The 144,179-nt window shown below is 42.8% G+C and overlaps 1 pseudogene; it reads right to left on the bottom strand.

Annotated features, from left to right (window-relative positions):
* Positions 1-127,342: 127,342 nt before the first annotated feature.
* On the bottom strand, positions 127,343-127,460 carry LOC124727531 (annotated as a pseudogene).
* Between the last annotated feature and the right edge of the window lie 16,719 nt (positions 127,461-144,179).

Raw genomic sequence — 144,179 nt, 5'->3', positions numbered from 1 at the left:
CACCCCACGCCGAACCCAGGGTTATTGTGTGGTTCGGCCCCCAGTGGGCTGCCCCACTCCACTGAACGTCTCATACCGGACGAGTGTAGCCCTGAATGTTTGCTTGGTAGAGGGAAGACCGCCTTAAAAACCATCCACAGGCTGGCCGGCACACCGGACCGTGACACTAATCCGTCGGGCGGATTCGTACCGGGGACCGGCACTCATTCCCGCTTTGGAAGCAGCGCGTTAGACCGCGCGGCTAGCTGGGCGGACTTTCACATTTTTAGTTGACTTGTAAAAGCTGGAAACGCAATTTGTTTCATATTTATGGTGTCCAGTGCGGTAACCAGGTCATGTGACTGACCACTGCGGCGAGGCAATGTTTTTATCAGCGTGTTTCAGGCCTAAGACCATGCACACAGCTCAGTACCACAGATAAATTTAATATCCTTTCTAGAGTCGTATAACGGATACGTGACACACACATGAAGGCGCATAAAACATATATGGTAGGCTGCAGGAATTAAGTTACACATAATTGTGGCAGGTCAAACAATATTTGTTGAGAGTCATACAACACGTCAAAGTATCATAGCTACATTAAGTTTCCTTTTAAAGATAGTCACCAAATCTCTGTGTATAACGGTCGAAACATTCTTCTGATCGTTTATTTCGATTACTCCTTGGTCACACAGCTATTCAAGAGCAGCTGCGTGAACGTGCGTTGTAAAACCTCTTCCACCTCCTGGCCCCCCACCTCCTCTCATCTACAGATGTCCTTCAGCCCGCCGAAAAGATAAAAATCGCGTTGTGCAAGATACGGACTGTATGGCGGATCACCTCTCCAACGTCTGTACAGACTTGATGAAATTGTTAACACAAGTTCCCTACGGCTCGGCGAAACATTGCACTGTGTCCATATACCACCAGATTTCTACCGCGAATCTGCGAGGAATTTAGATGTTTTTCCCACAAGACTCGCACTGACCCGCGAACTTCAACTCTGGGGTACTTTTGCGGCTACAGTGCCACTTCACTTGCACGTTCTGATATTGTTATCCGTACAGCAGAACTTTGCCCGCGGAACACTATGGACACGCAGTCTCTTCTGACAGTGCATCCTTTTTGTTGTGTAAAGGTGTTTAGGTAGCACGATAGGTGTCACGTACTTCCTCAAGCCGCCACTTATATTACGTATATGTACACCGATAATCCAAAACCTTATGACGTTCGATGCTGCCTGGTGCCGTTGCGGGCACGTGACGCTGTTACAAAAGTATGAAAGTGGAGCAGACACGGGCGGGGCATAACCCTAGCGAAGATATGGGCTGCAAATGGGGAAATCCAGTGACATAAGCGACTTTGTCAAAAGACAAATTACACAGAGATTACACACAGCCTGTGGACGAGTATCCCGAAAATAGTGAAGCTCGTCGGGTGTTCAGGTGCTGCTGTCGTGAGTATCTACGGAAAGAGGTAGAAGGACAGTGAAGCTACCACTAGGCGCTAGATGATTGAACGTCCACGACTCTTCAAAGAACGTGGGGTTCGGGGGCTTGTCTGCTCTGTAAAGTACGACAAATGGTGACCTGTGGCATCTTTGCCCGAACAGCACAACGCTGATGCAAGCACAATTGTTTCGGAGCACACCGTTCATCGTACATTGTTGAACACGGAGCTCCGCAGCATGTTATCCCTACTTGTTCACGTGTTGACCGAACACCATCGTCAGTTACAATTGAGTGGACACTGGACCATGGGGATTCGACTCTCAACCAATGGAAACGTGTCGGCTCTTCGGGTAAAAGACATTTTTGCCACACTAGGTCGATGGTTGTCTCCACAAACGCGGTCATCGAGGTGAACGGTGCCTCGAAACTTGCAGCGCGCCGTGGAAGCAGGTTGGTGGGAGCAGTATTTTGTTACTGTAAAAACTCTCCTGCGCTTGCACGGAACCATCGGTAGTAATAGAAGACACGCTGACAGCTGCGAACCACGTGCATCCCTCATGCCCTCCATGCTTGATATCTTTCCCGACTGCTAAGTCATCTCTCAGCAGTACAATTGTCCATGTCTCGGTACCAGAACTGTGCTACAGTGGTTTGAGGAGCATTATACTGAAATCACGCTGATGTTTCACGACCAATTCACGTGACACAAATTCTATAAAACTCATCTGGGCTGCTATCGGGTGCTGCAACAGTGTACTGATATAAGTGGCCCGCTATTTCCACAAATTACATGGCCTATGCATAGCCATGTAATGCCACATACCTAGAAAAACCTACCAACAAACCGTTGGACCCCTGACAAGCAGAATGAGTTACGTATTTCTTTCCACAGCTATTAAGCAGTTGGTCATAATGTTTTGGCTCATCAGTGTATAAGCAAATCCTGTTCAAGTAGCTATTTGAGGTTGGCCTTAGAACGCAATACAACATCGATTCTAAATGCAGCAAGTAGGTTTGCGGAGGTATACAACACGAGATGTCAAGGCGCACTGCATTTGGTTCCCATAAGATGACGTCCTATAGCGTCCCAGACCTGTTTTCTTAGGGTCAGATACGGCGAATTTAGTAGCCAAGATAAGACATTGAAATGAGTTCACTGTCTTGGTCCTCAAATCACTGTAGCGCAATTATGGCATTACGACAATGACAATTATCCTGCTGAAAGATGCCATCGCTGCTGGGGAAAACATCCAGCATAAAAGGATGCAGATGAATACAATAAAGTTTAAATAGTCAACAGCTGTCATCGTGCCTTGTATTTTTTATTCATAATTAAAATTCAGCTCTAACAAAAATTATCTGAACAAGCTATTTAGGGAGATAAAGATTCTCGTTTACCTTATTATCATTTGACTAAAATTAACAAATCATAGTGGAAAATACTAAATTTTAGTGAAACCGAGGCCACGCTCTAAAAATGTTGATAGTTTTAATATCATCAATTTCTCTTTCTAATATTTTGTACTCATTACTAATTTCGCCTTTTCAGAATATGGCCAAAAGCATTGTGAATTTATTTGTCATTGTCATGCCTTTGGAAAAGTTGAAATGCAAACTTTTATGCACATGACTTTCCCTCTCTAAAAAATGCCTTTCAGAAAGAAAGGTTTGTGAGTTTCACTTTCACTATTTCATTTTAATGAGCTTCTGTAATTAATACATTTCGCTCCAAATTATAGGTAATGCAGGTAGTATAACAGAGATACAACAAAGGCCATGGTTCAAAAAAACTGACTGAAGCAAAATTTATTTGTTTTTCAAGTGACATACTATCACCAACTCCACAAGGAGTTTCCTCCTACTGACAGTTCACTTTGCTTGACAACATCGATGGCTCTTGTTTTCGTCACTATATGAGTCTATTGTGGGCAGACTGACGCACGTAAGTTTTGTTTAAACAACAGGTCCTTACACAAATTATCGCATCAAATATATCAAAATAACTAGGATACGAATGAAAACAATATTTATATCGTATTTGCACCAAATACTCTTTAATGATAGGCATTATTTTTCAGATACACACAGAACAATACATCAGAGATCACAGGGAGGATATTATCGAAGACTTTGGCGTAAAGAAAAACAAAATTATGTCTATTACTACTGATAGCAGTGAAAAATTAGTGGCAGCCACACGATTGTTTTTTAGGAAACAAGGAGACGACTTCTTGTATGATGCACCAACTACATCTAGTAGTCGATGGCGCACTAAGGGAGAACAATAGGTTTTCAGTGCTTAGAGATCAGATCAAAACCATTGTGACATATTTTAAGAACTCAGTCAAAATTGCTGTGGACTTGCTAAGAGCTGAGCAAGAAGCATCGGGAAAAAAAAATTAAATTTTATCACTTACTCTGGTAATTTGTTTGTTACAATTGAATTTTAATACAAGCTGTCAGCATAAGACGGAACACCTGCTTTCACGCGCTAGAGTGTTTTATATTATCAGCGATTTTAACTAAAATCTTGGCTAAAAATAGCCAGTCAAAGAAGAAAACACCTGATATGGTTGCAACATAGAAGCTTAATGTGATAAGTGATCTTGTTGACCTTCTTGTCCTCTTCAAACTAGCCACTGTAAAAGTTAGTGGCGCTAACTACATGACTGCAAGCTTAAGCATTCCTATAACAAACGTACTTCGACCACAAATGGAGACAACATCTCCATCAACTTATTTAGGAATGTCTGTAGAAAATTCTCTATTCATAGGTGTGTTAGATAGACTACTTACTTTGTAAAGAAATACCTTTCTTGCCATACCTACAGTTTTGGATAAGTGCCAGCTGCTACAGTGGAAAAAACTAAGAAAAATCGTTCTGAGCATAGGCAGATGGGTCAGTTGTCACCTGAACAAAGAGTTTCAACAGAAGACTCTAACATGCGTTGAATTTTGTCATGGCATGGGACAGTCTGAAGGCTCAGTTACATCAGAAATTCCAAGCTCTGTTTCGCTGCCAAACGAGCTAAAATCATACCTCGGTCAACCATATTTAGGATGAAACTGTGATCCTTTAAAGTTCTGTATTTATAGCCGTCATTTCACACCTGTCTTGTCAGAAATTGTTCAGAAATACTTAATATGACCAGTCTCTTTTGTTTCGTCTCTAAGAGTGGCTTCCGTAGTAAACATAGTTGTTCCAGATATGAGAAGCAGACTGACAGGGGAACATACTAAACAAAGAGTTCTGTTTATGTCTGTCAATTGGTTACATACTCGCAAGTCACCGAAGTGGCGTCAAATCGAAAGACTTACACCCGGCGAACAGTCTACTCGACGTGAGGCCCTAGTCACACGACCTTCTTTTATTGGTTACATTAATTAGTGTGGTATCGATAGTTCTGATGCCACAGCGTAGGTGCACGCTCGTAAGTTGGCACAGCGAGAGCGGACGAACTGCGCCGACCACAGAGCCCTCTAGCCGACGCTGTGGAGCTCAACGAGCGTCGCTCTGCTTTCTGCCCAGCTGAGCAACGAGGCGACGAGGATGGGATTTACTAATATCCTCTATTAAATGTGCTTTTACTTTACATTCAGTACCGAAGTGTTTTACCTCTCCTGCTCCTACTCGCTTCCTTCATTGGGCCTGTTTTGCAGATCACAGGAGTAGACCCACGCGCCGCCTTCCAGGCGGGATACAAAAATTATTTTTTTGGAAACAAGTGATTATGTAGTACATTTTATCTTTTGTTGGTTAATACCGAATATAATAAAGTATTTGTCAATTTTTTAATTTCTGTTTTCACTTTTGTGACTTCGATCAGTTTTTTTAAAAATTCCTGGAAATATTGAAAATATTAACTGGTATATCGAAATGACCGTTTTCGTATCGACATTATCAATTATCTTGTAACTGCCCATCATTGCTCATAACAGTTGTACGTGAACAACCTGCTAGCTCTGTAGTCTCCGAGAGTATTTATACCATCCCCCCTCTCCCCTTCCCTTCGCCAATAGCGCATGAGAAGAACGATTGTCAGTATACATCCATATTTGCCCTCAGTTTTTTAATTTTCTCGTTATGATCAATTACCGCTGTGTTTTTTTAGAAGACTCTTTCTTGTACGTAATCTCTCGTAATTTCATTACTACCTCCCAGTGTTTCCTAAAGCCTGTGTTGTACAGTCAGCCACTGGGGACTGTCGATCACCTCCACAGCGCTCTCGCGCCGACTACACGACCATGTCACGGGGTGCGCCGATCTTCCTTGGATCTTCTCCATCTTTACTATCAGCTGAACCTGGTAAGGGTCCAAGGTTGTGAGCAGTATTAACTAACCCGTCTAAAAAGTGTTTTGTAAGCCACTTTTTCATGCTTGACTTAAATTCCCTTAACATTAATGCAGTGAGTCTCTGTCTGGTACATGCTTTTTCTACAGTTTTTTGTATATTTGCATTCCACTTTTAGTCATTCCGGTTGCAGTAGTTAGTATTTACAGCTATTTTTCGTCAATAGCGTAACCGAAAAGTATTCAATTTTTTCGGCTATTTACGTTGAGTACTTTACATATGCACTAACGGAAAAAATTCCAAAATAAAGAAATAATTAATGTACAGTAATGAAATTTCGAGGAATACATCTATCTTGATAGCATTTTAAGTTATTAAAGTTGCAAGATCACAGGATATAGTAGGTGAGAGAGAAGTGTGTAATGCTGGCACACCGATATCCGGCGTAACCGCCAGAGTGTTCAATTCAAATATGCAAACATTCATGGATTACGTCGTACAGGTGCCAGATGTCAGTTTGTTGCATGGAGTTCCATGTCTGTTGCACTTTTTTGGACCGTACAGCGGTGATTAATCCTGGTTATGGATTATGCTGGAGTTGTCATCCGATAATGTCGCATACGAGACATATCTGGTGATCGAGCAGGCGAAGACATCACGTCGACTCTCTGTAGAGCATGTTGGGTTACAACAGGGATAGCGTTTTATTGCTAGAAAGCACCCCCTGAATTGCTGTTCATGAATGTACAGCACAGTAGGTTGACTCACCAGACTGAAGTACAGTTTCGCAATCAGGGTGTGTGGGATAACCACGAGTGTGCTCCTGTTCCCATACGAAATCGTACTGCAGACCACAGCTCCACGTGTAGGCCCAGTGTCGCCCAGGGCACAGACTGATTGGTTGCAGGGGATCACGTGACCTCCTTCTAAGCAAAACACGGCCATCATTGGGGCCGAGGCAGAATCGGCTTCCATCGGAAAACACAACATACCTCCACCCTGCCCTCCAATGAGTTCTCGCTTGACACTATTGAAGTCGCAAACGGCGGTGGTTTGGGGTCAGTGGAATGCATGCCACAGATCGTCTGCCTCGCAGCTGTTCTTGAAGAAAACGATTTGTAACAATTCATTGTGTCACTATGGTGACAACTGTTGTTCGAATTGCTGCTGCTGACGTAGTAAGATGGGCCACAGCCATATGCCAAACACGATGGTCTTCCCTCTCGGTATTGCCACATTGCCTTCCCGAACCCGGTCTTTTTGCGACCGTACCTTTATGCAACCACTGTGTCAGCAATAATGTACAGTGGCTACATTCCTGCCACGTCTTTCTAATACTGCGTGCCGAACATCCAGCTTCTCCACGAGCTGTATTACACGTCCTCGTTCAAACCAGATAGGACTGACGCAGTACATCGAAAAAGTTCAAAGAAGGGTAGCACGTTTTGTACTGTCGCGAACTGTGGGAGAGAGTGTCACAGAAATAATACAGGATTTGGGCTGGACATCATTAAAAAAAAGGCGTTTTTCGATGCGACGGAATCTTCTCACGAAATTCCAATCACCAACTTTCTCCTCCGAATGCGAAAATAATTTGTTGACACCTACCAACATAGGGAGAAACGATCACCACAATTAAATAAGGGAAATTAGAGCTCGTACGGAAAGAAATAGGTGTTCCTTCTTTCCGTGCGTTATAGAGATTGGAACAATAGAGAATTGTGCAGGTGGTTCGATGAACCATCTGCCAGGCACTTAAATGTGATTTGCAGAGTATCCCTGAAGATGTAGATGTAGAAACTCAGTGACATGTTGACAATAGCATTTTCGGGTCTTAAAGGCATTTAACATCAGGTCATTAGGTCTAATCTCAAAGGTAACTAACACTCACGACCGTTACAGCCCGTCCTTAATGTAAACCTGACTTGCACCCTAACAGCCGGCCGAAGTGGCCGTGCGGTTAAAGGCGCTGCAGTCTGGAACCGCAAGACCGCTACGGTCGCAGGTTCGAATCCTGCCTAGGGCATGGATGTTTGTGATGTCCTTAGGTTAGTTAGGTTTAACTAGTTCTAAGTTCTAGGGGACTAATGACCTCAGCAGTTGAGTCCCTTAGTGCTCAGAGCCATTTGAGCCATTTTTGCACCCTCACAGTGATTCTACTAGAGCCACTCTTACACGACTAGTAAGGAATTTGAATAGACGTCATCTTACACGTGTGGAAACTCTCCTTACAACTTTTGCTTATGTCGCACAACTCCTTCTCAGTGTTGCAATTTTTTTCCGTCAGTGTATTCATGTGCGGGGTCATTGCAAGTCAATGCACCACTTGTCGATTGTCTGCACGTTTTCCTGCGCTTAGCTACCGTCTTCTGCATTTTCTGCCTTCTTATAGATTAGCAAATGATCAGCGAACGGACTCATAGTTTCCGACATTATCCACTAGGCCAATTGAGCTGTAACACGTCCTTGATGTACTCCTCAAATTACCTTTACATCCCTAATTTTGCTGCATTGAGACGACGTGTTGAGTTCTATATGAAAGGAAGTCCTGTGTTGAGTCACAGATATGATCTTGGTAAGATCGTATTTTCTTTTTTTTTTTTTTTTTTCAGCAAGCTACATTACAAACAGTATCAAACGCAATGTTGAGGCGAAGGATCACATCAACTCAACAATGAACGGAGCGAACTGAGTTTAATAAGACGTCTGTTTGCACAACCCATATTAATCTGTGTAGAAGAAATTTTTGTTCTTCAAAAACGTCATAATACATAAGCATAAAACATTTTTCGCTTCTGTAGAATCTTATAGGCACCTCATATGGCCCAGATCGCTTTCCAGTATTGTCCATCGATTTTCTGTTCTGCGATAACTTATCTCAATATCTGGCATTTCGGGGACAGGAGGAACCGTATTACGATTTCCCGAGGCGAAACAATTTCGAAATCGGTATTACGGCTTTCTCGCTTTCATCTCCTGTCACGCCGGAGGGGTGGTCGAAGAGCGACTGAATAGATGATTTCGATCTCCTTACTAACTTTACGTAAGACTAAACTTCTTAGGATTTTTAATCAGATCGGCTGGCAAAGTTTTACTTTCAGTTTCACTGAACGCTTCTCGCATTGCTCTCCTCGTTTTGTCGTCTTTTAGCTTTTGTTTGTCAATTACGCTTTTTTCCTCCGCATAAATCTATGGTGGAGCTCTATTTTATGTCTTATCAACTTTATAATATGGTTTTCGAAATATGGTGGGTCTTTCTCATTTCACAACCTTGCTCGGGGCGTAAGAGTGTAGAACTTACTGAACGGTGCTTTGGAACTGTGTTCACCTGGTCTCCGCATGGTTGTAATCTTCGAACCCATGCTACACAAAATAGCTGTCGTATCACGTTTCAATGGTAGATCAAAACACTGTCTGATTGATCTGAGTTTGCGAGAAGGAGACAGTATGGGGTACGTTTGAAGACGGGAAATAATTAAATTTTCATCTAAATAATGTTTCAATCATTCTCTGATGAACGTTTGTGATTTAATTAATCTTTTAGTAAAGATATATTAATAAAATCAATATTAATGAAAATTTGATGGTAAAGTCGATACTGAGGAATCATAAAGTGTTGCACATACATGTCTGCCCCGACAGTCATTTGTAGGTAAGAGTGTTCAAGACCGACAAAAAAAATCCAGGTTGCAGGATTTTAATGTACATAAGAGGTGAACTTATCCGAAATGGAGATAGAAGGCTAATATTAGGTGTTTCAATAGTATAATTGATGAAATTGAAGCTCATCAGGTAATATGGTTAAGTCTTGTTGAAATAATAAGGTAAGGCTCTCATCAGTTCAAAAGTTGATTGGAACTCCTCAGTGATCTTCTAGGCATGGTCCTCTTGGAAGCGGTATTCCACTTATCTCTTCCAGTCTTGGAACTGACTTACGAGAAGGGAACTGTCGCAAAGTAAGTTTACAGAGAAGAAGGAAGGACTAATTCTGAGACCCTTAAGACGGAGCACCCTAAACAAAAAATCCTTGACCATGTGATAAGTCATTAAAATACAGCATTCCTTTTTGAACTCCATTGTTTGTACCAAGGCGACTCGACAACGGGAACCGTCTGCAGCAGCGCGATCATTCAGTCAGTTTAACATTGTATGCTGCCGATTTCATTCAGTAAGATTTCATTTTCTAGCCTAAATCTGAAAAAGAATTTCACTCCACTGTTGCAATGGAAATTGTAAGAGAAAACGTGGAAACTGTGGGCTATCCTCTGTTCTCCCTCCAACTGTCTCCCTCTCTCTCTCTCTCTCTCTCTCTATTTATCGCTCTCGCTCTCTCTCAGTTATTACGCGAAAGAGAGGAATGGGAAAATACAGATAAGATAGGAGAAACTTTAGATAAGGACAAGCTGTGACAAAAATGTGGATAAATGAAGGTGACAGATGATAAAAGGCAGACAGTAAAAACTCACAGCCGCATGCTCTTTCAGACACCACACATTCTTTTGTAATTAGCACTGAATTGTTTTCAGTGTAATTATGTATTCGAAACCCATTAGCGGGCTGCTTCACATCAGTTGAGAGCTTCCTAATAATTCATGGTGTATTGAAAAATTCGTCGTAGCGTTTACCTGCTCACACTGCTTACAGCGTTTTGAATGTTACTGACAACGAAAGAATACCAAGTAGTTGCCAAGCGCAGACCAAAGAGACAGTGCAACAGACAAGTCTTTAAGTTCTTCACAATATCGCTATTCTGAATTTTCGTTAGAGCGTTCCAGGGAGAAAAATGCCAGAAAGAGGCATTTTCATTTGCATTCTACTTCTATACGGGACCACGAACAAAGCCTCCTTTTCTGCTGTTAAAGAGATGTTAAACTACGGCCAAACAAAGAGATCTCGCCACAGCTTTTACTGACGTAAAATTAGAATTTTAAAGGCGTCTTTTGTCCATTCCACCACGTACATGAGTATGAGCAGCAACGTGGAGGAGAAGCAATTGTACCTCCTTAGCCTCCCATAAATTTGTATAATGTGCGGCGCTCTTTCATAAGGTAAGTCATTGTATGCTAACTTAAGCCGACATCTCTTTTTTTCACTCCTTTCGTTAACAAGGTATTTTGTTTTTCTTTAGTAAGACTTGCAGCGTAGCCATCAACGTGCTCCTTGACTAATGGAGTTGAGCTGCATTAACATTTTTAAGGAGTAAACTCTACTACCACGCTGCAGTATAGTTCAGTGTGTTCGTTTAGACCGTTATACAATTTCAACATTGCCAGATGCTTATTTCCAGAACGGTGGAAAGAGTAAGTACCACCGCTATTGCTCTTACAACCATGCACCTTAAAAATTTTTCTTGTAGTTTCCATAGGTGCTGAAATTTCTTTGACTTCGATCTCACGCCCTTTGCATGGAACTCGCCCATTAGTTCTAGCGTGGTTTCTCAGAATTAATTAAAATCTGAAATATAATCTCCTTCCTGCATTCGGTCGACTCTACCTAGATGACAAGAACTAGCAGCCGAAATATTCGTAATCCTCATTTATGTACGAGTTGTCTAAATAACATAATTTTCCATGGTGGAAGGAGGTCCATTGTTTAGAATTACTCTAAAGTTCATGTCGAGCATGTTTATAGAAAACTAACCAATCAGAGATACTCATGAAACCTAAGTATCTTCTTTGGATCAACGTATCGGCGAGCTTTAAGAAGCAGTATCAGCTGAAATGTTTGCAATTTTGCGACTATACTTTTTCAGAAGATTTTACCATTCACATCATATGTGTAAAGCACGAAAAATACGATAATGTCCAAAAGTTAAGCATGATCATGAAAACACGAAAACGAAAAGAGAAAAGGTGAGCAATCACCAAACATCACCGTACATATTTACCTACGAACAGCATTTGTTCGCCGTATATAGGAAAGAAACCTAGTCGGTGCTGCGAATAGCACTAATGTCTGTCTTGTTCGTCCGTTCATAATGAGCAAAGTGTAGTCTCTAGGTGAAGTTGACAACGTAATGCCACAAAGACGCCATTAGGACAATGTTGTGCAGGACACTATACTCGGTCTCCTGGAAGTAAGGCGGGCACAGACCGAAGTCTCATTATTATTGGATGTGCCACAAAGGGTCATTTCGAGGCTTCTGTGACGATTTCGAGACACAGGAGATGTTCGTCGTACGCCCTCATCTAGAGGAGGCACAATTCATCTTTTGTAGAATGAGTACCTATATTTAGATCGATTCCGTATTTCTGGATCTCCAGAAGGCTTTTGACACTGTACCACACAAGGAGCTAGTAGTGAAATCGCATGCTTATGGAATAACGTCTCAGTTATGTGACTGGATTTGTGATTTCCTGTCAGAGAGGTCACAATTCGTAGTAATTGACGGAAAGCCAACGAGTAAAACAGAAGTGATTTCTGCCGTTCCCCAAGGTAGTGTTATAGGCCCTTTGCTATCCTTACCTATACAAACAATTTTGAAGACAATCTGAGCAGCCGTCTTCCGTTGTTTGCAGATGACGCTGTCGTTTATCGACTAATAAAGTCATCAGAAGATCAAAGCAAACTGAAAAACGATTTAAAAATGACTCTGAGCGCTATGGGGCTTAACTTCTGAGGTCATCAGTCCCCTAAAGCTTAGAACTACTTAAACTAACTAACCTAAGGACTTCACACACATCCATGCCGGAGGCAGGATTCGAACCTGCGACGGTAGCGGTCACGCGGTTCCAGACTGTAGCGCCTAGAACCGCTCGGCCACCTAGGCCGGTAAAACGATTTAGAAAAGATATCGGAATTGTGCGAAAAGTGGCAGTTGACTCTAAATAACGAAAAGTGTGAGGTCATCCACATGAGGGCTAAAAGGAATTCGTTAAACTTCGGTTACACGATAAATCAGTCCAATCTAAAAGCCGTAAATTCAACTAAATGCCTAGGTATTACAATTACGAACAACTTAAATTAGAAGGAACACACAGAAAATGTTGAGGGGAAGGCTAACCAAAGATGCGTTTTATTGGCAGGACACTTAGAAAATGTAACAGACCTACTAAGGAGACTGCCTACACTACGCCTTTCCGTCCTCTTTTAGAATGCCGCTGCGCGGTTTGGAATCCTTACCAGATAGGAGTGGCGGAGTACATCTAAAAAGTTCAAATAAAGGCAGTACGTTTTGTATTATCGCGAAATGTGGAAGAGTGTGTCACAGAAATGATACAGGATTTGGGCTAACCATCATTAAAAGAAAGGCATTTTTCGTTGCGACGGAATCTTCTCATTAAATTCCAATTACTAACTTTCTCATTTGGTAGAGCACTTGCCCGCGAAAGGCAAAGGTCTCGAGTTCGAGTCTCGGTCCGGCACACAGTTTTAATCTGCCAGGAAGTTTCATATCAGCGCACACCCCGCTGCAGTGTGAAAATCTCATTCTGGAAACATACCCCAGGCTGTGGCTAAGCCATGTCTCTGCAGTATCCGTTCTTTCAGGAGTGCTAGTTCTGCGACGTTCGCAGGAGAGTTTCTGTAAAGTTTGGAAGGTAGGAGACGAGGCACTGGCAGAAGTAAAGCTGTGAGGACTGGGAGCGAGTCGTGCTTGGGTAGCTCAGTTGGCAGAGCACTTGCCCGCGAAAGGCAAATGTCCCGAGTTCGAGTCTCGGTCTGGCACACAGTTTTAATCTGCCAGGAAGTTTCACCAAATTTCTTCTCCGAATGCGAAAATATTTTGTTGACACCGACCTACATAGGGAGGAACGATCGCCATGATAAAATAAGGGAAATCAAAGCTCGTACGGGAAGAAAGGTGTTCGTTCTTTCCGCGCGCTATACGAGATTGGAATAATAGAGAATTGTGAAGGTGGTTCGATGAACCCTCTGCCAGGTACTGAAATGTGATTTGCATAGTATCCGTAGTAATTTTGTAAATAACTTGTAAAGTTCCAACTGTCCGTAGATTGGTAATAGGTACCGTTCTTCTCAGAATAGGTCAGGCGCTCTACACTTACTCTGGAAAAGCGCAAACTTCGAGCAAGTATATTGCTTTGTATCAAGAACTATTTGTTAGAGAGGGCTTGGAGGCAGCATGTGTATCGATAAAAGGGGAATATCGAACAGACATTTTAGTAATGACCGTGTTTTCATAATAAATTTTCACTCTGCAGCAGGCTGCGTCCTGGTTTGAAAGTTACTCTCAGATTAAAACTGCGTTCCAGACACGGGGACGAATCTGGGACGTTCACTTTTTGCGAGCAACTGCTCTACCGACTGAGTTACGCACGCACGACTCACAACCCGCCCTTGCCGCTTTACTACCGCCGCTACCTAATCTCCTACATTTCAAAGGCAAGAGTCTTCGGATCGTGTCCCACTGTGGCACACAGTTTTAATTTTTGAGGAAATTTCACGAACTTATTTTATTTCAAACCCTCAATCAGACATGATAAGATGAATCTTATGTGGAGTAGAAAACAGAATGTTTTATGCACGTTTCTGACACGTGTCACTCGGCTTCTGTCTTAAACTGTTGTTCAGGGTTGAACCACGTTGTACAGTATCTCCTTTCATGAGAGGCAGTGGCTCGAAGAAGCTAACAAAAGGAAGCGAGTATATTTCCAATCGAAAGAGCAAGCCTGCACCCTTGTACGTTGTGCATCGTGTGACAGGAAGCAAAGATATTCCGAATTTGGAATTGTTGTAGTTCAGAACCGTAATAGGAAGAAAATGATTGTTAGGAGATATATTTAATGACTGAGTCAAGAAATGAGAAGAAAAAAAGAATCCTCCGGGCAAAATATTGTCACGCAGCAATCAGGAGCAAGTCCAAATCCTGAAGCAGGGTTTTCAACACCTAACACTGTTGGTACGCTTATTACGAACACCAATGTGCAATGTAACACACCTGAAGTCCTGGATGGGAAGTGTTGCTACTTGTAGAAACATCGAATATTCTCGAAATCACAAACCGTTCATACAAGAAACTTCATGAACTTTCTAGACATGTTAAATACTAAATACAAACAACCGCTGGTGGTCGAATGCGAGCTAACAGCCTGCAACACACTACTATCCCATACCAAGGTTGTCATTGCGGAATAACTGTGCAGTAAGCAATCAGTCTTCATCTGATTGGGAATAAATTACGTATGGTGTTCATCAAGGTTCAATTTTGAGTCCACTGCTTTTTCTCGTGTACATTAATGACATCTGGTCTGTTACATTGCCAGATACTAAGTTTGTTTTCTTTGTGGAAGATTCAAATATTGCAATAAATAGCAACTCAACTACTGATTTAGAAAGGGCTGTTAACCAAATTTCCACAAACATTAATAAATTGGTTTAAAGCTAATTCACTGTAATTAAACTTTGAAAAGACCCACTATATTCATTCAGAATCTGTAAGGGATTTCCTTTCGGCATGTGTATAACATATGAAGACATGCAGATCGAAGAGATTGACAGTGTTAAATTTCTGGGATTACAAAACGATAATAAATTCAGTTGGGAAGGGCATACCACAGAACTGCTGAAGAGCCAAAAAAAAGTGTGTATTTGCAGTGAGAATGATGTCAGATGTAGGAGACATAGTTATAAAAAACCTTGCACATTTTGCCTATTTTCATTCTGTTATGTCATATGGCATCACGTTCGTGGGTAACTGGTCCAACCAACCAAAAGCTTTTTGTGTGCAAAAGCGTGTAATGAGACTCATATGTGGTATAAATTCAAAAACATCGTATAGAAACATGCTCAAGGAACTATCACTGCTTATCAGTATATTTACCCCTTAATGAAGTTTGTTGTAAGTAATATGTCTCTATTTCCAACGAATGATCTGTTCACTACATAGTACCAGTAATATAAATAAGAACAATCTACATAAAGACCTAAAATCACTTACGTTGGTCCAAAAAGGCGTCCAGTATTCAGGAAAACACATTTTTAATAAATTGCCAGGAACCATTAAAAACTTGATTTTCGATAAAGCATAGTTTAAACAGAGTTTGAAAGACTTATTTATAGGCAATTTCTTCTACTCTATAGATGATCATCTTAACAGAAACTGTTAGACCAGCTTAAGTAAAAATGTCTGTTAGATTTCAGTTCTGGCACCACTTAGTCACAACAATTAAGATCAGGTATTTTGTGTATGATGCAGTTATTAAAAGTGCGTCACTACGTTTTACTCTGACAGTGTATTAATTCTGCAAATATTAGTAGTTCCAATTTACTTTGAAGAATTGTGTGCCCCCGGTAGCTGAGTGGTCAGCGCAACAGAATGTCAATCCTAAGGGCCCGGGTTCGATTCCCGGCTGGGTCGAAGGTTTTCTCCGCTCACGGATTGGATGTTGCGTTGTGTTGTCCTAATAATCATCATTTCATCCCCATCGACGCGCAAGTCTCCGAAGTGGCGTCAAATCGAAAGACTTACACCCGGCGGACGGTCTAGCCGACGGGAGGCTCTAGTCACACGACATTTACTTATGAGGTATTGATATATTTTGACAACCTCCTGACAAATGATAAGGTTAGTGAGTGTTACATTCAAATGTTCTAGGTTTTTTATGTTATACTTTCTGACTTGTTCCACACCCAAGAAAATCATCTCATTTTTGAGTCTATGGAACGAAAACTGAATCTAATCTAATAGTGCATGTCGCGCAACTAGCGCAATTGCTCCCTCTTCTACAGAGACAGCGATTTGCTGTGTCAGTTTATCTCACTCAAGCCGACTATTGCACCATGGATCAAGATCTTGTCAGTGGTTCTCTGTGTGGCAGTGCTGGTGGATCCTCGCTTTCTGATCGTGTTGTCACACCCCGATCATTTTAATGCGGATCGAAGGTAACCCCTCCCATCGAATCTTCACGAACGTTGAACAGGTCTTCAGTTTCCTTGTACTAGAAGTCCCCATCGTCGACATATGTCTCAGGACTGTAGTAAGCCATCATACAGGCTACAATACGACCCAAAGTAACGCTTTAGTAACTTTTACGACAGTCTGTTCCAAGCCTCTCGATCTGTATCTCACTGGCCAATCCTTGGTGTTATGGTGTTCCCGGTCCTTCTTCTGGGCATGCACGAGCCAACTCTCTTGCATCTCCTGTCCCAGTGGTGAGATATTTCACTCAGTCATCCTCAGTATCGTCCTGTTGAAATGCAAGCAGTGTAATTATTGTCTTTTCGACCTGACGACAGTGGAGCAGAAAGAAAAGTGCGAATCTTGTAGTGTCTTGTTTAGTTGTCATATATGCGAATGTCACGACAGAGTCCATTGCACCCCAATCTCTTTTTTGGAAATCTGCGCACATCGAGGGCATATCTGGTAAGTGTTATTAAAGCGCTCTGTAAGGCCATTCGTCTGTTGGTGATAGGCACTGCCATCCTGTGATGCTGCAGTGTGGAATTAGCTGTCGTGCTAGTCTCGACTAGATACGCCCTTTGAAGTGCTACCTTGTACAAGTAACCTTGCAATTTCCGCCACTTTGGAACTTGGACACTGCTTTAGTGCCACAGTAGTCGGTTAAGTAGTCAGTGCAGACTATTATCTATGGATTTCCATTTGTTGACTTTGAGAACCTCCCCAAGAGGTCGATTCTGATTCGTTGGACTGGTGCTGCTGCAATCACAATTTTTTAGATGCCCCACTAGTAACTGAGCCACGTGTTTCCATCGCTGACATTCCTTAAAGTAGCTCAAATAGTGCTTAACGGATCTGTAAAGATCTCGGCTGTGGTACCTCAGTTTGATTCTTTCTAGAATCTTAACAAATCGCAGATGAACACATGTTGGAGTTTCATGGAAACATTTCAGGGTAGCTGGCCTTAGATGAACTAGGATGACTAGCAACCATGTCGTTCCCATCGGATCATAGTTCTCACGTGTAATTGGAATTGTCTGTAGTTGATACCCCTCTGCAGGACTTTTATGGTTCGCAGCAGTGCTGGGTCTTTCCTCTGTTCAGCAACAATGTCATTCAAGGTGGTGACAACTCGAATTTCGTCGAAGCTCCAGTTTTCCAGCCAAAGGCTTTCTTCAAAGGCAGTCGACATTGTTGTGTTTGCGTCCGTTATTGTATACCACCGAGACGTCCTAGTCCCGAAGCCTCAGTGGCTACCTCACCAGTTGATCAGACGAATCCTTCAAGTTAGCCAGCATAGAGAATAGCGATTCATCACAACGGTGACTGCTTTGCAAGAAAAAAAAAAAAAAAAAAAAAAAACGGCTGTTACCTTTTCTATGTTATAGAGCACTCGGATTTGAAGAGAACAGCTTCCACTGACTCTACATACATACCTCACGAGACACCGTAGGGTGCATGGCGGAGGGTACCTTGCGGCATTATTGGTCATTTCCTTTCCTGTTCCACGAAAAAATGGAGCGAGGAAAAAGCGACGATATGCTTCCGCATAAGACCTGATTTGTCTTATCTTCGTGGTCCTTACAAAAAATTTACATTGGTGGTAGCAGATCGTTCTGCAGTCAGCTTCCAGTGCCGTTTCTCTAAATTTTCTCAGTATGTTTTCGCAAAACGAACGTTGTCTTCCTCCAAGGCATTTCCGTTTCAGTATACGATGTACGTCAGTGTAATTAACAACGAAGACAACATTAAGTGTGAACTTTCACACAAAGCAGTATGGTACCTCTTACTATGCAGATATATATACTGGCAGAAACAAATTTCGCGGACTGCCCATCAGTGATACACTCAACTGGAAGCTACATGCGGAGGTACAATTAAAAATTTCGTTAAAATATACATCATCAATAAGAGATATTATCAACATTCTGAAGCTTCTCTACCATGTACTGTGTACATGACAATACAAGCACACTGCAACTATAATTTATTGAAAATAACAAATAACTATAAGCTAATTGTGTTAAGTCTATGGGAATCGAAATACACAACAAGCTCCCAGTAAACATTAGCCCATCAAAATATCCAAGATATATAAAATACAAATTCAAACAACGGCTACTGTCTCACAGTCTCCATTCTATTGAAGAATGTCTGGAAACAAAACTGACATTTTTTAAATTCTGTCTTTTTTTTCAAACCACACAGCTGTGACCTTCATACATACGATATGTTTCATAATAAAGTTACTATGTTGTAATTAAAATTTTCATTTATAGGTGCGTTTATCATTTTAATCAGCACATTCATTTGTTGTATTTTACTGTCACGTGTTCATTGTATTTATGTATTCCATGTTAACTGTAGAAGTGATTTTACTGGTTTCGTGCAGGAGAAAAATAAAAATGGGATGACATGAAATATATAATAATTGTCCAGAATCAATAAAATGAATAAAATGACGTGTAAGCCTTCCTACTGTAACATCGTCTTTGTTTTCCTAAAGAATGTCTGGAAGTCACATTATAATTATTACGACTGATTAACTTTTTACTTTTTTCAAGTATTTCTGGAATGGTTAAATGAAAGTTCTGTCATTTGACTGTATAGATTTTTTATTATGTTGCACAATCATATTTTCAGCCTTTGTTCATTTCCAAGTAGCACATTCAGTTTCTGGAGTATCCTTCCGTAGTGCGTGACTTCCTTTCCCACATATTTTAATTGGTAGGGATTAGACACGGACATGGAATGTTTAATAGAGAGAACACGGTTCAGTAGTAAATGACTTTGACCGTTTAACGCATTATAAAACTTTCTCTTTATATTATGAATGGTATAATTCTTCAAATTCAGATGATAAATATTGCTTTCGAAGGATAACAGTAAATACTATTCTATTTTGTTTATTGACTGTTTGCAAACAGCATATTTCTTAACAATGCTCATATTAGAAATTAAATTTATTTCATTTTCATGCGGATGTTTGCCATTGCTGGTTGTTTTTCCGAAATCAGTGTAAGCTGTTGGGAAATACGAGTAATATACAATATCTATAAGGACCAAGAAGAAGAAATAAGAATAGAAGGCCAAAAACGAAGTTCTTAAGTTAAAAAGAGTGTAAGAGAGGGATGCAGTCTTTCTCCCTCATTGATAAATCTCTGCATCAAAGTTTCAATTACGGGTGTAAAAGAAAGTTGGGGGAGTTGAATTAAAATTGAGTGTGAAAGAATTCTATGACGACGTTGCTATCTTCAGTGAAACTGAAGAATAATTACAGGACATAACGAATGGAACGCGCAATCTACTGAGAACTGTAGTCCGAAGTGAGACGAATGTGATGCGGATTAGATCAAATAAGATTAGCGATAAAGTTAACATACAAAATTGGGGACCATGAAGTACATGAACTGAAAAAAATTGGTTGCAAAATGACACGTAACAGTCGAAGCAAGAAAGGCCCAAGGAAAGAAGGCATTCCTATCACAATCAGTCTTAATGTAAGCGATAAATTCTTGAGAATGCACGTTTGGAGCAAAGCATTGTCTGAAAGTGAATCATGGACTGGGGAAAAATCTGCGAATAAGTGGGGGCTGAAGAGGATAAAAACTATAGGGAAAGACAGAGACTGGAATACATCCAACAAACAACTAAACACAATGCGTGTACGTGCAGCTCTAAAATTGAAAGGTTAGTTCAGGATATGAAGCCATGGTGGGGTGCCTCAGACCAGACGGAAGACTGGTGATAATAAGAAAGCAAAACAGGGAATGAAATGTTACGAGTAGAACTTGTAGGTAGGCGTATGGAAGATAGATGAACCACAGATGTTCCATGCTGGATGCCAAGGAGTAAGTACACACGGAGATGAATACGTAGTAGAAGAGGGTAGACGTCATCACAAATTATGATGGAGTTACCACATGGACACGTTACGTTTTAGACTAGAGTGATCTGCAAAGTCGGAAGGTGGCATTTTATCAGTGACAGGTATAAAATGGCATTCCGTTGGCATGGGGACCCTATGTAACACTCTTTGTGGACCACTATGTTATTAGATAAATAGTCGTTGAGTCATCTATAAGAACAGGAATATAAGGTTTGTGTAAATTCATTCGAGCAACTTTTCTGTGAATATTTCACAACAGGAAGAAATTAAGAAAAAAAATCGTAATAGTACGTTTGACTAGGAGCTCCGCATTGGTAGTTAGCCTGCATGGGAGTTTTATCTTGAATCAATCGACATTGTCCTTCGAGAGCCAAGTTCGTGCGTTCCATGCAACCCTTACAGTGTAATCGAATGATTTGCTACGGTAATTCAGACCGTTTCGCATTCGTCTATTGAAAACACCGATGACGCGACAACAAAGTCCTGGAAAAAAGTTATATGAAACACATCACGATGTTTTGTGCTTCACTGCAGAATATTGAATCGAATCTGAATTTCATGATTTTATTCATAGGTGACAGTTGCCGCAGATTGTGACGACTATAGTTACAGACAAAGGAAGCTGTGTCAAGAGTATGACACAAAGGAGACTAAGAATATCACATTGGGTAGCAACGAATAGCATCATAATGTATACACTGGGATTTTTAGTATTGTATTAAATGTTGCTCATTTAAATATTTGGGTGTAACTATACGAGCGGGTGAAATGAGCGTAAAAGATACTAAAAGTATGACTGTTAGAGGGAAACGGGCTATTTGTCACCCAAACTTAATCCTTTTGAGTAATAAACTCACACATAAAGTGAAAAGATTGTGCGCAAAACAATACTAGAATGCGTATGTATATGTGGGTCTGAAGTTTGGGAAATATGGGAGTGTGCTTTCCTTGGAAGTGAATTAGTAATGACGAAGTACTGGAGTCTCAAGATTAGGCCACACCAGAAATGAGGAAATAAGAAAAAATTGAGGAATTGGAAGGAAGCGTCGTGGAAGCTTTCGAACGGAATAGACCACTTATGCTGTAGTCACTTATAACGAATGAATGATAACAGATAACGAAAGAATATTTGGAGGAAGATCTAAAGGGATAAAAACGAAACGAGGTCGACTGCTTAGAAAATGGGTGACAGATGTCAAGAAAGCTATGGGCTCCTGGAATCTCCAAGACGAGGACTTGAGTTTCATGAGAGAGAAATCGCATTAGTTGAAAACTAAAAATCCTGTAGATTCGTTTACGTTTACTTCGTCAAGCACTAAATTTTCTTGATGTTAGTCACTGAAAATGGAGAGGAACTTGTGAATAACGTATAGCATCCAGCGAACGGACGTTAACAAGATATTAATTAGTTATAATATCAGGAATTTATACAAAAAATATGGCATAAAAACAGCACTTCAAATAGTGTAGAATCGCAGTTTAAAAGTAACTGTGCCGCACAACAACGCAGAAAGTGTTCAACAGCACTGTCATAGCCGACTCTTAATCCTGATCCAGCAAACACCTAGTATAGACTTTTCGAGTTAGTACTCAGTACGTTACCACAGTAGTTTTACATCAATTATGTTCGCTTATCCGGTTGCATGAAGAATACTTAGGCGTGATTCGATGCACAAGGTCAAGCTAGTTTTTATTTTTATCAACAACTTCATCAGTGATTCTTATAACATATCTTTGTCATAATGGATCACATACTGTTTATGAGATTCCGCAATTGTTATTACAATCTCAGTTGCACATATTCGCCCTTGAGTAATAGTTTCGATCCAGAGATATGATCGTCTTCAGATGTGATTAATCACAAGTAGCAGCAGACGATAATTTCCTATGATCGAATGTAGTGATCAAGTGTGAACATGTGCAGTTGAGACTGCAGTAATAAATATTTTTTGTAGAAACATAATTGTCAATTCTGTTGTACATACAAAAGTAAAATGGGTGTTTGTAAACAATCATTTTTATACACAACTAGCCATTGCCACCCACCCGTGGTTGTGGTGCCAGAGGCGTTGATCTCCCATCGATGATATGGAAATTTATATTCTGACTGACACCATGATCGTTGAAAAACAAGTGAGTTTTTCAATTCGTTTAAGTGCGCAAGGAATGTCGTTGCAATACCTAAAGCTCAACATTTGTTCGGCAGTAATAAATAAAGAAATAAAAATTGAAAATTTAAAAATATCTGCAGAATAAAATCGTCGATGCCAGTATAATGACCGGCAAAAGAAAAAGGGAATATTGTAGCAGTGAAACCGTCCTGCTGCATGACCATCAACAAAGCGCAAAGCCAACCATTTCGGTATTGTGGCGCAAAGTGGAAGCAACCGTCATTTTCACATAGCCAATCAGTCATCCATTTACAGCCCAAACAACAAGAGCGCATAAATAAACAAGCGTTGTGAAGAAAGTACAAAAAGTGACTGTAACAAAATAAAAATAAATATGTAGAAAATAATCCTTCAGTTACTAATAACGAAGAACACTTTTATTCAATGGTAGGCATGCAGACCGTCCAGGCCAAACTGGTACTAAAGAAGACCAGTAATTAGACAAAAATTGTAAGACTCTCTGAGGTATCGATGTATGAGCTTTTCGATAAAACCGATGGTGGTGATGCAATGCATGTAAAAATCTATACCGTCTATAAATTGTATCTCATGTATTTCAGAAAGAGCGTCTCTTATTGGCAACACAAAAGTTGTAAGGTTCCAAAGAGAAAACTGTTAGTATTTAAATACATTACGTGATCGCTATTTTGCGCTCACGTTTTATGAAGAAATTTGTATCAAGTTCGTAGGAAAAAGGTGTTATGATAGTTATTCATTGGTCTAAACTTAAGTAAATGCTATAGAGTTGTTTAATTACTCTAAAAGTTTCATTCATACAAATACCAGAGGGGAAACAGTTGTCAGAAGCTGACTAAAGGCTGATGAGATACATCCTCAGACATGAAGGAATAGCTTATATGGCGATGTATGTAAATTTGGGGTAAACTTTGTAGAAAGACGTGAACAGGGAACCAGGTGTAGATGCTGTAAGATGTAGTAGCCATGCAGAGATGAAGAAGCCTGCACAGCGTAGAGTAGTGTGTAGAGCTGCGTCAAACCAGTTTTAAGACTAAAGACCTAAAGCGAGGACAGCATTTGACAGGATGTCTTGGAAACTGTGATTACTTACATCCAACACGTGGTAAAAGCGTTATTGACCAGGGGACACTCTCTGGGGTTGATCTGCCGCATCGTACGAGTATTTCTCTTTAATATGACTTAGGCGACTTGGGCGTCCATGAAGACGCAATGGAAGGGTTAGCAAAGAAAACCTTCGACCCTGTCAGAAGTCGAAACTGGGGCCGTACTGTCTACGGACAGCGACGTTAAGCGCTAGATGACGAGCTGCAGACTGAAAGAGTATTTTTGTAGATATATTATCGATATACATACTGCGATATTATACTATCGATAAACCAGTCTCGATTCATTTCCTCAATGTATTGTATTTCCATAACGCCAGTTTCTCATATACATAGAAAGTAGGCTTATGAATGCACGATAGAGCGAGGAAATTCATCGAGACTAGTAAAATGTAAATGTGTGACTAGGGCCTCCCGTCGGGTAGACCGTTCGCCGGGTGCAGGTCTTTCGAGCTGATGAGTAGGACAACATATCAACCAGCCCCTAAGCGGAGAGAAATCTCCGACCTAGCCGGGAATCGAACCCAGGCCCTTCGGACTGAGATCCTGTCAAGCTGACCACTCAGCAACCGGGAGAGGACATCGAGACCGGTTTATCGACAGTTTAAGACTGATATACACATGCTTAGTCACGCCAGTGTGCACCCACATATGAGACGTTAAGTCTTTACAGATTGCGTAGCGATCGAGCCATGTGCGCAACCGCGCACGAACTGCCTCTGCGTGAGCATAACGCAGCAGCAATCAGTGAGACATGTATGATTCAAGCGGATATTTACCTAAATATCGGAAAATGTAAGGATGTGAATGAGTGTAAGAAACGGACGCTCGTGTCTGGCAGTGCCCGTGGCCATACTGTGTGTGAAAATGCTGGATTTGTAGGCGTATCGTGGCGGAGTGTTCAACGTATGTACAGACAGTGGTGCAACATACGTGGCCACGGTACATGACCTTATAACTACAGTCGGGAAGACATACTGTCTGAGAGGGATCGAATACGCGAGACTTGTTTCAAAGTGTGCGACATAAAATCGCTTCCAAACCCAACAGGAATACCTGCAGGCAGTGAGTGAAGATTTAGCCCAACCTGTTAACCAAAGAATATTGCGACTGTAACTGAAAAAACGGAGCAGGTCACCTCACAAGGAGCGATTGATTTCCCTGTTTTCCACTGTGACAATACCAAAGTTCACCGGACTCAAAGAATATGTGACTGACTTTCTGAACACTCTCCCACGCTATTACATCTCGAATGATCTGTAAAATCATCCGACTTGAACCCCATAGAAAATCTCTGGAGTATGTAACAGCGAGTGAAACGCCAACAGCAGCATCCCCGGTGGAACCGCACTTTTAAATCCTCAGCGAGTGGCTTAACTTAGGATGCGACGTACTTGCACAATCTTGTGTACTCACTTCCTAATCGAATGCAAGCAGTTATCAAGTCCAGCGGCGGAATTACCTTGTATTCTATATCTACATCTACATCGATAGTCCGCAATCCGCCTTATGGGGAGTGGGGAAGCGTACCCAGTACCATCACTTGTCATTTCCTTTCCTGTTCCACTCGCAAACAGAACGAGGGAAAACGAGTGTCTACATGCATCCGTATGATCCCTAATTTCTCGTATCTTATCTTCGTAGTCCTTAAGCGCATTGCATGTTCCAGGCAACAGAATCGTTCTGCAGTCAGTTTGAAATGCCGGTTCTATAAATTTACTCACCAGATTTCCTCGAAAAGACTGTCGCATTCGCTTCTGGGATTCCCATTTTAGTTCTCGAAGCATCTCCGTAACACTTGCGTTTTGTTCGAACCTACCAGTAAAAAATCTAGGAGCCCATCTCTGAATTGCTTGATGTGTTCCTTTTATCTGACCTGGCACGGATACCAAACACTTTAGCGGTAGTCAAGTTCAGGTCGCACTATGCGGTCTCCTTTACAGACGAATCACACCTTCCTAGAACTCTCCCAAAAAACCGAAGTTGACCATTAGCCTTTCCTACCACAATCCTTACATGCTCGTTAGATTTGATATCGCGTTTCAACCTCACGCAGAGATATTTAAACGACGTGATAGCGTCAAGCAGGACGCTACTAATTCTCTATCCGAACATTACGGGTTTGTTTTTCCTACTCATCTACATTAACTTACATTTTTCTACATTTGGAGCTAGTCGCTGTTCATCACACCAACTACAAATTTTGTCTAAATCGTCTTGTATCCTCGTACAGTCACCCAACTTCGATGCTTTACCGTACATCACAGCATCATCAGCAAACAACACAGATTGTTGCCCACTCTGTCCGCAAAATCATTCATGCATGTAGAGGCGAACTGTGGTCCTACCACTTCTGACGATAGCCTTGTCCCCGATGAACATTTGCTGTTGAGGACAACGTATTGGATTCTATAACTTATGAAGTCTTCGACCTACCCACGTATCTGTGGATCTGTTCCACGTGCTCGTTCCTTCTTAAACAGCCTGTTGTGGGGCAGTGTGTCAAACGCTTTCCGGAAATCTAGAAATGTGGAATCTACCTGTTGTCCTTGACCCACAGTTCGCAGTATGTCATGTGAGAGGAGAGCAAGTTCACTTTCTCACGAGCTATGCTTTCTAAAACCATGATGATTCGTGGGCATAAGCTTCTCGGTCTCAAGAAAATTATTCGAACTGAGAATAAGTTCAAGGATTCTGCAGCAAATTGATTATAGGAATTTGTAATTTTCTGGTCTGTTCTTTTCCCCTGCGCTTCTCTACAGTCGCTTGGGACATTGCCCTGGGCGAGAGATTAGCGATAAATACAAGCTAAGTAGCGGCCAGTGCCATAGAGCAAACTCTGAAAAACCGAATCGGCATTCCACCCGGATCTGGTGACCTTTAAAAGGTTCTCCTAAACATGACACTAGGGGTGACTTGTTTTCTTGTGCAGTGCTCGTATATCGATATTTCCACAAAATATCTGTGTTTTCCGTCAAGTAATTAAAGAAAAATGTCCTGTTGAGAAAAGATATAAAACATAAACACAGTCAGTCGGACAGAGACGCTAAGTGTAGCTAGAAAATACCACTGGAACGCTTCAGTAGGAGAACACAGTGGCGGTGAAGACCCATGTCGGAAACGTCTTTCCTTGAGGTGAGAGTTTTTGGTTTTTGTGTGTGTGTGTGTGTGTGTGTGTGTGTGTGTGTAACGTGCTAGTGTGCAATTTTTGTACTCTCCGCGTGTCTGGTAGGTCGTAAAATGCGCCGCCAGCGAGAGATGCACAGATAACTAGACGGATATTCCGTTCTCACGTGAATACATTTAGAATTAATGTAGCAGGGCGGCAGTGGTTTTACGAGCTACAAGTACCTTCAATTACCGCTCCGCCGTAATGACCGTCATATTTCGCGGTCGTACCTTGTCGCTGCGGCACTAGACCGGCGGAAGAGAGATACGAGAGGGCCCTGCCTGCGAAACACGCCGGCAGTTGTGGACAACTCCGGTTGGCAGTGTATTTAAATCACACCGTTTTGTGTCCAGTCTACCATCAACTGCGAAACAGTCCGGGAAATAATGTGCAACGACACCATCCTTAACCTAGTCCTACAGGCGTCGCAAGTACCTGTTGCCACACATCTACATCCACTGCAAAGTGCATGGCGGAGGGTACTTTGGGCCAATGTTAACGATTTCTGTCCTCTTCAACTTTTGTTGTCCTGTCTTCCTCAGTTGCGTGTAATATTACGGTATATTGGTAATTTTTAGTTACGGACCGTCTGACAGCAACTGAATAAAACACAATTTTAGTGCCATACGCGTTTCGCCTTTATTTTCTGCAGGGCATCATCAATGGCCTGGAATATGTACATATGTTCGCTATTTAATTTACATTTTTGTCACTGTACCTATAGGTTATAAACAGTTCTGGTGGTTCGTATTTCCTATTAAGTAGTAGTGTTTGAACTGTACTTACAAGTTCGTGCACAATTTCTTACATATTACGCTCCTGTTGCATTTTTGGTGTTGTTCTTCTTCTTATGAATGCCAATTTGCGGTTTTTTCCCCACATTCCACAGCATTATGAACTGAACGCTTGTTTCAATGCAATGTTTTGGTTTCTGTTGCCGACTGTCAAATTTTTTTGCCAAAGATCGAATGTTATTGCCAAGTAATTCGAGTGTAATTATTGAAGTATCTGTGATCTGTTCGTGTATGCATTTCTGTACAGATCGACGGCAGGCTTTCATGTGTAGCAGAAGTGCTTGGAGGAACCTCACAGGGAATACTTTACACAAGTTACACGACGGTGGCAGGAAAACAGATGGCACTGGCTTCTTCGAATAGCCCACAAATTTTCAGAATTAATCTGACAGTCTTTAGAGTGGAAAATCGTCGCATTTCTTACTAATATTCCCTATGACGTTCCTCCTAGCACTTCTGCTACACATGAAAGTCAGCCGTCGACCTGTGAAATGTTACTAAATGTTAAACTGAAATTCTGAACCCAGTTTTACCCTGATTTTTAGCCAATTTTCGGGCACGGTTCCCTGCTAATAGAACCTAACTGGTAATTTCTACCTACAACGGTTGTAATAGGTTAGTACACTTGTTTGTAGCGTTTTTACACAAATGTGACAAACGCAAGAGTACACTAACACAGATTTTAGTCGCGAATAATACATTCTCCTTCACTCTTTACAACAGTCTTGAGTAAACTTTTCGATTCAGCGACTGCAGAAATCACGTGGTTTTGAGGTGAAGAACTCGTCAAACCGCGTTCAGAACACATTTTCATCCGAAAAGGAAGTTCTTTGAAGGTTATTCGATAGCGAACGAAAAAGGTGGAAATTTCAAGGCGCAAGATAAGGTGAATAAGGTGGATGTGGAATGACTATCCAACCCACCTTCTGCACAGCGTTTTTTGTCAGTTTAGGAGAATGCATAGAGAAGCATCATTTCACGCAGCTTTCCTGATCGTTGTTCTTGGACTGTGTCTGCAAAACGTTTCAGTTGTTGACAACAAATGTCAGCAGTGTTGCTTAGACATCGGGCAACAAGCAATTCGTAGTAGGCCACTCCGTCGCCGTTTCACCAAATACATAACATTATCTATTTTGGATGCACGCAGGACTCAGGTCTTTGCACAGGAAGTTGCAGCTTTGTCTGGACTCAACCCTTCCTTTCTTTTCCTTATGCTAACATGAAGATACCATTTCTCGTCACCAGTAACGATACAGGGCAGGTGCAGTCGGTGTTGTTCACGAGCCAATTGATGACGAGCAAGAAGAAATGCACATACGACCACTCGCTGATTTTTGTGATAATGGGTTAGAGCATACGGTATCCATAAACCTGCTCCGCTACCAACTGCATGCAAATGTCGCTCTATAATGGAATGGCCACAGTTCACCAAATTTGCCATTTCTCGACTACGCTGACGTGGATCACTGCTTATCAATGCGATTAATCTGTCTTCAACAAACCCCGAATGTCTTCCTCAAGATGGACAGTCACAACGTCAAAACGCTCCTCCTCAAAACGAAAAAACAATTCTTTGTAGTGCTCTGTCCAATGGCATTATCCCCATACGGGTGTAACTTCCCCGCAGAAATGTTAAATGGAAATGGAGCCAAGTGTAACTACCCACAAAATATTGTTAAATGGAAATGTGCCAAGCGTAGCCTCGCCACAAAATAATAATAATTAAATGAATTTTTCTTAATATTGTGACCTCTGAACAAAACTAGCTCCCATTTATTGTCTGTGTGCAGAAATGCATTCACACTTAATATTCCCACAAAATTCTTTCCTCATTTAATGTCAAGTTCGAAACAGAAAAATTCCTAAACACCAAAATAATAAAAAAGTTTTGTAACCTAATGAATTTTATAAGGACAGCAGCGCTGACCTTCGGCCCTGTATTCTGAATTTAAAAAAAGCAAAAATTCTTACCACAATAAAACCGCAATTATATCTGCTTTTAATTAGTCATTTTTCGATACAGCTTCGTGCAATGCTGGCGTATTTTTTATTTTTTTTATTTTTGGATGCAATGGTAATGCTTTGGAAATTCTTTAAATTGAAATGAATACTTTTCTTTAAAAGAGTTGCTTTATATTATAAAAATTACTGTTGGGGCATTTCTTTGAACAAATTAAGTTACAATTAACATGCATAATTAAATATGCGCAAGGCTGCTTCTTTACCTTCTACAACAATACTCATCCTCCAGAGTCCTGACCAGAGTCGCGAGCAGAGCACACAGCCGACGCATGCCGACTCCCGCCGACTCACGCAGACTACACCAGACTACTACCGACTCGCTACTAAAGCCGACCGACTACTACTGTCGACTCGCGCAGTCAAGCGCAGACTAGCGACAAGCAACACTAACTATAAACTACTCTCTGGTCAGAGATTCTGTCATGCCTCGCCCATCGCCGGCAGAGCATACGTCTTACATTACCCTCCACTGGGGGGGCAAAAATTTGGCAGCGATGGTGAGTCAATTGGACTTGCCATGAGCAAAAAATTTTTCTTAATTAACTAAGTTTACAATCACAGAATATATACATATATATAGGTGCAGAACATGAAATAAAATATAGTGCACAAGCACTGAGTACAGAAAATATCAGGCAATGACAAAATGTATACACAATGAGTACAAATCAAACGACATAAAGTGCACACGCAATGTAGTACTCTCTAGCATTTTTACAACAAATAAATATAATGAGTACATATCATATTGACAAATGACAAAAGTGCCCACGCACCATAGTTCAGAACATATCAGCGAATGACAAAAATGTATATGCAATGAATACAAATCACGTTAACAAAATGACAAAAGTGCACACACACTGTAGTTCAGAACATATCAGCAAATCATAAAAATGTATATGCAATGAATACAGATCATGTTAACAAAATGACGAAAGTGCACACGCACTGCAGTACAGAACATATCTGGGAATCACAAAATGTATACGTAATGAGTACAAATCATATTAACAAATGGCATAAAGTGCACACGCACTGTAAAATTCTCTAGCATTTTTAGGACAACTAATCTTGTTAACAAATGAAATGAAGTGCAGACGCTCTGTATATGTCTTTATCATTTTACAAGAATTAGGAAAGGAATGGGAAGGATTGCGTCATGGTTGTAGCACTTGCACGCAGTTGCACTGAAAGTCCATATCTTTCTATAGAAGCACAACACCAATTGAGACAATCTGTAGGTCTTTTCCTTGAAGTATTAATCAGTGTAGCCAAAACACTGAAATGTAGTAGTAATATTCCATGTTATCATTTTGATAGTGCATTAGGTACACCAAACAGTGGGACCATAATAACATCTCCATCGCTCAAGGTGGTGGACAGCATGTCGTGTCAACACCACATTCTTGTAAAGTACACCAACGTAGAATTAGTGCAAAAAACCAAATATAGTGATCCATGATCATGAGGATAGACGGGACAAACGGATATTGCAGTAATTTCTGGTAATTAGGTCAGAAGGTGAAGGACATTAAGTCACATAGTAGTCTTCATTGAGAATTACACTAGTCTAACAACTGATATGAGTAATTGGTGGCACTCATCACCCAGTTACTGAACATTTCTGTACCATGTATGTAGTATTACAGAATAATGTTCATAAATCATTTGTTTACAGACAACATTGGCACTCATTGCCCAGTTACAAACCATCAGAAGTCATCATTCAAAACAGGAGCTAATCAATGGCATAGTATTAACATAATTCACTTAATTATAGTAATCATTGGCATCATAGGTCATCTTATTACAGTAATCAGTGGCATTCATTGGCCAGTTACAAAGCATTTTTTTTTTTTATGCATTATTCAGAAGTGATCATTCAAAATGAGTTAATTATTGGCATAGCATATGTACATAATTAATCTAATTATAGTAATCATTGGCATCATAGGTCATCTTATTACAGTAATCAGTGGCATTCATTGGCCAGTTACAAAGCATTTTTTTTCTTTTTTTTATGCATTCTTCAGAAGTGATCATTCAAAATGAGTTAATTATTGGCATAGCATTTGTACACAATTAACCAAATTGTAGTAATCATTGGCATCATAGGTCATCTTATTACAGTAATCAGTGGCAGTCATTGGCCAGTTACTAAACATGTAGCAAGTATTGAATATTACAAAACACTTTTCATAACTCATCTGCTTTCGGTAATTATTGGCACTCATTGGCCACTTACAAAGTATTCATATTGTTTTACAAAACATTATTCAGTATTATTCAGAAGTTATCATTCAAAATGAGTTAATTATTGGCATAGCATTTATACACAATTAATCTAATTATAGTAATCATTGGCATTATAGGTCATCTTATTACAATAATCAGTGGCATTCATTGGCCAGCTACAAAGCATTTTTTTATCCATTATACAGAAGTCATCATTCAAAAAGAGTTAATTATTGGTATAGCATTTATACATAATTAATCAAATCATAGTAATCATTGGCATCATAGGTCATCTTACTACAGTAATCAGTGGCATTCATTGGCCAGCTACAAAGCATTCTTTTTATGCATTATTCAGAAGTGATCATTCAAAATGAGTTAATTATTGGTATAGCATTTGTACATAATTAATCTAATTATAGTAATCATTGGCATCATAGGTCATCTTATTACAGTAATCAGTGGCATTCATTGGCCAATTACAAAGCTTTTTTTTTTCTTTTTTTATGCATTATTCAGAAGTGATCATTCAAAATGAGTTAATTATTGTCATAGCATTTGTACATAATTAACCTAATTATAGTAATCATTGGCATCATAGGTCATCTTATTACAGTAATCAGTGGCATTCATTGGCCAGTTTCTAAACATGTAGCAAGTATTGAATATTACAAAACACTTTCATAACTCATCTGCTTTCGGTAATTATTGGCACTCATTGGCCACTTACAAAGCATTCATATAGTTTTACAAAACATTGTTCAGTATTAAACAGAAGTTATCATTCAAAATGAGTTAATTATTGGCATAGCATTTATACACAATTAATCTAATTATAGTAATCATTGGCATTATAGGTCATCTTATTACAATAATCAGTGGCATTCATTGGCCAGTTACAAAGCATTTTTTTTTTGTGCTAGCAATGCATTGTGTTTGGATCGATGATTAATTACTGGGGCATAACAATATTTGCTTTTGAGTTATTGCTGCAAATGAAGATGTGTAACGTCATTCGTCATGAGTCAGCTGTAGCAAGATTATAAAACAAGTAGAGTATATGTGATCACATGCATAAATGACATAGGTTTAATGAACAACTGCTTATAGCACATTAATTTTATGAATAATTTCTCCTGCAAAAATACAAAATGGATTATTAAACTGAAAGAAGAAACGCATATTATGCAGAAAAGAAGTGAACTTCGAATTAACAGGTAGTGAAATGTGTATAAAAATATATATGTTCTGTAGCTGTCCTTTCCAAAGCCTTTAGTCATCATACCATGCGATATAAGACATACTGTCAAAACGAACTGCAACAAATACTTAAATAACTACATAGCATCTCTTAACTAACAGTAAATATATAAACTTCATCATTATTTTCATCTGCAAAGAAAAAACTTCATAATTCATATTATCATAACTCCATCATTATCATCACCTGTAAAGAAAAACTTCATTATCCATATTATCATAGCTCCATTATTATCATCACCTGTAAAGAAAAACTTCATTATCCATAGTAGCATTATTCATCTGCAAAGAAAAAACTTCATTATTCGTATCATAACTTCATTACTATCATCACCTGTAAAGAAAAACTTCATTATCCATATTATCATAACTCCATTATTATCATCACCTGTAAAGAAAAACTTCATTATCCATAGTAGCATATATTTCACCATTATTCATCATCATTCATTATCATCTGCAAAAAAGTCACTTCATTGTTCATTATACAACTATTCCTTATTTCTAGCATATTTCATCACTAAAACTAATATGTGTAGTTCTGTCTGACAGCCTGCATCAATCGCCTCGTATTCTGAAAGAAAAAATTAGTTAAGACCGCTCTCATACAATGTGTTTAGTATATTATTGTTAATGCTTGTTAATTCTGATCCATTTACTCTTCGTCACGAGGTATTGCTTCTTCTTTCGTTCATTCCGAAGGTGAAATTCCCATTTCTGTTTAATTTATTTCGTTTACACGTTATTTCTTTCTGAAAATGATGAACAAAGATTAATGTCTTGCATTTAATTCGTATACCCATTAAATAAAAACTGGTTTATAGTAACATAATTGAGAATACAGCATAGCATGACAGAAAACGTAATATGTCAAAAACATCGACAGTGTTCAGAAGCAAAAATGTACACAGTGTATCACAATGTAGCAGCAAAAAAAAAAAAAAATGTAAAATAGTCACGATGTTGAGATATCATATGGCAAAAATGTTAAAGTCAACTGGTGCTTGTTATATCTTAACTATTTCATAGTGCATACAAATAAAACAGGAAAACAATCATATATAAATAAAAAAATGGAAAATATGCACGGTCTGATGTGTAACGACAAGAAAAGCGACCTGCTAACCTTACCTTTCCAGGCACTAGCCAAAAAAAAGTGCGATAATCATCAGTAAGTGTTCATGTGGATATAATTGCATAGGTGGTCATAAAAAATTTGGAAATGGCATTACAGTGTGATAAATCATAAAGTATGTTCATTCAATAAAAGGTTTGATGTTCGACATGTGGTGGTTCCCTTTGGTTTTTCTGGTTCTCAAAGTTTCGACGTGTACTACATTGAGGTGAGGAATGCTGCGAATCCGATATGGACCGGCGTATAGAAGTTCAAATTTACTACACCTACCTTTTCCTCTGTTGGATAAATAGTGTGTATGTACTAATATCTTCTGTCTAATGTAAAAGTCACGGTGTGTACAAACCTGTTTTTGCTGTCTTCTCCGGCGCTCTGCGGCACGTTTGATGTTGTTCGGCGCAATGTCAATTATTTCATGGTGTCTCAGTCGACGAGATGTAGGAAAGGTTACTAATTCTTTAATTTTGTTAGGTCGTTCAACATTTTTCAATATAACAGACGGAGATAGCATAGCAGATTCATTTGGCATGGAATTAATTACATCTTGGAATGAGAGTATGTGTGTGTTTTCGCTTCGTGTCTCTTTTCTGTTTGCTTTGTTTTTGTTTTATTATTATTACTTGCGTAACAACGCATATACGAAAAGAGCCGTGAAATACCTTTTATTAATGCTGTGCCGTGAATTTCTTCATAATCATTAATTTTCAACAAAACAGAATGTATCGTATTGTTATTGTTCCGTATCTGGCTTTCTATTAAAGGAACATTTTTCGTTTACTGTAACTCACTATAAAATTCAACATATCTTCCCTACTTATAGTTATTGAAAATGAAAATTACTTTGTTATGAATACTGATGTTACAGTTCGCAATGATTGTTCAACATCATAATTTTGCAGTGGATTTTTGTTAAGAGTAAAACACCGATAATTACCACGACTAGCACAAGAACATGAGACTACTATCGGAGAAAAATACGTTTTTGCTATAAGGTTTGCCAGACCAGAACTAAGCACAGCAAGATTCCTATTATGTTACGAAGGTAAACTATCTTTTTGTACTGTTAGGGATATATTCTCAGCAGCCCGCGTCAACCTGCAAAACACATCATAAAATCTGCTGTTCTGCTCTGCAAGTCCAGAAGCTGAAAGAAATTATTTTATTTCACTATTGCCTTCCCGCTTCTTTGCGGTATGATAGATTGCATTTATCGCAGTTTGAATGCGCCGCGGCAGCGGCTCGTTGGTTCGTAGCGCAGCTCTGCACCACGGATAATATTTAAATAACTGAAAATGTCTTAAAAGGGATGGGATAATATGCCAAGCAAGCTATTACAAATAATAATGCAAGGTTTCATTAAATAACTCTATTCAAAACATTTAAATATGTTAATTATTACACACCTTTAAAATGAGTACGTAATGGCGTACATCTCTCAGTCTCGACAAAAGAAGGTTACGCTAGCGTACAATACAACGTCACAGGCTATCCTACTCGCATAACTCCAAGAAAAAGACAGAGAAATTAATGTTCGTGCTGTATTATTTATACTAATCACACATTCTCATCTTTGTTTGATATTTATCGTCTGTGGCGGTTTCAGTACTCGCCGACACAGATATTATCTAAAATAAATAATAAAAAAAGTACATAATTCCATACAATAACAAAACATGATACACAATGTTTTCTCTTTACTACATAATATGCCTTTTGCTAATGGACGTTACAGTGTCCCAATCAATATGTTTTTTATGGCAGTATATTCTACACAGTTTACCAATTTCTTTCATTAATCGTTCACAAGGGTTCGAAGAAGCATGGTACCTGGATATACAGATCGGAGAAATGTTTCTAGCTCGTAACATACGTGTCCATATAGCAGATCGAAACTGTGGTCCATTGTCGGAAATTTACTTTCAACACATGCCCTACATGAAATAAAAAATGTTTTACAAATGCTTTCGAAATAGTTCTAGCAGTAGCTTTGCGTAACGGAGTGAAGGTAACAAATTTTGAAGTGAGTTCAACAGCGACAAAGATGTAGCAAAAACTTCTATTAGTTCTGGGAATCGGACCAAAAATGTCTACAGCGGCCATATGTCTCAATTTAACAGGTACAATGGGATGTAATGGATGAATATGTGAAGTCGTGCTGATTTAGCTTTCTGGCAGATTTTACATGACGCTAAAACTCGTCGAATACGTTTCTCCATGTTGGTAAAATAACAGTTCTGTCTCAGTATAAGAAAACATTTTCTGGCTCCGTAGTGTGCGTAACTTAAATGAGTATACCAGATTAATTTGTTAACAAGTTCGTCAGGAATGCATAATAACCAACTGTTGCTGTCAGGATGAGAGCGGCGAAACAGAATGTCATTGCGTACAGTGTAATGGTTTCTAATGGTAACATTATTCCTATCTTGCCAAAGGTGTTTAATTTCTTTCCACACGTTATCTTTACTCTGCTCTTGTGCTATGTCTTGTAATGACGACGAAATGAAATTTTCAAATGCAACTTGTTGAATGTACATGACGCTGAAATTTGCTTTGCAGAAGTTGGTTGCGATGTCTTGCTGATTGTTGCTAAGAGAACGGGATAGTGCGTCTGCTACAATATTTTGTGTACCGGGAATGTGAACAATTCTAAAATTAAATTCCTGTAAATAAAGTTTCCATCTACTTAATCTGTCGTGTGTAAATTTAGCCGAAAGTAAAAATTGTATCGCTCTATGATCTGTGTTAACGGTAGTGTGTCTTCCATAAAGAAAATGCCTAAATCTGGTAAAAGCCCATACAACGCATAATGTTTCAAGTTCTGTAACGGAATAATTTCGTTCAGCAGGTGACAGAATGCGACTTGCAAAAGCAATGTTTTTAATTACTGTACTACCATCTTCTTCAATTTCCTGAAAAATATGTACGCCTAAATCGGTGTTAGAACTGTCGGTGGCAATGGAAAAATTTCTGGTAGGATCTGGGTGCGATAAAAGTGGTGCATTCAACAAGGCTTCTTTCAGGTTCACAAATTCAGAATGTGCTTGCCTATCCCAGGAGCAAATAGTGTTTTTACCTGTCAATTGACATAATCTAGGGGTGTCTAAAGCAGAGTAATGAATAAATTTACGAAAAAAGTTAATTAAACCCAAAAAACTGCGTAGTTGTTTCTTTGTCGTAGGAACAGTAATGTCACGTAAAGCTTGAAGTTTTTCCGGGTCAGGCGTAATGCCCTCTGCTGAAATTACATGTCCAAGGAATTTTATAGAAGTTTTACCAAAGTGCGATTTACTGAGATTGACTGTGAGTCCTTGTGCACGAAAAGTTTGCAACAGTCGTTCAAGAATCAGATTGTGTTCAGATCAGTTAGCTTCTGCAATAAGAATGTCGTCTACGTACGTTGTGATTCTGTCTTTAAGTTCTGTCGGAAGTATTGTATTCAAACCGCGAATAAAAGCTGCTGAAGAAAGAGTTAAACCGAACGGTAATTCACAAAATTGATAACAGTCACCAAAACAGAGAAATGCTGTGTACTTCCTGCAGTTCGGATGGAACTGAATTCGCCAAAAACCCGATTTCAAATCTAATGTGGAATAAATAGCAGTACCATGAAATTTCTGTAGAAGTTCTTCTAGTGTCTGTGGTCGATCTGTTTCATTAATAATAATGTCGTTGATGTGACGCGAATCAAGTACGAGGCGAAGTGAACCATCCTTTTTCTTAACAATACGTAGCGGGTTTATGTAAGGACTAACTGCCGGTTCAAAAATTCCTTGGTCAAGCATAGCTTGCAATTCTTTCTTAACTTGTTCTCTGTGAATATACGGAATGGGATAATGTTTGGCTTTAAATGTGTCGTGCTGTTTAACTTGAAATTCATACATAAAACCGGACATAGTACCAGGAACGTTGTCAAAAACTGGAGCTTGCTGTAAAAGAATTTTGTGTAGTTGCGTGCCTTCGTCGTCTGTATTTGCACAGCTCTGTTTAACTTTATCAGAAATCATCTGTATAACGTCATACTCTGCTTCGTCTGGAGTATTATAGTTGTGTACGTACGTATCTGTGAACAATGTGGAATTACAGTCTATGTTACGTAATACGGAAATGACCTCTGTACGATTAATTGTTTGTTCTTCTGCCGATAAAGAGTGCTGAAATTCTAAAGCCAGTTGTACATTTTCATTCTTCAACATCAAATAGGAATTTTGAAAATCAATAATGGCATCGTGTTGTAGCAGAAAATTCGTACCTAAAATAATGTCTGTCGTCAATAAGGGAACAATCCAAAAATTTGAGTGAAATGTATGACCTGCAATACAAAATGATAAATGTGTCTGTAATTTTACGTCTACTCCTTTACTAGATACTGCTCCTTTTACTTTCGTTTTGCCTAATGGTAACTCGTTGAAAGTTTCTTCATATATAACTGACATAGGTGATCCAGAATCGATTACTGCTGAAAATTTTGATGATCCAATTTTAACTTCGATGACAGGGTGTGAAATGGTTTTTTGAACAACTGGTCTTTCCTGCAAGAGAGTGTCTCGGATGTCGTCAAAACTAATAACATTTTCGTGAACAAGATTCTGCGTGTCAAAAGTAGTGCTTGCGTTGCTGGAAGATGCGACCTGTATAGTATCTAGTCAAATTCTATCTGACGGGTTATTATTTTCAGGAGGATGCTGTGGCATTTCGACTATTTTAACTGTTCTGTTATTTCTTCCAGACGTATTACGTTCTGGATGATACCCACTGTCTGGTTCATTCATGATAATATGTTGTTGCAGATGTTCTTGCTGCTGATAAGATCGACTGTTATTAAATGTACGCTGAAAATTGTGCTCATTATTTTTACGTCTGTCATGCTAGTCATTTCTATACGGTGCATTGCGATAGGAATTGAAATAGTGTGTTTTCTGTATGTACTTATTTCCTTGTTGCTGTGCGTTACTATTTGTTGGGGCCGACGCTATACGCGTATGCGGCGAAACATCAAAGCTTGGTTGACATTGTACATTACATTGTTGGTTAGGTATGCTAACCGGCTGGCTTTCATGCTGTTGCGGTGAAAAACATCTATTGTTACCAAAATGTGTTTCCTGTTGCTGACAATTTTGTCGATACTGATAATTAAAATTTTGTCTGTTATTAAAGTTCTGGTGGTTATCGTTCCTGAAGCGTCTATTAGCTTTGCTATTGAAATTACGTGGCTGATCGTAATTGCTCTATGTTTCTTGACCTTGGTTATTAAATGAAAAATTTTTGTTTATAAAGGAATAATCCGATAGCTGCACTTCCAAAAGCTGTAACAGATCTCTGAATGCCGAAATATTTTCTTTCTGCTGACCTGTAAAAAGTGACACTCTTAATGATCGTGGTAATTTAGAAATACGTAATTGAATAAGTGCAGATTCACTATATAGTTCACTTAAGTACTGGTTTTGTTGGACCATGTGTTCAAAAAATTGCGTGACAGTGGAAAAATTTGATTTCTCATAATTTGGCAAACTAATTAATTGATCCTTGATTCCGCGCTGTGTCGTCTTTGACCAATACGCTGACAGAAAAGCATTCTGAAATTCTTCTACCGAATAGCATTGCCTCGCGATCGGTCTCATACGAGTCGCCGGTTCGCCTTCCAAAAAACTGCAAATAAATTCAAGTTTGTGCGTTACAGGCCAAGTTGGTGGAAAAGCAAAGCTAAATTGTTGTATCCAATCCAAGGGGTGAATCTGTGTTCTGTCATTTTTAAATACTTTAAATTTTCTCACTGATAGAAAATGTTTATAATCAAAATATCGTCTCAGTACGTCTGAACAGGTTCACGATTGTATGAGAATCTATTTGTCTGTGACTGTTCGAAATCTAGATCACGTACTCTCTGTAAATTACCTAAATTATACTGGCTGTGTGAGTCTGACAAATGTTCGCAAAGTGGCGTCTACTGTGATGTATTAAACGCTTAAACAATTTTCATCTCTGTTACCTCTTGCTGTAAAGTTGACAATTTTCTACGTAATGTATTATGAGACGAATCTATCTCACTGATTGTCTGCTGTAGATTTTGGAATTCAGGTGTTTGATTAAACGAAATCGGTGAAGTATCGTCTGATTTGCTGTCATTATTACTTTCAATAACGTCAATACGACTGGCCAATTCATCATATTTTTCAGTCAGTATTTTTACCTGACCATCGTTTTTAGTGTCAGAAGCATTAATTTGTTTTTGCATTTTACGTGTGGTTTCGTTCAATTTTTTAAAGTCAGCTTTGATGACATCGGAATCCTGTGTTAGTTCTAATTGTTCGAGTTTGTCGGTCACTGTCTGAAAGTCTACTGTGTGTGTATCTGTTTTTGTTTTAAGATCAGAAATTTCATCACGCAATTCTGTGTTCAACTGTTTGATAGTATTAATTTCGTCTGATACTGCAGCAATATTGTTGTCTACGTATGTTTTTGCTTTCGTAAACAATTTACGTTTATCTTCCTGTCTTTGTGCAGTAATTGTTTCCATAACTTGTCGCTTTACTTTATTCTGTTCCTGTATAAATTTACGGAAACGCGTTTCACTGTTTTGTAGGCGATGGTTAAAACGTTCGTCAATTTGACTGTTTTGTTGGTCGAATTTCGCGTCTACTTTTGCATCTAGTGAGCGCGAAAGTTCTGCTGTCATTAATTTAAACTCGTCGCGTAACTGTGTTGCTTTTTCAGAGCATTGTTTACCGACTGCACTAATTTCGTGTCCAAGCGATTCTGTTGTAGCTGTTTAATTCTTGAGCAACAGATCTAATTTCTTCACTACTTTTCCTAGCACAAGCCTCAATTTCCTCACGTAATTGTTCCTTAGTATCATGACACTGCGCGGCAACAGCTGTAATCTGTTCACTAAGCTGTCTGGAGTTGTTGTCTAATTTTTCATTCAACTGTTTGGAATTGTTGTCTAATTTTTCATTCAACTGTTTGGAATTGTTGTCTAATTTTTCATTAAGTTGTTTGTGATTGTCCTCTTGTCTTTCATACTGTTGTTTGGAATTTTCATTAAGTTGTTTAAAATTTTCACTAAGTTGTTTGAGATTTTCATTATTTTGTAGTAATAATGCCATAACTTGATCCCAGCCAAAATTAGCGGCTCTATTCTCTGTACTGTATGATGGTGTATCTGTACTTGTCACGTTTTCTGTAACCATTTGGTTATTCTGTGAACCACAAAAAGATTTGCCAATCGAATGTGCACTGTTGGTCACTAAATCGGAATTAAATAAATCTGACGTACTTTGAGTACACAGTTCATTTTCATTAGAAAAATTTGTCTGTTCATTACGTAAATTTAGCAAACCGGGTGTGTTAAACTGGGCAGCGTTCATAGTAACAGAACGTGCCGCGTCATCCATTATCGTTAAATTAACAGACGACACAATTGAGTTTGTTTGCTCATCATTAGCATTAAAATCATTACTAGTGGTCGGTACGCACTGATTGTCTATAAATGGAGGATTGTCATCATTACACTGCGTGTCGCAAGTACTATCGGTCAAATTATTCAAATCGGCTATTTCACTCATTGTACATCGCGATGTACTGTTAACAGTTTTTCGCGGCATTTTTCACTAATCAAAATTATTCACAAATGAAATAAAGACAATGCAAAATGCAACAAACACAAATACAACAAAGAGCAACAAATTGCTGATGATCTGTGAAAGAAAGAGTGACAAATTAGTAAATGCGTTGCGCCAGATGCAAACTACGTTTAAGTAAATAACAGCAGATATATGACTACTTCTCAGAAGATTCACAAAGAAATACGATCCTGGCCGGATGTCGCCAAGTGTAACTTCCCCGCAGAAAAAATTGTTAAATATTAATGAATATGGAGCCAAGTGTAACTACCCACAAAATATTGTTAAATGGAAATGTGCCAAGCGTAGCCTCGCCACAAAACAATGATAATTAAATGAATTTTTCTTAATATTGTGACCTCTGAACAAAACTAGCTCCCATTTATTGTCTGTGTGCAGAAATGCATTCACACTTAATATTCCCACAAAATTCTTTCCTCATTTAATGTCAAGTTCGAAACAGAAAAATTCCTAAACACCAAAATAATAAAAACAGTTTTGTAACCTGATGAATTTTATAAGGACAGCAGCGCTGACCTTCGGCCCTGTATTCTGAATAAAAAAAGCAAAAATTCTTACCTCAATAAAACCGCAATTATATCTGCTTTTAATTAGTCATTTTTCGATACAGCTTCGTGCAATGCTGGCGTATATTTTTTTTTTTTAATTCTTGGATGCAGTGATAATGCATTGGAAATTCTTTAAATTAAAATGAATACTTTTCTTTAAAAGAGTTGCTTTATATTATAAAAATTATTATTGGGGCATTTCTTTGAACAAATTAAATTACAATTAACATACATTATTAAATATGCGCAAGGCTGCTTCTTTACCTCCTACAACAATACTCATCCTCCAGATCCGCGAGCAGAGCACACAGCCGACGCATGCCGACTCCCGCCGACTCACGCAGACTACACCAGACTACTACCGACTCGCTACTAAAGCCGACCGACTACTACTGTCGACTCGCGCAGTCAAGCGCAGACTAGCGACAAGCAACACTAACTATAAACTACTCTCTGGTCAGAGATTCTGTCATGCCTCGCCCATCGCCTGCAAAGCATACGTCTTACACGGGACGCAAATGTTTCTGGTTGCGTTGGCAGCTGTCACCCCTATGCTGAACATAAACAGAAGAACATGGTGGAAATGCCCCGATTTCTCCACTTGGCACTCAATTTTCTAGCGTCCATTTCTCCAGTCACTATCTCCAAATGAGAAAATGGCAATGCGTAAACTCAAACAGGAACAGTGAACTACAAATAAAAAATGATAATCGATAAATAAACCCACAGCAACCGGAATACCTGCATGCAAAATAAAAAGGCTACTAACTTTTGCACCAACCTAATACTTCCATTAGGGCAATGGGGAGTTACATTTTAGAGTCTCTGAAATAATCATGTTCATAGGTTTTGACGAGGAATCCTGTTGCATTAGCGCATAACTGCGTAATGGGTTTCATCTTGTAGACAAAACCAGTGAAAGACAATATATTTGCCAAGTGCGTCTTACTACTAAATTAAGTATTCGGATTAAGAGCTTTAATTGCTGACAAACAATGGTGATATTTATATTGAAGAGACTGAGTTCACTAGGAAATCAGAAATATATATTAATACCTTCATCTGGTAACGGGCGTTGACATATATCAAAGGGAACAGGTGAAAATGCGTGCCCCGACCAGGACTCGAACGTGGGATCTTCTGTTTACACAGCAAACGCTCTATTCAGCTGAGCCACCGAGGGCACAGAGGTTAGTGTGACTGCAGGGGTAATCTCACTGACGCCTCCTGCGAGACCCACATTCTTACCTTATATGTCCATACACTACTTTTGTAGTGTCCCTACCCAACACACCAATTACTCTCGTAAGACATTCTTACCAACTCCCGTAAGAGTTCGGGTAATATGTTTACATCCGCACAGAAGAAGAAGGTCATGGCCGGTATTGCCATAACTATATACTTATATGCATATGGTGTCTGTTCTTTCGGACATGTCGGAAAGAACAGACACCATATCCATATAAGTATATGAGTTCACAACGTCGTTACACCGAACTGAATGCATCAGCAAATTGCATTTCAGCGAATTTCTTGATAGCTGTAAATGTTACGAAGGACAGAGGATAATTCGAGGCGAAGTAAGCCAAGTTCACTTCTCAGTGTGACGTAACAGTAAAAGGTGGACCAGGCAACACGAAAAAACGCAAGCTTACAAAGCCACATGGTTGCATATTCGGATTAAGGAAAATTTCTTTTATCGTAAAAAGCCGAAAATAAATTGTGCTAGAAAGATACTCTAATGTTCAAAAATGCTGTAAAAGATAGATAACTCCATTTGGCTTGTTATAAATGGTTTTAAATGCCATACGACATTTGTCACTAATTTCTGCGCCCTCTTAACGCCTCAGATTACAATAATTCACAGGAAGTTTTTCTTTTCATGCTTTCCACCAAACTAATACACAAACATGACATAAAATCAAAAGAAATAATTTTTGATGGTTCACTAAGGTAAAAATGGAAGTACACGTGTGTGGACCTTAAGTCTCACGTCTCACTAAGCGTGAAAAAGTAATAGCCTTTCCTTTGTATTTTCTATCCTGTTCTTCAATGAGACCATTATTTACAGTAAATCACTTATTTCGTTTGAAACAGGCAACGGTATATGCTACTGGAGAGATAAAATGGATCTTTTAATGTTAATATTTTTGAAAAACGTGATTTCCAACACACCTTTTTATTGATGTTATGAAATAGCTTCACAAATTCAACGAAATTAGAGCCCGGTGGCAAGTAATAATTAATTTGCTATTGCCAGTAAAATAATCTTCAGTGTTTAGTATAACCCGCATAACAATTTCTTTCTTTAACACATTAATAATTTCTCATTTGATGCTTAGGAAACTTGTCCGCAGCTCGTGGTTGTGCGGTAGCGTTCTCGCTTCCCACGCCCGGGTTCCAGGGTTCGATTCCCGGCGGGGTCAGGGATTTTCTCTGCCTCGTGATGACTGGGTGTTGTGTGATGTCCTTAGGGTAGTTAGGTTTAAGTAGTTATAAGTTCTAGGGGACTGATGACCGTAGATATTAAGTCCCATAGTGCTCAGAGCTTAGGAAACTTCCACACCATCCACATGTTAACTTCCAGAGAAATTCACTGTACAAGTGTGTCTCCTTGTTCTAGCAACTGGAATGAGAAATTTGAAATTAATTATAAGTTTTAAACATGTATTTTGTAGTCAGTTGTGACAATGTGTCTTGTTTAGCTACTTAACTGATTGAACGCCTCATATCTTGCATCACACAATAACTGGCCATTACATGGTTCATTAAAATCATTAAAAATTCTCAGTGCGAATTTTCTGATGCTATTGTAATAGTATCAAAAACTTTCACATAGCTCTAAACCTACCATGTTTTGATTACAGCAGTTCACTATCTGTGGATGTGGAATGTTTAACTTCTTTTTCTCTTTCTGCATCTGCATTATGACCTGATGTCTATAGGGGGTTAATAATCTGTCTAACCGCCAGACTGTTGAGTGCAAGCATGCATTGTGTTGTACAGGTATTCTACGCCAGTTTTTGGGATGGAGTTTCATGCCTGTTACAGCTGGTCAGTCAATACAGGGGCGGTTCATGCTGGTTGCGCATGACGCTAGAGCTGTCGTCCGATAGTGTCCCACATGTGTTCGAATGGAGACAGAACTGGTGATCGAGCAGCCCAAGCCAACATTTCGACACTGCGTAGAGCGTGTTTGGTTACAGCAAAGGTGCGTGGACGAGCGTTATCCTGTTGGAAAAAACGCCCAGGAATGCTGTTCAATAATGGCATCACAACCGCTGAAATCATCAGACTGTCATACAAATTTCTAACCAGAGTGCGTGGGATTAGGGAGTGCTTCTGCTGTTACACGAAATCGCAACCGAGACCGTAACCCCAGGTGCAGGTCTAGCGTGTCCAGCACACAGACAGGTTGGTTGCAGTCTCTCAGCTGGCCTCTTCCTAATCAACACACGGCCATCACTGCCACCGAGGCAGAACCAGCTCTCATACTTCACCTCCCACCACCCTGCTCCCACTTTGTTCCACTAAAGTCGCTAATAGCAGTGGTTTAGAGTCGGTGGAATGCACGCTACAAGGCGTCTGTCTCGGAGCTGTCCGCGAAGCGATCGATTTGTAACAGGTTGTTGCGTCACTGTGGTGCCAGTTGCTCCTCAAATTGCTGCTGCAGATGATGCGCCAGATCCATAGGCTGAACACGATGATCTCCGCCAGGCCGTAACCTCCCTTCCGTAACCAATCAAGGAGTCTCTGCACAGAGCACCCACCAAGACAGGTCAGACTGACAGGCACCACAGTGTTGACAACAAGCAGTCCACCCCATGGGCAATATCACGGGAGATGTAAACACGATCGAGTAGGCTGTGATAGTGGCTAGTGAAATGCGTAAAACCCAGACGATCGCCATGAACATGGTCCCAAGAATCCACTAGTCTGAGGTGGTGAAAAATTGTCTGTCGCTAGCGCCGCGCACTGAGAGTGAAATGGTAGTTGGTCTTTGGATAAACGTAAATGTGTGGCTAGGGCCTCTCGTCGGGTAGACCGTTCGCCGGGTGCAAGTCTTTCGAGTTGATGCCACTTCGGTGACTTGGGCGTCGTTGGGGATGAAATGATGATGATTAGGACAACACATCGCCCAGTCCCTGAGCGGAGGAAATCTCCTACCCAGCCGGGAATCGAACCCGGGCCCTTAGTATTGACGTTATGTCGCGCTGACCACTCAGCTACCGGGGACTGACTGGTCTATGGGTGCTCGAGTACAATTGAAATCGCCTCCCATGATCAGTGGTTCAAATGGCTCTGAGCACTATGGGACTCAACTGCTGTGGTCATAAGTCCCCTAGAACTTAGAACTACTTAAACCTAACTAACCTAAGGACATCACACACATCCATGCCCGAGGCAGGATTCGAACCTGCGACCGTAGCGGTCGTGCGGTTCCAGACTGTAGCGCCTTTAACCGCTCGGCCACTCCGGCCGGCATGATCAATGCATCCTGCCAACCCAGGAAGAGATGCATGACTGTCTCTGAGAAGAACATTCACGGCGGCGACCCGAACCAGATGGCGCATGGATATTGACAATTCTGACGCCACTAAACGTGAGAGCCATACCTCTGTCATCAGGAAGTTAGGCAATTGCATGAGCGAGGATACCGTCACGTAATATGATCGCCACCCCACTACCTACAATGGAAGATAGAGAGACAGGTTCTGTAAAGCCCTGGGGAGCACAGAAAGTTTCAACGTGCAGCTCCTGCAGGAGAGCAATGTCAACGTCCGTGGTATGGCATACAGCATGTGATGGAGTAAAGAAAGTTTGTGGCGTATGCGAATGTCGATAAGTCTGGAAAGCTGCCATTGCCAAGGGGATGGGCGATTCAAACACGGGGAAACCACAGGAAACTTTTTATTAGCCCCTCGTTGAAGGGCACATCACTGGAACAGGGAGGGAGCCGATCTCACAAAGGGGTGGTTCATCGCTCCAGAATGTCCATTCTGAGAATCGACGTTGTCCGCCCAAGAGACAGAGGTGTCACTGGATGGGTGCAGTGAAACATTATCAGAGGTGAGCCCACAGGTGGCGTCAGACATAGAAAGGGAGAAAGGGAGGCAAGCGTATCAGACGCATGCGGAGGGGATGTCGGTGTCCGGACGTGAACGCTGAGTGGAGATGGAGGCGGGAAATGACGTCGCATCGTCAGGGCGTCAGTGGACAGCACAGCGTCAGTGGCAGGGTCGTCATCCAGTGCAGACTTCCGATGGACGCAGTCATCAGAAGGGGTACGGCTGAAACCTGGTGGTAGTCAAGGGAAGGCGGGATTCGATTACGATTGTGGACGGGGCCGTAAACAGTTACCATTGGTTACGTTTTACAGTTACTGTGGTGTCACCGCCAGACACCACACTTGCTAGGTGGTAGCTTAAATCGGCCGCGGTCCATTTAGTACATGTCGGACCCGCGTGCCGCCACTGTGTGATCGCAGACCGAGCGCCACCACAAGGCAGGTCGCGAGATACGGAATAGCACTCGCCCCAGTTGTACGACGACTTTGCTAGCGACTACACTGACGAAGCCTTTCTCTCATTTGCCGAGAGACAGTTAGAATAGCCTTCAGCTAAGTCCATGGCTACGACCTAGCAAGGTGCCATTAGCCTTACATAGTTTGATAGTGATCGTATGAAATGTCTCATCAAGAACGTTGTATTCACAACAAGGATAAATAAAAGTTAAGTATTCGAGGAGCTGCATACTTTTCTTATTAGAATTCACTACTTATCCTGTTCCAGAATTCACGCCCGTCTGCGTTAGATAGCGCGCATTTCGGCCTCCACTATCTACAAGGTGTTGGCACATTTGCCAACACAACAGTTACACACATTATTTTTAAAGCATTAATTCCAGACTGAACAACAAAAGACGCAACACCAAATCACCATAAAGTACAGATACAGATAATGTATAGGGAAAAAAAAGCCAATGTGATCACGGCTGAAGGCCTTACACGCCAAGAATGGCAATAAATTAAGAATGTTTAAGAACTCGCTGCAATTACAACTCACAGGTATTGAAATATTAAAAGTAAGTGGCCACAAACACAGCGGAAGGTACCAGACGCCAGGATTGGCAGTAAATAAGGATTAAAGGCTTACTGCTAAAATACAAACATCGAATTATTTTTTTCAAAGCAAATGACCGCAATTACGGCTAAAAGTCTTATATACTAGGAACGGCAATTATATAAAAAATTCAAAAACCTGCTGTAAAACAGCAAATACAAGCAAGTGTTAATTAAAAGAAACAAGAAACTGACGACTAAACGGGTGAAACACAACCCTTACACTGCTGGATTCATTCCAGAAGGCGACCAAAACTATTAACAAGACATACATAACCTTTAATGTGGGCATTACAAGGCATGGTAATAAATAATACAATAATAAAACCCAAGGACCAGTCACAGACGGTCCTCCAGGAATCGACCTCTGAGAAGGTCCGGCAACAAACACTTTCGCGAGCGATGAGACAGGCAGCCAAGAGTTGCATTCACTTCACAAGATGGTAACTCGGACTAGCGGCAGTCTAACGAATGACTAATGATAATCTTGCGGAAGCTACCTGACGTTCGATAAACCAAATGCAACGATGGAACAATACGCCAAAGCCGGAATCGGCGGTCTGTAGTAAGTCCCCAGAATACTGTGCTTAGAGCACCCAGAACGAGAAAGGAATCACTACCACCAGAGTAGAAGAAACACCAATTGGCCCCCAGGGCAGGTAACTGGGGCGTTAGCGGCCACCAGGCAAGAAAAATTACCGCTGGTTGAACTTAACAAATTGTAACAAGTTGAACGCAGTAAACAGTAATAAGAAGTCGAGGAAAGCTAATCAGGTCCGCCTTCCCCAAGCACTCCACTCGCTGCTCTTTGCCTCGGCGACACTACGAGCAGCAACACGAACCCAAGTGACTGGAGAATGGCGAGATATCACAATGGTGGATGTTTCTCTACTTGGATTGATATGCACTCATCTTAAGGCTTGCTGGATCCGGTTTACGACGAGGTTGTGCGCCCTCGTCACCACAGCCCTTCCATCCGGCAGTCCATGCGTGCGGCCAGGGGTCCCGGCGTGTTCCTCGCACTGCGTGGACCTGGCTCCTCCTGAGTCCCCTTACCGAACTTGCCCACTCACACCAGCCGGAAAAACAATGACGTCACTCCAAAGATAGGGCAACAGTTACTATATATCGGTAACAGCCGCTGCTGCCACCAGTGGATAGGCAACGCTTGCGAAACCGATTGGCGCCACTCAACATGAGAAGTAGACAAACAGCCGCAACCATGCCAACTAAACGATACCGTCTGGCCTCCAAAGAGGGCGGAAACCTACAAACAATACCAACGTGAGCCGCAGCATGGCTCAACGGCGTTGTCTCTTTCGTTTTCCCGGCGACCGTTGCTTCCTAACATGCTGTTCCGTGTCGGATGGCGGGCAGATATCGTCCGACATGTGGCCAGATAGCAGAAAAGTGGAAGATGGTACAGCTCCATGGTCAACGACCATGGGGTCATCGTACATTTTCATTGTTTCCGGCGGGGGTGTAGGATAGACAGGCGACGAGAGGAGCCGACGCCGGTACCGACTGATTCAGAGGGGGCGCAGCAGGCAGAACCGCCGCAGACTCGTAAGACAGACATAACACGGTGGGCGTCGCAGGAGGAGCGCCATGTCCCATCGGCGTCTGAACCAGCCACCTTCGGAGGCATTCAGAACGGGCATGACGCTCCTGACCACCATCCGAACAGGTGTGCGGCTGACCATCGTACATCACGACAGCCCTGCAGTCGGCAGTAACCAAATAGCAACGTATGTGTTACCGTAGTTAAATTTTTTATCTGACGGACACCATAGAGGACGCGGTAAGTTTGGAACGTCTTCCACGTTTCAGCCACGTGACTGTCGACGTAACCGTAAGGTTTAGAGGCGGCTACCACAACGTCTGACAGTACTTCAAACCGGAGTTCGAAAATCGGAAATGGTCGGAGGCCAAAACCAGCGTAGTCAACCACGACAGTCCCAGCGTGGCGCTGTACATCGGCGTACAAATCCTCATTCGCCAGCATTATGAACAGTGTAGTACTGAGGATCGAAAAATATATTCCGAGAGCATCTTGTGGCGGGAGAGGCATTTCATCCCGTATCAAAGGTTCTACTTAATATGCCTTCGGTCTTTCGTGATCCAATAGAAAAGTTAACGTAATTTTGGCTTGGTGATAAGAAAACAGCATGAAGATTGGTGAAGTCGGGCTCTAAGCCGGCCAGTGTGGCCGAGTGGATCTAGGCGCTTCAGTCTGGAACCGCGAGACCGCTACGGTCGCAGGTTCGAATCCTGCCTCGCGTATGGATGTGTGTGATGTTCTTAGGTTAGTTAGGTTTAAGTAGTTCTAAGTCCTAGGGAACTAATGACCTCAGAAGTTGAGTCCCATAGTGCTCAGAGCCATTTGAACCATTTCGGGCACTGAGATAAGCCGCTACGCGGAAGTAAACAAACGCGCGATCGTTCGTAAGCAGCACAACAGGCGAGACGCAAACAAGGCATGCGCAGCTCACCTTAGCGAAATGTCGACTGCCCTTGGATCACAGGTGCGATTTTAGTCAACACGTATCTGACGAAAATACGCATTTAAGTAAATTAACATTAAGGAAATACAATTTTTAGGAGTGAAGAAAAACAAAAGGAATGTAGAATTTGTAGATGTTAAACATCTAACATATTATACATATGCCACAACCCAACAAAATTTAAAAAAAATATTTTTGTCATCCAGTCATCTACGCAATCACGATATGTAATCCAAATTTCATTTATCGTATAGACAAACTTCAATCACCTTTTGGAATTGCACAGACATTGGATGACACATGCTTCTAACTAATGTGTAACAGTTAGGTGTTTTCTTTAACATATATGCTTTGCTGTGACTTTTGTCATACCGTATCTCTTTATTAATTTTTATCTTTATGAAGTGGAATTCCATTTATGTTTTGTGATTATGTAGACGTTGGATGACATATAAAAAGTAAAACATAAAATTTGGTTAGATTGCGGGGTATGCATAAGATTTAAGATGTTTTACATCTACATATTCTACATTGCTTTTGTTTTCCTTCACTCGTAAAAATTTTGTTTGTTTAATATGAGTTTACTGCGTATTGTCGTCAGATATTGCTTGACTGATTGTAATTTCATGGACTGATCTGTAGCTTGTACTTTACATGCTTATACTTTTGACTGGATTGTAAAGCATTGTATATTCTTTCATTCATCAACCCTGTTATTCTTTAACTTTATATTTGTTCTATTTACGTTTTTATGTAATATTAATGGGTCAAATGGCTCTGAGCACTATGGGACTTAACATCTATGGTCAACAGTCCCCTAGAACTTAGAACTACTTAAACCTAACTAACCTAAGGACATCACAAACATCCATGCCCGAGGCAGGATTGGAACCTGCGACCGTAGCGGTCACGCGGTTCCAGACTGAAGCGCCTAGAACCGCACGGCCACACCGGCCGGCGAATATTAATGAAGTCTATAACTGTTTATACTTCAGTTTTGTAATCCGATTACCATAGAAGTTTTTACGGTAAGTTCTTTGGATTTGGTCAAGACTATTATCGGTGGCTTTGAAGTTCTCTGATTTGTGTTACTATACATCACATATTGTCTATTTTCAATGGACCATCGTAGTGTAATCTTGCTACAATTTTTCATTTTTATTGGCAATTATGGTTATCAGTAGTAACGTATGTCAAAGCATGCATTGCATATGATAAATCTGCTATAATTTTTGTAAGTAATTCCATAGATTCAACGCTTTTGCCTGTTTTGCTCATATTTCGTTTCGGATTGTCACATTGTCCACTTTTGTATGTTGTACAGCTGTCGTTGATGATGGTTTAAGACCGAAACCGATAGCAGAATACATAAAATTATCACAGACAACACAGTGTTATGCATTTTGTAAAATTTGAAGACGCTGTTCACCAGCGCCTAAACAAGATGTTCTAGAGCTAGCCATCAGTTACTCTGGCGTTGCCATCATGGCATTAAAACATGAAACTACATTATGCGGCATGTATGTGTTTTGTCCATGCCATACAAATTCTAAATTGTACGTGCGTTATGGTTGCACATCTGAGATTTTATTGAAATGCCTTGATTTTCTTATTATATGTTTTTATTTAATTTTACTCATTTGATGTTTTCATTATTGTAAGCTGTCTTTGGCGGATTGCAACCCTCTGTATGAGCAGAATTTTATGATATTTATTAACTCGCAGCACATTTTATGTCCTTCTTACGCCAGGGTGGCTTAAATCATGCTATGGTGTAACAACAGCTGCCCATTTTATGAGTACGTAATTTTTGTCGAGAGTTTTTATGTATACTCTACTGTGTTCTTTATATTGCTTTAAGTATGTAGCCGGCCGGGGTGGCCGAGTGGCTCTAGGCACTACAGTCTGGAACCGCGTGATCGCTACGGTTGCAGGTTCGAATCCTGCCTCGGGCATGGATGTGTGTGATGTCCTTAGGTTAGTCAGGTGTAAGTAGTTCTAAGTTCTAGGGGACTGATGACTTCTAAGTCCCATAGTGCTCAGAGCCATTTGAACCATTTTTAAGTATGTGACCTCGCATATCTTATTTTTTAGATCGGAAGACGGCAGTTTATGTTGTCGGAACTAGTAATTCAATAATTTGTTAAGTTAGTGATATTGGCAAGTAAATAAACATTTTCGTAACAAGACTACCGTGCATTAAAAATTAAGTCGCAGAAGACGAAAAACATTTATTCTTGCGTGCAATATAGAACTGAAACAGCTGTGGAAGGGTGGTTACAAGTATGAGCTATAGATGAACATCAAATTTTTACAAACTGTGTATGCCGTCTTTACAATAAATATAAACGTAACCAATTACATATCTTTAATAATAATAGATAACATGTTTGTAAATAAAACAAAACATTTCATTTCTGTCGTGAGGTCTTTATCTTTTAACAGCGCTCTTCTGATAACCAGACACTGCGATCACCGTGAACGCCGTCACGTGACATGTCCATTGTATGTAAGGTGCCCCTAAAGTGCTGTATTCATCTCTTCAACACGTGTGATTATCTGGACACGTAGGAAAGAGAACAAGAGAGCATAAGGCCCGTCAGAGGTCAGGAAATTGCTCTAGAACTATTAAGGGCGTCTACTCCAGCAATTACGTGGCATTATGACCGTTTATGTTAATGTCAGACTCAGTGTAAGACACGGATGACGTCGCCCTTGATTGAGACGTTTTAACAATGTCTTTAGTCCACCTCAAAGATGAGACGAACCGATTGCCATACACTGTTACGTACATGCAAATACCATGCGACGAAGCAATCATCAAAAAATGTAATTTAATGTTTCGCTGGCTTATAAACACCTCCCACGACGGTTACCCTAATCTTTCCTTTTAGATTCTAAAATAATTGTACAGCTATGTTACGATCTTTCTCCGGCCGAAAATTCTTGAACTATTTGGAGCAATGGATGTAACAGCAAATTCACTGCATTTTGGGCTCTCTTTCTCTCTTAACTGAGCCCATTATCAAAGCAAGTTGTACACAGTATCGTCGAGTAATCTCCTGCGGGTGTAATTTTCTGGCCGGTCAGAATGTGCAATTCAAACGTAGGTATTTTAAAAACATTCCGAACTATAATCGTCCCACCGGAGGACTTCAGTAACACCATACTGAATTGCAAAAAATGGCTCTGAGCACTATGGGACGTAACATCTGAGGTCATCAGTCCCCTAGAACTTAGAACTACTTACACCTAACTAACCTAAGGACATAACACACATCCATGCCCGAGGCAGCATTCGAACCTACTACCGTAGCGATCGCGCGGTTCCAGACTGAAGCGCCTAGAACCGCTCGGCAACACCTGCCGGCTTACTGAATTGCATATTACTTGATCTTTGTGATCTGCAAGGAGCAAATGCTTTCCATACCAGACACACTAACCGAGTCCCTTTGCGAAGCACAGTTTGATCCTGGATTGCGTCCTAGGCAGTCCCGTCTCGTTAACAAAGCAGAGATAAAGCTTAGCGAGCACCTGAGCACCCGCTTTCAAGATTACTCCTCATCAACAAATAAAATTCACTGGATATTCGAAGAGTTAAAAATAACAAAAAAAAGGTCCTTGTAGTATCACATATAACAAACACTATCAGAAAAAATTCATAGTATAATGATAAGAAAAGTGCTAGGACCCAAAAGCAATAGTAAATCAGAATACTGATTATGATCTAATACCAGATTGTACGTGAAAGTTGAAAAGGTAACAGGTATAGGAGGAGATTAAAATACTACGGACACATACGCAGAGTGAAAAATTACAGAACAGCTAGACACATCTTTGGCTTACTAGAATATTACGGATCGAAAATCGCATAAAAAGGAGAAGTATACATTGCTATGACGGAAGTCATGGGGTAGCTTCTATTACCGTGCCGGACCTACTTCTGCCGTCCGCAGCTCGTGGTCATGCGGTAGCGTTCTCGCTTCCCGCGCACGGGTTCCCGGGTTCGATTCCCGGCGGGGTCAGGGATTTTCTCTGCCTCGTGATGACTGGGTGTTGTGTGATGTCCTTAGGTTAGTTAGGTTTAAGTAGTTCTAAGTTCTAGGGGACTCATGACTATAGATGTTAAGTCCCATAGTGGTTCAAATGGCTCTGAGCACTATGGGACTCAACTGCTGAGGTCATTAGTCCCCTAGAACTTAGAACTAGTTAAACCTAACTAACCTAAGGACATCACAAACATCCATGCCTGAGGCAGGATTCGAACCTGCGACCGTAGCGGTCTTGCGGTTCCAGACTGCAGCGCCTTTAACCGCACGGCAAGTCCCATAGTGCTCAGAGCCATTTGAACTGTGGTGTCACCGCCAGACACCACACTTGCTGGGTGGTAGCCTTTAAATCGGCCGCTGTCCGTTAGTATACGCCGGACCCGCGTGTCGCCACTATCAGTGATTGCAGACCGAGCGCCGCCACACGGCAGGTCTAGAGAGACTTCCTAGCACTCGCCCCAGTTGTACAGCCGACTTTGCTAGCGATGGTTCACTGACAAATTACGTTCTCATTTGCCGAGATGATAGTTAGCATCGCCTTCAGCTACGTCATTTGCTATGACCTAGCAAGGCGCCATTATCATTTGCTATTTATCTTGTGATGCATGTACCGTCAGACAAATGTTCACCAATTATGGATTAAAGTTAAGTATTCCAGAAGCTCCGTACTTTTTTTACTAGACTCAACTCCTTTAACTGTTCCAGACCTCACGCCAGCCTGCGTGAGCTTAAACGTGTGCCTTTCGGCTATCTCATAATGGCTTGGCTGTCTTGCCAAGTCACAACATGAACCTACTTCTGCTCAGCGTAGAGCAGCAGCCCAACATCGCATGGACTCAACAAGTGGTGGGAGGTCGCCTGCAGAAATACTCAGCCATTCTGCCTCTACAACCGCCCATATCTGAGAAAATGTTGCTGTGCAGGATGTTGACCTCTCGATTATGTACCATAAATGTGGCATGAGATTCACGTCAGGCGATGTCACTCGCTCCAATTGCCCAGGATGTCTTTCGAACCAAACGCGGACAACTATGGCCTCGTGACAGGCGCTCTGTCCGCCATAAAAATTCCATTGCTGTTTGGAAATATGAAATTCATGGCTGCAGGTGGTCTCCAAGAAGCCGGACATTACCATTTCCAGTCAACGAGCGATTCAATTGTATCAAAAGACCCATCCCGTTCCATGTAAACGCAACCCACACCATTATGCAGCCACCACCAGCTTGCACAGTGCCTTGTTGACAACTTGGCTCCATTGCATCATGGGGTGTGCGCCACACTCAAATCCTACCATCATTTCTCACTAAATGAAACAGGGACTCATCTGACGAGCCCACGGTTTTCGAGCCGTCTACTGTCGAACCGATATGGTGTCGAGCCCTGGAGAGGCGCTGCAGCCGATGTAGTGCTGATAGCGACGGCTCTCGCGTCGGTCATCTCCTACCATAGACCATTAACGCCAAATTTCACCTCACTGTCCTAACGGATACGATTGCCGTACGTCCTACTCGATTTCTGCGGCTATTTCACTCAGTGTTATATGTCTCTTAGCACTGACAATTCTACGCAAACGCTTCTCCTCTGGGTCGTTAAGTGAAGGCAGTCAGCCACTGCGTTGTCCGTAGTGAGACGTTGTTTGTTGTTGTTGTGGTCTTCAGTCCTGAGACTGGTTTGATGCAGCTCTCCATGCTACTCTATCCTGTGCAAGCTTCTTCATCTCCCAGTACCTACTGCAACCTACATCATTCTGAATCTGCTTAGTGCATTCATCTCTTGGTCTCCCTCTACGATTTTTACCCTCCACGCTGCCCTCCAATGCTAAATTTGTGATCCCTTGATGCCTCAGAACATACCCTACCAAGCGGTCCTTGTCAAGTTGTGCCACAAACTCATCTTCTCCCCTATTCTATTCAATACTTCCTCATTAGTTACGTGATCTACCCATCTAATCTTCAGCAATCTTCTGTAGAAGCACATTTCGAAAGCTTCTATTCTCTTCTTGTACAAACTATTTATCGTCCATGTTTCACTTCCATACATGGCTACACTCCATACAAATACTTTCAGAAACGACTTCCTGACACTTAAATCTATACTCGATGTTAACAAATTCCTCTTCTTCAGAAATGTTTTTCTTGCCATTGCCAGTCTACATTTAATATCTTCTCTACTTCGACTGTTATCAGTTATTTTGCTCCCCAAATAGCAGAACTCCTTTACTACTTTAAGTGTCTCATTTCCTAATCTAATTCCCTCAGCATCACCCGACTTAACTCGACTACATTCCATTATCCTCGTTTTGCTTTTGTTGATTTCTTTTGTTTCCTTTACTGCTTGCTCAGTATACAGATTGAATAACATCGGGGACAGGCTACAACCCTGTCTCACTCCCTTCCCAACCGCTGCTTCCCTTTCATGCCCCTCGACTCTTATAACTGCCATCTGGTTTCTGCACAAATTGTAAATAGCCTTTCGCTCCCTGTATTTTACCCCTGCCACCTTTAGAATTTGAAAGAGAGTCTTTCAGTGCTCTGTCAAACTCTTCACGCAGTATCGTATCTCCCATTTCATCTTCATCTACATCCTCTTCCATTTCAATAATATTGTCCTCAAGTACATCGCCCTTGTATAGACCCTCTATATACTCCTTCCACCTTTCTGCTTTCCCTTCTTTGCTTAGAATTGGGTTTCCATCTGAGCTCTTGATATTCATAGAAGTGGCTCTCTTTTCTCCAAAGGTCTCTTTAATTTTCCTGTAGGCAGTATCTATCTTACCCCTAGTGAGATAAGCCTCTACATCCTTACATTTGTCCTCTAGCCATCCCTGCTTAGGCATTTTGCATTTCCGGTCGATCTCATTTTTGAGACGTTTGTATTCCTTAAATTCAATATTTCTCCTGTTACCCAAGGATTTCTACTAGCCCTCGTCTTTTTACCTACTTGATCCTCTGCTGCCTTCATTACTTCATCTCTCAGAGCTACCCATTCTTCTTCTACTGTACTTCGTTCCCCCATTCCTGTCAGTTGCTCCCTTATGATCTCCCTGAAACTCTGTACAACCTCTGGTTCTTTAAGTTTATTCAGGTCCCATCTCCTTAAATTCCCACCTTTTTGCAGTTTCTTCAGTTTTAATCTACAGTTCATAACCAATAGATTGTGGTCAGAGTCCACATCTGCCCCTGGAAATGTCTTACAATTTAAAACCTGGTTCCTAAATCTCTGTCTTACTATTATATAATCTATCTGATACCTTCTAGTATTTCCAGGATTCTTCCATGTATACAACCTTCTTTCATGATTCTTGAACCAAGTGTTAGCTATGATTAAGTTATGCTCTGTGCAAGGTTCTACCAGACGGCTTCCTCTTTCATTTCTCTCCCCCAATCCATATTCACCCACTATGTTTCCTTCTCTCCCTTTTCTTACTCTCGAATTCCAGTCACCCATGACTACTAAATTTTCGTCTCCCTTCACTACCTGAATAATTTCTTTTATCTCATCATACATTTCATCAATTTCTTCATCATCTGCAGAGCTAGTTGGCATATAAACTTGTACTACTGTAGTAGGCATGGGCTTCGCGTCTATCTTGGCCACAATAATGCGTTCACTATGCTGTTGGTAGTAGCTTACCCGCATTCCTATTTTTTTATTCATTATTAAACCTACTCCTGCATTACCCCTATTTGATTTCGTATTTATAACCCTGTATTGACATGACCAAAAGTCTTGTTCCTCCTGCCACCGAACTTCACTAATTCTATCTAACTTCAACCTATCCATTTCCCTTTTCAAATTTTCTAACCTACCTGCCCGATTAAGGGATCTGACATTCCACGCTCCGATCCGTAGGACGCCAGTTTTCTTTCTCCTGATAACGATGTCGTCTTGAGTAGTCCCAGCCCGGAGATCCGAATGGGGGACTATTTTACCTCCGGAATATTTTACCCAAGAGGACGCCATCATCATTTAACCATACAGTAAAACTGCATGCCCTCGGGAAAAATTACGGCTGTAGTTTCCCCTTGCTTTCAGCCGTTCGCAGTACCAGCACAGCAAGGCCGTTTTGGTTAGCGTTGCAAGGCCAGATCAGTCAATCATCCAGACTGTTGTCCCTGCGACTACTGAAAAGGCTGCTGCCCCTCTTCAGGAACCAGACGTTTGTCTGGCCTCTCAACAAATACCCTTCCGTTGTGGTTGCACCTACGGTACGGCCATCTGTATCGCTGAGGCACGCAAGCCTCCCCACCAACGGCAAGGTCCATGGTTCATGGGGGTAGGAGTGAGACGTAATGCCTGAAATTTGATATTCTCGGCACACTCTCGTCGCTGTGGATCTCGGAATATTTAATTCCCCAACGATTTCAGAAATGGAATGTGCCGTACTTCCATCTCCACCCACCATTCCGCTTTCAGAGTCAGTTAATTCCTGCCTCGGTAACCTTTGCTCATGAATCACCTGAATTCAAAAGAGAGCTGCGCCATTGAACTGCCCTTTCATACCCTGTGTACGCGATACTACCGCCATCAGATCAAAACGGCACTAAGCACTACGGGACTTAACATCTGAGGCCATCAGTCCCCTAGTCTTAGAACTACGTAAACCTACCTAAGGACATCACACACATCCATGCCCGAGGCAGGATTCGAACCTGCAATAGTAAGCAGCCGCGTGGTTCCGAACTGAAGCGCCTAGAACCGCTCGGCTAGAGCGGCCGGCCGCCATCTGTGTTTGTGGCTTTATCACGTAAGTGCCATTACACCGTGCCTATGCATTAAACAAGTATAGCATAACAGTAGTATACCCTATTCATCCTATCTTGTGTAATAAATTTTCATTTAAGTCTACTATTAATGCAAGCGACATTAACGTTAAAGTTAACCTGTGAACCGGACTCGTTACGGAAGTGTGATTTCTAATACCGCTAAATAAATAATAACTATCAATCAAGGTATGTTAGCTACCGCCGTGTACGTTATCGATGCACGACACTCTACAAATCCCAAGTATTCCACTAACAAAGAGTGGTCCGCAGTGGTGGAATTGCAGGTATCACGCGCTGCACCTGTTCACCCTGGTAGGCGCTCGTTTGCGAGTAACTGCGAAAAAAAAAATCGGCATTTTGAGTGATTCCCAATAACGTTAAAAAGTTAAATAGACTCGTTTCCGGCGCGGTGAGTAAAAATAATTGCTAAACTCTTTTTGATAAAGATTAAAAAGTTAAAAAAAAATTACTGAACCTGACAAGATTCAAACATACAAACTCCTCCATGTAAAGCTATCGTCCTATCCACCACACCACGCGACCAATTTACGTAGCATAACTTTTTTTAACATTATCAAGCATCATGCAAAATTTCTAATAATTTTTTCGTCAATTACTCGCAAGCGAGGGCCCACCTGTGTGAATCGCTGCATACCTACCTGCACATACCATATATTTGGTTTGAAAAAGTCAGTCCAACCGCTGGGGACTTGTCCTCGTATGTGAATGCTCCGTATTTGATCTTTGCAGAAAATTGATTAAATACTTCGTACATCAGAACTGAGGTACTAATTGAGGTAACACACAGATATTTCTTTTAACTTCTTTATTCCCCCTAGAATATCAGATAATCGTACCTTTTCCTTATAAGTGAGAAGTGATCACAAAAGATATCAGCTAGAAGTGTACCAACAAAGAGCCTTGAACATCAATAATTTCGTGTTTTATAATTCCATAATGGCCAACGATTGGATCTGAGAATAGAACGGAAACTTTATGTTGCATTAAGCTACAGACACTTTGAATTCGCTTATGCTGAGCAGGAATGCGTATCTGGCACAAAGTACGCACTGGTAACCATGACATTGGAAGTAGAAAGAAATATCGAAAATGTAGGAGTTGACGTGGACACATTAAGAAACACTTTTTAAAGAAGCAATGAAAAAGTCACACTTTCAGGGAAGAAAAAAATTAAGAATTGGGAAAGGTGAAAATAAGACAAGGAACAACATTTTAGAAGAAAGAAAGAAATGTTGACACAGTGGAAACTGTAGTTGAAAACAAAGGAGTAGAAACCATGTTTATTTACCGTATCATCTAAAATGATTATTCGGAGTAAAGTAAAGTAAGAAAACATGTATGTATGAATAACTTATTCTGGGAACATTTTCAACAGTCACGCATGTTTTGTATCCGTTTATGCACAATGTTACATTGTCTCAGGTGACCTGACGGTGCAAATGAACTTTTTTCCCTTTTTTGTGTAACAACCGATTGATTTTTGGGAAAGTTTTATTGCTATGACATTTCGTCTCGTAACTGTTTGTCGTTCACAAGTGTTCGTTATACAGTGGAGAACTTGAAAGCAAATCAGCTTATAGTGTGCGTGGTCTGAAGCACACAGACAACTCTAATCAGACAGTTCACATTGTGTTTCTACCGAAATAAAATCCAAAGGCTTTTCTTCTGCGATTCAGTATTCTAAGGACAACGGGAAATGGAAACTAACTGTTGGACATCATAGTCGCAGCGAAAATTATCTTGAAATTACTTTTTTTTTTTTTTTGTAGCAAAAGGCTCGCGAATTTATCAACATTCCAGTGTTCACATTACATGTGCTAAATGTGATAAATAAAAACTAAAATTACACGGGGTGTTTCAGAATGCATAGTGAATATTTTAGAAGTAGATTTTACAGACTGATTCGAATAAAACATTTCACGTAACGTTTGTCCAATTTTTATTGGCTACGGTGTGTGACTCAAAATAATACTCACAGAGGGTGTTAAACAAAGGAAAATGATTAAGTTCGATGTTGATTTTCATACATTTAGCCTCCAGCTTACTGCTCTTTCTAATTTTGTTGAGAGTACAACGCGTAGCGTCTCTGAGCTCGACTTGGCGTTCTCTTATTGTGGCAGCACTAGTCATAATCTGAATGATCAATTCATCCCTTGTGTTTACTTTTTCTTTATAAATCTCGCCTTTCAAAAATCCACAAAGGCAAAAATCTACAAGGGTACACCATCGTTGCCTCTGTTGACGTATTTGCATACATATTTGATGAATTTGATGGAATGACAACATTCGACATTCATATGAGCTTTAAACGTTTTCATTAACAAAGGAGAATATGACGTGATTCATCTGTTGTCGATTTCAATGTCAACATTCCGCATTCTGATTGTTGTACGATTTCCATCTTCTGGTTTTCGGCCTCTGTGTTGTGAATATCCGTCAACACCAGTGCGCGTTTTATGAACTAAGTCTCCGAGATACTATTTTGTACGTTTTTTATCTATCATGCAACGAATTGTGGATTCATTACTCCGCATGGTCCATGCACTATGTTTTCTGTCATAATGTCGAACAGCAGTGGATCTTCTGCAGTATTAGGAATTTCTGCACAAATGACGTCCTCAATTTGAGTCATTTGAGAATATGATTACGTGGAAGTCCTCTCTTCTGCCATTCAGTTGCATACATCCAGCAGCGAGTTTCACCATAAATGTGATGCTTCACTATTAAGTCCATCAATTTACCAAGTTTTTCCGTGAACATGTGTGCAGTCAAATCGTGTCGATCGGGTGGGCGCTGACCAGGAAATAGAAGCTCTTTTGTCTCGTCCGATGTTGGATTGCATGTAAATATGATGGAAAAGTCAGGGCGACCATACCAACGCACATACATCATGGCATCTTGTACATATTCATGCATTTGCCATGGGCTGTCATTGAACGTTGCTGGAAGTATGACCATTTTGCCAATGTCGGAAGCATTTCCACACTTTGCAATTGCATCTCGTAAATGAATGTTTTCTTCTGAAAGCAACGATGTTTGATTTAAGCGAATGAATAACAAAGGTTAGCATTCAGTTTTGCCAATATGTCTACCACGAAACTTCCTGGCAGATTAAAACTGTGTGCCTGACCGAGACTCGAACTGGCTGAAGTAAGGCTGTGAGGAGGGGGCGTGACTCGTGCTTGGGTAGCTCAGATTCCTGGTCCGGCACACTGTTTTAATCTTCCCGGAAGTTTCATATCAGCGCACACTCCGCTGCAGAGTGAAATTCTCATTCTGTCTACGATGTACTGATAAAATTGTTGATTGTGTTGCAGGACAGGGTTTGTTACATTCGGAGGTATCATTGTGCGGTATGAATGACAATTCATCGCTGGTACTATTTTTATTGAGTTGTTCCCCTGCAAGATTAAAGAAAAAGAAAGAGAAGAAAAACTTAAACTACACTTACGAATGTTTGAGGATTAAAAGGAAAATAATACTTTCATTGGATAAAATGAAATAAAGATATTTGTATTTACCTGTAATTGGATTAGTTTGCATAATGCTGAATTGATATGCGTCCTGCCCCTCCCGGAACATTATGGGATACCGCAGCGCGTCGTATGATAGTTACGTGTCAGCGACTTATTCCGTCACTGCAGAAGTATATCAAGCATATTACGTTCTTCACGAACTATGACAATCGCAACTTCATTGATAGTACATACGTTGTGGCCTCTGGTATGCTGTCCGAGTGGTGTTTTGTTGGCTAGTTTTTGAATTGGGTTATTATCCGCCGGTACGTTGTCAATTGAAGTTTCGGTATAAAAAATGTTTGCAAATAGGATATAATGCGGCTGTCGTGTCCTGACATAGGTGGGAGAGGGAGAAAAGGGTTTGCTGGTCAGTCTGCGCTTCCGAGCGGTACAGAGCAGAAGGCAGAAGGACAATTCACAGTGAAGGCATTTGATTGCTTTCTTCTATCTGAGCCAACACTGGTACAGGCACTTACTAGAAATTGAGACTTGGTAGGGAACTCGTTGTGGAGACTCTTGGACAAACAGGGTTTTGAAATAGTTGTTTATTCCAGACAGGACTAACTAATACACTGGAGGCTGGTTCCAGGGTTAGAAAAAGCATGAATAACACTGTTACAACAGAGGCCAGTGCAGAAGTCCCAGGAGTGGACGCTAGCCACAGTAGCAAACACTAGCAGCATCTTAATGCAACAACTTAGTTGCAAAACAAAACATACTGAATGTGACACTGTTCACTGAGGCGCTCCAAGTGAGAGAGCAGACTTACGCGGAGCTGGACCGAGACTGGATCCGACGGACACGGATTCGGCGCCCAGATCGTCTGACTGAGAACTCTGCCAAAATGCGGAATCCAGGGGTTTTAAAGAGTCGCGTGGGGGCACTGTTTTTCCCACTTAAAGCCACCCAGCCAATCGCGTAGGTCTCTTGCAGGTGCCTGCCAATCACGGTTTAGATAGGCCCCTCTACTGCTCCTAAGGCGGGGATATTAATGCAGTTGCACTAACTAAGTCCATATTTGGTGTCAACATTCTTCAGTTGAAAGCTAAAAGTAACTGCTCTGCCAAATAAGGCTTGCAACATTATTGTTATACGTCATTTAGCCCCGTCCCCAGGGACAGCGAGGTCAACAGTTTTTGGCGTTTTCGCTCTCTTTCTAACCCTTGTGAGCCTACTGACGTTGCTGTTCTCAGGGCTAGTACCAAGCTGGCTTTATACGCTATGTTACGACTTCTGCACCACTTGTTACCAACACACACAGTGGATGCGCCAAAGACTGAGACGGCGTGGAGTTTTACAATTATTTATTGAACTTTCTTTACAATTTCTCCCTTGTCGTCGCTGCCCAGCCCTGCGGATCCCTCCGCCTGGCTGCTGCTGTGTAGATTCTCCGACAATGCGCCAACGGGCGCCGCTGATCGCACTCGAAAGCCTCAGGCCACTAGTGCTCCGCTGAAGCCAGGATGCCCTGTGGTTGAGATGAACTCGTCGCCATGAGGTCAGATGCCGACGCCAGCTGCACCGGCGGCTGGGAAGCCGTCAGTCGCGATGTGCAAGAGGTCCTGTCGTGGACAGACCACGGCCGTGGGGCCGGGTTGCCGTGAAGTCCGGGAGTCAGTCCCCGGCGGCGCATGTGACCAAGACCGCGCTGCAGTCGGTCCTGCTGGAAGTTCTCGCTATAGTTAGTCAGCCGTGGTGCCGACCGAACTCGGGCCAACCTCCAGAGCTGAAGTTGACATCTAGTGGCGAACGGATGACTCCTGAAAGCTGTAACAGACCTCTGGAATCGTTACCTATGAAGATTGAATATTCGGACATAGACCACGTGCGTCCTCAGATCCGAACTGCTTCCTAATGGCTTCTGTCCGTTGCTGCCTGCGCTCCAGTGTTTATATCCGGCAGGACGACGTCTTTTACCCTCGGTGGTAGCTTTTTGCTATTACTCCCGCAGTATATTGCAGCGTAACTTAGCGTGCTGGCCTCACTTCCCCTTACTCAGCACTCTCGAGGCTTCGCTAGGCGCTCGGTCTGTGTGCGTCGTTGCGTCGGCCTGCTGGTAGACTGCTGCTGTCAGCAAGGCTATCTGTGTCTGCATACTTCGCAATGCCTCGGTTGCCGGCGTGCCTCTGTTTTGCCATTGTCCACTGCGTGAAGCAACGCTTACTACGAGGTGCATTCAAGTTCTAAGGCCTCCGATTTTTTTTCTAATCAACTACTCACCCGAAATCGATGAAACTGGCGTTACTTCTCGACGTAATCGCCCTGCAGACGTACACATTTTTCACAACGCTGACGCCATGATTCCATGGCAGCGGCGAAGGCTTCTTTAGAAGTCTGTTTTGACCACTGGAAAATCGCTGAGGCAATAGCAGCACGGCTGGTGAGTGTGCGGCCACGGAGAGTGTCTTCCATTGTTGGAAAAAGCCAAAAGTCACTAGGAGCCAGGTCAGGTGAGTAGGGAGCATGAGGAATCACTTCAAAGTTGTTATCACGAAGAAACTGTTGCGTAACGTTAGCTCGATGTGCGGGTGCGTTGTCTTGGTGAAACAGCACACACGCAGCCCTTCCCGGACGTTTTTGTTGCAGTGCAGGAAGGAATTTGTTCTTCAAAACATTTTCGTAGAATGCACCTGTTACCAAGGTGCCCTTTGGAACGCAATGGGTAAGGATTACGCCCTCGCTGTCCCAGAACATGGACACCATCATTTTTTCAGCACTGGCGGTTACCCGAAATGTTTTTGGTGGTGGTGAATCTGTGTGCTTCCATTGAGCTGACTGGCGCTTTGTTTCTGGATTGAAAAATGGCATCCACGTCTCATCCATTGTCACAACCGACGAAAAGAAAGTCCCATTCATGCTGTCGTTGCGCGTCAACATTGCTTGGCAACATGCCACACGGGCGGCCTGTGGTCGTCCGTCAGCATTCGTGGCACCCACCTGGATGACACTTTTCGCATTTTCAGGTCGTCATGCAGGATTGTGTGCACAGAACCCACAGAAATGCCAACTCTGGAGGCAATCTGTTCAACAGTCATTCGGCGATCCCCCAAAACAATACTCTCCACTTTCTCGATTATGTCGTCAGACCGGCTTGTGCGAGCCCCAGGTTGTTTCAGTTTGTTGTCACACGAGGTTCTGCCTTCATCAAACTGTCGCACCCACGAACGCACTTTCGACACATCCATAACTCCATCACCACATGTCTCCTTCAACTGTCGATGAATTTCAATTGGTTTCACACCACGCAAATTCAGAAAACGAATGATTGCACACTGTTCAAGTAAGGAAAACGTCGTCATTTTAAGTATTTAAAACAGTTCTCATTCTCGCCGCTGGCGGTAAAATTCCATCTGCCGTACGGTGCTGCCATCTCTGGGACGTATTGACAATGAACGTGGCCTCATTTTAAAACAATGCGCATGTTTCTATCTCTTTCCAGTCCGGAGAAAAAAATCGGAGGCCTTAGAACTTGAATGCACCTCGTACATGTGGCCACAACAGCTAGTACGTGCCTGTTAGTTACAAAGTTCTACGGTGGCAACCTTCCACAGTGTCTACACGTCATATGAAGTTACGTGTTAATTCCTTGAAGAGTAACTAGCGCCTTTGGACCGCGTCTGGGGGCGTCTGCATTTTCGCAAGGCTCTCTCCTAACGGTTTACTTCATGTAACAATATCTCCCCTAGTTTCGTCTGCCCTCAGTATCATCTCTGCTTCCGCACCTTGGAGCGCCTGTCCTCCTTTCTCACACCTTCAAGATAACACTATAGTAGCAAGGAATAATCAATATATTACACGGCGTTTGGTGCCTGAAACTGTATCACAGCGTTGATCAACTTGTGCATCATCGTCACCTATAAAGTAAGTAAATTTATGTTCAGCTTCGGAAACGGGTATAAATGAACCTACTTGAATTTCAAAAGTAGGCATGTACTGATCTCGGAAAAATTTGTCGGTTCCAGAAGATGTCAACTGAAACACTGAAATGTATTTGCGGATGTTCTATAAAAAGTGTTTGAATGTGAGTCGCCCGAAAGCAAAGACAACAATACCCACTAAGTGCGACTGCAACCGGACACGTAGTACTTAAATAATAAAAAACCAACGGCTCTATTTGAATCTAATGTTGTTTATTCTTTTGAAAACATGCTACTAGTTTCAACACTACATGGTCGTCTGGCCATGCTGGGTTTGTTATTGCCACGGAAGATACGGAATCCAGTTAATGTTGGTTCGCTGCATACCATTCTGTCCATAGCACATGAAAACGGTTGGGGATAACGGGTTACGTTCGGGACCTGAAGATGACACCACATGGTAGCATGTTTTAAAAAGAATAAAAGACATTACATACAATTATTACTCAAGTAAACAATGGGTCAGGTCGTGTATACAATGTCGCGAATTTAACTTTGCCATTAGCGCAGCACATTCCTGATGTTTCATTGTTGAACTTCAGCGAACTGCAGTGCCCACACACCTTATCCATTTTGCCGATATTTACACAGGGATGCAAACTGTAAGCGTAGTTAACATCAAACAATCAAACTTCTCTTTCGACTCTCGCTTCATGTTGGTCTTCTTATTCGGATGTTCGTGATAGGATGCCTCGTGATCGCTATCTTTCGATCCTCGCTCCATGTTGGTCTTCTGATTCCGACGCGAACGATTGGGTAGCACGTATAACATTCTCTTTCGATTCTTGCCGCATGTTTCAGTTGAAATTCTGATGTACGGAATGAGCAATTGGTAAACAATCTCCTTCGTTGCTCGGTCGTCATTCCTCGTTTATCCAAGAACCTCAAACGTGCTTATTTCTACGTCCTGTGGACGTAGATCTACTAAATGACGAACGTTTGGGAGTCATATTTTTTGACGAACAAGTTAATACGATACAGGCTTGTATAAACAAAATATCGTTCGTCAATTTGCTGAAAGAAATGAAACAGAAAAATTACTGTGTGCACCGGAAATTTTCGGTTACATGTAGCTCACATTTATCGGCATAAGGATGAGTAAGACGCAACAAAATGCTGATCTTTTTGTTTCTGTCACATTCAAACATCTTACTACTTCCATGCTCTTTCAAATACATTTGCCGGTACGACACACACTCCAACTACTGTAAGTTAATTACCTTATGCCCATAACTTAACGCAGGCAATAAGTTGACAAAATATTATAGCGCTCGCATGAACGATATGACAGCGCATAAAGTACAAACAAACGAACAAATAAACAAATATTGACTTTTATATATTAAATTGTGATTAGAACGAACCATTAGGCAACTGTTTGAGTTGCTGTCACGTCTTCGAATGAAGCACTAGTGTAAAGATTGAATTCACAACATCCAGAGATTTCTGGCTCTGTATGATATTTTCATTTATTGAGAGAGATGCATATGGGGCCTGAAGATGGCATAGTGAAATGCTGAAACTGGTAGTCTTCAAAATAAAATAAGATCTTAAGATACATGGTTGTTGGTGAATTTCATTAGCACTGACAGTTACTTAACCAGCCGATGTCCCCTGTCCATGATGGACCGACAGAGACTGAATTCATTGATTGTCACATAACGTTTCTGGGGGACTCTGCATAACACTGTGAATCTCCCTTTGGGTTTCTGTAAGTGAGTAAAAATTGTCGTAGTTTTTCATGTGTGAATGATTAATCGAATTATGGCGCAGAAGTATTCAGTTCCTGGAGACTTCTTGAATCCATCCCGATCCTCCTGTGAGGTGTTTCTCCTGACACATGGAGAATACTATTCACTCCCCATATCTGTTAAGGTACCAGTTTTATTGTAGTTTTCTTTGCGGAATAGCCGTACTGTTTCGTGAAGTCGATGATAATAAATAGCCATTCTACTCATGCACAAGCTCCTGTTTAATCTTCCTCTATGCACATTCCTCCTCTCCTTATTCAGCCATTAAATTAGTTATCCCTGAATGAAAGAATACTTAAATTTCAGAACTGTTTCTTAAGTAGTCTACTAAAAGCGAATGAATCTTCACTACATGAATATAGCGAAATCGCCTTGCGCTTACCTGTGGCGAGTTTTGATAAAAGGTGTTAATTTTATTTGGGCCTAATCAAAAGTGATTATAAATGGCTTCGCTCGACGTTAAATAAAACGTAACGAGTAATCCCCACCCGACCCTCCCCTCTCTTGAGATAATGGCTTGAGCGAAACACACCCCTATCAGATGAGAATGTATTTTCTTAATTACTTCTCACCTGTTTCTTTGACTTCCCTCATCAGCATCTATTTTATCACCAGTGGTAGATTTTCCGATAAGAAAATACACGTCTTTTGATAAGACGACTAGAAAGTGAAGTGACCCGTCATGCTGGAAGAATGTATCTATATTGTTGGCAAAGGAACCTCTTCCAGTTGTGCTAGAAGCTCGATTTCAAGAATCTCTAGACCTCGCATTCAAGAATCTCTAGATAACGGAACCCAGTAAGTCGATGCGGGAACACAACAGGGCCAATTACTGATTACGTCTCATACTAAAACTAGACTAAACTCCGTCAGAATAGGCCGAACGGTACCGACCGACCGCCGTGTCATCCTCAGCCCACGGGCATAATGGGATGCTGATATGGAGAGGCACACCGCTCGCCCAGTCATCGTCAGCTTATGAGACCGGAGGCGGTACTTCTCAATCAACTAGCTCCTCAATTAGCCTCACAAGGGCTGACTGCAGCCCGCTTGCCAACAGCACTCGGCAGACCCAGAAGGCGACAGCTCTTAGCTTCGGCGATCTGACGGGAACCGGTGTTACCACTTGGGTAAGGCCTATGGCAATCCTTCATACAATACCACACATTTACAGACAAGCATTCTCGTAAACGTCTCTCCAAAAATGCCACTGGGTTTTCGTCGGATTATCGACATCCACGAGTGAAAGTGGCTTCACCTGTAAACTGTATATACGGGATTACTTGACGATTTGCAATTAGCTCACGATAAAATCCTAATCATTTATCTTCGTCCCCTTCACGAAAATGTTGAATCTGCCTCAGATGATTACAATAGAGGTCACACATATTTAATGCCCGTCATTTTCTTGCATGCGGAATACCGACATGTGTAGAAATCTGCGAATGTTTCTATAAAGAGAACGTTCTATCAGCAGAGTAATGTCTTCTTCTCCAGCCACATTGTGTCTATTCATCCACATTGTATCCATTTGGACCTTTAGATTAAATGTGGCTTCATGGTATTGCACCAATTATCACGTAGTTTAGTGAACACAACAGTAAACATTGAGAACTTTACTCCGCAATTACGAAATCGTCTACCATATTCTGTACAAGCAGCAGCGCTTCCATTACACAACCGATACACTCAGCATTTGTTAATACGTGTGGCTTACTTTAAAGGTACAGTAGACTTGGCCAACAAATCACAAACACCAACACCCCACAATTTGCACTTCAAAACAGAAACGACAACTGATAAATAAACCCATAGCAATTGGAGTCCCAAAACGTAAAATGAAAACATATCTCTGCATCTAGTATGGTATTGTCCAAATATCGCGGTGCAAAAACAAAATCAGCACCTCGCATCAATATCACGAAAGTTAATTATGTCTCACTGCTTTCCTAAACGACAACTGGGAGGCTCTTGCTAGGCCATGCCATTCTCCCAGCACAGAGGCCAATATACAGCCAAGCAGAGGAATGCTCAGTCCAGTTCGGGACCTCCAGTCAAGCAGTCAACATCATCTAGTCAGGACAGGTATTTACACTTGTCGTAGATTTAACTGTTATTTTGAACTTCGTACTTCAAGAGACTTGTAATTGTGTGCATCAAATGATGCTTTAATATTCACAGACAGTTGCAACTATCTGGCACATTCTCCTGGCAATAGCCTGCAGAAAGTTAAGTAAATCTTCCTATCATTCTTTTAATAAAGTGAATTAATACTTCATATGTTGTAGTTCCACTCTAACATCTCCGACAGCAATCAAAGAAACCCTTAGTTATACCGGCCAAATGTAGTGTCGTCAGTCATAACAACTAGCTCTATCTCTATAATCAATACAAATTGTACACAAGTTGCATGGTATCTTTTATTCGAAGTCGTCTGTACTACAGGCCCCTAAAGTATTTACTATTCTTTCCAGCACGCCCTGTGCACAACTCAAATTTTATACTCAAAGCATTCAAGTCCAGCATGGTATAATCGGTTTCTAGATTGTCGACGAATGGTTTCTTACGCTTTCTTCATAGCTCAGTACATAGTTGGATCAATTTCAGTAGATAATTTTATTTAGTTTCTAGACATTCACCTAATTATATCACAACAGACATGGAGTGGTCTCACTGACATACATAAAACAAAACTTGCTAGCGCGTGACTAATGTTATTACTGACATTTACTAATCGGTCGGTCGGATTAGAAATACACTGAAGCGCCGAAGAAACTGGTATAGGCATGCGTATTCAAATACAGACAAATACGGAGCTATATAAACATGCAGAATATGGCGTTGCGGTCGGCAACACCTCCAAAACTGCTGCCACAATGGCAGGTTATCAAAATTTAAGTGAGTTTGAACGTGGTGTTATAGTCGGCGAATGGACTATAGGACACAGCATCTCCGATACAATGATGAGGTGGGGAATTTCCCGTACGACCATTTCACGAGTGTACCGTGAATATCAGGAATCCGGTAAAATATCAAATCTCCCACATCGCTGCGGCAGGAAAACGATCCTGCATGAACTGGACCAACGACGACTGAAGAGAATCATTCAGCATGACAGAGGTGCAACTCTACCGAAAATTGCTACAGATTTCAACGCAGGTCCATCAGCAAGTGTCATCGTGCGAACCGTTCAGCGAAACATCATCGATATTGGCTTTCGGAGCCGAAGGCCCACTCGTGTGCCCTTGATGACTGCACGACACAAAGCTTTACGCCTCGCCTGGGCCGTCAAGACCGACATTGGACTGTTGATAAATGGAAACATGTTGCCTGGTCGGACGAGTCTCGTTTCAAATGGTATCTAGCTGATGGACGTGTACGAGTATGGAGACAACGTCATGAATTCATGGACCCTGCAGGTCAAGAGGAGACTCTTCAAGCTGGTGGAGGGTCTGTAACGGTGTGGGGCAGTGATATGGCACTTCTGATACATCTAAATACGACTCTGACAGGTGACACGTACGTAAGCATCCTGTCTGATCACCTGCATCCATTCATGTCCATTGTGCATTCCGAAGGACTTGGGCAATTCCAGCAGGACAATGAGACACCCCACACGTCCAGAATTGCTACAGAGTGTCTCCATGAACGCTCTTCTGGCTTTGAACACTACCGCTAGCCACCGAATACCCCAGGCAAGTACATTATTGAGCATATCTGGGATGCCTTGCAGCGTGCTTTTCAGAAGAGATCTCAACTCCCTCGTACTCCTGCGGATTAATGGATAGTTCTGCGGGATTCATGGTGTCAGTTCCCTGAAGCACCACTTCAGATATTAGTCGAGTCCATGGCGCGTCGTGTTGCGGCACTTCTGCGTGCTCGCGGGGGCCCTACACGATATTAGGTAGGTGTACCAGTTTCTTTGGCTCTTCAGTGTATAACGGGCAGTCAAATGGAAATGAGACAAATGGAGAAAAAGTAAGTAAACTGTTTATGATTTCAAAAGTACCGCAGTAACTGTTAATACATTTATCCCGGTGTGACGGAAGACGGTTGTTGCCTTCACGAAAATGTTTGCGGTGGCCTACGGAATTGTGATTGCAACCAGGCTATGTCTTCCTTAAGGACTCCAAAAATACGGAAACCGCTTGGGCAGAATTCGAGACTGTATGTAGGATGTATAAGGGACTTCCAGCGAAACTTCTGCAACGGAGCTGAAACAACAGGAGCGTCAGCTTCCGGGAATGTCGTGATAACCATTTTGTTTCACAGCAAAGGCGAGATATTCATCTATTTTCTGGAACATGGCGCTACAATTAACGCACAGCGGTAAGTGAACACTTCGAAAAAATTAAAGCGCGCCATCAAGTCCAGAGGCCCTGATAAGTTAACGGACGACATTAATTCTGTTGCAGGATGACGCCCGCCCAATTATAGTCAAGGTTGTTTCGACTACGGTGTTGACGTTTCGCTGAGAAGCCCTTACATATCCTCCAAACAGTTCCAATCTCTCCTCATGCGATTTCTATAGTTTTGAAGCTCTCAAGAAAGACAATCGTGGCAATCGATTTGTTTTGGACGAAGTGGTTCGTATACAACCGGAACATTTGTCCATAAAAACACTGACCGTCTTTTCTCGAAGTCGGATTAATGTATTAACAGTGTTTGACTGTCCCTAGTAGCAAGAATAAAACATGGACATTATCACAGCCAACTCCAAGTTACATTCTGCTTCTCTCAGACACTCCTATGTGGACTTCTGAGAGCTTCAGCACTAACTCCAGATTGGCTTGTTACACAGGACCTGACAACTCGGTTGTAAGCGGCTGGATACAGTCGTTAAGGTCTCCGTGCTTACGACGCGTCGTATTGTTCTCACACAAAACTTATTACGCATGTACATCTTAACTAAGATGCAATTCCAGAGGCATTAGTCTGCATCCTACAAGCGGAACACAGGCCACACATAATCTCGTCCGCCTTCGTGCATTAAGGTCGGAATTTAAATACTGGGAAGCGGAAAATTAAGTTGCCTCTGTATGCTAAGTGGTCTCAGCTGACGGCCAGTCATAAATTGTTCATCGGATCACACGCGAGGGGCACATAATCAAAAAAGAAAACGGGAAAAAGGCTGAGGGAACGTGGGCTACCTATCGGTGGAATAAGGCATTCTCCATCCTCTGTAGTCTTCGACTGACAGGTTGTTAAGGTGCGTAGCAGTTACACCCAGATTAAAGTCATTTGCGTAATCCTTTGTATTCAGTACGAAGAGGGATTGCATATGTAATGTTTACGTGAGAATCAGAACCACTTTATCCACACAGCACATGCAGCACACGCTACAGTCCACCCAAACATCTTGCTCAGTTATTGATTAATGAAGTAAAGTACTTACTTTTAGTCTTCACTCAGGTTTCGATTCCGCTAAGGATATCTTCCTAATAAGAATAGGTAGTTATTGGGATTACGTTACATGAAGCATGTCACATCCACCATGAACTGAAGGATTTAAGTCACTTACAGACAATATGATCAAAATCCATTGAAACTGTAAGTTTAGAAACAGATATGACTATTGAAAATATATCCTGTAGGACAAAGTCAATCAGAGCATAACATTTTACCAGACAATAAAGTTGAACAATCATAATGTTAAAAAGTATCCGAAATTCTTTTGCACCCTGCTCAAAATTATGTGACAATACAGTATTTACACGACAGTATCATGTAACAAAAATGTTCGTGTCAAATGTTGGGTCTATAACCTCCCATGACAAACCATAAAAAATTACGTATGTTTTACCTGAATTGGTGACATAATCAAAGGAACAGTATGAGTACAAAAAAGAAAAAAACCGAGGAATCACGAAGGAATTATCCAAATGGGACGAGAATCAGTAGATAATGTACATGTACAGCCAAACAAATTATTGAAGTTAAAATCTTCTGGGTTATTAGGCCGTGTCATGTTTCTTCTAAAACGATCGACGTTTCGACTCATCTGCTGGGATCTTCTCAGGATCTTCTGGTGTCCACTACTGGTAGAACACTGTCAGAGACGAGTGTCGCGTCCTCTTATAAAGGGGGAGTTTTCACCCGTTCGTGCTGGAGAAGTGATAGTATTGGTTAAAATTCATATGGCTACCATTGGTGGGCCATAGTCATAGGCTAATATTCCCGCTCTGATATAGAAGAAGGGGCGTTTTTAGATAATCTCCTGTGGATACCATTGTCGGCCCATCGTCATTGGATGGAAAGACACGATTCCACACTTACGCTGGAGAAGGGTTATTGGTTGAAATTGCTGCTACCACTATTGGTTGGTCGTCATCATTGGCGCGATTCGAAACGGACAGAGAATGAGAGGGGAATGTTAACCCCAAATTATTATTGTCCTCCGAGGTGACTTGCAGCGCCTTGTTTATGCCGCTCACACCCCGCGGCCGCATTGTAATAAAATAAAGGACATCAGATCTCGTACAGAAAGATTCAAGTGTACGTCTTTCCCGCACATTGTTGCACAGTGGAATGGTAGAGAAATAGCTTGAAAGTGGTTCAATGAACACTTCGCCAAGCATTTACTTGTGAATTACTAGGCAGTCAGATAGATGAAGATGAATGCACGACGTAGGAGATTACCATGACTTATATTTTTAAACTTAAGTATGGCTTTTGTCTGATGTGTTTGAAAATTTCCACACAATCTACCTTAAATGTATGAACGAGAACCAGCGTATAAAATTACCTTACCTAGCGTGGCAAGGGATGCATTAGTAGAAACTGCTAATGGAAAACTGTGCATTATTACAGACATAGAACAATTACGATTCATTGAGCATCGCGTCAGAGGTTATATTGATCACGTTGACGAGCTGTTCCAAACAATAAATTCATGGTTATGTTGAAAACAGGGATGAGTCATATCAGATACCTTGGTGTTATCTCTCTGGCAATATTGCGCAGCTCTCTCTTGACGGCTTTAATTTAATAACCATACCAGATGACTGAGACATAGGGTACATTTTAGAAATGGATCTTGAGTATCCCGAAAATTTACGTGAATTTCACAGTAACCAACCTACCATCACCCCCAGAGGTAATTGTAACGATCTGAAATATTTATGATCTTTATAAAATGGATGTTCATAGGTGGTCTGACATTTCGACTTACCCTGATAATAACATCTACCGCATCCCAACTGTCAAAAGAGATTATTACGGAATTCATAGGACTGAGAGCAAAACTGTTAGTTCCCAAAACTGAGGCACAATGTGATATGCGTAGAGTGGAAGGTGTGAAATGCTCATCAACAAGAGAACTAAGCACTGAGGATTACCAGGTATGTGTGCTGCCTACTACTGGAAAAAATACTGTGCAACACGTAACCTCCACGGCCTAGCAGCCAGTCCTTGGCTCACCTCGGAAGATGCTGCCTGCTGTTGGGAACGAAACGTCGGTAGGAAGAATTTCTGCTATTCGACCACGCCCTCTTAGACAGGAAGTTTTAATGAATGATGTGAGTAACTTAGCTTTAGGCTACAGCCACCTGAAAATTGTACTAACTTTAAACGTGATTTATGATTGAAAAGGAAAACAAGTAGATAGTTATACATACTATAGTACATCTGCAGCATCGTCGACAGGACTGACAGCGGACCTTTGGTACAGAGCCGAGTGGAGGGTCTGAATCAGAGGCTAAGACGGTTCTGCGACCGTGTGGGCTGCAGATTCCTCGACTTGCGCCATAGGGTGGTGGGGTTTCGGGTTCCGCTGGATAGGTCAGGAGTCCACTACACGCAGCAAGCGGCTACACGGGTAGCAGGAGTTGTGTGGCGTGGACTGGGTGGTTTTTTAGGTTAGAGGGCCTCGGGCAAGTACAGGAAGGGCATCAGCCTCAAAGGGTGTGGAGCAAAGTCAGGACATGTGGGGGCCAAGCAGCAATCGGTATTGTAGTTGTAAACTGTCGAAGCTGCGTTGGTAAAGTACCGGAACTTCAAGCGCTGATAGAAAGCACCGAAGCTGAAATCGTTATCGGTACAGAAAGCTGGCTGAAGACAGAGATAAATTCTGCCGAAATTTTTACAAAGGCGCAGACGGTGTTTAGAAAGGATAGATAGCATGCAACTGGTGGTGGCGTGTTTGTCGCTGTTAGTAGTAGTTTATCCTGTAGTGAAGTAGAAGTGGATAGTTCCAGTGAATTATTATGGGTGGAGGTTACAGTCAACAACCGAGCTAGGTTAATAGTTGGCTCCTTTTACCGACCTCCCGACTCAGCAGCATTAGTGGCAGAACAACTGAGAGAAAATTTGGAATACATTTCACATAAATTTTCTCAGCATGTTATAGTCCTAGGTGGAGATTTCAATTTATCGGATATAGACTGGGACACTCAAATGTTTCGGACGGGTGGTAGGGACAGAGCATCGAGTGACATTATACTAAGTGCACTATCCGAAAATTACCTCGAGCAATTAAACAGAGAACCGACTCGTGGAGATAACATCTTGGACCTACTGATAACAAACAGACCCGAACTTTTCGACTCTGTAAGTGCAGAACAGGGAATCAGTGATCACAAGGCCGTTGCAGCATCACTGAATATGGAAGTTAATAGGAATATAAAAAAAGGGAGGAAGGTTTATCTGTTTAGCAAGAGTAATAGAAGGCAGATTTCAGACTACCTAACAGATCAAAACGAATATTTCTGTTCCGACACTGACAATGTTGAGTGTTTATTGAAAAAGTTCAAGGCAATCGTAAAATGCGTTTTAGACAGGTACGTGCCGAGTAAAACTGTGAGGGACGGGAAAAACCCACCGTGGTTCAACAACAAAGTTAGGAAACTACTGCGAAAGCAAAGAAAGCTTCACTCCAAGTGTAAACGCAGCCAAAACCTCTCAGACAAACAGAAGCTAAACGATGTAAAAATTAGCGTAAGGAGGGCTACGCGTGAAGCGTTCAGTGAATTCGAAAGTAAAATTCTATGTACCGACTTGACAGAAAATCCTAGGAAGTTCTGGTCTTACATTAAATCAGTAAGTGGCCCGAAACAGCATATCCAGACACTCCGGGATGATGATGGCATTGAAACAGAGGATGACACGCGTAAAGCTGAAATACTAAACACCTTTTTCCAAAGCTGTTTCACAGAGGAAGACCGCACTGCAGTTCCTTCTCTAAATCCTCGCACAAACGAAAAAATGGCTGACATCGAAATAAGTGTCCAAGGAATAGAAAAGCAACTCAACAGAGGAAAGTCCACTGGACCTGACGGGATACCAATTCGATTCTACACAGAGTACGCGAAAGACCTTGCCCCCCCTTCTAACAGCCATGTACCGCAAGTCTCTAGAGGAACGGAAGGTTCCAAATGATTGGAAAAGAGCACAGGTAGTCCCAGTCTTCAAGAAGGGTCGTCGAGCAGATGCGTAGACCTATATCTCTGACGTCGATCTGTCGTAGAATTTTAGAACATGTTTTTTGCTCGAGTATCATGTCGTTTTTGGAAACCCAGAATCTACTCTGTAGGAATCAACATGGATTCCAGAAACAGCGATCGTGTTAGACCCAACTCGCTTTATTTGTTCATGAGACCCAGAAAATATTAGATACAGGCTCCCAGGTAGATGCTATTTTCCTTGACTTCCGGAAGGCGTTCGATACAGTTCCGCACTGTCGCCTGATAAACAAAGTAAGAGCCTACGGAATATCAGACCAGCTGTGTGGCTGGATTGAAGAGTTTTTAGCAAACAGAACACAGCATGTTGTTATCAATGGGGATACGTCTACAGACGTTAAAGTAACCTCTGGCGTACCACAGGGGAGTGTTATGGGACCATTGCTTTTCACAATATATGTAAATGACCTAGTAGATAGTGTCGGAAGTTCCATTCGGCTTTTCGCCGATGATGCTGTAGTATACAGAGAAGTTGCAGAATTAGAAAATTGTAGCGAAATGCAGGAAGATCTGCAGCGGATAGGCACTTGGTGCAGGGAGTGGCAACTGACCCTTAACATAGACAAATGTAATGTATTGCGAATACATAGAAAGAGGGATCCTTTATTGTATGATTATATGATAGCGGAACAAACACTGGCAGCATTTACTTCTGTAAAATATCTGTGAGTATGCGTGCGGAACGATTTGAAGTGGAATGATCATATAAAATTAATAGTTGGTAAGGCCGGTGCCAGGTTGAGATTCATTGGGAGAGTCCTTAGAAAATGTAGACCATCAACAAAGGAGATGGCTTACAAAACACTTGTTCGACCTATACTTGAGTATTGCTCATCAGTGTGGGATCCGTACCAGATCGGGTTGACGGCGGAGATAGAGAAGATCCAAAGAAGAGCGGCGCGTTTCGTCACAGGGTTATTTGGTAACCGTGATAGCGTTACGGAGATGTTTAGCATACTCAAGTGGCAGACTCTGCACGAGAGGCGCTCTGCATCGCGGTGTAGCTTGCTCGCCAGGTTTCGAGAGGATGCGTTTCTGGATGAGGTATCGAATATATTGCTTCCCCCTACTTATACCTCCCGAGGAGATCACGAATGTAAAATTAGAGAGATTCGAGCGCGTACGGAGGCTTTCAGACAGTCGTTCTTCCCGCGAACCATACGCGACTGGAACAGAAAAGGGAGGTAATGACCGTGGCACGTAAAGTGCCCTCCGCCACACACCGTTTGGTGGCTTGCGGAGTATAAATGTAGATGCAAATGTAGAAAGGTGTGAGTTGATCATTTGGATCACGTATGTTTCGTGTCGACTAGGGCACAGCCTTTTGCCTTTATTTTCAAATGGTAAGTACATACAGTCGATATTTATCTCTGCTACAAGGGAAGTACTTGCGTTTTACTTGTGGTCTTTCGATTCGGTAGCTCGACCAATGAACACCTAGGTTGTGGTGGCGGCACGTAAGCAAGTAGAATTTGAAAAGGAAGGCGCAGAGGCCGTTGGACGGAGTCAGTCTGTTGTGGTAAGACGTGGGTAGTCCTAAGTGGTCTCACCATCTAATGCAGTATGTGCTATTGCGAGTTAATCGACGCTGTGCAGTTTTGATAACGAACTGCTGTTATAATGAGTTTGTGTGGGCAGACAGCGCCGAATCAAAAGAGGCGCCCGAAAGCTGAATTCAGATAGTTTCTGCTGCCACTTAGCAGATAGTTTCTGCTTCCGCTTAGTTAAAGAGAATGGGTGCATAATATTGGAATCGATATTGAGAGTGGTTACTATCTTGAGAGAGACAAAGCTATGGTTTTTTAATTGACTATGACAAGCATATGTTGCACCTATCTTTTTAAATTGCTGAGTGATACAAGAAAAAGTGTCATTATTTCCTCACGGTTTTCTATGTTATAAAGAGGTATTACGACTGATTAGACTTTCCTACAAACCATGTAGCAGAGTGGCAATTAGACTGAGGTCAGTATATGGCTTAAAGTTTTAAACATCACTGCTTAGTTCAGTGACTGTTTATAATTTAAAGTTAAAGCAATTACAGCCCTCGGTCACAAAATTTAAATCTTTTGAGCAGATTTCAACACTTCTGTAACTGCCTTCATCAGAAATTAAATATTCAAATTGGCCTATAACATAAGTACAAATTTATGGGAAAACTTTTTTTATATAAAAATGTAAGTACTGACAGTTGAAAAAAGAAATAGTACTTACATGTCACGCATAAGATAAATATCAAGCAAGAAAGGCTTTAATCACAAAAATTTAAAAAGAATACATGGAAGGCGAGCCACTATGTGCTGCTCATACCCATAAAGCCACAGGTAGCAAGATACTGAGGTCCCTCCCTGTTCCCCCTTCCCTTTTTTCTCTTTTTACCCTGCCGCCCGCCTTCTTCCTCTTTTACACCCCCCCCCCCCCTCTGGGCTTCTGGCTCCTTTCCTCCTCCCCTCCACCCCCCACTCCCCCCCCCCCCCATCCAGTGCTGTGTTGTGCTTCGTTTCATCATCATCAACAGTGCCACCAGTATCACTCATATGTGTTCCCACTGTGGTGCTTCTTTGGTTTTGCTTCGACCTACAGAGATCATTCTCCGCATGTGTGTGTGGCTCTCATCTACGTTTCTTAACCTACCTTTTACACTCATCTGTTTTTGTTATCGTTTATTCACCAAATTTTAGAATTCTCTGTTATGTATTCTTTCTCATGTGCGTATCTTTCTTGTACCTCTCTTGGATGAAGAGCAGCGTATAGTGCCGCTGCCAGTCCGCCCCTTTATGGGGTGTGAAATAACAATAACGAAAAAAAAACATAAACAGATTGAGGCTTCTCAACATTTAAAATACAGAGAGCTGATGAAATAAGAATAAAGAAAAAAACAAAAACAGATTGAGGTGCCCGCATTAGCAAGTGTGGGCAGATGAACATTACACCAAGAGTGCCATCTAGTAGATGTAAATATAAATGGGCTTCTTAACATTTAAAATATAGACAGCTGAATATTAAGATGAACAGCATTTAGTACACGAACTAACAGGCAAAGTTTTATTTGACAACAGCAGACCTGGTAGCTTTTTGTTTATGTAAAAGCTTAGAAACACAGTTTGAAGACTGAAAACTGATTAACAGTACAAAAAGAAGCAGTACTCACCATCGCATATGAAATAAATGCTAAGCGGAAAAGCTTTAGTCACAATTTTTAAAGTAGAATGCGTGGAAAGCGAGCCACTATGGGCTGCTCGCATATGTCGAGCTACAGGTAGCATCAGACTGAGGCGTCCGTGTTAACAAGTGCGGGCAGGTGAACATTGCACTGAGAGGGCCGTCAAGTGGCCGCAAGTCCCACCTGGCTACTTAGCATTCAAATAAAGACAGACGAATATTTTGATGAACATTATTCAGTACATGACGTAAAAGGCAATATTTTGTTTGACAGCAGTAGATAAAGTAACATTTTGTCTACATCGGAGCTTAGAAGTACAGTTTAAAGGGTGAAAACACCATTGTAGAATATACAAAAAGGGCTGAATGATACAGCCTGTAGGAAACGATATAACATGAAATACAGCCAATACAAATCATTTAATAAACGAAAATTGTGAACTGACTTAGAAGGAAAAAGCATTTCGGTAACTGCACGAGGAAACCCGAAATCAAATATCAAGTAACGGCTAATAGCGTTGAAGACGTTACACAACTGCAGCTGGCGGCTACACGGGTAGCGAAGGCTGTGTGGCATGGACTGGGCGGTTTTCTAGGTTAGAAGGCCTCTGGAAAGTACGGGGTGGGCTGCAATCTCAAAGGGTGCATGGCAAATACACGACGTGCTTGGATCAAGGAACAGTCGGAATTGTAGTTGTAAATTGTTGTAGTTGTGCTGGGAAAGTCCCTGAGCTTCAAGCGCTAATAGAAAGCACAGAAGCTGAAATCGTTATAGGTACAGAAAGCTGGCTAAAGCCTGAAATAAGTTCTGCAGAAATTTTTACGAAGTCTCAGACGGTGTTCAGGAAAGATAGATTAGGCAGAATTGGTGGTGGAGTGTTTGTGTCTATCAGTAGTGGTTTATCTTGTAGTGAAGCCGAAGTAGATACTCCGTGCGAATTGGTATGGGTGGAGGTTATACTTAACAGCCGAACTAAGTTAATAATTGGCTCCTTCTACCGACCCCCAGACTACGATGATATAGTTGCTGAACAGTTCAGAGAGGAGGAGGAGGAGGAGGAGATTAGTATTTAACGTCCCGTCGACAACGAGGTCATTAGAGACGGAGCACAAGCTCGGGTGAGGGAAGGATGGGGAAGGAAATCGGCCGTGCCCTTTCAAAGGAACCATCCCGGCATTTGCCTGAAGCGATTTAGGGAAATCACGGAAAACCTAAATCAGGATGGCCGGAGACGGGATTGAACCGTCGTCCTCCCGAATGCGAGTGCAGTGTGCTAACCACTGCGCCACCTCGCTCGGTACAGTTCAGAGAAAATTTGAGTCTCGTAACAAATAAATACCCCACTCATACGGTTATAGTTGGTGGGTTCAACCTTCCCTCGATATGTTGGCAAAAATACTTGTTCAGAACTGGTGGCAGGCAGAAAACATCTTCCGAGATTGTCCTAAATGCTTTCTTCGAATATTATTTCGAGCAGTTAGTCCACGAACCCACGCGAATTGTAAATGGTTGCGAAAACACACTTGACCTCTTAGCCACAAACAATCCAGAGCTAATAGAGAGCATCATGACTGACACAAGGATTAGTGATCACAAGGTCGTTGTAGCCAGGCTCAATACCGTTTCTTCCAAATCCACCAGAAATAAACGCAAAATAATTTTATTTAAAAAAGCGGGTAGAGTGTCACTAGAAGCCTTCCTAAGAGACAATCTCCATTCCTTCCGAACTGACTATGCAAATGTAGACGAGATGCGGCTCAAATTCAAAGATATAGTAGCAACAGCAATTGAGAAATTCATACCTCATAAACTGGTAAGAGATGGAACTGATCCACCATGGTACACAAAACACGTCCGAACGATGTTGCAGAGGCAACGGAAAAAGAATGCGAAGTTCAGAAGAACGCGAAATCCCGAAGATTGGCCAAAATTTGCAGACGCGCGAAGTTTTGCATAGACTTCAATGCGAGATGCCTTTAATAGGTTCCACAACGAAACATTGTCTCGAAATTTGGTAGAAAATCCGAAGAAATTCTGGTGGTATGTAAAGTACACAAGCGGCAAGACGCAGTCAATACCTTCGCTGCGCAGTGCCGATGGTACTGTTACCGACGACTGTGCCGCTAAAGCGGAGTTATTGAACGTAGTTTTCCGAAATTCCTTCACCAAGGAAGACGAATGGAATATTCCAGAATTTGAAACACGAACAGCTGCTGCCATGAGTTTCTTAGAAGTAGATACCTTAGGGGTTGCGAAGCAACTCAAATCGCATGATACGGGCAAGTCTTCAGGTCCAGATTGTATACCGATTAGGTTGCTTTCAGATTACGCTGATACAATAGCTCCCTACTTAGCAATCATATACAACCGCTCGCTCTGTACCTACAGATTGGAAAATTGCGCAGGTCACACCAGTGTTTAAGAAGGGTAGTAGGAGTAATCCATTGAACTACAGACCTATATCATTGACGTCGGTTTGCAGTAGGGTTTTGGAGCATATACTGTATTCAAACATTATGAATCACCTCGAAGGGAACGATCTATTGATACGTAATCAGCATGGTTTCAGAAAACATCGTTCTTGTGCAACGCAGCTAGCTCTTTATTCGCACGAAGTAATGGCCGCTATCGACAGGGGATCTCAAGTTGATTCCGTATTTCTAGATTTCCGGAAAGCTTTTGACACCGTTCCTCACAAGCGACTTCTAATCAAGCTGCGGGCCTATGGGGTATCGTCTCAGTTGTGCGACTGGATTCGTGATTTCCTGTCAGGAAGGTAGCTGTTCGTAGTAATAGACGGCAAATCATCGAGTAAAACTGAAGTGATATCAGGTGTTCCTCTGGGACCTCTGCTGTTCCTGATCTATAAATGGCCTGGGTGACAATCTGAGCAGTTCTCTTAGGTTGTTCGCAGATGATGCTGTAATTTACCGTCTAGTAAGGTCATCCGAAGACCAGTATCAGTTGCAAAGCGATTTAGAAAAGATTTCTGTATGGTGTGGCAGGTGGCAGTTGACGCTAAATAACGAAAAGTGTGAGGTGACCCACATGAGTTCCAAAAGAAATCCGTTGGAATTCGATTACTCGATAAATAGTACAATTCTCAAGGCTGTCAATTCAACTAAGTACCTGGGTGTTAAAATTACGAACAACTTCAGTGGGAAATATCACATAGATAATATTTTGGGGAAGATGAGCCAAAGGTTGCGTTTCATTGGCAGGACACTTAGAAGATGCAACAAGTCCACTAAAGAGACAGCTTACACTACACTCGTTCGTCCTCTGTTAGAATATTGCTGCACGGTGTGGGATCCTTACCAGGTGGGATTGACGGAGGACATCGAAAGGGTGCAAAAAAGGGCAGTTCGTTTTGTATTATCACGTAATAGGGGAGAGAGTGTGGCAGATATGATACGCGAGTTGGGATGGAAGTCATTAAAGCAAAGACGTTTTTCGTCGCGGCGAGATCTATTTACGAAATTCCAGTCACCAACTTTCTCTTCCGAATGCGAAAATATTTTGTTGAGCCCAACCTATATAGGTAGCAATGATCATCAAAATAAAATAAGAGAAATCAGAGCTCGGTTTAGGTGTTCGTTTTTCCCGCACGCTGTTCGGGAGTGGAATGGTAGAGAGATCAACCCTCTGCCAAGCACTTAAATGTGAATTGCATCGTAATCATGTAGATGTAGATTTCGAGAAAGATGTTTAAAAATCTCTAAATCTTCGAGAATATCTAATCTACGTCCTTTCTTCTCGGTGTGCAAAATGTTGATATCGTGAATGGCTTTAGTCGCGTGACCTGTAATCAGGTGGTCGGCAAAAGACGAATTTTGGGTGCTAGTGCCACTTTTTATTAAAAGATGTTCTTTATATCTGGTTGTAAAGGCACGTCCTGTTTGTCCTATACAGGGTGAGTCACCTAACATTGCCGCTGGATATATTTCGCAAACCACATCAAATACTGACGAATCGATTCCACAGACCGAACGTGAGGGGAGGGGCTAGTATAATTGGTTAATACAAACCATAAAAATGCACGGAAGTACGTTTTTTAACACAAACCTACGTTTTTTTAAATGGAACCCCATTAGTTTTGTTAGCACATCTGAACATATAAGCAAATACGTAATCAGTGCCCTTTGTTGCATTGTAAAATGTTAATTACTTCCGGAGATATTGTAACCTAAAGTTGACGCTTGAGTACCACTCCTCCGCTGTTCGATCGTGTGTATCGGAGAGCACCGAATTACGCAGGGATCCAAAGGGAACGGTGATGGACCTTAGGTACAGAAGAGACTGGAACAGCACATTACGTCCACATGTTAACACCTTTTTATTGGTCTTTTTCACTGACGCACATGTACATTACCATGAGGGATGTGGTACACGTACACACGCGGTTTCCGTTTTCAATTACGGAGTGGAATAGAGTGCGTCCCGACATGTCAGGCCAATAGATGTTCAATGTGGTGGCCATCATTTGCTGCACACAATTGCAATCTCTGGCGTAATGAATGTCGTACACGCAGCAGTACATCTGGTGTAATGTCGCCGCAGGCTGCCACAATACGTTGTTTCATATCCTCTGGGGTTGTAGGCACATCACGGTACATATTCTCCTTTAACGTACCCCACAGAAAGAAGTCCAGAGGTGTAAGATCAGGAGCACGGGCTGGCCAATTTATGCGTCCTCCACGTCCTATGAAACGCCCGTCGAACATCCTGTCAAGCGTCAACTTTAGGTTACAATATCTCCGGATGTAATTAACATTCTACAATGCAACAAACGGCACTGATTACGTATTTGTTTATATGTTCAGATGTGCTAACAAAACTAACGTGGTTCCATTTTAAAAAAACGTAGGTTTGTGTTAAAAAACATACTTCCGTGCATTTTTGTATGGTTTTTATTAAACAATTACACTAGCCCCTCTCCTCACGTTCGGCCTGTGGAATCGGTTCGTCAGTATTTGATGTGGTTTACGAAATATATCCAGCGGTAACGTTAGGTGACTCACCCTGTACAGTAAGAAGAGCAGGTGTTGCAGTCTGCAGACTGTATTTCTAAGCTTGTACATGAAACGGGAAGTTTTAATGTCTACTGTTGTCAAATAAAACATTACCTGTTAGTTCATGTACTAACTACTGTTCATCTTAATATTCAGCTGTCTATATTTTAAATGTTAAGTAGCCAACTTATATTTAAGGGCTACTGGATGGCACTCTTGTTGTAATGTTCAATTGCCCGCACTTGCTAACATGGGCACCTCAGCCTGTAGCTACCTGTGGCTTTATAGGTAGTGGTTCGCCTTCCATGTATTCTTTTTAAATTTTTGTGACTAAATCCTTTCTCGTTTGATATTTATCTTATACGTGACGTGTTAATACTGTTTCTTTCTTGTACTGTTGATCAGTACTTACACTTTTATATCAAAAAAAAAAAATTCCCATAAATTTGTACCTATGTTATAGGCCAATTTGAATTTCTCTTGAAGGTACTCTTAGAAGAGTTGAAAGCTGGTCAAAAGACTTAAATTTTCTGAGCGAGGGCTGTAATTGCTTTAACTTCAATATACTTTCGCGTCCCATGTTAAACCCACGATACGGAAAGAGTGAGTCGTTTTATTACGCAGCAAACAGTTTGGTAATATTTCTGTGTTTTTTTAATATTGTAGATCCAGTAATTGAACAGAATGTGACTGTATTAAGTACAGCATATGGTTCGAAGTGTATTGATCTATTACTTAATCCCAGTCAGGCTAATATTCCCATCTCATGCCTTTCTGAGGTAATAACAAATAATCGTTTTGTGACTAACGCTAGTCCTCATTTACATTATTTCTGTCTTAGTAAGATATCTAGGAGTCACTGTTGTATAAGGGGATCCATTTTGTAAATGTATGAAAGGTCACGCCGTCGAAGGACGGAACTGCGTCTGCCAAGCTCTTGTGTTAATCTTTTCAGTCGGTGTGGCATTGTCAGTTCCTGTTTGAGTAAACGTCTCTACAATTTAGTTTCTTTATTTCAGATATAAAGATAGGAACTGCCCGTCAGGGGCGTACCACGGTTGTTTATTGGTCGAGCCGCAACAGAATATCTTCAGAATAATGACAGAAAGCACCGGTACACAACTTATTACGTTGGTGCAGTTCGTTTCATTTTTGTTTTGCATGTTAGTACTCTGGTTGCTACGGCTTTATTCATCGATTGACATTTTTTATGTGTAGTTCACTGTTGCTATTTGAGTTTAGATACTGCCATTTTGTCATTTTGAGACAGTGAGTGGCGCTGTGGACTAGAAAGTGGAGTGCCAGGTGAAGAAATCGGAACATTTCCGACATATTCTTCCGTTTGAGTTCAGTAGAGGGGTGACAGCACCGGATACAACCAGAAATATTTGCGCCTTGTTTGGGGATAATAACAGTGGACAGAAAACGGAAAGTAACTGGTTTTCTCGTTTTAAGAAAGAGCATTTGGACACTGGGGACTTCTCCACGTGCGGGGAGACCGTCGGGCTTTGGTGAAGACCGTTTAAACGCATTAATCCATAATTATCCATGTCAGGGAACTCGAGAACTGGCAAGTGGAACTGTGATCACTCCACCAACTTGCGACATTTGCGTGTAATGAATAAGGTTCAAAAATTGGGCAAATGGGTACCGCATGCATGCTGTAAGTCAACTCACAAAAGTCAGCAATGGCCATATGTCCATCTCTGCTTGCTCGTCATCAGTTGGCTAGTGAACAACACTGACCGTTCCTACCCTCGTGACGAGAAATGGTACCTTTATTCTAACGTAAGGAAAAGAAAGGAAAGCTCAACCCAAACAAAGCAGAAACTCCCGTAACATGACCTACGCATGTGATGCATCTGGTGGAGCAGCGACGATATGGTGCCCTACGAATGGCTTTCCCGAGGTATAGCAGTCACTGCTGACATTTATTGTCAAAAAGTGAGACTTCTTGCAGACGTAATCCAAGAACAACGACCAGGACGACTGCGTGAAGTGATCCTGTGGTGTCACCGCCAGACACCACACTTGCTAGGTGGTAGCCTTTAAATCGGCCGCGGTCCGGTAGTATACGTCGGACCCACGTGTCGCCACTATCAGTGATTGCAGACCGAGCGCCGCCACACGGCAGGTATAGAGAGACTTCCTAGCACTCGCCCCAGTTGTACAACCGACTTTGCTAGCGATGGTTCACTGACAAATTACGCTCTCATTTGCCGAGAAGATAGTTAGCATAGCCTTCAACTACGTCATTTGCTACGACCTAGCAAGGCGCCATTATCATTTGCTATTTATCTTGTGATACATGTACCGTCAGACCGATGTTCACCAATTATGAATTAAAGTTAAGTATTCCAGTAGTTACTTAATTCTTTGCTACTATAAATTCCCTTACCTGTTCCAGACCTCACGCCAGCCTGCGTGAGCTTCAACGCATGCCTTTCGGCTTCCTCTCCTAGTGGCTTGGCTGTCTTGCCAAGTCACAACAGTTTGGCGACGAGGATTGGCGACGAGCCAATTCGCGTTTGTACCAATACAGACTAATTTACTTGTGTCATGGCTTCGCCACAATCTCCAGATGTACTGTCCGAATTTTATCACTTACAGAACCAGCAGACACAGGACTTACTGGATGCACTTGGACAGCTCGTCCAGGGTCAACGTGCACTGCAAAACGATGCAGCAGCCGCCGCTGCCCCGCTACAGCAGCCACAACACGCTGTTGCACCAACTTTTCGTCCTTTTGATGTGGCCCTGGAAAGCTGGACGGAGTGGTCACGCCAATTTGGATTCCATCTCGCCACCTACAGAATTGAAGGTAACGAGCGGCAGCCTTTTCTTTTGTCATCCGTCGGTGTGTCCACGTACCGTGTGATAGTGAAATTATTTCCTCGACGCGACATAGCAACTCTGTCCTACGACAAAATTTTGTCTGCATTAGATGCATATTTCAAAGAATCAGTCAATGTAGCTGCAAAAAGGTATACCTTCTTTCGTACAAAACGTACAGCCAGTCAAACTAATAGGGAGTGGGTTGCTACTTTGCAAGGCCTTACTAGGGATTGTGCTTTTGAGTGTCAATGTGGACTTCCCTATTCAGATACTATGGTACGTGATACAATTGCACAGAATGTTTCTGATGTACGTATACGGGAACAGATTTTGAAACTAGTCAATCCCTCCCTTCAACAAGTGTTAGACATATTGGATTGGCAAGACACACTTGACTTTGCTCAGGAATCGTTTGAAACTTCACCTGCCGTGTGTCACATTCACTGGCCCGCCGGGCGCGCTGCACGGAACAGTAAACAGCCCTCGCGCCCGTCCGCGCAGCTGCCGCCAAGCTCTCAGCTACGTGTGCCGTGCAAGCAAGCAAATGCAGTGATAAAATCATGCCCGCGGTGTGCTACTAGACATTCGCGTGAGAATTGCCCGCCATGCCAGGCTATTTGCTTTTTCTGTAATAAAAAAGGACATGTTCAAAGTGTTTGCCAGAAAAAGCTCCGAACGGACATTCACAACCATTCCAGGCCCTTTGCTTTGCGCCAGAATCGGAATCGAACCAAGAATACTCAGGCTTGTGAACCTTTGCCCATGGAAATTCCTGCAGTTCATTCCACTCCGCCCAGTGCCACTCTCTCTAACAGTGACTGTGTTCGTCCCACAAATAGTGTGCGTCGACGTCGCCGGAAATCCCGTCAAGTCGCAAGTGATTATGTGCCAGTGTCAGTTAACGTTGCATGAGACAGTCGCTCTTGTCGTCAGCAGGACAATAAACTTTTTGTAGACTTGGACATTAATGGCAACGTGATACCATTCCAGCTCGATACCGGAGCTGCAGTTTCCTTGATCAATCAAGACACATACAAACAGCTGAGCACACCTCCGTTGCGTGCCGCAAATGTTAAGTTAAGTAGTTATTCAGGACAAGCTATCCCTGTGTTAGGACAGTGCAGCCTTCTTGCAACACACAAGGGACAAACAAAACTCATGTCATTGTACGTCCTTCGTTCTTCTTCTGCAGTGAACTTGTTTGGTTTAGATTTATTTCAGTTGTTTAACTTGTCTATAGTCAATCAGGTCCTATCAGTGAACCAGACTGTACCTTCAGACAGTGTTTCTCGTCTATGTGAAGAATTTGCAGACATTTTTGCACCGGGCCTTGGTTGTGCTAAGAACTATAAAGCACATTTGGAACTGAAAGTCAACGCGCAATCGAAATTTTTCAGAGCGCGCAATGTTCCCCACATATTGCGTGATGAGGTCGCAAGAACATTACACGATTTGGAATCAAAAGGTGTGATTGAACGTGTGCAGGCTTCTCTCTGGGCATCACCCTTAGTAATTTTGCCAAAACCTTCCGGAAAATTGAGACTTTGTGTGGACTTCAAGGCAACAGTGAATCCACAACCAGTGATTACAACTTTTCCTTTACCCCGCCCGGAAGATCTTTTTGACAAACTGTGCCCAGGTAAATATTTTTCGAAGTTGGACCTCACAGATGCGTACTTGCAGATACCGGTAGACGAAGAATCCCAGCGCGTTTTCGTGGTTAACACGCATCTTGGTTTGTATCGATTCAAACGACTGCCATTCGGGTGTGCATCCGCCCCTGCATTGTTTCAGCAATATCTGCAAACAGTTTGTGCTTTGGTCCCTACTGCAGCAAACTATCTGGACGATATTGTGATCTCCGGAAAGGCAGAAGAAGAACATTTAGCCAATCCCAGAACATTACTTCAGGTCTTGCGACAAAATGGCCTTCGCTTGAGGAAGGACAAATGTGTGTTTTTTGCTCATGACTTACCATATCTGGGACATGTACTCAATGCCCAAGGCATGCATCCCAGTCCAGAGTACCTCCGTGCCATACAAGACTTGCCTTCGCCGCAGAATTTGAAGCAGCTACAGAGTGTGCTGGGAAAAATCAATTACTACCATAACGATGTGCGCCACGCCTCTTCCATTTCAGCTCCGGTTCATCGCTTACCCCGTAAAGGTGTTCCGTTCGTCTGGACGACGGAATGCGAACGTGCCTTTCGCCAGTTGAAATCGGCGTTGCTTTCCCATACTTGCCTTACGCCGTTCGATCCCCAGAAACCCCTTTTGTTGATGGTGGATGCATCGGATTTCAGGATCGGTGCTGTGCTTGTGCACAATGATGGATCGCACGATCGCCCTATTGCTTTTGCGTCCAAATTGCTCTCGTCTGTGCAAAGGAATTATTCACAGATCGAGAAAGAAGCTTTGGCTCTCGTCTTTGGTGTTACTTTCATGATTTCTTGTATGGTCGTCACTTTACCATCGTCACAGACCCCAAACCTTTGACATCGCTTTTTCATCCGAACAAGCCTGTACCTCCACGTACAGCGCAGAAATTCATACGCTGGTCTATTTTCCTCTCGCAGTACCGCTACGATACCTTGTATCGGTCCACTGCTAAGCACGGAAACGCCGATGGGTTGTCCCGTTTGCCTGTTGCTGAGGATGGAGCATTCGATTCCTCCGAACTTGCTTGCATGTTCATTGATTCGGAAACCGATGACGTGGTCGAATCGTTTCCGATTTTCGTCGTGTAGCTACAGCCACAGCTGCTGACCCTGTCCTTGCTACCGTTCTGCGTTTTGTTGCCACGCAATGGCCCTTGTCAAAGTCACGGATCGAGGATCCGTTGGTTCGCCGATGTTTTGCTCACAAGGAGCGACTTTTTGTATGACGTGGTGTTTTGCTGTTGCGTTCTGATAATGATCAGTCCAGGGTCGTGGTCCCACGTTCGTTACAGTCCTCTTTCTTACGGCTTCTCCACCAAGGACATTGGGGTATAGTGCGAATGAAACAACTTGCTCGTCAGCACTGTACTTGGTTCGGAATCGATGCTGCGATTACGAATATGTGCTCTTCTTGCATGGCGTGTGCCGAACAATAATCCGCACCACCGCGGAAATTCTTTGCATGGCCAAAAGCCACTTACCCTTGGCAACGCTTACACATCGATTTTGCTGGTCCATTCTGGAATGCTCGATGGTTGGTTGTTGTCGATTCATTCAGTAACTTTCCTTTTGTTGTCCGGATGTCTTCCACGACGTCATCTGCCACCTTCCAAGCGTTATCCGCTATCTTTTGCATTGAAGGTCTTCCACAGACACTTGTTTCCGACAATGGCCCACAATTCATGTCCGCAGAATTTCAGTCATTCTGCAAGGCCAATGGTATTCAACATCTGACTTCCGCGCCGTTTTCGCCGCAGTCAAATGGTCCTGCTGAACGTTTGGTCAGGACTTTCAAGTCACAGATGTTGAAGTTGAAAGAGTCTCATTCTCGGGAGGACGCGTTATTGCTATTTTTGTCCACGTATCGCTCACAGCCCCGAGATGGTCGCTCGCCGGCTGAGTTGTTGCACGGTCGCCCTCATCGCATCTTGATGTCTTTGCTACATCCGCCGCATCAGGTTCCTGTGCAGCGGCGGACACCTGCTTTTGCTCCGGGCGACGTTGTATACTATCGCAACTATCGGGGTTCACGGCGTTGGCTCGCAGGGCGCATTCTTCGCTGCCTCGGCCGCGCTATGTATCTGGTTTTGGGGGCCTCTGGTGAGGTGCGTCGGCATCTCAATCAGCTGCACCTCTGTCGTCGCACGGGTTCTGCCGCTCGCCGTCTGCTTTCAGCGACGGTGCCGTCCGGTCAGCGCCCTGGGGACCCATCTACTGGCTCGCCTCATTCCCAGGTGTTACCAATGCTGCCTTCCATTTTGCCCCATGGCGACGCGCCGCCGCCTGTTCTCCCGCCGGCGACGCCCGCAGTGGACGCGTCGCTGCAACCGCCGGGCGCCTCCCTGGGTCACACGCCGCTGATCGCTTCCCGTGACCAGCTGTCCTCCGACATGGAACTCTTGCCCGCTCCGGACCACATGGCGTCTTCGCCCGTCGGGTGCCTCGACCCTACGGAGGTCGACCCTTTGGCCTCTCCTCTCTCTCTACTGGCGCATACACCGCATGTTGGCGTGCACCCTGGAGTAGGTTTTCAGGCGTTTCCTAGCTCCCCTCGGACCGAATGGCAGGGTGCGGGTGGCACAGCCTCGCCTGTTAGGTTCCCCACCTCCTCGCATACGTCAACATGGGGTCCTCCCCACGGAGGGCGGAAGCCTTATAACACAACCGTACGCCGATTTGCGGGGGAGGAATGTGGTGTCACGGTCAGACCGAGCGCCGCCACACGGCAGGTCTAGAGAGACTTCCCAGCACTCGCCCCAGTTCTACAGCCGACTTTGCTAGCGATGGTTCACTGACAAATTACGCTCTCATTTGCCGAGACGATAGTTAGCATAGCCTTCAGCTACGTCATTTGCTCCGACCTAGCAAGGCGCCATTATCATTTGCTATTTATCTTGTGATACATGTACCGTCAGACCGATGTTCACCAATTATGAATTAAAGTTAAGTGTTCCAGTAGTTACTTAATTCTTTGCTACTATAAATTCCCTTACCTGTTCCAGACCTCACGCCAGCCTGCGTGAGCTTAAACGCGTGCCTTTCGGCTTCCTCTCCTAGTGGCTTGGCTGTCTTGCCAAGTCACAACAGATCCTACCCCACAACAACGTTCGACCACATTCGAATACACTGACAAAAACGCTACACAGGAGTTGGATTGTGAAGCCGTTCCGTACCCACCTTATTCACCTGATCTTCTGCCCTCAGATTTTCACCTTTTCCGCTCTCTGTAACACAGCCTTCAAAGAAATTCCTTTCCGTATGAAAATGCGCTCCGAATATGACTCGACGAGTTCTTCGCTCCAAAACCACGCGATTTCTACGGTCGCCGAATCGAAAAGTTATTTTGTAAATAGTGAAGGAGAATATATTGTTGATTAATAAAGTCTGTGTTACGTGTATATGTTGTGTTTATTAAACTTATGGGAAACGCTAAGAAATTATGCACCAACGTGCCTGGGTGTAGTCAGATGCATATCGATAACATTGCTAGGCGGGCACACTTGGCTATTAACAGACGCCTTATAGATCTACCTGACAGTTCTGATGCATGGCTCTCAGAATCTCACGTGAGAGAGGTGCGAGATGGGCTTTCGCATGAGCGATGGACGCGACAGAGCAGAATTAGGCACCCGGCACGTGTCGTCGCGCTGGTGTGCCACCTGTTAAATGCCCGTTAGACTGCACAAACAGCAGTTCCACGCTGCGGCGCGAGTCGTAAATATAGTAACGCAGCCAATCACGTTAACAATACACTCGCCGAGCCCTTAGACCGTCCGGTGACCCGACGTTATTGTTCATTCCTCACGCGTGCGGTATGTGTGTGTGCGGTGTTTATTCGCATTTGGTCATATGCGTAACGCGGGGGCAGTAGCGAGCGCACGAACACATGGCACTAATTTACCGAAATAGAGGAAATATGGAGTCGCCAGTGGCATGCGTGATAAATGCGTCCGCTGCCGGTGTGAGTGGCCAAAGAGAATTTTTAGCCACGCGGGATTGTGTGCAGGTGTGGCCCGGTGTAGGAAAGGTTACGGTGTGACTGATGCCGTGTTTACAACAGCGGGCAGCTCATTCTGCGCAGTGGAATAATTTACGCACTGTGTGGGGTTCTTCCAGAATGAATGCCAGGCGTACAGTGAAGGCGAAATGTTGGTCGCGTTCCCTTTTCGCGTGCAGTGGAGCTGTCTCGCTACGAACTAAACTATTTGTACATATATGTAGTACCTGTTCTTCCAAATACGTCCAAACGAACAGACATCACACACACACACACACACACATATATATATATATATATATATATATATATATATATATATAAGGTGAGATGGTCAATCATCTCTTCAGTGCAGATGCACACCGGACTCGGATAAGCTCGAACTTTTACAGGAATCGGCGAAATGCCGTGCGTAATGAGAATAATGGGCAAGGGACAGTAAATTAGTAATGTGTGGGTAAGTTGAGAATTTCGGCCTGACAGGAGGTGTGCTGGGGCAGTCCGTGGATTTGTGGTGACCATTGTGTCCGGATGGCGCAGTGTTCAGCACATCCGCCTAGTAAAAAGGAGACCCGGGTTCGAATCCCAGTTCGGCACCAATTTTCAACTTTCCTCTTTATCTAAATCAGTGCCCGCTGGCAGATGATGTCTGTAATTCCTTTGTGTCTTAAACTATGTGTATTGGATATGTCGCTCAGGAGATTAACGAGAGTTCAGTTTCACTCTTTGTTCTGCAGTGCCATACACCGCCGTTCAGGTAAAAAAGGGAGGTTACCGAGTATCGTACCAAGCTTGTGAGTGGATTCAGGATTTCCTAGCAGATATAACTCAACATGTTGTTTTCAACGAGACAAAATCGATAGGTGTACTCGTAGAAGGATAGGAGTGCCCTAGGGGAGTGTTTTAGGAGTTACAGTCCACGCAAATGATCTAGCACCTAAGACATCTGCGACGCTGTTCGCGGACGATGTTGTTACCTATAGTAACCATGGATTAATAATCAATTTCAGAAAATGCTGACAGCTGAGAGAACAAAGATTTTTTCACTCTCGGTCTACGCAAATGATCTAGAGGATAAAGATCGTATCTCTGCGATGCTCTCAGGAGACGATGTTGTTATCCTGGTTCAATAATCGATTTCGGAAAATGCTGATGGTTGAGAAAACAGAGATTTTTACACTTTAGGTTCAAAAATGCAAATATGTTGACAGCCAAAATCAGTAGAAATTCGTGCGTCTGTAAGAAGATCAATGCGCGAAGCGTACAACTTCGACCGTCATACCTTTGCGAGCATCTGAGAAAATTCTGTTCATACGTAAAATGACTAAGCGCATGGAAGGCTTCTATCCAATCACCCGTCCATCATTTTAGGGTGGCAACAGAAGACAACAAAATGTACGCTGAAGTATTGAATTTTATAATCAAGAAACCATTAACGCAGGAGGATCGTTTGGCTGTCGCACAGATTCTCTCACTGTCGACATATAAATAGGCATCCCTGGCGTAGAGAAGCAACTGAAAGAGTTGAAAATACGAGCAGATAAGTCGCCAGGTCGAGATGGGACCCCAATTTGCATTTATCGCGATTCCATCGCCCAGCGGAAAGTCCCAGGCGAGTGGAAAAAGTCGTAGGAGACTCCTGTATATGAGAAAGGTAAAAGAACAGACGCGCGTAGTTAGAAATCAATACCCTTAACGACGGTTTGCTGCATAATTCATGAACACATTTTGAGGCTGAATTAAATAAATTTCCTTGAGACGGGAGACTTGTCCACAAATAGTTCAAAGATGGTTCAAATGGCTCTGAGCACTATGAGACTTAACATCTGAGGTCATCAGTCCCCTAGAACTTAGAACTACTTAAACATAACTAAGGACACCACACACATCCATACCCAAGGCAGGACTCGAACCTGCGACCGAAGCAGTCGCGTGGTTCCAGACTGAAGCGCCTAGCCGGCTGGAGTGGCCGAGCGGTTATAGGCGCTACGTCTGGAACCGCGCGGCCGCTAAGGTCGCAGGTTCGAATCCTGCCTCGGGCATGGATGTGTGTGGTGTCCTTAGTTAGGTTTAAGTGGTTCTGAGTTCTAGGGACTGATGACCTCAGATGTTAAGTCCCATAGTACTCAGAGCCATTTGAACCATTTTTTTTGAAGCGCCTAGAACCGCTCGGCTACCGCGGCCGGCTGTCCATAGATCAACAAAGGTTTTAGAAAACATGGCTCATCTAAAAGTCAGCTTGGTCTTTTCTCGTATGATATCCCTCGAACCATGGATGAAGGGTAATAGGCAGATTCTGTATTACTAGATTCCCGGAAACGTGTTAAAAGAGACGGAGCTCTGGTGCAGACTGTTGACGAAGGCCCGAGCATATTGATTGGATTCCTAGATATGTGAGTGGCTGCGAGACTGTCCAAGTGGTAGTAAACAGTACACTGTCCTCGACGGCGAGTTTCATCAGAGACAAGGCTATCGTCAGGAGTGCCCCAAGAATGTGTGACACGGCCACTCTTATTCTCCACATGCATAAAAGATCTGACGAACAAGGTGAACGGCTGTCTTCTGATGATGCTTTGGTGTAAGGAAAAGTGTCCTCGTTGAGTGACTGTAGGAGGATGCAAGATGACTTGTTGGTGCGATGAATGACAGCTGGCTTCAAATGTAGAAAAATACAGAATGAGTTGGGGGTTGTTTGGGGGAGGAGACCAGACAGCGTGGTCATCGGTCTCATCTGATTAGGGAAGCGCGGGGAGGGAAGTCGCCAGTGCCCTTTCAAAGGAACCATCCCGGCATTTGCCTTGAGTGATTTTAGGGAAACCATGGAAAACTTAAATCAGAATGGCCGCACGCGCGATTGAACCGTCGTCCTCCCGAATACGAGTCCAGTGTGCTAGCCACTGCGCCATACAGAATGTGGATGAGTCGTAAAAACAGTCCTGTAACGTCCGAATAAAGCATTAGTGGTGTGCAGCTTGACACAGTCACATCGTTTAAATATCTAAGTGTAACTTTGGAAAGTGATATGAAACGAGAGGTAGCAGGAAAGGCAAATGCTCGACTTCGTTTTATTGGGAGAACTGTGGAAAAGTGCAGGTCATCTGTAAAGCAGACGGCGTGTAGAATGTTTGTGTGACCCACTCTTGAGTACTGCTCGAGTGTTAGGCATCCCTACGAGGTCGGATTAAAGGATAACATCGAAGAAATTCAGGGGCATGTTGCTAGATCTGTTCGATCGGCACACAAGTATTACGGAGACGTTTCGTAAACTCAAATGAGAATTCCGGGAGGCAAGATGACGCTGTTTCCGCGAGACACTATCGCGGAAATTTAGAGAATCAGCATTGGGGACGTTCTGCAGAAATGTTGCACAGTTCCCAAAGCAAATTTCGCGAAAAGGATCACGAAGGTAAGACACGAGAAATTAGGGCTCATACGGAGGCATATAGATTGTCGCTTTTCCCTCGCTCTGTTTGCAAGTGGAACAGGGAAGCCAAAGACTGGTAATGGTACATGGTACCCTCCGCCAAGCACCGTACCGTGGCTTGCGAAGTATGTGTGTTCCTGTAGATTTAGTAAGACTGCACAGCTAGAATACTGTAGCAAAATGTACGAAGACTAGAAGAAGGTCAATAATTGGTGCAAGGACTAGCTGTTGATATTGAATGTAACTGGCTGCCTCTAAGCACTATGGGACTTAACATCTGAGGTCATCAGTCCCATAGAACTTAGAACTACTTAAATCTAACTAACCTAAGGACGTTACACACACTCATTCCCGAGGCAGGACTCGAACCTGCGAGCGTAGCAGCAGCGCGGTTCCGGACTGAAGCGCCTAGAACCGCTCTGCCACAGCGGCCGGCTGAATGTAACTAAACGTTATTTATTGCGCATAAATATGCAAAGAGATTCATTACTGTCCGATTATACTATTGGTGATACACCACTGGAAACAGAAATAAAATACCAGCGAACAGATCCCAGGATCAGATTCACTGCAAGAATCTTAACAAATCCGCGAAAGGAATGATTTACAAAAACAGTTATTCCAACGGTTCTTGAGACTACTTAATATTATGGTATTCTTACAAAGATGGACTACTAGAAGACATAGGAAAGATCCAACGGAAACAGGAGCGTTTCGTCATGGGATAGTTTACTAAGCGAGAAAGCGTGACGGAAATGCTCAGCGAACTTCGTAGGTAGACGGTACTAGAGAGGTGTTGAAGGAGAGTCAGGTGATGTGTTATTTCGTCCCACATGCTTCTCGCAAAGTGATTAAACAAATGAAAGTTCACTAGTAGGTTTACAATGTCCATTCTTCCTACGCACGATGGTCAACCGCATGAGGGAAGATAGGAAATGACTTTCACCTGAAGATGACGAGCTGGAAACCATTTGGAACGTTTGGTTGGAATCCAGGCTAGATGTCATAAGTAATACTCAGCGAGAAAGTGTGGATTAGCACAAATCACATACAGGTGAGCAAAACGAACGAGAAAGTTTATCCTTCCACAGACTTGGATGAGCCGGCCAGAGTGGCCGAGCGGTTCTAGGCGCTACAGTCTGGAACCGCTCGACTGCTACGGTCGCAGGTTCGAATCCTGCCTCGGGCATGGATCTGTGTGATGTCCTTAGGTTAGTTAGGTTTAAGTAGTTCTAAGTTCTAGGGGATTTATGACCACAGCAGTTGAGTCCCATAGTGCTCAGAGCCATTTTTTATACTTGGATGGGTGATCTGAGTCGACAAATAGCCTTGTTCGAACTTCTAAAAGGTACAGTATAAGAATTATTCGGAATGCGTCTGTTTCCAGAATTTATCAGTAAAACGCCACATTTGTGTACAATAGATATCTAAAGGTTGACGAATGTACAAACTGCGAAATGAACCGTAGAATCAATAACGTGCAAAAGACCATTATGATCAGCAAATTCACAAGGGGGAAAAATTACTGGTTTCTTCAACTTAACAGACGAAACGAAACACGGTAATAGTCTCTCAGCAACTCGTTTAACTAAGCACTGCATAGAACAAAATAGACAAGAGAGGTACAATAATAATGAAATCCGGTCAGGTATGCGGGTTGAAATAGTGGCAGCAGATATAAATATCTAATTCTAGGGCTATAAGAACGTATGACACAGATGCCACTAATGAATATTTTAATTGTATCAGCTGCTACCAGTATCTAGATACACTGACAAGCCAGTACATTATGACCATCGAACTACTATCGAAATAAACCCATCCAGGCGAAAGCAGCGTCATCTGCCGAGGAATGACTGCTGGTCAGACACACGCAAAGGGCATGTAGTGTCAGTGAGCGTATTGTCCATGTGTAGATTGGGGAAGGCGCGCGATCTATCTGACTTTGACCGAGAGCATATTGTGATGGCCAGCTGGCTCGGCATGAGCATTTCCGAAACTTCACGATCTGTCGGGTATTTGAGGAGTGCTGTATTGAGTGTCTTCAACACGTGGCGAAACCAAAGTGAAAAGACGTTCAGAAGTCGTGGGGAAGGGCAACCACCCCTCATTACATATGTCGGACGTCATAGTCTGGGTACACTAGTAAAACAGGACAGACGGCCAACTGTGGCGGAACTAACATCAGACGTGAGTGCTGGGCAGAGTACAAGTGTGTCTGAACACACAGTGCACCGAACACTCCCAACGGTGGGCCTCCACAGCCGACGACCCATGCAAGTGCCAATGTTAGCAAAACGACACCGGCCACTACGACTGAAATGGGTACGTGACCATCGGCTCTGGACGTTGGCGCAATGGCAGAGTCTGATCAATGCCAATACCTTCGTCATCATGCCGATGGGAGAGCTCGAATCCATCTTTTTGCAGGGGAACAGCTCCTTGACACCTGTACTGTGCGACGGAGACAAGCTGGCGGCGATTCCATTATGCTCTGGAGAACACTCACGTGCACATCCGCGGGTCCAGTGGAGTTCGTGCAAGACACTACGTCGGCCAAGGAATATACACTCCTGGAAATTGAAATAAGAACACCGTGAATTCATTGTCCCAGGAAGGGGAAACTTTATTGACACATTCCTGGGGTCAGATACATCACATGATCACACCGACAGAACCACAGGCACATAGACACAGGCAACAGAGCATGCACAATGTCGGCACTAGTACAGTGTATATCCACCTTTCGCAGCAATGCAGGCTGCTATTCTCCCATGGAGACGATCGTAGAGATGCTGGATGTAGTCCTGTGGAACGGCTTGCCATGCCATTTCCACCTGGCGCCTCAGTTGGACCAGTGTTCGTGCTGGACGTGCAGACCGCGTGAGACGACGCTTCATCCAGTCCCAAACATGCTCAATGGGGGACAGATCCGGAGATCTTGCTGGCCAGGGTAGTTGACTTACACCTTCTAGAGCACGTTGGGTGGCACGGGATACATGCGGACGTGCATTGTCCTGTTGGAACAGCAAGTTCCCTTGCCGGTCTAGGAATGGTAGAACGATGGGTTCGATGACGGTTTGGATGTACCGTGCACTATTCAGTGTCCCCTCGACGATCACCAGTGGTGTACGGCCAGTGTAGGAGATCGCTCCCCACACCATGATGCCGGGTGTTGGCCCTGTGTGCCTGGGTCGTATGCAGTCCTGATTGTGGCGCTCACCTGCACGGCGCCAAACACGCATACGACCATCATTGGCACCAAGGCAGAAGCGACTCTCCTCGCTGAAGACGACACGTCTCCATTCGTCCCTCCATTCACGCCTGTCGCGACACCACTGGAGGCGGGCTGCACGATGTTGGGGCGTGAGCGGAAGAAGGCCTAACGGTGTGCGGGACCGTAGCCCAGCTTCATGGAGACGGTTGTGAATGGTCCTCGCCGATACCCCAGGAGCAACAGTGTCCCTAATTTGCTGGGAAGTGGCGGTGCGGTCCCCTACGGCACTGCGTAGGATCCTACGGTCTTGGCGTGCATCCGTGCGTCGCTGCGGTCCGGTCCCAGGTCGACGGGCACGTGCACCTTCCGCCGACCACTGGCGACAACATCGATGTACTGTGGAGACCTCACGCCCCACGTGTTGAGCAATTCGGCGGTACGTCCACCCGGCCTCCCGCATGCCCACTATACGCCCTCACTCAAAGTCCGTCACCTGCACATACGGTTCACGTCCACGCTGTCGCGGCATGCTACCAGTGTTAAAGACTGCGATGGAGCTCCGTATGCCACGGCAAACTGGCTGACACTGACGGCGGCGGTGCACAAATGCTGCGCAGCTAGCGCCATTCGACGGCCAACACCGCGGTTCCTGGTGTGTCCGCTGTGCCGTGCGTGTGATCATTGCTTGTACAGCCCTCTCGCAGTGTCCGGAGCAAGTATGGTGGGTCTGACACACCGGTGTCAATGTGTTCTTTTTTCCATTTCCAGGGGTATAGTACACTGGTTGCAGACCACGTACACCCTGTCATGACGATCATGTTTCGCGACGGAAGTGGCATTTTCAATAAGATAAAACGCCATTTCACAAGGCCATGAGAGTGGTGGAGTGGTTCAAGGAACACAGTGGCGAGTTCCAGTTGATGTACGGGCTCTCAATTCAGCAGATCCGAAATAAACCCGTCCAGGCGAAAGCAGCGTCATCTGGCGAGGAATGACTGCTGGTCAGACACACGCAAAGGGCATTTAGTATCACTGAGCGTACTGTGCGTGTGTAGAATGGGGAATGTGCGCGATCTATCTGAGTTTGACCGAGGGCAGATTGTGATGGCCCGCTGGCTCGGCTCGAGCATTTCGAAAACTACACGAGTTGTCGGGTGTTCGGAATACGTTGTTACCTTCTCAGTTATATACCTGTTGTTGATCTGTTCTTAGAAAATAATACAGGGTGATTCAAAAAGAATACCACAACTTTAAAAATGTGTATTTAATGAAAGAAACATAATATAACCTTCTGTTATACATCATTACAAAGAGCATTTAAAAAGGTTTTTTTTCACTCAAAAACAAGTTCAGAGATGTTCAATATGGCCCCCTCCAGACACTCGAGCAATATCAACCCGATACTCCAACTCGTTCCACGCTCTCTGTAGCATATCAGGCGTAACAGTTTGGATAGCTGCTGTTATTTCTCGTTTCAAATCATCAATGGTGGCTGGGAGAGGTGGCCGAAACACCATATCCTTAACATACCCCCATAAGAAAAAATCGCAGGGGGTAAGATCAGGGCTTCTTGGAGGCCAGTGATGAAGTTCTCTGTCACGGGCTGCCTGGCGGCCGATCCATCGCCTCGGGTAGTTGACGTTCAGGTAGTTGCGGACAGATAAGTGCCAATGTGGTGGCGCTCCATCCTGCTGAAATATGAGTTGTTGTGCTTCTTGTTCGAGCTGAGGGAACAGCCAATTCTCTAACATCTCCAGATACTGTAGTCCAGTTACAGTAGCACCTTCGAAGAAAAAGGGACCAAAAACTTTATTGGCTGAAATGGCACAGAAAACGTTCACCTTAGGCGAGTCACGTTCATACTGAGTTGTTTCCCGCGGATTCTCAGTGCCCCATATACAGACATTGTGACGGTTGACTTTCTCGTTAGTGTGGAAAGTTGCTTCATCACTAAACACAATCTTTGAATCGAAAGATTCATCTGTTTCCATTTGAGCAAGGATAAAATCACAGAAATCGATTCTTTTAATCTTATCAGCTGCAGACAGTGCTTGAACCAATTTCAGACGATAAGGTTTCATAACTAACCTTTTTCGTAGGACTCTCCATACAGTTGATTGTGGAATTTGGAGCTCTCTGCTAGCTCTGCGAGTCGATTTTCCTGGGCTGCGAACAAATGCTTGCTGGATGCGTGCTACATTTTCACCACTCGTTCTCGGCCGTCCACAACTTTTCCCTTTGCACAAACACCCATTCTCTGTAAACTGTTTATACCAACGTTTAATACACCACCTATCAGGAGGTTTAACACCATACTTCGTTCGAAATGCACGCTGAACAACTGTCGTCGATTCACTTCTGCCGTACTCAATAACACAAAAAGCTTTCTGTTGAGCGGTCGCCATCTTAGCATCAACTGACGCTGACGCCTAGTCAACAGCGCCTCAAGCGAACAAATGTACAACTAAATGAAAGTTTATAGCTCCCTTAATTCGCCGACAGATAGTGCTTAGCTCTGCCTTTTGTCGTTGCAGAGTTTTAAATTCCTAAAGTTGTGGTATTCTTTTTGAATCACCCTGTATACTTCACACAATGTTCTTATTGTCCGCTTCTACCAAATGAACCCTTCGCTTTCTGTAGGCGTAGTACCCCAGAATATAACTCCGTAAGAAATTGAGTGACTTGATTGAACGTGACGTCAGAGTTCATCGTCCCCCATCCCCGAATTTACGAGAATTAGGTGACTTGTGTGCACATACGTGGCGCCGACTCACTTCACCGACCTACTATAGCCTCATTGCTTCCATGCTACGACACATCACCCCTGTTATTCGTACCGAAGATGGACATGCCAGCTATTAGGTAGGTGGTCCCTATTTCTGGATGATCATTGTATCGTTTTATCCAGTGACAGTAATATGAGACACCGTGTCGGAGAAAAGATACAAGCAATAAATAAAGCCTGTTATGCATATTTAGAGATATTTAATAAGTATCCTTTACAAGAAGATCAGAAAACAGTGTACTATTCCTTTGCACAGCCAGGTGTTAAAAAATCATTCACGAATATGAACGAAAGCAGGTGCCAAGTAACACATACGAGGCGGTCAACTCCGAACTGGATCGGAACCAACAATGGCAGGCGTGCTGATGTTGTTCACCAGAGTGTTACTGTGGCGCCAGAAGAAAGACTATATGTCACAGCATTGCAAACCGAGGGCAATTGGGGAAAGCGAAAAGACTTTCTGACGCTGACGCCAACAGCAGCTCACTTTATTAACAACTTAGATATCTCACCGTGAACTGCGTGATATCTTCGATATTATTACAAATTGTGAGCTATATTTTTGTGTTTTGCATTTGTGTTTACGTTTCCACGAATATTGACTATTTTGTGATGTTTACTAATGGCTTAGACTCGTATTTGGGAAGAATGAAGTCGAAACATAGGCATGAACATCCTCATTTAGATTTTACGTAGTGTCCTTAAACAAATACAGGTGAAAGCCGAGTCCGTTCAGCTGTTTCCCTTCCTTCATTCATTTATTGTGTTCCTTAGATTCCACCAGGAAGGTCCCTAGGGTTGTTGGAACGAACCAAAGTTACGTTAACGGAAGACAAGCAAACAAAACTTCATCTGTATAGCATTAACGATAATTACTTACTGCTTAATGCCATTCGTGGCAGTTAAGTGTAATAAAGAACATCAAAAATAAAGCACGCTATTTCGAAAAACGTTTTACCTCCTCAGTCATATAGCTGTTGTTGATCTGTTCATAGAAAATAATAGGCTACTTCCGTCAGTACTGACGTGAGTATTGTTTGCAGGACCTTACTTCATGTTATGTATCTTTAAAACGAACACTGCTGCTGACCATGTAGGTAACACAACTTTTCAATGCCTCAGTGTACGTGTTCAGACAATTTGCGGGAAGAGTGGCTTGCGAGGCATATTTTTAATTTTCTATTGCAGTGATTGTGATTCGCGGGAACTTCTGGATTTATTTGCACCAGAGTACATAACTGCACTCTGAAGTCTAGACGAGGAGACGATGCCTACATGATAACTATTTTTGAGAACTGTATTGTGATTTTCTGCACCACAGTTCCACGGAAATTTATTTTGAAAGTCAGCAACACAAATCGTTCAGCAGTAAAGTTATTGCAAAGTGACTGTAAGAATTCGAAGATACTTAAAAAGATATATGGTTATATACTTTACACAATGTCTTCTTGTGGTCCGCTTCTGTCAAATGAACCCTTCGCTTTCTGTAGGCGTAGTACCCCAGAATATAACTCCGTAAGAAAGTGAGTGACGAATTTTTGTGTTCCGTACATGATTATCCCGTCAAAACTCTGATTCTTATTTTTTATCACGCCTTGTGTCCCCGCCCGTTCTGTCTGGCACCCTTTTTGGTTTCATGCTTCACATGTCTGCTTAGTATCTGAGTCCCTTCCTTCGCAGCAGGTGTTATATGTTTGTACTTTCCTGTTCATCTGTTTTATCAAGTGTTTCTGTCACCCTCATCACACCTGTTGTCAAAATGTACACCTCTAGAAATGTCTTCTCTAGTTTTATGCCACGTTTCGGAACAAGTAGTTTTTATTTTCAGATACAGTAAGTTTTTCTGTCATGTACAAGTCTTCTTTACTTGCATCCTTTGCATAATTTCCTTTTCTGTCTATTAGAGTTGCTTCAACTTTACTTTGAAACATTCACTTAGTATTGTAATTTTCAACTCTTAATGCTGCTAACCGTCGCTATAAGTGTTACAATTCTCCGAACTGTCATTACACCTCATCCCTGCGCTCACTGCAGTTACAAGAATTTTATTATTGTCCTATCCAAAGTTCTATTTCGGCCCTGGCATGCTACGAGGCACTTGTATCTCTTTTCATATTGAACATTTAATTCTACCTTGAGTGAAGTCGTCGTGACTTTCCTGTACGAAAACCAATGCTGGAGACAAAACTATACTAGGTCCGCATTTCGCTTCACAAACAATGCTTCGAAAGAAACTGTGCCCTGTTCACTTCTTGGCTGATCGTCAGTGTGTCTGCCTTACAAAACCTGTAACTGTTTCACAGCTATTCGCAAGGCGGATAAGATGGGAAATTTACACCTTCTTGGCATCTGGGGCATAGGCTTTTAATCATTATAGAACTCTCACACATTGCTGAAAATAATTATCTGCAATTGCTCTATAGCATAGTCCTGACTTTGTCGGGAGTTTTAGCAGTGATTATACAGCTTGAGTGTTTGATCTTTAGGGGAATCGTATCTTTCCCGATGAGTGGCGCTGTTTTCTGCCCATTCATGCATCGTGACGAACGTGAAGATTCACAGAACGTTTCCAAAGTGGTCCCCAATAGATTCTCTACTGCATAAAAGGCCAATAACCATTATTTAAGTTTATATCCTGTTTTTCCACTTTGAACAATATTAATGATGTAGCTGATGACTGTTTCTTGTTAATCCAAAGGATTTTCTCAAGTTTTCTGACTTCTTTGTGTTTCAGATTTTTGTTTCAGGACCAAACCAACATGATTAGTGTAGGAACAAAACTGTTTTCTGTAGCTGTATTTTCTCATTCGTTGAATGCGCTCGATTTGACCATGTTGCGGATGTAATTTCATATTGTTCAATAGAGAAGGTGAAATCTATATTTGTATAAATAATACGAAAAGACTACATTTGTTAAAGAAGTATGTTTATCTCTCGGCTATCGAAGTAATCTGCCTTCAAAAAGTATTAAACTGAAACTATTAACCTTTTGACGTACGTACAGAGTTTTTAGTATCATTCTATGTTTTGTAACCCGCCTGGAAGGCGGCGCGTGGGTCTGCTCCTGTAAACTGAAGGGTAGGCTGAATGTAGGAAGCGAGTAGGAGCAGGATAGGTGAAACCTCTCGGTACTGCTTTTAACAGAACATTTAATAGAGAATATTAGTCAATGGCATATACGTAACTTTTGCTGAAGATGAGCGCGTAGGTGCGAAGCTGGATAGGCATCAATGCAAATAGCCACTAGTAGTTGGACAAACTATCATTGAAGTAACTGAAGTAACGAAGTCTGTTGTGGTGTAACCGCCAGACACCACACTTGCTAGGTGGTAGCCTTTAAATCGGCCGCGATCCGGTAGTATACGTCGGACCCGCGTGTCGCCACTATCAGTGATTGCAGACCGAGCGCCGCCACACGGCAGGTCTAGAGAGACTTCCTAGCACTCGCCCCAGTTGTACAGCCGACTTTTCTAGCGAGGGTTCATTGACAAATTACGCTCTCATTTGCCGAGACGATAGTTAGCATAGCCTTCAGCTACGTCATTTGCTACGACCTAGCAAGGCGCCATTATCATTTGCTATTTATCTTGTGATGCATGTACCGTCAGAGCTATGTTCACCACTTATGGATTAAAGTTAAGTATTCCAACAGCTTCGTATTTTATTTGCTAGTCTCAATTACTTTACCTATTCCAGACCTCACGCCAGCCTGCGTGAGCTTAAACGCGTGCCTTTCGGCTACCTCCTAGTGGCTTGGCTGTCTTGCCAAGTCACAACATCTTTAATGGCTAGCCCCCTATTAAGTAGAAACAATGTTGCTAGGTCGCCTCCTCGGAATCAAATGGGCTGCATCTGGAGCGGTGCTCGTAGAGCTGCACAGCGCCGGCTAGAGGGCGCTGTCGTCGGTGTCGTAGTGCCAACCTAGCAGAGCGCACCTACGTAGTGGCATCGTAGCTATCGATACCACACTATGAAGTACTTAATTTCACTGAGAGCTATATAAAACATAACAAGTTTGGAATCTTTCCACTTCTTGGACAACCCCCCCCCCCCTGGATTCTCTGAGTTTTGTACGTCTTGCAAAATTTAGTTCTTAAGGCATACCACATTTTCAAACTCAGTGAATGATTCACATCGAAACTGCCACGTTTTGAATCTGTATTTTTCTTGGGAAAATTACTACAGGCGTCCACGAACAGTTCTCAGAAAGTTCTAATTGTCATAGTTATGCTGGAACAAGCCTCCGTTATAGTTTAATGTCAGAGATTTGCTTTCATACAGGCATTATTGCCTCGCTGTTGTATTGTAATGCCTTATTTTTGCCTTTTTAGCTAGGCATTTTTTACTGCAAAATTCTGCTTACACCATATTCCCTTCTCATTTGATATATTCTTTCTTCTATAGCAGCTCTCTCTAAACCATTATTTTGGATATCTTCCCAAGACTGCCCAACATATGTTAGAAGATATTTCTGTTCACCTTTGATTTTTGGTTAAAATTTTGTCTTCTTTTTGCATAAATTCTTAATTTCTTCTTAAATATTAATTTGTCACATATTTTTAGGATGTATGGCCAATTTTGTGAACGTCGCATTTTCTTATGACTTTCACAGCAGTCTCCAAGAATTTGATGCCGACAGACACGCCCTCACATGAATGGAGAGATCCCAGTCGCGATAATCTCTCCGATAGACCGATTACACCGGCAGACAGGAAAAGCAGTCCAGGCGCTCGCCCGCCGCTTTTCCATAAAGGCGCACTTTACGACGGCTCGAGACTCAGTCGCGCAATAACTCAGCGCTGCCTAGCGGCCGACGACCGAGTTAAGTTCCATCACGCAACCAGCCGGGCGACGAGCTAGCTATATCATGAGTCATCTAGCGCAGGAGTTCATTTAATTATAGCACCGTGTGAGAAACGATAGCGTGCCATCAGAATGAATTAAACCGGTTTGGATCGATTTACTGGCCACACCTGTCACTCTCTCTCTCTCTCTCTCTCTCTCTCTCTCTCTCCCTCCCCGTACACTTTTCGATTAAAAACATGGCATGACTAGCGGCCACTTAACATACTGATCTGTAAAGGTTTCAAGTAATCCAGACCATGTATTCAACTGTTCAATGACCGGTTTCATGCAGTTCTTGACAGCAACCTAACTTCTGCCAGGGCTATGCCTTCATTTTTACCGGTTACTCATGAAATGGACATTGCAATGAAAGTCAAAAATGTTTTATTTTCAACATTTAGCTACTCATTCCAACTCCTTTTTTGCACAGTCGCCACGCAGACATTTTTCGTAGTGCGATACCAACGTTCCAGCAGCCTCGTCACAGACAGCAGCCACCGGTGACCTCCGCCAATTCCTTAAGTTGGTCTGTACCTCACTGTCTGTGCCAAACTTTCGTTCCCATAGCCACAGTTCATGTGAGCAACGAGATGAAGATCAGATGGAGCCAAATCCGGTCTGTCTGGCATGACAGCTATGTTGGCTGCGTGAAGTAAGGGGAAGCCCCTCAGCACATCCATCTTGGTGCCAGACACTACTTTTCTAGGCATCTTAACTTGTTCATTGTGTGCTCAGAACTGAATAGTGCGACTTGACACAATCGGTGTGCATACTAGAGACACTGTACAACACATCGGCAGAAAGCTTCAACACATTTGCACTGCAGTTTTTAATCTCGCGACCGATCAGAAGCTGAAAAAAACAGCCTTCGAACAAGTCTTTTCATTACTGTACAACTACTAAATCTTAGATCCCGCGTAACTATTGCTTTCGTATTCAACCCTCCCACAAGAATTTTTATCCATTGCCCGTCCACTTTCCCATCAGTATAAAATCAACTATCCTCTGTTGTTTGACGACTAGTGGTATCTTGCTATCAACCTACGGCTTCATTTACTCAGTATGGGCAAAATTTTGTTTTCTCCGTTCCAGCTCAGAATATCTTCATTAATTACACGATACGCCAATCTGCAACATCCTTCTGTAGCACCTCATTTCAGAATCTTCTGTCCCATTACTTTCTCTTCTTTTTTGTCACCCACGTATTCCTTCCGTATGAAGCTACATACTGAACCAACAGGCTCAATCAACAAAGATACTTTAACTGTTAGATTTATATTGAATGTTAACATATTTCTGTTTATCTGACCATTTTCTACGTGCTACTGCCAGCTTGCATTTTATATCCTCTCTACTTCTATACTCGTGTACTTCTTTGAGATACATAGTCGGTAATCTCTCTTAGATTAACTAACATTTTTTTTTTTAGACGACATGCCACTTTCCCACTTCAACAACATTCAGATTTTGGAACATGATCTCAGTGTTCCCCAGTATAAGACAGTACAACATTTGCTATGTGTGGTTAAACTGGAAATGGTCGGCTGAGAAAGAAAACTGTGAGCAGAATGTTGTAGTAACTGCATGTGTATCATGTAGAGAGCTTGTACCCAGGGGGTGTAGTGGAGGCACCCGAGAACAGGGAACGAGATGAATTGGTGGCCATAAATGTTGAGTGCAGCAACCTCGGCATACAAATGATTCTGGAAAACAGTGTTCAGTGGTGATTACCTGCAGAGAGACTTCGCGCCAAAGCCCTCTCCTCCTTTTGCCTAGGGTCGGACAGAAGGGCGCCAGTTTGAAAAACATTTGACCTGAGCGAAGCACCAGTCCATCATGGAAGGTGTCCAGATGACTGAAAGTGGGTGGAGGAAGCCATTTAAGAGAGATTGCTGTAAACCGACATTTTGTGGAAACAGTGAGAAGGTGATGAAACTCCGTGCATTCTCATATTAGAAGCTAGGATGATATGAATGTAGTGGCTGGTGCACGTGTTTAGTGGAGGCGAGATTGTGGCTCCCTTGTCACCAGGAAGTCGTCAGGTTCTTTTAGCGAGCGCCAGATTTATTTCGTGTGCATGTATGTGTAGGAAGCTTAACAGCCTTCTTTCAGAAATTGGAAATGGTCGGCTGGGAAAGATAAGATCACTCTGTAAATGAGGGTCTGTGGTCGCGTCTAGGAAGATGCTTTTTGCCAAATCATGGTTCAAAATGGTTAAAATGGTTCTGAGCACTATGGGACTTAACATCTGTGGTCATCAGTCCCCTAGAACTTAGAACTACTTAAACCTAACTTGTGGTGTCACCGCCAGACACCACACTTGCTAGGTGGTAGCTTTAAATCGGCCGCGGTCCATTAGTACATGTCGGACCCGCGTGTCGCCACTGTCAGTGATCGCAGACCGAGCGCCACCACACGGCAGGTCTCGAGAGACGGACTAGCACTCTCCCCAGTTGTACGGACGACGTAGCTAGCGATGCACACTGACGAAGCCTCGCTCATTTGCAGAGTAGATAGTTGAAGTAGCCTTCAGCTGAGTCAATGGCTCCGACCTAGCAAGGCGCCATTAGTAACATTGCATGTATCTACAGAGTCTCACTTGTATCGTCAAGAGCGATGTACAACAATGATGGATTAAAGTTAAGTATTCCAGCAGCTACGTACTTTTCTTTATAGCATTCATTACGTATCCTGTTTCAGACCTATCTCTAGCCTGCGTGGGTTAACGCGTGCATATCGGCTTCCTCACTCAGGTAGTGTTCGTAGTGTTGGCTAACTGCTAACACTACATAACTAACCTAAGGACATCACACACATCCATGCCCGAGGCAGGATTCGAACCTGCGACCGTAGCAGTCGCGCGGTTCCGTACTGCGCGCCTAGAACCGCTAGACCACTGCGGCCGGCGCCAAATCATGAGAACGACGCCTACATACTATAAACTCTTCTTTTTCCAGATGGGAGAGATTTGGAGTCACTGATTGGCTCCTCTCAGGATACGCGAAGTAGCAGCTTGCTCCCCCAGCGTGGGATCATCAGTGAAGTGTCTGGCTTTGCTACCAGGCCAACAGAACTGTCAAGAGGGGAGATTCAATGAATATAGAATAGTTCGATTGGTTTGTGCTGTGTGGGGGCAGTTTCGATTTGCTACTTCTGCACCTGCACCGAGGCTTGGTGGAAAGTAGTGGTGATTATTCGAGGTTTTCGTCTTCTAGTCCTTACCTGGTTGAGAACTTCAGATCTTTCCCTAGTGCGTGAGACTTATTGTCTGTATCTTCTGGCGGAGTATGCGTCTGTGGCAGTTTCCAGCTGTACCTACAGTGGAACTGCATATCATCTCGGACATATCGAGTGTAACGAGGGTGAATTTATTCGTGCTGAGTCGGGCTTCTGACGTTTCACAATTCCAGCATGCACTGTTGTGCCTGTGAGTCAAATTGTTTTGGCCAGAACAGCAACCAGGAGCACCTCACACAGAAATCTGTCGGTATTTTAGGGCTCTGATAGGGAAGTTCGCCACGTTCCAATATCACGTAATTCGTATATTTTCGTGGATGCGTCAGAACATTACAGCTGCCGCAACGACCGCTCCTCGCCCCCAGCGCACCGTTTCTGCTGCCATCTGAATCAAGGTGATGGGTAAAGTACTGCTACACCGACGTAGGGTTTTTATATGATAATTGTTGTGATTTGGCAAGACAATCAGAGGAAGCCGAAAGGCACGCGTTAAGCTCACGCAGATTGGTGTGAGGTCTGGAACAGTTAAAGGAATTAATAGTAGCAAATAAAGTACGTAGTTGATGTAATACTTAACTTTAATCCACAATTGTAGAACATCGCTCTTGATGATACATGCTTCACATAATCTTAATATCAAATGCTATGGTGCCTTGCTAGGTCGTAGCAAATGACGTAGCTGAAGGCTATGCTAACTATCGTTTCGGCAAATGAGAGCGTAGTTGTCAGTGATCCATCTCTGGCTAAGTCGGCTGTACAACTGGGGCGAGTGCTAGTAAGTCTCTCTAGACCTGCCGTGTGGTGGCGCTCGGTCTGCAATCACTGACAGTGGCGACACGCGGGTCCGACATATACTAACGGACCGCGGCCGATTTAAAGGCTACCACCTAGCAAGTGTGGTGTCTGGCGGTGACACCACAATAATCACAGCTCCATGTTCTCAGGTGAACCATAGTTTGTGGTATAGTTGATCAGAGTTGATTCCATTTGAATAGAGTTGTGTCTCACAGTGGATTCACGTAAGCAAATTCAGATTGTCTTGTAAAATGGATTAACTCAGGGGAAAATTTGTACAGCTTCGTTCAAATGGCTCTGAGCACTATGCCGCTTAACTTCTGAGGTCATCAGTTGCCTAGAACTTAGAAGTAATTTAACCTAAACTAACCTAAGGAAATCACACACATCCATGCCCGAGGCAGGATTCGAACCTGCGACCGTAGCGGTCGCTCGGTTCCAGACTGTAGCGCCTAGAACCGCTAGGCCACTCCGGCCGGCATTTGTATAGTTTCCACCCTAATGCGCGCTTTGCCCATCAAACACCATGTCCACAGATCGTGTTCCACTGGCTAGCGTTGCTGCCTCAGTTTCAATTTAATAATGTTTGAAGGTAGATTACATTGATACCGAAAGATAAACATACTTCATTAATAAATATAGTCTTTTCCTCTGATTAGTACAAATACAGAATTCACCTTCTCGATTGTACAATATGAAATTACATGGCCAAATCGAGCTCATCCAGCGAATCAGATAAAGTGGTCCAACTAAAACATTCATATTTCCTTCGTACTACACGAATATGTAATAAAAATGGGAGTTCCTATTTTAAAAAACGCAGTTGATATCCGTTTGACCAATGGCAGCGCCATCTAGCGGGCCAACCATAGCGCCATCTGGTTTCCCCCTTCAAACTAGACAAGTTTCGTTCTTTGTAGTTTTTTCGTTTGATGCTTATTTCGTGAGATACACTACTGGCCATTAAAATTTCTAAACCACGAAGATGACGTGCTACAGAAATTTAACCGACAGGAAGAAGATGCTGTAATATGCAAATGATTACTTTTTCAGGGCATTCACACAAGGTTGGCGCCGATGGCCACACCTACAACGTGCTGACATGAGAAAAGTTTCCAACCGGTTTCTCATACATAAACAGCACTTGACCGGCGTTGCCTGGGGAAACGTTGTTGTGATGCCTCGTGTAAGGAGGAGAATTGCGTACCATCACTTTGATGTAAAGGTCGGATTGTAGCCTATCGTTATTGCGGTTTATCGTATCGTGACATTGCTGCTCGCGTTAGTCGAGATCCAATGTTAGCAGAATATGGAATCGGTGGGTTCAGGAGGGTAATACGGAACGCCATGCTGGATCCCTACGGCCTCGTATCATTAGCAGTCGAAGTGACAGACATCTTATCCGCATGGCTGTAACGGATTGTGCAGCCACGTCTCGATCCCTGAGTCAACAGATGGGGACGTTTGCAAGACAACAACCATCTGCACGTACAGTTCGATGACGTTTGCAGGTCATGGACTATCTGCTCGGAGACCATGGCTGCGGTTACCGTTCACGCTGCATCACAGACAGGAGCGCCTGCGATGGTGTACTCAACGACGAACGTGGGTGCACGAATGGCAAAACGTCATTTTTCGGATGAATCCAGGTTCTGTTTACAGCATCATGATGGTCGCATCCGTGTTTGGCAACATCGCGGTGAACGGACATTGGAAGCGTGTATTCGTCATCGCCATACTGGCGTATCACCCGGCGTGATGATACGGGGTGCCATTGGTTAGACGTCTCGGTCACCTCTTGTTCGCATTGACGGAACTTTGAACAGTGGACGTTACATTTCAGATGTGTTACGACCCGTGGCACTACCCTTCATTCGATCCCTGCGAAACCCTACATTTCAGCAGGATAATACACGACCGCATGTTGCAGGTCCTGTACGAGCCTTTCTGGATACAGAAAATGTTCGACTGCTGCCCTGGCCAGCACATCCTCCAAATCTCACACCAATTGAAAACGTCTGATCAATAGTGGCCGAGCAACTGGCAGTCGCTACTCTTGATGAACTGTGGTATCGTGTTGAAGCTGCATGGGCAGCTGTACCTGTAGACGCCATCCAAGCTCTGTTTGATTCCATGCCCAGGAGTATCAAGGCCATTATTACGGCCAGAGGTGGTTGTTCTGGGTACTGATTTCTCAGGATCTATGCACCCAAATTGCGTGAAAATGTAATCACATGTCAGTTCTAATATAATATATCTGTCCAATGAATACCCGTTTATCATCTGCATTTCTTCTTGGTGCATCAATTTTAATGGGCTGTAGTGTGTTTGCCCTGTCACTATCAATGGACAACCCTGTATATAACTGTCAAAATAAGTTGCTTTGTTATGAAAACATGTGACAGCAGAACTGTCAAACTGAATGCGATTTTTTATTTTCTTTTTCATATAAAAATGCCATTATTATTTACAATTGGAAACACAATTTAAAAAAAAGAAGTCAATGAGATCGATCGAGCCGTCCTCAAGCGATGGTACTTCAGAATTTCTCATAGTAACTTCCGACTTCTCCGCTGGATTTTCCAAAAATTTTCGTTAATACAAATCATGTCCTGACAGTGACGAACACAACAAAGACAAAAGTCAACGAAATCTCGGGAGACATTCTTAATGGATGATATTTCATACGTGTGGCAATTGATGTTAATTTCCTACTTTCCCGCTGGATTTTTTAGAAGTTTCCTTTCGCAGAAACTCTGACCTGACAATAAAAGCCGTGCGGAGTGGCCGCGCGGCTTGAGACGTCATGACACGGATTGCGCAACCCCTTCCACCGGAGATTCGACTCCTCCCTTGGGTATGTGTTTGTGTGTTTTTCTTACCGTAAGTTAGTTTAAGTTAGTTTAAGTGGTGTCTAGGGACCGATGACTTTAGCAGTTTCGTCCCTTAGGATTTCACACACATTTGAACATTTGACAATAATACTCACGCAAAAAAGTTAACCAAATCGGGCAAGTCTTTCTGATGTGGCGATTTTTCATACATGCGGCAATTCACTTTTATTTATATACCGATTTAGATGTCTGTAAACTACATATGTTATTGTCTGTATTATATTTAATATTGTGCTTAAAAATCTTGTGGTAGATAAAATAAATAAATAGTTCCTTGAAATAGATCGATCCGAAATCGTGGTCTGGGTACTGACCAATCAGATAGCTTCTATCAGCAGTTGTCAGATATGCTGGACGCCATGGCACGCGGAGAAAGAAATCGCGTTCATTGCAGTCTCGCTTTTCACCGTCTCCCACTGTGCCCTCCTTGGTGGCGACTAAGACCATTACCGCTCCTCACCGTCATTTGTCTTCCCCCTCGCTGCGCGGCGGACATTTTTCCCGTCTGTTTACAAGTCCGGGAGACGCGTTTTATCCGGCGAACATCGCTCTGCTATCGTCTCAATTATCTCCGACGATAGGGGGACATGCAGCTAATAAAATGGACGCGGACAGGTAGGAGACTGAAGAGAGAGGGGAACAAAAAAGAAGAAAAGAGAAGGCTGAGAAAGGAAAAGTGAGGAGACGGGGGAGTCCCCGCCGCTGCTCGGCTACCGTGCTGCATAAATTAAAATCGTTAATGAGGCCGGGCGGGGCGTCCCCGGCGGACGGCACACCGCAACCGCTGGCCGAGACCCGGCGCTACGACTTATTGAAACGGGCCGGCGTGACGCGCTATTTATTAAGCGTGTCGCCTCGCTTAATTAGACCAGGAAGAGGCAGCGCCGTGATAAGGCCGGCGCGCCAGAGGAACACGAAACGGAGGCTGGAAATTTATACGTCGTCCTGAGGAAGTAGCGCGGCGCGCGGGCCGAAACCACTCAGCGCTAAAGTGAGGGAACCAGAGTCCGCGCTAGTGAATTCCCGCGACGCGCAGCGCCGCAATCCTTTACATACACCTCTCTCCCTCTCTCTCTCACTCTCTCTCTCCATCTCCATCTCTCTCCCTCTCTCTCTCCCCTTTCGTGCGCTCCGCTACTGTATTAAATTTGGATTCACATGTTCCTGCACTCGAAAGAACGTGCGTTGCACAGATCTGCGACGTGTCGGCGAAGGAGTGAGCAATTCTTTCGCGTTCCCAGCTATCGGGTCCGGCTAACGAATTGCGGTCGGAATTTCTGCTCGGTTTTCACCCGATTCGCAACGAAAAGTGGCAAAAGAAATGTCTCGAGCGCATACAGCTTGTTATGTTCAAGGACATCCACATCCTCCTTTTCTTCTCAACCCGTAGATTGGTCGGCAGCAGTTCCCGGTCCCCATTTTTCACCATGTTCTGTAAAGTCTCTTCAATTCCTAGTATGTTGTCAGTATCTGCCTGTTTTCCGAATGTCTTGCTCGTGCATTCTTCCCAGAGATTTTTCCTTCTGTCAATTTCAATGTATTAGGTGTCCAACCTGTTCGTCGCTCCGTTTCTCGATAGCCGTCCTCAACAGTGTTTTCCGTGCTATGTTGCTGAAGATTCCTTCAATGGACACTCTCTCTGTTCATTAAACCCTTAGGGCTCTTTTATAAATCCAGCACCGGTCTTCAAAACCTGTAGTCTTTTTCGTTCTCCCTCTTCCACGTCTCCGAGCCATATAGTGCAGCTCTTCAAACAAATGTTTTTATATCCTTTCCCTGATTCTGAGCCGGTCTGTGAGGCCGAGCGGTTCTAGGCGCTTCAGTCGGGAAAAGCGCGACCGCTACAGTCGCAGGTTCGAATCCTGCCTCGGGCATGGATGTTTGTGATGTCGTTAGGTTAATTAGGTTTAAGTAGTTCTAAGTTCTAGGGGACTGATGGCCTCAGATGTTAAGTCCCATAGTGCTCGGAGCCATTTGAACCATTTGACCTGATTCTGAAACGTATATTGCTTGCGCAATTCTATACTTAACCCTCACAATACCGTTTATGGCCACTTCTTAATCTAGTCACATACTTCACATTTTAATATTATGAAAAAAAATATATATTGGCTTTAATCATTTATTATACCAGCTTCCGTAATCGTTCAAAATGTGACTTGACAATAAATGTCATACTCATGTTTTCAAGTTCTGGACTTCCTTAGCCTTTATACATCTCTAAAAATTATGTTCTGAATAAAAGTCAACGACGAGTGATAGCGAAATTTGCGGTTTTAAATATTTCTTGTCTTGGTCATGGGGTAACTCTTCCATTGGTCTACACAATTCGGAAAATGGTACTGCTAGGATTGAGCTGCGATATTTTCAGCTTATAGGCCTACTTACCAAATGGTTCAAATGGCTCTGAGCACTATGGGACTTAACATGTGAGGTCATCAGTCCCCTAGAACTTACAACTACTTAAACCTAACTAACCTAAGGACATAACACACATCCATGCCCGAGGCAGGATTCGTAGCGGTCGCGCGGTTCCAGACAGAAGCGCCTAGAACCGCACGGCCACACCGGCCGGCGTCTACTTATCGATCAGTATCTATTTAAAATGCAAGTTCTTAATAAAAGTTAACAACAATTAACGAAATTTGGCATCGAGTAGCCCTCCATTCCCCTGGGAAATACAAGTTCTGGAGAATACGTTGTTATTACTACGGTTAATGCAGAGTGATTTGCTGCCGTTCGCTCGATATTTAAAACTTTGTTTCTCTCGTATGCAAATATTCTTCCCGGGCTGCATGTCCAGATGGAATGGTACGAAGCCATAATGCGTTGAACAGTCTGAAGCGCACTTTGTGCTGCACTTCAAAGCGCTTTTTGACAGAATGTATGTCGTTTTGGGTTTGAAATATTTTGCAGAAAGCCGATCAGATTTCTTGCCATTCCATTTGCACATGTAGCGTTGAAGAAATACCTGCTTAGGCCGGGAAGGCATAAAATTCTAAATATCGAACGTGCTGCAGCCAAAAACAAGCAACATGCATAGCGTGTAAATGATCTTATTCGACAGAAAAGTAACGTCTAATCTCCACAATCATTTAAAACGATTCAAGAAAGATTGTTTTAATGACAAGGGGCCGAAAATACATGGAAGTCATGAAGTACTACAAGTAAAGCACATACGTAGAAAAGGAAACTTCTAACAAGAAAATACGGCATCTCTACACAGGATATCCCATATATTTTGACCATCCAAAACAACTTCTTGTTCAGAAGCAAAATCTAAACAACAAATGTCAGTATGGTTTGTCCATGTGTGTCGCTATAACTACGTAACCCACTCCAATAGCAGCGTTAGGGTCATGAGATATGATAACCCTCCATCTACAATCCATTAAGAATATTTCGCTTTGGAACTACAGGAGTTAGGTTCGAAATTATGGGTGTCAAGAGAGGGTATCGCGTCATTTGATATCTTATGCGAAGCAGACGACGCAGCTAGAAATCGAGTGCGAAAGTGGCAGATATTGGCCAGAATATTTCTAAATGTTCTCGAATGTTCCAACACATCTTTCTTGAATGCTCCAGACTGTACTAGAATCCTCGAGAATGTTGGAGAATACCGAAGAATGTTCCAGACTGTTATTCGGTCTACCAGAAGGCTTGAGAACTTTCTAGAATGTTCCAGAATGTTTAGACTGTCCCATATTGTTCGAGAATGTTCGACAGTTTTCAAGAATGCTCTAGAAATGTTCCAGGATGTTCTCGAATATCCCATTGTCCTGCTGTAATAATGATACTTTACAGCTCAGAAGGCTATATACATATGACGAGACAGAATACTCTTGGAAATCGAGTGTAGCGGATTAAGAAAAAAAAATACTTAATAGAAAATTAAATAAATTTCAGTGAAAGTGAATTTTTTAGGGTAGCAAACAGTTTTTTAAAGTGGAATTTTGGTGTATTCAGTAATATCAACATTTAACAGGAGGTCAAAACCTAAAAGAGGAGGAAATTTTGCTGGTGGTGAACCTAAAATCAGAAATAGAAAGAACAGCGAAAGACTCGAACAGATTAGGAGTGCGAAGCACATTTAGGTTCAGAATGGAAAAGAATATCTAGAATGAGAGAAAACTTAAGAGGTGAACAATGAGATGAAATTAGAGAAGAGGTTCAAATGAAATATTGAGCTAGAAGACATAGAGAAGCTGCTAAAGAAACAAATGTACAAAATGAGCAAAGTAGAGATACAGGGTGTTTCAGAAATGACCGGTATATTTGAAACGGCAATAAAAACTAAACGAGCAGCGATAGAAATACACCGTTTGTTGCAATATGCTTGGGACAACAGTACATTTTCAGGCAGACAAACTTTCGAAATTACAGTAGTTACAATTTTCAACAACAGATGGCGCTGCGGTCTGGGAAACTCTATAGTACGATATTTTCCACATATCCACCATGCGTAGCAATAATATGGCGTAGTCTCTGAATGAAATTACCCGAAACCTTTGACAACGTGTCTGGCGGAATGGCTTCACATGCAGATGAGATGTACTGCTTCAGCTGTTCAATTGTTTCTGGATTCTGGCGGTACACCTGGTCTTTCAAGTGTCCCCACAGAAAGAAGTCACAGGGGTTCATGTCTGGCGAATAGGGAGGCCAATCCACGCCGCCTCCTGTATGTTTCGGATAGCCCAAAGCAATCACACGATCATCGAAATATTCATTCAGGAAATTAAAGACGTCGGCCGTGCGATGTGGCCGGGCACCATCTTGCATAAACCACGAGGTGTTCGCAGTGTCGTCTAAGGCAGTTTGTACCGCCACAAATTCACGAAGAATGTCCAGATAGCGTGATGCAGTAATCGTTTCGGATCTGAAAAATGGGCCAATGATTCCTTTGGAAGAAATGGCGGTCCAGACCAGTACTTTTTGAGGATGCAGGGACGATGGGACTGCAACATGGGGCTTTTCGGTTCCCCATATGCGCCAGTTCTGTTTATTGACGAAGCCGTCCAGGTAAAAATAAGCTTCGTCAGTAAACCAAATGCTGCCCACATGCATATCGCCGTCATCAATCCTGTGCACTATATCGTTAGCGAATGTCTCTCGTGCAGCAATGGTAGCGGCGCTGATTCTTCCAACACAGCTTTCTACAGTGACACACATAAATGTTACCGTTCCCATTTAAATCGCCCCGAGTATCCATATCTACCAGCCAAGGACGCCAAGGGGAGTGGGACTAGATCTGGGAATTTGGAGTATTTTTAATACTCTGGAAGATGAGTGGCGACATGTAAACGTATAAAAAATTCTATTTGCGACACTGTTAGAAAACTGCGTAGTTTTGACTTTTAACTCGTTTTTTTAAGAAAAACACCTGACTACACTATTTTTTTTTTCCTCTTCGAGAGAACTAGGAGGTCCGTGGCAACCACGGATATAGGCACCCTTGCTACTATCATCTACGTAGCTCTTTGATAATCAGGTAGTCAAACGACATCGCATGTTTCCAGCCATTTAAATGCACCACATTATATATATATATATATATATATATATATATATATATAATTTTCTTGGTGTTCTATAAGGAAATGAATAAGTGAGTAACAGAGTTCTCTATTCAAATTTTGGGGTTGTTGAATAGTTACGTCGGTTTATGAATACTAAGTGTATCTTCGAGATTTTTCTCAGTGTTCATTTTTATGAAGTTCACGAGTGTGTATATATATATATATATATATATATATATATATATATATATATACGTCTACGTGTGTGTGTGTTGAGCCCCTTCAAGTCTCTGTGTCTATCGTAACAACGACTGTCTAACGAAGTCACTTTGCTGTGCACCATTACAAACACACACACACACAAACTCGCGCTCACGCGTTCCCCTGTCTGTACTGTTGTCAGATACACTCTTACACTTTGTTTATCATGTGCTGGCCGTAGAGTTTCACATCCTGGAATCTTCAGCATTCTACGCGCTTTTTCTAGGGTGAGAGGGGGGGGAGGAGGCATTATCAAGTCGCATCGGCGCCGGCTGGTGTGGCCGAGCGGTTTTAGGCGCTTCAGTCTGGAACCGCGCGACCGCTACGGTCGCAGGTTCGAATCCTGCCTCGGGCATGGATGTGTGTGATGTCCTTAGGTTAGTTAGGTTTAAGTAGTTCTAAGTTCTAGGGGACTGATGACCTCAGAAGTTAAGTCCCATAGTGCTCAGGGCCAAGTCGCATCGGCAGTGTTCTAGCCAGACTACCAGTGCGTAACGAACGGGCTTGCGAGTAGGTCGGTGTCTGGAGCTAGAACTGTTTGTGAGATCGTAAAGATGAACATCGGTTGCAGTAAAAGCTAAAGGTGGAGTTGAGAGAAAGAACTGTACTAAGAAATCGAATGGTTACTGATTAATAAGTACATATGCACAAGTTAAGGAGGAGCGAGTGTTAACTTTTTTATGTGAGTAGAACCGAAATTACTAGTTATAATTTGCATGGATTAACGATCTATAAGATACTTCATTAATAGTTAAAACCATTGTAGATTAAAAGAATCAAGGTCACGTAAACGGGGGCTAACCGGGAATGACAAATTATCAGTGCGAATTGTAAAAATTAGGGCGTAGAAGGCGTAGAAACACACATCGTTGGGAACCAATAAACTAACTTTGTACGCATCGCGTTGTGATTTATGACAGATCCTGATCTTGCGTAATTACCAAGTCCGTGGCAATTAATTACAGACACGTCACGCACAATACCTAGACGGTTTATTATCGAGTCGGACATGATCCGCAAAAGGTATGATCGCCGGACAACTGAATAGACAACAGGACATGTAAAATTCAAAAGCGAGGACTTGCATTTGACTCGGTGTGACAAGTTTATAAGCAGGCGCAACGTAATTTTTTCTTTCTTCCCTCCACTGTATTTTGTCACGAATGGGAACGAGTTTCGGATAAACGTCTCGGAACATTATAAATAAGATACTTGACCCGTGCTGAGGCTCGCATTGGTGCTGTCTGTAGGTTTCCGTCCTCTGTTGGAGGCCAGACCGTATCGTTTAGTTGACACGTTTGCGGTTGTTTGTCTTCTTCTCGTGTTGACTGGCGCCACTTGGTTTCACAAGAGTTGCCTGTCCGCTAGAGGCAGCAGCGGCGGTTATCGGTATGTAGTAACTGTGGCCCTATCTTTGGGGTGGGTCGTTGTTCTTCCGGGTCGTCTCAGTGTGCCGTTTGGCAGGGGGGACTCAGGAGGAGCCAGGTCCACGCAGTGCGAGAACACACCAGGACCCCTGGTGGCATGCATGGGCTGCCGGATCGAAGGCCTGTGGTCGCGAGGGTGCACGACCTCGTCGTAAACCGGATCCTGCAAGCTTTGAGTGCATTTGGGTTCAAGTAGAGAAACCTCCACCATTGTAAGGTCTTGCGATTCTCCAGTGACTTGGGTTCGTGTTGCTACTCGTAGTGTTGCCGAGGCGAAGAGTGGAGTGCTTGGGGAAGGCGGATATGATTAGCTTTCCTGTACTTCTAATTACTGTTTATTGCGTTAAGTTTGTTACTATTTGTTAAGTTCAACCAGAGGTATTTTTCCTGCCTTGTGGCCGCTAAAGCCCCAGTTACCTGCCCTGGGGGTTAGTGTATGTAACGGGCAGTGTACGTTACCTCGCCTTGCCGCTGCTGTCCGGTGAGGCGTGTAGTTTTGGCAGCTTTCTTGATTGTAGGTTGGTTGGCGATTCTTCTACTCTGGTGGTAGTGATTCCCTTCTCGTTCCAGGCGCTCTAAGCGCAGTATTCTGCTGGCGGAGTCTAGACCACCGGTTCGGGCTTTGGTGTATTTCTACATATTTGCATTTGGTTTATTGGACATCAGGTGGCCTCAGCTAGATTATCATAAGTCATTCGTTAGACTGCCACTAGTCTGAGTTACCATCTTCTGAAGTAAATGCAACTCTTGGCTACGTATCCCATCGCTCGCGTAGGTGTTTTCTGCTAGACCTACTCAGAGGTGCACCATCTGTGACTGGCTCGTGTGTTTTATTATTGTATTTGCTGTTTTATTGTATGTTTCTAAATTTTTTATGTAATTGCCATTCTTGGCGTTACAGCAGGTTTAAATGATTGTGCTACCAAGTTTACCATCATTTTCTCTCACCCGTTTTGTTATCAGTTTGCTTGTCCTTTTAAATTAACCTTTGCTGTTGTATTTGCTGTTTTACTGTACGTTTTTTTTATATAATTGCCATTCTTGCCGTTACAGCAGGTTTAAATGGTTGTGCTACCAAGTTTACCATCATTTTTTCTCACCCGTTTGGTGATAAATTGCCTTGTCTTTTTAATATAACCTTTGCTACTGTACTGCTGTTTTACAGCGTGTTTGTTAATTTTTTTTTATAATTGCCGTTCTTGGCGTTAAAGGCCTTCAGCCGTGACTGTGGTTACTTGCCTTAAGATTCTAATTGGGATCACATTGGCTTGTTTACAAAACATTATTTGCTGAGCCTGTATTATATACTCATTTGGTAAATTGTAACGCACTGAAATCACTATTAATTACACATACCTTCATTAATAACGTGTGATATCTTTGTTTATCGCTAAGTCTGGAATTACCGTTTTAAAAATAAATGTGAGTAATTGCAAAAGAGAACCAATAGTAACCTCGGTCCCATTCACAATCGTAACCGATTCCTGTCTTCCTTGACTATCAGGTCTCAATATTGAAGTGGAAACAATGTAAAGATAACTTAGATAGGAGTAATGGACGGACTGAGAAGTCAATTACAGCTTTCCTTTTCTTTGTCTTTTTGTGTAACTACATTTCGGCACGGAATGTCGAGGCAAGCTTTTGCTAGTCGATGAAAACTCGTTCTGTGACTAATATGAAACAAACTAAGGTATGCTAGTGCCAGTAGGAAGTAGTACGACTGTGGCAGCACCGGGGACAGCTTAAATTGTGACCGGAAAGTGGAAATTCGAATTCTACGCAGAGCAACCTAACACACTCGCAATTTGTATTGAAGTGACTGTAAAACAATTAAAAAATTCCAGTATTAAGTGTGCTTTAAATGTTGTCTTGGTAGGATTACTGCAAAACTTTCGTAAAGAATAATGTGTACAAAGTAGGAAACGTTAATAGTTAGTGTTAAAAACGTCGAGAAATTTAACGTGTAACTATAATTAATGATTAATTTGATCAATTTTGTTCATGGATCTAACGTTTTTGTTTATTTGAATGAATGTAATGTGTTGTTCTCACTTCATAATTTCTAATGTATGTACGAAGAAGTATTAATTTTAATTTTGAAGTGATGATAGGTCCTCTCTTAAAAAATCCAGGAGAAATCGATGCAGTCTCGCAACTGATTACAAAGAATTTGATGTACTACTGATTTCACTATGAGGAATGTTTCACGAATTCGAAAATGTTCCACCTTCGTGATGGAATTTGCGACTAAAAGTGGCAGCAGCTATAACGACATAATTATGAAGGCCTGGTATATTAAGGTTGTGCTTTCATTATTCAATATTGATGGGTTGATATTGCTGGAACTATAAGTTTCCTAAGCTGCGCTGATTATCGTGAATGCGAGTCCATTCAATGTCTTGACGACCCTGCCAAATTACTTGATGACCGAAAGTAAATATTAATCACGGTTAAATCTTGGCTATTTAAAATAAGTTCGAGCACACAGCATCTGAGTAGCGAACAGGATGTACAGCTTTCACCGTTCTGTCCCACGGTAACATTTAAAACTTCATTTACTTTATCGTTGGATGCAGTTCAGCTCGCTGTTATTTTTGCCCCTTGAGAACGTACCTTTCAGACACACAGAGGAACTGATGATTCCCAGCTAAAATGGATAACTGGATCTGGAGAGACGCAACCAATCTGAATTACAACCGATTCCCTGTTTTAACCTGATTTCTGGCAACTACGCTACATTGTCTAGTGTTATTTCATATACAGTTTAAAATATTGAACCTCACGTTTCCATTGCCATCACCACACGCATTCATTCAAATCAGTCACTATCATATCAATGGATATCTAACATAGAACCTTCCATCTAAAATTCAGTTTAAGTAATACGACTTTCAAGGAAGTTACGTGATATATTTTCAGCAGGTCCCTCTGCGTAATAATAATGATAGTGGCCCGATTTACTGGCCCACACAATCTGGGTAATATCTTTGCTGCCATCTTTTCAGCAAACATTAAATGTAATCATCTCAGTCACCTAAACGAAATTTGCCTCCGAATTCGAGGCCGTTAACGAGCGCCCGTACGACGGCGCTAGTCGCTGATGTAGCAGGTTCAAGTCTTGGTGGTGGAAGAATTTTTCACCCTCAATGTTTGGTCGGGAAGGAGAAGAGATGTGTAAATTGAAGGGGATCACTGATGTCAGCTGCAGCGGGACATTACGCGGAATTAGCGACAGCGAGCAAAATCTGTAGCGAACTTGGTTTCAAACCCGGGATCGTCTGCTAACTAGGCAGGTGCGTTAACCTCTACGCCATCCGCCACACAGCGTAATCGCAGCTACCTATCCCCTTTCCATGTTTGATACTCTATGAGATTTACACAGGAGATCGGACGTATTTGTGCATCAGCACTGAAGAAGCTGGATCCATTGCCCAAATAAAACTAAACTCCTCCCGAACAGGCCATGAAGGCCCAACGGTATCGACCGGCCGCCGTGTCATCCGCAGCCCATAAGCGTCACTGGATGGGGCATGTCCTCAGCACACTGCTCCCCCTGTAGTATGTCAGTGTCCGAGACGGCAGCCGCCACTTCTCAGCCAAGTAGCTCTTCAGTATGCCTCACAAGGGCTGAGTGCACCCCGCCTACCAACAGCGCTCGGCAGACCGGGTGGTCACCCATCCAAGTGCTAGCCCAGCCCGACAGCGCTTAACTTCGGTGATCTGACGGCAACCGGTGCTACCACTGCGGCAAGGCTGTTGGCCCATTGCCCAGCTAGGCGTAACACAAATACGTCCGATCTCCTGCGGGAATCTCAGAGTAGCGAACATAGAGTCAATGGACAGAGACTGCGCACAGGTGGCGCTCGGTGGTAATGTGGATCGGCTCTGCGGCGTGGCGAGATAATCTGCACAGTTTCGATTACTCTGTATCCAGAATGGCGCAGTGGGTAATGCATCTGCCCAGTAGGCAGGAGATCCCGGGTTCGAATCCTGGTCTGGTACACAGTTTCACTCGTCGCCGCTATTATTACATAATGCACCGCTGCAGCTGACAACAATCATCCACTTCAGTTTAGGTATAATGTTTCACAGCTGCAGAATTTGACATTAATGCTACCAAGTTTGGTGGTCGTACCGTAATTAGTTTCCGTGTTATAACTTGTTACATAGGAAATGCAGATGTCTAAAAAATGAGATTTACAGGCAGACTAGAGAGCAAATGTAAGGATGTAGAAGCATATATCACAAGGGGTAAGATAGATAGTGCCTACAGGAAAATGAAAGAGACCTCTGGAAAAAAGAGAACCACCTGCATGAATATCAAGAGCTCAGATGGAAAACCAGTCCTACGCAAAGAAGGGAAAGCAGGAAGGTGGAAGGAGTATATAGAAAGAATATATGGAATATGTACTTCAAGGCAATATTACGGGTAGGGAAGAGGACGTAGGGGAAAATGAGAAGGGAGATATAATACTGTGCGAAGAATACGACAGCACTAAAAGACTGTAGTCGAAACAGGTGCCTGGGGGGTAGATAACATTCCGCTAGAACTGCTCATAGCCTTGGGAGAGCAGCCATGACAAAACTCTTCCATCTTGTCAACAAGAAGTATGAGACAGGCGAAATACCCTCAGACTTTAAGAAGAATATATTAATCCCAGTTCCAAAGAAAGCAGGTGCTTACAGGTGTGAAAATTACCGAACTAATAGTGTAATAAGTCACGGCTGGAAAATACCAACACAAATCCTTTGCAGAAGAATGAGAGAACTGGTAGAAGCCGACCTCGGGGAAGATCAGTTTGGATTCCGGAGAGATGTAGCAACACGCGAAGCAATACTGATCCTGCGACATCTCGTGGAAGATAGGTTAAGGAAAGGCAAACCTACGTTTACAGGATTTGTAGACTTAGAGAAAGCTTTTGACAATGCTTACTGGAATACTCTCTTTCAAATTTTAAAGGTGACAGGGATAAAATACAGGGAGCGAAAGCTATTTACAGTTTGTACAGAAATCAGATGGCAGATATAAGAGTGAAGGGGCACGAAAGGCAGGCAGTGGTTGAGAAGGGAGTGAGATAGGGCTGTAGCCTATTCCCGATGTTATTCAATCTGTATATTGAGCAAGCAGTAGAAAAAAAAAAAAAAGAAAAATTTGGAGTAAGAATTAAAGTACAGGGAGAGGAGGTAAGAAGTTTGAGATTTGTCGATGACATTGTAATTCTGTCAGAGACTTGGATGGGCAGTTGAACGGAACAGACAGTATCTTGAAAGAAGAATATAAGATGAACATCAACAAAAGCAAAACGAGCGTAATGGAATGTAGTCGAATTTAATCAGGTAACGCTGAGGGAATTAGATTAGAAAATGAGCTTTGCTATTTGGGAAGCAAAATAACTGATGGTCGAAGTAGGATGGACATAAAACGTCGACTGGCAGTGCCCTGAAAAGCTTTTCTTAAGAAGAGAAATTTGTTAACATAGAGTATAGATATAGGTGTCAAGAAGTTCTTTCTGAAAGTATTTGTCTGAAGTGTTGTGGTTGGCAGGAGAGCCAACACCGGGTTACTAGAGCAAGCCGAAAGGCACGCGTTTTAGCTCACGCAGGCTGGCATGAGGTCTGGAACAGGACAAGGAAATTAGAATTTAGAAAAAACGGACGTAGCTGGTGGAATACTTAACTTTTTTCCATTAATGGTGAACGTCGGTCTTGACGGTACATTATTACAGTATCAATAGTAACTGGTAATGGCGCCTTGCTAGGTCGTAGCAAATGACGTAGCTGAAGGCTATGCTAAATATCGTCTCGGCAAATGAGAGCGTATTTTGTCAGTGAACCATCGCTAGCAAAGTCGGTTGTACAACTGGGCCGAGCGCTAGGGAGTCTCTCTAGACTAGACCTGCCGTGTGGCGGCGCTCGGTCTGCAATAGTGGCGACACGCGGATCCGACGTATACTAAGGGACCGCGGCCGATTTAAAGGCTACTACCTAGCAAGTGTGGTGTCTGGCGGTGACACCACATGAAGTGTAGCCATGTACGGAAGTGAATCATGGACGGTAAACAGTTTAGACAACAAAGGAATAGAGGCTCATGAAATGTGGTGGTACAGAAGAATGCTTAAGGTTAGATGGTAGATCACGTAACTAAAGAGGAGGTTCTAAATAGAGTTTGGGAGAAGAGATCGGTTGGTAGGACACATTCTGAGGCATCAAGGGGTCACCAGCATAGTGCTGGAGGGAAGCGTGAGGGGTAAAAACCGTAGAGAGAGACCAAGAGATGAATACAGTAAGGAAACCCAGAAGGATATAGGTTGCAGCAGTTACTTGGAGATGAAGAGACTTGTACAGGATACAGTTGCTTGGAGAGCTGCACCAAACCAGTCTTTGGACTGAAGACAACAACGACGCCGTGTTAAATAGGGAAAGTTTAATTATAACTACTCGGCAGTCGATTTTATTAAACATCCTATGAGACAGGTCATATGTATATTTCACGCTTCATTAACTCCACAGCACTTTATCTACAATATTCTCCTTACACGTACTTTTATAAAATCCTTGAAGTGCTCGGCGCATGTCACTGCAGACATCATAAACTATCTGATACACAGCAGCTACTGGAATTCAAAACAATCATTGACGTAATCGTCTCTGATTGCTAATAACCAGAATGTAAATTTTAGCCTTTCTGCCGTCCTTCCCTGCTCTAGACCTTCAGAAACATTACGTGGGACAAAGTGTTGAAAGTCCAAACAAGGAGCTAGCAGCAATGATTGTCGATGAGCTAATAACCTGAAACGTAGTTCGCAAAGATAAATAGTTGGTGCAAAAGTAGTAAAAAAGTGTATTTACGTCAAAAAATAAATATGGTAATAATGCATACAGCGTTATATAGATCTACTGCAATTTCTGACGCGAAACTGTTGAAGAAAATGACGAAATTTGCTATTTACAAAGAAGAACGGATTAACATGGAGGCTAAAATGAAAAGGTACTAACTTCAATTGCCTGTTTGTTTTATTAAAACAAACAGTTGCTAATATCCAAAAATATAAACTTGATATCACGAAAAATAAAAAAAAAACTATGTTGGAAGCATAGCAGAGTATGAGATTGCTAACGACTTTTTAGTTTTATTTCATTTTTTTATTTATTTATTTTAAAGTCGTCAGTGTTCTGACTGGTTTGATGTGGCCCGCAACGAATTCCAGTCCCATTCCAAAATTTTCATATCAGGGTAGCACTTGCAACCTACATTCTCAATTATTTGCTGAATGTATTCTAATCTCTGTCTTTCGCTACAGCTTTAACCTCTACAGCTTCCTCTTGTACCATGAAAATTAATTCCTGATGTCTTAACAGATGTCCTACCATCCTGCTCTTTCTTCTAGTCAGTGTTTACTATGTACTCCTTTCCTCACCGATTCTGTGGAGAATCTTCTCATTCCACACTTTGTCAGTCAACCATATTTTCAACATTCTTCTGTAGCACCTCATCTCAAATGCTTCGCTACTCTTCTGTTCAGGTTTTCCCACAGTCCATGTTTCACTTCCACTTAATGCTGATCTCAGCGTAGCCGCCCTGAGTGGCCGAGCGGTTCTAGGTGCTACAGTCTGGAACCGCGCGACCGCTACGGTCGCGGGTTTCTAATCCTGCCTCGGGCATGGATGTGTGTGATGTCCTTAGGTTTAAGTAGTTCTACGTTCTAGGGGACTGATGACCTAAGAAGTTAAGTCCCATACTGCTCAGAGCCATTTGATCTCAGGGTACGTTCTCAGAAATTTCTCCCTCAAGTAAAGGTATGTGTTGGATACTAGTAGCCTTCTCTTGGCTAGGGATGCCATTTTTCCAGTGAAAATCCGCTTCTTACGTCCACCTTGCTCCAAATTCCTTAATTTCGTCCGCCTTGTGATCACCAATATTGATAAGTTTCTCACCCTTCTTATTTTTGCTGCTGCTTGTTACTTTCGTCTTTCTTCGATTTTCTCTCAATCCACATCCTGTACTCGTTAGATTCTTCATTCTACCCAACAGCTCCTATAACTCTTCATTATTTTGACTGAGCATAGCAATGTTGTCAGCAAATCTTACCATTGGTATATTTCTCCTTGAATTTTAGTTGCACTCTTTAATCTTTCTTTTCTTTCCATCACTTCTTCTTCGATGTTACCTCCTTTTTCCTGTACATGTTGTATGTTACCAGTCTTTCCGTTCAGCTTACCCCACTTTTTCTAAGAATTTCGAACATCTTGGACAATTTTACATTGCCGAACGCTTTTTAGAGGTCGGCAGATCCTATTAACGTGTCTTGATTTTTTTTTCAGTTTTGCTTTCAATATCAACCGCAAACTCATAACCGCCTCTATGGTGCCTTTACCTCAACTAAAGCCAATATGATCAGAGTCTAACAGATTGCTAACTTCATTTTCCATTTATCTGTATGTTATTGTTATAAGAAACTTGGAAGCATTAGCTCTTAAGTGGATTGTACGATAATTCTCGCACTTGTCAGCTACTGCTGTTTTCGGAATTGTGTGGATGATGCTTTTCCGAAAGTCTGATGGTATAGCTCCAATTTCATGCATACTAGACAACGTGAATAGTCGCTTTGTTGCCACTTCCAACAGTCATTTTAGAAATTTCCGTGGATTTTTACCTATCCTTTCTGCTTTATTTGTTCTTAAGTCGTCCAAAGCTCTTTTAAATTCTAATATTTGATCGCCTATCTCTTCTCTATCGTCTATCGCGTCACCAGACAATTGAACCCCTCCTGGAGATTTTCAGTATTCTCTTTCCATCTATGCACTCTCTCCTCTGCTTTCAACAGTGAAATACCCGTTGCGATCTTAATGTTATCACCCTTGCTTTTAATTCATCGAAAGTTGTTCGACTTTTCTATGTGCCGAATCAGTCCTCCCGACAATCATTTGTTTCTCTTTTTCTTCACATTTTTCGTGCAGCCACTTCACCTTAGCTCTCCTGCACTTCCTACTTATTTCATTCCTGCATGAATTGTATGTGCGTATACTGAACATTTACTTGAAACGATATACATTAATATATGGAGTACTTAGACAGTCGTATTTTCTTAAATGGAAGTTACTGTAGTGTCGTATCTATTTCCCTCATTTGCCATCAAGTGAAATTTGGAGTTATAATGAAGTGATAAAAACAAACCGGAGTGAAAAATGTCGTGGCAAAGATGATGTGTATTATAGGCTTTTGATACTGAACTTCTGCAATACGGATGCTCCGAGAATAATGTAACACGTCTAGGCGTTGTTGCTCTCGTCAAGTCTAGATACCGTTCAAAAAGTTATAAGTGTATGAATTCCTAAGGGACCAAACTGCTGAGATCATCGGTCCTTAGACTTACACACTACGGACTCGAACCTCCGGCGGGAGGGGCTGCGCAATCCGTGACATGACGCCTCAAACCGCGCGGCCACTCAGCGCTGTTGATATATATTGTTCCATTACGCTGTGTTTTTAATACTTCGATGGTGTATAAGGACAGAGTTTAAGGCGACATAGCGTTTTTCGAAACATGGTCCCGTAAGTATTGTACGTGACGACATTGTTTCAAGCAAGTGTTTACCTTTGCGCTTCATCTAGTACGCTTGTAAGTGAATAAGTAATTTGACCCTGACAGGTAATGAGCTAGCGTTCGTGCAGAACCGCCCATTTGAATAAGATCATTCTGTATATTAGGCCTCGTCATTATGAAACAGTAAAAACAACTGCCTATGATTTGATCGTCTTTGCAGCGGTCCCGTCTACGGCGGCTTGCTTTGTTCTCGCCCCATATACCGTTTTATTTCGGTTGTCAGGTTACTACCGACGTTGCATTCTCGGATATCACCCGATAATCTATGTAAATATTGCTTTAGAAAATTGGCTATAGGGTAGGGTACTGCCCTTGTTACTTTGGCGGGTGATAAGTAGACAATAGCGCATCGGCAGCTTCTACACTGCGGGTTGTGTTTCCTCGTTTTGACACACTGATACCGCACGACAGTGCTATTGTTCCGCTTGTTTATGCTGTTGAGCCCGGGTCATGTGAGCTGCTAGTTGGCGAACACGCACGGCCCGTTGCAATTGGATTGCTGGCAGCTAGGCCGTCGATACGTTGTAGCTATCCCCCTGCTCATGCTGTTAGAAGGCTAATTATTTCGAATGTCTCTCCTGCCTTTCGTTACTGCATCCACGGCTGCCGAACAAACACAAGGGATTCCTGAAAATTAATAAATCTGCTACGGACTCCTGGTTTTTAGGTAGACTACACCACATTCACATCGAAGTTCGTAGACGCTGGCAGTGTGGAGAACGTCGAAGGAATCCTTCGCAGACCGCAACAGATCTCGCTCTTCCAGACGCTCTAGAATGCTAGTGTAATTCGTGCCTATAGAGTTGCTAACAACTCTTACATAGGGTAAATGAATAAGAGGAAGAGGTTCTTCTGTTCCTTTGTATGTTTCATCTTCACTGTTGATGGTGTTACGACAGCAACCAGCCACAAATTTACTTTCAGTTCCTTTATTCAAAGGATACCGTTACCGGTTTCGAATCGTTGTGATTCATCCTCAGGCGGTTTACACGCTTTCTTTATGACATGTGGTGTGTTTTTTACAGATTAATTGTCCTAAAATATAAATAATACATAATTATAAACACGCCACACACAGATGGTTGCGTTATAGATTTTCGTTGCATGTGACTTACGTGAAACGACGGTTTCGAGTGTTTGTTTTCATATCATTCGTCCAACAGATGTAAATGCATGCCCACTGCATCCTCGTTGTTGCACACGTAAATAGTTCTCACTGAACACTTTAGATTTGTCACTGAGATGATTTCTACCACGCACCATATGTTTTGACACATTCAAAGAGCTCACAAACATATGAGTATCACAGATGCTATGATATATCGAAAATTTGACGATGATGTCCTATGTTTGGAAAGGATCATATATTCATTTAAACAACTGTAATGCCTTTTACAGTAGTACAGAGGCATTGCATTTTTGAGTTGATATTGCTAAATTAATTATAAAGACTTTTATATATATTTAGAACTGTATGGATAAAATTGTATATTATTTAATTACATTTAGCGTCATGAGAATCATAGTAACATATAAATTTGCTACTTGATCTGCAGATAGGTGTACTAATATTATTTGCTTTGGAGGCTGGAAAGAAATTTTTGGAAATTTTTCAGGAAAGGGGTGTTAGCTAACTCTGTTTGTTCATTAAGGATACAGTCTGGGGTGCTGTTTTTGTGCGTGTGTATTTCTAATTCTTCTAATATATTCTTAGTGGCTCCTTTTTCTGCTAGATGCAAAATTTTTAAGTTGTCCTCATTGTTTCCCACTGAAAGGTTTTCTTCAGCAATATGAGCTGCAAATGCTAATTTGTTCAAATTACCAAGTCTTAGAGTATCAATATGTTCTTTGAATCTAATTTCAAAACTTCTGGCTGTCTGTCCAATGTAGAATTTTGGGCATGTATCACATTTGAGTTTGTATATTCCTGATTTACAGTAGGGACTCTTGGAGGTATTTACATCATGGATTACTTTTTGTTGCAATTTATTATTTGTGGAAAAGCTGATTGTGATATTTTTCTTCTTTTTAAATAAGTTTGGAATTTGGTATGAAAGTGGGCCTATGTATGGGAGAGTAGCATATTTAGGTTTGGCGTCAGTGGCACACTGATTTGGCTTGAAGTGACTGCTGTGAAGTGGATCTGTGGTTTTTGTCTGGATTCTGTTGTGGAGTTTTTATTATTATTGTGCATTTATATCCATATCCAGTGTGCCACTGAACCCAAACCTAAATATGCTACTCTCCCATACATAGGCCCACTTTCATACCAAATACCAAACTTATTTAAAAAGAAAAAAAATATCACAATCAGCTTTTCCGCAAATAATAAGTTACAACAAAAAGTAATCCATGATGTAAATACCTCCAAGAGTCCCTACTGTAAATCAGGAATATACAAACTCAAATGTGATACATGCCCAAAATTCTACGTTAGACAGACAGGTAGAAGTTTTGAAATTAGATACAAAGAACATATCGATGCTCTAAGACTTGGTAACTTGAACAAATCAGCATTTGCAACCCATATTGCTGAAGAAAACCATTTAGTGGGAAACATTGAGGACAACATTAAAAATTTGCAACTAGCAGAAAAAGGAGACACTATGAATATAATAGAAGACTTAGAAATACACACACACAAAAACAGCACTCCAGACTATATCCTTAACGAACAAACAGAGTTAGCTAACACTCCTTTCCTGAAAAATTTCAAAAAATTACTTTCCAGCCTCCAAAGCAAATAATGTTCCAGAATGAGATTTTCACTCTGCAGCGAGGTGTGCGCTGATATGAAACTTCCTGGCAGATTAAAACTGTGTGCCCGACCGAGACTCGAACTCGGGACCTTTGCCTTTCGCGGGCAAGCGCTCTACCATCTGAGCTACCGAAGCACGACTCACGCCCGGTACTCACACCTTTACTTTTGCCAGTATCTCGTCTCCTACCTTCCAAAGTTTACAGAAGCTCTTCTGCGAACCTTGCAGAACTAGCACTCCTGAAAGAAAGGATACTGTGGAGACATGACTTAGCCACAGTCTGGGGGATGTTTCCAGAATGAGATTTTCACTCTGCAGCGGAGTGTGCGCTGATATGAAACTTCCTGGCAGATTAAAACTGTGTGCCCGACCGAGACTCGAACTCGGGACCTTTGCCTTTCGCGGGCAAGCGCTCTACCATCTGAGCTACCGAAGCACGACTCACGCCCGGTACTCACAGCTTCGGTGGCAGCTTCGCGGGCAAGTGCTCTACCAACTGAGGTTCGCAGGAGAGCTTCTGTAAAGTTTGGAAGGTAGGAGACGAGGTACTGGCAGAAGTAAAGCTGTGAGTACCGGGCGTGAGTCGTGCTTCGGTAGCTCAGTTGGTAGAGCACTTGCCCGCGAAAGGCAAAGGTCCCGAGTTCGAGTCTCGGTCGGGCACACAGTTTTAATCTGCCAGGAAGTTTCACATCAGCGCACACTCCGCTGCAGAGTGAAATTCTCATTCTGGAAACATCCCCCAGGCTGTGGCTAAGCCATGTCTCCGCAATATCCTTTCTTTCAGGAGTGCTAGTTGTTCGCAGGAGAGCTTCTGTAAAGTTTGGAAGGTAGGAGACGAGGTACTGGCAGAAGTAAAGCTGTGAGTACCGGGCGTGAGTCGTGCTTCGGTAGCTCAGTTGGTAGAGCACTTGCCCGCGAAAGGCAAAGGTCCCGAGTTCGAGTCTCGGTCGGGCACACAGTTTTAATCTGCCAGGAAGTTTCATATCAGCGCACACTCCGCTGCAGAGTGAAATTCTCATTCTGGAAACATGCCCCAGGCTGTGGCTAAGCCATGTCTCCGCAATATCCTTTCTTTCAGGAGTGCTAGTTCTGCAAGGTTCGCAGGAGAGCTTCTGTAAAGTTTGGAAGGTAGGAGACGAGGTACTGGCAGAAGTAAAGCTGTGAGTACCGGGCGTGAGTCGTGCTTCGGTAGCTCAGTTGGTAGAGCACTTGCCCGCGAAAGGCAAAGGTCCCGAGTTCGAGTCTCGGTCGGGCACACAGTTTTAATCTGCCAGGAAGTTTCATATCAGCGCACACTCCGCTGCAGAGTGAAATTCTCATTCTGGAAACATCCCCCAGGCTGTGGCTAAGCCATGTCTCCGCAATATCCTTTCTTTCAGGAGTGCTAGTTCTGCAAGGTTCGCAGGAGAGCTTCTGTAAAGTTTGGAAGGTAGGAGACGAGGTACTGGCAGAAGTAAAGCTGTGAGTACCGGGCGTGAGTCGTGCTTCGGTAGCTCAGTTGGTAGAGCACTTGCCCGCGAAAGGCAAAGGTCCCGAGTTCGAGTCTCGGTCGGGCACACAGTTTTAATCTGCCAGGAAGTTTCATATCAGCGCACACTCCGCTGCAGAGTGAAATTCTCATAGTGGCGTTTTGTAGCACATGTGTTTCGGGACGGTTATCTCAACTTATCACAAATACCGTGGACTTACACATCTGTGTCGTGTGTGTTTCCTATGTGCCTAGGCTATTAGCCCCAGTTTTGTGTAGTGCCCCGTTGTGTCTGGGCGCTACAGTCTGGAACCGAGCGACCGCTCCGGTCGCAGGTTCGATTCCTGCCTCGGGCATGGATGTGTGTGATGTCCTTAGGTTAGTTAGGTTTAATTAGTTCTAAGTTCTAGGTGACTGATGCCCTCAGAAGTTAAGTCGCATAGTGCTCAGAGCCATTTGAACCATTTTTGTATTAGGTACCTGTCCCAAAATGTACTCCCTGTCTCCAGTAACCTAAACGGAAGCGGTACGTTCCCGAACATGGGCTCTTATTCAAAATATTTTGTACTAACTCCTCTCTACAAATCCTCGAAGTTTGTGGCAGGAATTTCCGAACGGCCTGTATATTAGGTACATGTCTCAGAACGCAGTCTGAAGTCTTACATACGGAACAGCTTTTATATGTTGAATACAGTTGACTTCCTCTTTCCTACAATCTGCCTTTATCACCCGCCGCCTCCCGTTACTGTTACCTTCGTCGCCCCCGGCACTGTTCTCACTCGCTGCCTGCACACGTGCCGAGTCCGCGACATTTCCCCGGCGGCCTCACGTAATTACTGTGCTCCGTGCAAGTGCGCGCGCATTTCCTGCCGACGGCACGCCCGATAACAACTAATTCCCCTCGCACCCCCTCTCCACGTGCTCCGGCCAGTCTCAACTTTCCCCACTCTCTATGCTCCCCCCTCCCTCACAACCGTAGCTCTACACTCACATACAGGCACACACACACACACACACACACACACACACACACACACACGAGCGCGCGCACACACACACACACACACACACACTCACACACACATGGGGAGCCCCCACTTAACCTGAATCGCCGCGAGGGCACTGGCTACCGAACAATATATCTGACAACGCAATATTACTGTGTAAGTCAGAGGCAGCAAATTACAGTTGTACATAGCCACCAATCTCCCGGAGTCGTGCGAGTGCAGCCCATGGGCACTCTACCTGAATGTGGGCCTTCACGACTTCATCGCGCATGAGCTACCTGCAGCTCAGACGTACCTCGCCCCGTCCCTTTTAACAGCGCAGCCCGCGCGCCACACACGTCGCACAGTATATGCACACGCCCACACGTGACGTCTCCCTGGTCTCCTATTTGAGTCGACGGCGGACGCGCTCTGCCTCGCGCCCACATACGCCGAGGGGTCCGCCCGCATCTGCAGCTCCGCATTTGCATAGCCGGTACTGTCTGCACCCGGACGGCGTCACCTCCGCGTCAGACTTACACCGTACAGCGGGAACGACATCTGCCAGAAATACTCCTCTCTCCTCAGTACCGTCCGTTCCTGTGGCCCTACTCCGCACTACTCTTCTGAATTTTCATAAGTTACTTAGTTTTATTCTCCTCCGCCATTATATTGCCAAGGAAAGAGATGACAGCCCTCCTTGTGATGCCAGCTGCTGAAATATATATCTGTACGATTTCTGAGATGACATACCCTCGGAATTATTTAGGTCCTCAAGCGGGGGCTGCCATGATGATGTTACACCTGTCGTGCAAAATACAGGGTGATTCAAAAAGAATACCACAACTTTAAAAATGTGTATTTAATGAAAGAAACATAATATAACCTTCTGTTATACATCATTACAAAGAGTATTTAAAAAGGTTTTTTTTTCACTCAAAAACAAGTTCAGAGATGTTCAATATGGCCCCCTCCAGACACTCGAGCAATATCAACCCGATACTCCAACTCGTTCCACACTCTCTGTAGCATATCAGGAGTAACAGTTTGGATAGCTGCTGTTATTTCTCGTTTCAAATCATCAGTGGTGGCTGGGAGAGGTGGCCGAAACACCATATCCTTAACATACCCCCATAAGAAAAAATCGCAGGGGGTAAGATCAGGGCTTCTTGGAGGCCAGTGATGAAGTGCTCTGTCACGGGCTGCCTGGCGGCCGATCCATCGCCTCGGGTACTTGACGTTCAGGTACGTAGTTACGGACAGATAAGTGTCAATGTGGTGGCGCTCCATCCTGCTGAAATATGAATTGTTGTGCTTCTTGTTCGAGCTGAGGGAACAGCCAATTCTCTAACATCTCCAGATACTGTAGTCCAGTTACAGTAGCACCTTCGAAGAAAAAGGGACCAAAAACTTTATTGGCTGAAATGGCACAGGAAACGTTCACCTTAGGCGAGTCACGTTCATACTGAGTTGTTTCTCGCGGATTCGTTCGAAATGCACGCTGAACAACTGTCGTCGATTCACTTCTGCCGCACTCGATAACACAAAAAGCTTTCTGTTGAGTGGTCGCCATCTTAGCATCAACTGACGCTGACGCCTAGTCAACAGCGCCTCAAGCTAACAAATGTACAACTAAATGAAACTTTATAGCTCCCTTAATTCGCCGACAGATAGTGCTTAGCTCTGCCTTTTGTCGTTGCAGAGTTTTAAATTCCTAAAGTTGTGGTATTCTTTTTGAATCACCCTGTATATGAAACAGTTGAAGTACCCTCAGACATGAAGGACAAAGTACGAGGGCATGGTGAAAAGTAATGTTTCTGAATTTTTTTCTTCTGTTCCTTAATATCAGTTCAGATATTATAATGAGGAGAAAAAAGTCATGGAACACCTCGTAATATCCTATCGCCCTGCTGACTGCAGCAGTTCAACAAGTCGTTGGAAGTCCCCTGCAGAAGTATTGAGCCTTGCTGCCCCTATAGCCGTCCGTAATAGCGAACGTGTTGCCGATGCAGGAATTTGTGCACGAACTCACCTCTCGATTATCTCCCATAGAAGTTCGATGAAATTCATGTCGGGTAGCCAAATCACTCACCTGAACTGTCCAAAATATTTGGAACGGCATACTTAACAGCTGTTTTGTTTAACCTTTAAATCTAAATGGGGTGGAAGGGCTGACTCAATAAAGTGAACATTTCAGTCCCAATAGGTTTATTAATTAACCAAAATAATCTCACTTAATATTTTACAAGCGCCACTCGGGCAAGATTATTTAAGAGACATTCATTACATAAATCAAGAACAAGTTGATAAGTAACTTTAATAAACAACTCTAGTTAAGACACATTATTTAAGACCTTTTCAGTTAACATTACATGTAGCCCACGTTTTTCCACCGAAATTGACGGAAGCTACTGAGGCTGAATGTAACCATAACTTTAAGAAACAACTGTAGTTAAGACACATTATTTAAGACCCTTTCAATTAAAGCCTCACGTTACATGTAAAATAACATTTGACACACAACCTCAACTACGACACGAATACATAAAATATATATATAACTTGGTCAATCTTACAGAGCGACCCGAAATTATTCAAATGCCCGTTGACTAGTGAGATGGACTTTTAGGGCATAGAAAGTTACAACTTTGTACAATGATTAATGTGTAACAACAGGAGCAAGGTCCTAGCTTGAAAGGCCGAAGTTTAACCACGAACAGTGGAACCGACTTAGAGAAGTAAAATCTAACTTCGAACCAAGACGTGGCTCCGTTGCAACCCCACGTCGAGTAGACCACCAAAATGCGAACGCAGCAAACGCTACCGAAAAGGAACACACGAGCTCAGGCGAAGTCCACCACCTGTAAGCCAAACTTGTAATGTAAAGGGAAGCCCTTTGCCTTGGTTGGCCGCTGCCTCAGCTCACTGAAACACAGACCACACCCGACGACAGAAGGCAGAAAAACCTTTCTTAACCTCAACATTGAAGATTGACCAGTAAATGAACTTTATAAAATCAAGGCTAAACAACAACTAATTTTACCAGTAAGTGCTTCCTTTAACTGAAACAGTACTTGATAAACAAACGCCGGCCGTTGGTGGCCGAGCGGTCCTAGGCACTTCAGTCTGGAACCGCGCGAGCGCTACGATCGCAGGTTCGAATCCTGCCTCGGGCATGGATGTGTGTGATGTCCTTTAGTTAGGTTTAAGTAGTTCTAAGTTCTAGGGGAGTGATGACCTTACATGTTAAGTCACATAGTGCTCAGAGTCATTTGAACCATTTTTGATAACCAAACTCTAAGAGTGGGAAATGAACTGGCCCACGAGAACCGGCACTCACTAGAACTTAATGACACATACCTGCAAATACATCACCAGCCGGGGTGGCCGAGCAGTTCTAGGTGCTACAGTCTGGAACCGCGGGACCGCTACGGTCGCAGGTTCGAATCCTGCCTCGGGCAGGGATGTGTCCTTAGGTTGGATAGGTTTAAGTAGTTCTAAATTCTAGGGGACTGATAACGTCAAATGTTAAGTCCCATAGTGTTCAGAGCCATTTGAACCACATTTGCAAATACATCAACATTATGCGGAAGCAGAGCACACGGTTAGTAGGAGGCCCCAAATGAAATGGAACAAGCATAACAGCACACATCGTGCAACGTCTTACTGTACCAAGAGCGATGACAATCACAGTTAACCAAGTGCTCTTAGTAATTAGCGTATTTGGTTCAAATGGCTCTGAGCACTATGGGACTTAACATCTATGGTCATCAGTCCCCTAGAACTTAGAACTACTTAAACCTAACTAACCTAAGGACATCACACACATCCATGCCCGAGGCAGGATTCGAACCTGCGACCGTAGCGGTCACGAGGTTCCAGACTGAAGAACCTAGAACCGCACGGCCACACAGGCCGGCTTTAGCGTATTTAACTGGGTGTCTTGATGCTGGGGCGATTTTGCGAAGATGCCAGACCATCACTTCGCGAGACCAAAACAGCGTGGCCCTCCAGGAAAGCGGGCACATCCACAGCTCTCGAGGTTGCCAGAGAATGTACAGCGCCGGCCAACTCCCGCCGACTCCAGTACAACCACGCCCGGCCCGGTCTCAGGCACTCCGCCTTCGCTTCTGTCTGCCCGCCTATTGCCGACTCGCGCAACGCCGCGTTCCCTTCTCACAGCGTTGTGTCCTCTCTAATCTCGGTCGGCACTCCCTTATATCTCAAGCCAGCCCAATGCCAAACCCTTGGACTAGGAAATCAATCGTACTCATGTCAGAGATACTACTGGCGACAGTCCCGCCAAGGTTCAATATTGTACTAACCAATCGCGTAGAGTTGTGACTCCATGACATGGCGCATCGCTGCTTGGGAATATGAAATCCAGGAATGGCTACAAAGTAGCTGAACATAACCGTATCTAGCTCACACGATTATGGAGACACCACCAGCTTGCACAGTGCCTTGTTGCAACTTGGGTCCATAGCTTCGTGGTGTATGCGTAACACTCCAACCCTATTACCAGCTCTTACCAACTGAAATCTGGACTCATCTGACCAGACCGCGGTTTTGCAGTAGTCTACGGTCCAACCCATACGGTCGCGAGCCCTGGAGAGCCGCTGCAATCCATGTCGTGCTATTAGAGAAGGTGTTGTGACCGTAGAAAATTTTAATTTCTATTCTTACTTTTGTGACCATAATAAGAGTCCAGGCTCCATAGACAAACAAGTGATACATAAACAAGTGATAATAGCACTGAAGGAATGTACGAGGGCAAACTGCGTGCTGAAAAGTAAAGCCTCCGACCATTTTGTGTGAAAACTCTTCGTACTTTCTAAATAAAACAATCGTTATTAACATTTTTCATGTTTATTCTTCGTGTGTACTTATTTGTTTGTCGACCTAGTCATCCTGGTGACGAATACAGTTCTCCCAACGAGACATTTGTTTGTTTATGCCCTCCCTGTAGAATGCTTGACTTTTTTTACGGAGCCACAACCTCACCTCTGCTTACACCGCTTCATCACTAGAGTCGTCGAAGGCCCTCTTCCAGATTCTGAAAACAGATGAAAAGGTCGAGCGATCAGAGAGCTGACGTAACATGCTGTTGCATACTCTATGTCGACAGATCCTAGATGTACCCTTGTCCATTTTTAAGCTACGCTACAGATCACTTTATTTGTGAAAGTACAATGTACAATCTCCTACAAATTTAACATATTCACAAGTACCTTTACCTTTAATCCATATAAAAACAGTTTCATTAACAGATATCTTACGTCTACTACGTGTATACAAGGAAAAGGGTGAGGGTGACATATATGTTGATTTGCCAAAGTCTTTATTTGCATTTTCGGTGATATGATATGTTCGATAGGCTATGATGTCACGATCAACGAAGCTTTCCAGTCCGGATACATTGGGTACGCCTGTACCACCACGTAAAACAGCGACTGTTAACCATCCGTTACCATGAGTAAACGAATCATTTATGTCGATGCTGAAGTTCAGTCTGCAACCACAAAAGACTGCAGGTCCATCCAATAGAGCGTGTGCAGCGACAGATTTTATGGTATTCTTTTTCTTGTCGGCGGCAGATGTGGTCATTTCGACGTCTTCAATTGTTTTGTATATTGTCTGTCTTGCACGGCGACGGTATCTT

The sequence above is a fragment of the Schistocerca piceifrons genome, chromosome 1 (genome assembly GCF_021461385.2).
Source record: "Schistocerca piceifrons isolate TAMUIC-IGC-003096 chromosome 1, iqSchPice1.1, whole genome shotgun sequence".
In the NCBI taxonomy this organism is placed as follows: Eukaryota; Metazoa; Arthropoda; class Insecta; order Orthoptera; family Acrididae; genus Schistocerca; species Schistocerca piceifrons.
This window is presented reverse-complemented; position numbering and strand designations above follow the sequence as displayed.